Here is a 139,130-nt window from a genome sequence, read left to right on the forward strand (position 1 = left end):
CAGCTTTGTCAAAATATCAAACTATTTTGTTATTTATCTCCTTATTGCAATTGTTTGTCTCAACTCAGACCCTAAATAAACCTACACATGCATATTGTGCTGAGTTTATACATGACCTGACTCTATGGTCAAGTACTATTATTCTGCTCTATAATCTAGAAGACATAGGCTTTTGTCTAACCACAAATACGTTTCTCCAAGGGAAAGAAAATAGAACAAGTGATCTTATCACTACTGCTGTAATTCTGTAATTTAGCAATTTCTGGGCTAGTCTATTGTAATGTCCTCTTTGTGGGGCTGCACTTGGAGACCATTTGGACATTGCAGCTGGTGAAGAGGAGAAGGTCCTGCTGGGTCAAGTCAATGTCTAATCCTCTCATCCTGTTCTCACAGTGGCAAACCAGAAGCCTCTGAGCATCTACAAGGAGGACCTGGAGGCAGCAGCACTCACCCCCCAGGTAATAGACCTTGGTAGTCCTACCCTCCATGAACTTGCTGGTGACCATCACTGTCTCTTGTGGGAGAGAATGCCGCAGTTTAACTATGTACTGTGTGAATAAGGACTTTCTTTTGTCTGTCCTGAGTCTTCCAACGTTCAGCTTCCTTGGATGCTCCTCAGTTCTGGTGCTGTGAGAGAGGGAGGGAAGCTTTTCTCTATCCACTTCCTTCACGCCATGAAGCAAGTTTTAAACTCATCTATCCTGTCCCCTCTTACTCGCCATTCCTCTAAAGTGAGAAGCTCCAAATATTGTAACCTCTCACACTGATCATTTTGGTCACTCTTCTGAAATTTTGGGGTGAGTGGACAGAACTGTCTATAGAACCTGCATGCGGTTGCACCAAAGAGTTGCATTATATCGACAATTTTATTTTCAATTCATTTCATAATCATCCCTAGCATGGAATTTGCTCCCCTTCTTTTTTTACAGCTGCTGCACAATGAGTTCACATCTTCCTCAAAACAACCACTACAGTCCCAAAGGCTCACTTGTGGGTCAATCACAGCCAGTTCAGACTCCATGGACATATTTGTGAAATTAAGCTTTTTTGTCCCAATGTGGATCAATTAGAGTGAATTGCATTTGCCAATTTCCTGCTCATTCACCTAGTTTGCAGAGATCCTTTTGGAGCTCTTCACAATCCCTTTTTGTTTTAATTGCTCTGAACAATTTGGTATCATCAGCAAACTTGGCTATCTCACTGCTCACCCCTAATTCTAAAGCATTCGTGAAAAGGTTTAAAACATAGGTCCCAATAGCAATCCTTGGGGGGCTCGACGTTCTACCCAGCCAGGTGGGGTCTCCCTTGGGGAGCAGCCACAATGCTCTAGAACTTCCTTTCAGGGGAGATCAATAAGCCCCCTCCCTTCTGTCTTTCAAAAATAAATAAATAAATCCAGAAAGACTTTGGAATTGCTGCTTATTTTTTTAAAAATCCAATGGCATTCCAAGCAGGGTCTCACCACTATTTAACATTCTGGGTCTCACCACTATTTAACATTCCCACAGCGATGCAGTATTGGGGACATGGAGGGGAAATGAAGTGGCAATTGGATCCAGCCACCTGGAGTTGTTTGGAAATCTGTCCAGAGCATTGCTGCTGTCCAGCACTGTTGCCAGAAAAGGCCACTCAGGCCCACCAGTGGAGGAGGAGGAGGAGGAGGAGGAGGCAACCAGAGGACCCCTTGCCTTGAGCTCCCTCAGACATGAATCTGGTCCCACCTGAAAAGCTGAGGTCATTCTCTTGCTCCTCTGCTAGAGAGTCTGGTTCATGTTTAAGTTCCCAGCACTGGCAAGACCGTCAGCATCATTATTCTTCTTCGCCAGCAGACATTAATTTCCTTTATCCATCTGTAATGAGAACCAAAGTCCCCTCCATACATGAATATTTGGGGTCTTGAAGGAGGGTGTATTTTGTATTCAAGAGATTAGCTCATATACTTTACCTTCTGCTACTGGAGTTGCCATGTGAATTACTCTTTTAGAGAGATTATTATAGCAAATCCTTCCACACAAATGCTCAGAGTACAAAATCAAGCTGCTGTAAAACATCTTATGCACTTCACTAGGAAAAATTGCAAGCGGTCTTTTTTATGAGAACTGTGTGTTTTATAGTTCTATTGGACTCCTCTTTTAAACAAAGAGGCATGCTTATTAGTACATAGTATTGCAGAATAATGCTAAGTAAAGGGGAAAAATCAGGTCATAGTCATGGGATACATAAATCATGTTTATGTGTGCATGTTCTCCTCAGAGTGATTGTATGAGATGTTACATTCTTTCTATTTGCTGTCTACCTGCTTTAGTATTTTTTTTCATTGGCAAACTGAATCAAAGTGCAAAAAATGGTTGAGAAACGCAAATCCTGCTCCCGAGTGTCTCAGTGGTAGCACCAGATTTAGGCCGTGTGGGTGGTTCCCCCGCGCAGGGCGACAAAAGGAGGGGGTGCAAAATAACAATACATAAAAAGAAGTTATTGTGAAAATTATAAATATTATGGGAAGGCACCAAATTTTGTCCTTGCTCAGAGTAATATGACAATATTACCAAAATCTGCCTCTGTCAATGGGCAACATAGGTCCTCATATTCAGTGGCGTAGCGTGGGGGGTGCAGAGGGGGCCAGCCGCACCAGGCGCAACATCTGGGGGTTAGGGTTAGGGGGCGCAAATCCACGGGTCAGGGGACGCAAATTACTTGCCTTGCCCCGGGTGCTGACAACCCATGCTACACCACTGCTCATATTTGAGAATGAGAACTAAGGAAATCTGCAGGGAACAAAACAAGTCCATTATCTGCTGGGGTGACATACACGGCAGTGACCAGGATCCAAAGGGATACATATGATTATTGCATGTGTGCACTGGGGCTTTTCTGCTAGCGGGAGAAGCTTCTCAAAAATAAGCCTGTCCTGGCAGCCCCAGCATCGCACTGTTCCAGGATGATGATGCATTTCTGCAAGCCCTGTTCAAGAGAGGCTGTCATTTTCATGGCCTCAGTGCACTGGCTACAGAAATGGTGATGATCTGTGGCTTGCTGAATTAGAAGTTCCTGCAGGGTCATAAATGCTACTCTAGGGGAGAAATGCATTTTTGACAAGATGTTACTCACAAAGGACCCCTTATTAGCCTTTCCTGTGCCAGCTAGCATACAGCTGCATGAGACGGGGTAAGAAGTGAGCTGCATCGTTTCGCAGCGCAGAAGGATGACTCTTTCTCTATACAGGCAACATTAATTAAGGAGTAGTAAGAGGCAGGAGGGGGAAGCAGTGGCGGTGTTCACTGCTTCGAGGAACACTACAGGGCAGATGTAGGCACAGCAATAAAGGGCAATACAGGAAAGAAGAGGCTTTTCATCAAAGTCTATTATTTAGCTTAGTGAACAATAATAGCTTAACTGCTGCTCAGACTGCTGCCCTCTGAAGTGCATATTATTTCAAGTATTTCTAGATATGAAACGAGGACGGCATGATCCTGCATTTTCAAAAATAAAAAGTGGGAGAAAATCAAAATGTTTTCTGACATTTTTCTGTACTTGAATTATAAGGACTTCGAAAGAAAGAAAGAAAGATCAGCACAATAGCTTAAAGTTTCCCTGAATGCCTATTTCCAGCCAAAGAAAATTGTGGGTTCTGATAACTGAGAAATGAAAAAGAAAGAGGAAATTTCTTAAAGGTTTGTCATGTTAACCGTTTTTGCCCAGTTCTATTTTTTAAAAGGGTGACAGCTTTCTTGCATGGTGATTGCCAGCTGCAATGTGGGTTTTGTTAACTTGAAATGCAAGAATGGCCACTTCCAAAGCATTTGTGTAGCACTTCACCAAACATCATTTGCTGAGGTGAATTTAGGATTAAAACTGTACACAAGTTAAAATGGCAGCCTTACTGAAAACTAGGATTCAACCAGGCTATCACAAGCTAGGCGTAAAGCCTAACTGGTGCTGCCCAACCTATGCTATGCTTCTTAGATCTACATTGTTTAATGTTTATTTATTACAAATCAAACCCCCTATTAATGTAGGCTTCATAACTACTGTAGCTTTCCTTTCCTCTCCCAGGTCTTGTGTGTCTTGTCTGTGCTTAAGGAGTCGAAGGCAAAGGAAGTGCCAGTACAGCACACAAAAGATGGGTTGACAGAGGCTGCTTTAGGGGATCACGACGAATTCAGTTGCACTGGGCAGGCACGGGGCATCGGGGCTGCTGCAACAGGGGCCACCGCAACTATTGTTCAGAATGGAGCATGAGAGGTCGGGGCCTGCCAAATTTGGCATTGCACAGTGCACCGCCAAAATCTGAGACCCCATGTTCTGCCACTGGGAATCAGGAAACACTATGGGTGTCCCAGAGAGTGGAGGAGAAGCCGTGGTAGTTTGTTAAGTGGTGTTTGGAATTGCAACTATGTGAGGGGTAAACCACAGTGCCCAGAATTCTTTGACGGAATGAATGTGCTTTGAATGTATCTTAAAGAACAACAGCAGCAAGAATACTTGTTGCAAAGTATTGGAAGACACAATATCTACCCACCCTGGAAGAGTGGCAGATGAAGGTGATGGACTATATGGAATTGGCGGAAATGACTGGCAGAATCCGAGACCTGGGAGAAGAGTTGGTGGAAGAAGACTGGAAGAAATTTAAAGACTATTTGCAGAAACACTGTAAAATTAATGAATGTTAAAATGATGTTGGATTGAAAATAAGTGGCATTAGCAACAAAGTTATTAAGAATATGCAAAAATGAATTGATAATGGATGGAAATATAGTTATAATATGTTAAGATATAGAGTTAAGATAAATGAAAGAGGGCAAGGATTTGCTGATTTGATTATGTAAAGGGGATTACAAAAAGGGGAGGTGAGAGGAGGTCAAGCAAATGAAACAAGCAAATGAGTTTAAAGTTATAAAAAACGGATTCGTTTTTAATTTTTTCCTATTTTTTGTTTTTTGTTTTGTTTTTTGTATGTTGTATGTTGTATTTTTTATTTTTCATGTATTTTTGTATTTATGTCTTTGTAAAATTTTAATAAATATTTCTTTAAAAAAAATGAATGTATCTTAAAGGTGCAGTTCTAGTTACAGGTAGGTAGCCGTGTTGGTCTGCCATGGTTGAAACAAAATGAAAGGATTCCTTCCAGTAGGACCTGCAGAGACCAGCTAAGTTTGTTATCTGTATGAGCTTTTGTGTGCATGCAGATACAGTGTGAGATATGGCTACAGGTTATGGGATGGGGCAAACACCACTGGGAGGGTGAAAGCAAGAAAAAGTCCTCAGGTCCTCAGATGTGCCAATAAACTCATTAGCAGCTCAGATCCAGTTTTCTCTCCTTCCTCTTGGCTCCTGCAGCTGAGGCTGGATGCTGAAACATTTAATACTGTCCTTCCCAACACACTGTTAGGAATTGCTGTTGCTGGGGGGTGGGGTGGGGGAGTTGCAATCCCTTCCCACAATTCAGTCTCCTGAATCTTTCCCATCCTAAGTGGAAATACCAAATCGAACCCTCTTCTGCATTTTTTGCACACACCAGAGGAGTGGACTTGGTCATCTAAGCCTAAGATCCCTTCTTTCTATGGTATTCATTTATTAAGCATATGGGCAGCTGTTGCAAAATACCATCATTGAACAACAGTGAAGAAAACGATACCCAGAGAAACTGGGATATATCAGAGCTTCATGAATGAAGCTATTTAAAAAGTTTGTGTTAGAAGAACAAGCAGTAGATAAAAAATTAAATGCATTCAGAACTCCAGTAGAGATAGGCATTGTTCTCAAGCATGTTTCCTGCTTTTTTGCAGCTCAATGTATGCATATTTCTTGTAGACAAGGCCTTAGGGAAAGAGGGAATTCAAATGAGATGTGCCATAGCTCAGCTGTCTGCGTCAGTCTGATTATCCTTTCATATATTCAAGAAGATTTACAAATGGATCGGCGTGCGCTTTCATTCTGCAAATGTCCTTGTCTGCACGATAGTCAGCAATTCCCAACTATGGTCCTCTCAAGGACGCTTGTTCTTTGTGCAGAGAGGTGGCATGATCTTTATAAGGGAATATCTCTGCTTCCTTGGTGCTAAATAGCAAGGATAACTGATGGGTAATTTTGTCTGCATGCAGTATCAAGCCTCACTGTAAAAAAAACTAACACAGAAATCAGACTTAGTTACACATACATGCGCTAGCACACTGTGGAGGCCCACTATTCCTATGTTCCTTAAACTACAAAAGTGTCTTTAAGAATGATTTTATTTTGGGGGAAATTATCACTCTACACTGCCCCCTTCTGGGCTACAATGGCGTTTTCTTGCTGTTTCTATTATGCAAGCACTTCTACTCTTTTTAGTTAGTGCACTGCTCTCCTCATTCATTCTTATGTCCTAGTCCAAAACATATTTAGAATAAATTTGCACAAGTCAACCTGTAGTTTCAACACAGTTCCAAGTACATACACATAAAAACAGTGGCTTACTAATCTTGCTAAGCTTATTGTAATATATGCTGCATAAGGACTTTACAGTACAGTTGATTCAAAATACTATGGACTGCATTGCCATATTAGAACAAAGTATTCTTTGCCTTGTGATCTTGTTTTCTGCATTTTATTTTTCTTCCTTTGCAAACCATGGATCTACAACTTATCTTGAAGAAACTTTACTAGATAGCTGTTGTCTGGTCACCTCCAGATAAGCCTTCTTCAACCCTGAGTATCCAGATATTCTTGGAACTACAACTCCCATCATCCCTGAGGGTAGTCCAACAACACCTAGGAAGCCCAGGTTGAAGGAGGCTGCTGTAGAGTATAGCAAAGTCAAGAGTGGGCAGTGGGGTGAGGTGGGGAGGCAGCATTCACCTGACCTCGGGACTGCCGACTTTGCTCCTACTTAACAGAAGGTAAGGAGGAGCTGTGAGGAGGTTGGTGCAGTGCAAACGCAGCAGCAGGAGTACTGAGTTGCCTCTGCTAGTACATTTGCAGCACACTGACTGCCCTTCAAGCAGCAGGGCTTGAGCTGTCAGGAGATCAGGTGAGCACCTTTGGCCCAGCACCCCATCTGGCCACCTGTTCCATCCTAGCACGTTCATATTACTTGTTAGCCCTTCAAATGGTCAACCAAATTACATTGTGGAGATTGTCCTATTATTTGAGATTGAGGAACTAGGAATAAAAAGGCCATTCTTTCACATCTGTTTGAGTCAGCAGTGTGTCAGTGTAACATCACCAACACTGATAGAGACTGTTTTGATAGCATCATGATTATTACTGCAGTCTTTGTTTTCTAACAAAGTTGAACTTTTAGCTCACTTACAGTGTCTTCAGGTTTATTGTAGAGGGCTCACCAGCAGTAGATATGTAGGTTGTCTGGAGGCAATCTTGAGAACAAAGCTCTGAACGACATACTAGCCATTCCAAATGTCACCTTATTTTTCCTTCTTACTGCATCAAGCCAACTACAAAACGGGTAAAATGCCTTGAATACTATCCAGGAAAAGCAATGTATCAATAGAGACAACTGACTCATGTAGCTTACCAATGGGTCATTGTTAGATTATTGGCTATATTCACAATAAAACCCAAGCACTTTTTTAAAAAAAGCCTAGTCAACAATATCTAGAGACCAGTTTGGCTAAATAAGAGGCTTATCTTCAGTTTAGATTACCGTTCAGTAAAACCCACAACTGTAAGAATCATAAAACCATTTGTATCATAAAGAATCATAAAACCAATTGTAGAGTTGGAAGGGTCTCTAAGGATCATCTAGTTCACCCCCTGAATGTCAGAATATGCAGCTGTAGTGAACCTACAACCCTAGTGTTATCAGCACCATGCTCTAACCAGCTGAGCTATCGAGTAGACCACTTTTAACTCTACACTACAATCATCCTGTACAATCATCCTATGGAAACACATTTCCTGTAAAAAGAACATCAGATGATGAACTTTATAGACATTTGATTATATGGACTGCATTCATAGACACATGCTGTCCCCTAATCTATAAGTGTGTGTTTCAATGTATGGCTAACATCTTTAATTATTCTTTTAGGATGCATTACATTTAGTGAATTATATCAAAATAAGGTATTGTAGAAAGTAGGGCTTTCACTGTACTAAGAAGAAAATACTCAGAGAAATGTTAACTGAACCTATCATGTAACTAGATATGGACCTTATGGACCTAACTTAGTCAGGTTTCACTCTGAGTAAAACTTTGTTGAATATCTCTCTGTAAGAGGTGGGAAAGGTTCCAACCCTTTTCAGAGCAGGTTTCTCACTGTGAGCTCTCCATGGTGCTGAGGCAACTGGCTATGTGTGACCTGACTAGAACTTATGTAGTAGCAACTAGGGGGAGGGATCTGCAATGGTGTCAATGGGGACTTCTCTCCTAACGCTCCTAACTTCAGGAGTGGGTGGTTTTATTTTTGCAAGGGAAAAGAGATAATCCTCACTCACATACACATGCTGTATCCATGGTAAGGATCTACCCCTTGTGTGTCTGCAATTTTTCAATAAAAAACCAGAACTGCAGCTAATGAATGTTTGTTTGGCCCTAAGGCAGGATTAGCAGTTTTGCTGCTGGCTGAGAACTTGATTTCACTATGCTCTGCTTGAATATTTGAAACAAAGACATCATGGCTCTCAAGTACTCTCTCTCATCCAAAGAAAAATAAACCCTGTAGCAGTATCCTGGATTCCCTGCTGCATTTAATGTTTCAGTAAGTGAATGTTGGCATAGGAAAACTTAACTGATTAACAAGTATTTATTTCTGGGGCTGAACTATTTGTAATGTTCATTATGAAGCTGCAGTCCTTCAGCTAAGAGCAGACACCAAAGTCCTGACCTTTTGTGTTCCTTGAAGTTCCCACAGTATTTTTGCAAGACTAGATGTATTAAATATAGCTTGTGGCCAGGTTCCAACCTGGGCAATTATATTCTGCCTTAAATCTCTTGTGCAGTTCTAAATAGTACTCTGCACTTCCTGACACCTTTAGCTGTGCTTATTATATACTGAATGCAATTGGAGCTGAAAATATAGTAGCTCTATTTAAGGAAAATACAAACTGAACATTATTGGCAAGTGAACAATGTTGGAGTAGTTATCACAAACAGGAATGTGCAAAGGTTTTCACAGCACAATCCTATGAACATTTACCTGAAAATAGGTCTGTGTTCACTGGGGCTTACTCTTGAGCAAATGTGCTTAGGGCTGCAGCTGAGGAGAGTGAGAAATTCAGTTTTAGTTCTGATACTCAGTGCTAAATTACCTGGAGTGGCTTTTCTGTCTTTTTAAATGTAAGTACTATTTCTCAAGTACTCTCTCTCAACCTGGCGTGCTCTGGTCCATGGGGTCACGAAGAGTCGGACACGACTAAATGACTAAACAACAAAACTATTTCTCACTGAAATAATGACCATGCAGGCACAGAGGCACCATTAATACCATGCAGGCAAATGTTTCCAGGCTTGATTTGTAACTTTCATGGTCTTTTATTACTGTGGAGAAGGAGAAAAAGAATGTGTGTGCATACACACACACACACACACACACACACACACACACACTGTATGGAACTGTCATGAGCCTCTCATGTTCTTAGTAGCAATGATATGTGCAGTGCATTTGAAAGTTCAAACCTAATATCTCTTATGAGAAGGGAGTTGAGGCTGGGGGAAGGGGACCTTGGGTGACCTAGTGAATTCAGAGTCTGAACAATGATAGAGCACTTTCATAGAATCACGGGATCACAGAATTTTAGAGTTTGGTATGTTATAACAATGTCCCAATGGGAAAACCTGTGAAAGAATAATTGGAAATCTACTACGTGCTAAGCCATAAAGAAAAACTTGTTTAAAAACGCAACACCGGTGGTATTTAACTCTATGGAAATTAGCCAAAATGTACAAAGGAGCCAAAAGTAATTGTTGGCGATATGGAGACCAAACAGGCTCACTGTACCATATGTGGTGGCAATGTAGCAAAATAAAGAAATTTTGGGAGGAAATCCACTTTGAACTAGAAAAAATGTTAAGAATCTCATTTATTAGGAAACCAGAGGCATATATGTTGGACATTACTGATTCAGATATTCCTAAAAAAAATAAAGATCTTTTTTTGTATGCAACAGTGGCAGTGAGAATTCTTATAGCTACAAGGTGGAAGAGCGACATAATTCCTTCTAGAGAAGAGTGGATACAAAAATTGATTGAATATGCTGAATTAGATAGTCTATCTGAAAAAATAAAAAATAAACCAAGAATTGAATTTGTATCAAGATCATATCTTAAACAATATCTCTTAATATCTCTTGTATTAAGATCATATCTTAAACTAAATTATACCATGTTAAAATCTGTAGCAGCTTTTGAGTGATCCCAGCAGTTTTTAATAATTGCTTATATAAACATTTATAAATGTGAAAATATTAACATAAAAAACAGTATTTTGACATGGCAGTAAATTTATGTAAGAAGAATTAAGGAAAAAATGGGAGGTCGGGTATAAAAGATAAAGAGATTTTTATTTTTATTGTAACATGAAATTGCAATCACAATTTTTTATCATAATTTTTATCTTATTAACAGATTGTGCAAATTTTATTTTCTTTCCTTTTCCCTCCCCTCTTAAGTTGTACCCCCTTTTGGTATTGTTTTCTTTTTGTATGTAATAAGCATTGAAAAAAATAAAAATAAGTTGGAAGGGATGACAAGGGTCAACTCGCCCAGCCCCCTGTGATGCAGGAATCTCAATGAAAGCATCCATGACTGATGGTCATCCAGCCTTTGCTTCAAAACCTCCAAGGAAGGAGAGTCCACCACCTTCTGAGAGAGTCCATTCCACTGTCAAACAGCTCTTACCGCCAGAAAGTCCTTCCTGATGTTTAGCCAGAATCTCCTTTCTTGCAATTTGAATTCATTGGTTCAGGTCCTGCCCTCCAGAGCAGGAGGAAACAAGTTGGCTCCATCTTCCATGGGACAGCCCTTTCAATAACTTCCTGGTTATTTACGAATTCTTTCCAAAGCAGCAAAAGAGCAAATGTGTAGCTTTTTTTCTAGAAGGAAAAGGAAATGTTTCATTTGTTAGCTTTGTTTTTAGCTAGGTGAATCAAATGTTTTATTTGTTTTCTAATTTAGGTCTTTAATACAGGGGCCTCAACCAGGAGACCCAGACCACAGAGGGGAAAGAAACCCAGCTGTTATACAGATATTAATCCTTAAGACTAAGAGAACAACAATAACCCGTAACCCATTAACTGCACCACATCATCACCCAGACCCAGCTGAGGTCCATGATTGTTGTTCAGCTGCTTGTTGCTGAAATGCTGGCGACTCAGCCAAAGTAGGCATAGATCAATGCTGTTGTGGCATTTGTGAGGGAGGGTAGAGAACAGGATGGATCCAGACTAACAGCGCAATCCAAATCATGCCTACCTAGAAGTAAATGCTTTTAAATTCAATGGGGCTTTCTTCTGGTAAGCTGAGTTAGGATTGCAGCCTTGACTTAAAGGTAAAGGTAAGGTTCACCGGAAGTGGCATAGTCATGCTGGCCACATGACCCGGAAGCTGTACGCCGGCTCCCTCAGCCAATAAAGCGAGATGAGCACCACATCCCCAGAGTCATCTGTGACTGGGCCTAATGGTCAGGGGTCCCTTTAAAGGTAAAGGAACCCCTGACCATTAGGTCCAGTCGTGGCTGACTCTGGGGTTCTGGTGAACCAGAGCAGTGCACGGAAACGCCGTTTACCTTCCCACCTAAGTTGTACCTATTTATCTACTTGCAGTTTGACGTGCTTTGGAACTGCTAGGTAGGCAGGAGCAGGGACCGAGCAACAGGAGCTCACCCCGTCGCAGGGATTCGAACCACCGACCTTCTGATCGGCAACTCCTAGGCTCTGTAGTTTAGACCACAGCACCACCCGCATCCCATGACTTAGGTCCCACTTATTTCAGTAGGAGCTGGCCTAAACCCACCTACATGGGAAGAAGCCTCCACTGACTTCAATAGAACCTGCTTCTAAGTAGACACAGTTAGGACTGCAGCATAAATGTTCCTAGCTTCCTGTCCAGATCCAGCCCACTGTGCTTAGCTTATGCACCGAGTTTGTGAGAAGGCAGGGCAAGGAGGACTCTTGGGCAGCAACCATGTCAATGAACAAGGAGGTACCTGTTGTCACCTTATTCACTTCAGAGGTGGTTCACACAAAACACATTGCCAATGAACTATACCCTAGGTTTGCACGTTTACATTATAAACCCATAAAAATAATTCAAAAGGTTCAAAGCATTTGGAATTTTGATGTTTTATCTCATTGGTAGCTGATTCAACTTTCTTCTCTGGATTTATTACATAGTAGGGGATCTTTGACTTGAAGAACTTGGGCAAAAAGAAGAAACAAACAAATATTGAACTAAATGTAAGTGTATATTTCATAATATGCTTAGTATTTTATTAATACAACCATCAAATCCAAGTCAGAAAGAGGGTGGGTGGGTGCTCACACCTGGAAGACATTTAAATATTTTCATGTGACATGCATCCCTGTTCTTACCTTATAAAGTATTCTGGTTTGGGATTTTCTAATCTTTACATAACTCACTTACAAAAAAAAAATTGCAGGCTTTCCACAAGTGGCTATTTTCTGAAGTCGCCCCAGGAAATTTGTGTGATATGAAATCCATATGCTTACATTATGTCCTTCACACAGCCTTGATGCGCAAAGGCAGCAATAGCATTGTGTGTGGCCACTTTTGCAGTTTGTAACCTAATGGCAGCAGTATTTATTTTCAGATTGACGGGCTAAAAGAGACCAAACCCTGGAAAATATCCATGAATTCTACCCAAATTATACTTGCGATCTCTTCTCCCAATCCACTTAATACAATTTTGAAGTCAAAAATGTTGTCTTGGTCACATGCTCAAAGCTTAAGCAAAGAAACTCCAGGGAAGTATAGAGATCCTATTACCATAGCAATATAAAATAGGAAATCAGCATACATCAGCTTCTTTAACTTGATTCAGAAGACAAATGAGAGGAAAGAGCAACTGTGGACCTGTGTTGTACAAAGGCCGTGCCAGGATGTGGCAGGAGCAATATGTTTATCAAGTTCCTACCTTGGTCCTAGGACCACTCCTTGTTTAGGCTCGTGCTGGAGTCACTTTGAATCGTGGATCTGGGAGCGTTGTATCAGTACAACGTAGCAAAAGTATTATTATTTTTTGAAAAAAAATATTTTATTCCTTATTCTGAGGAAAAACAAGAGGATTTTTTGTTTTGCTTATCAGTCATTTTCCTCTCACACCTCTAGGTCAGGCATGTCCAACCAGAAGTAGGGTGTGATCTGCAATCCAATATAAAAACTGGCAGTGATCTACCACCCAGAGATGGGTGCAGGGTGGGTGGGCGCACGCCACCGGCTGCTTCTCCTGAGGGGGCAGGGATGGGAGCAGGGTGGGTGGGCGATGCCAATCCTGCCTTCTCCCCCTTCCTCTCTCCACCACCCCCCGTCAAAGAGAGCCACTCAGATGATTCTGATGCCAGTCCTGCCTTCTCCCACTGCCTCCCTCCACCCCTGCGCAGGCAATGCTCTTGCTGGTCCTGATCCTGCCTTCCCTCATCAGCATGGGAGTACCAATGACTCACACTTCCTCTTCCAGTTTACTGTACAATGTTCCCTCAGATAACTAGCAAAAATGTGAATGTTCCAGATAAGTGTGGAATTTGAAAATCTCGTTGCAGAGGAAGGTGTGCCATTCCCTTCATCAACATACCGCCCCGAAGTAAGAAAGGAATTTCCACAAACTAATGTGGAAAATGTTGCAAAATGCAATCATGGCCCTCCTGAAGATCTGGATGGACGGTTCTTATAATGCAGGGGTCCCCCAACTACGGTCCGCAGGCCAAGTCCAGCCCGCCAGGCTCATAAATCCAGCCCACCACTCAAAACGCCCTGCCGGGTTTACCTCAGTGTGCAGGGACTGACTTGGTGGACGGCGAGGACCTTCTGCTAATGAGTGAACGTGATGCCATTTCTTCTTTCATCCCGGCCTTTTCCACATTCTGCATAATCTAAATAGGATCATTTGTTTGTATAGTTAGGTTACTTCCTAAACAAACAATGCAAAATTAAGAGACAGTCTTTTTTAAAAAGTAGTAGTAGTAGTAAGCGGTTTGTTCCCTATGGCTGGGAGTGCTAGGATGGGAAGCATCCACGTAATCCAGTGACAATGCATCAAGGGAACATATTGCTTGATTTAGGTCTTTGGGGGGAGAGATAGAGAAAGAGACAGAGAGAGAGGTTGCATTGTGTCAGGGAACTGCCATTGGTACTGGAGGGAGAGCTCGAAAGCCAGAGGGATTCCAGAGAGCGTCCAGGGATCGGGAGAAGCAGCCCATCTTCTGGGGAAGAGAATCAGCGTAGCACCAGTGGAGAAGGGGGGCAGGTGGGGGAAGTGGCGAGGTGGTCCCATGACTCCTTCCTGGAACCAGTGGGGAGAGTAGGGGTCCTCCGTTGCCCACGCCCTCCCTGCGCAGAAGGCTTTCGCGCAGAGAGAGTAGGAGGAGATTAGGCATCAAAGAGCTTCTTTGCTGGAATAAGTTTAAGAAACGCCCACTGACGGATTCTGCCAACGATTGAGGCAGCCACGGGTGAGTGGCTGTCCGGACAGAGGAGGTTCACTTTGGCAGCCCAGCCAGGTGTTTGCACCCAGCCCAGAAGATAGGCACCTGCTTATGCACGAGAACCCCCTTAGGAACCATTATACATTGGAAGTAAGCAAGGGCACTGCAGGGACTTGAACCCCGTCCTGGAAACTAGGAGTGCCAGCCACCAGTGCTTTTGCTCTCTTTTTTGGCAATGCAACAAGATGAAAAGCAAAACCTGAGAGAACACTCTGTATACAGAATATTCTCTCGGGGGGGGGGGGACCCTTAAGTGTTATGAAGTTGCAGACAGAACACAATCAAGGAGTATCATGTTGACTGCCATTCATTTGCAGGACACAACAGAGAGACTGGTTCCAGTCTTCAAACTCTGCCTTTATGCTCACCTTTTTGTTTGTCCCTCTGAAGTGTGAATTCATGGGCCTGGAAGTTCCTTCTGCCGGTCTGTGAAAAGCAATCTGGACACATTAGTTTGTCCCTGGCCCTTTCCCGCCAATTCCAGAGAAATGTTTTTGGAACACAGCTGTTCTTACTGACCTGACTTCTGCAGGAAGAGCTGGCTTCACCTGCGTGTGGTGGGCTCTGGGACAGAACTGTGAAGAGATCAAGCGGGGGAAATGAAGAAGCCAGCCCAAAAGGAATGGACTGAGGGCTTCCGGTCGGCGCCAGCGTTAATGGCGGTCCTTGCTTCGAGCTCCGAAGCAGGACTGCTCCGCGAGTTCGGGTCTGACCCGCTACGGCGAGCGGGGGACCCCTAAAATCACAGGCGCTGAAGCCTGTGAACAAGGAGATTCGGTGGGCACCTTTGCGCCCCCCGGTATCGCGAAAGAGCCTTTTTAAAGGCTCCGGAGCGGCATCGGGTGTGAGCGCGGTGCTGAGGATCGCAACCCAGCTCACGGAGCGAAGCCGCGTCGCCATTGACGGAGAGCGCCGATTCCTTCCTGAAACTACCGATTGGAAACAACACCCGTGAGTAAGAACAGCAAATAAAGGGAACGGGACTTTAAAATTTAAGAAGATTTGGCTGAAAACGGGAGAGGCAAAAATTAAGGAAGTCTGCCCCCCGGAACTGCATGATTGACTGAGCAACGAAAAGAGTAAGCTGTGCTTAAAGGGGACGTTTTTATGCTTTTTAACTTTGTTAAACCTGACATCGGAAGAGGACCTCCCCCCCCAACGAGCAGGAGAGGGGGGGGGGAGAAATTTGACTTAATTTTATCTGCTTAAGAAAGGAGTCTTGAAAGGGAAACCTTCCACTGCCGATACCTCTGGCCAGGCTGCCGGAGCAGTGAGTGCCTGAAGTGAGCTGTCAAACTTGACTGAGGATACAAAGTAAGATTTATCTGATATAAAATAATGGGACTTTAGTGGACAAAAACTGTAACATTTTAAATCGTAACAAAGTAGGGTTTTTACTTGGACTTTCGCTTTTGGAACTTTGTATGGCTATTTCTTTCCCTGTTTCTTTGTTTTTGTACTGGATACAATGTACTCCCTCTAGAGGCTTAAAAGAGAGACTGCTGCATTGAGATAGAAACAGTGGGATTTTCCAACTGCAACTGTTCCTGTGGGAACGACCTTGAGATATGAGCGGCCCACTGGATGAAATATCAACAAGATCCAAAGCAAAACAGGCTCAGGCTCAAAAGAAAAGAGGCTCCTTGACAGGAGCAACAGCAACACAGGAAAGAACAACAACGGTATCAATGGATTCTATGACACAGGCTCTACTCAGGATAAATGAATCTTTAGAATCACTTACTAGGCAAACTACAGAGAACTCCAAGAAACTGACTGAATTGACAACAAGATTGGATTTGAACACGACAATAATATCGACTAATACAGATTCTATAAATCGTCTAATTCAGGAAAGTACAGAGACGAGGAAAATAGCCGAAAGCGCGAGGACCACGGCCGAGGAAACCAAAGGGAAATTTGTTCCTATTGCAAAGAAGGTACATGAGCATGATGAAGCCCTGGCCCTCATGGAATTGGAGAGGAAAGGCAAGAATTTGAAATTGAGACTGGTACCTGAGGAGGAGGAGGACAAGCTCGGGGAATTTCTTACAGACAAGTTCCAAGAATTTTGGAGTGAAGAGTTGGGGGAAGAGGAAGAGGATTTTACAATAACTACAGCCTTCCGGATTGGCAGAAAGCAAGGTAAGAAGCCAAGGGATTGCTTAATAACTCTCAGATCCAAGGAAGAAAGAGATAAAATATTGAACCTACATTTCCAGAGGGCATTGGTTATCAAAAATTCCCAAATACAGATCTTCAAAGATATTCCTAGATACTTTTTGGAGGTGAGAACACAATTTAAAGACCTAGTTGACCTATTAAAACAAAACAACATTCAATTCAGGTGGGAATTCCCACAAGGGTTGTCCTTCAACTTCAAAGGGAAAAAAATCAAAATAAAAACAATTCAAGACAAAGAGCACTTTTTGGAGAGAAACTTTGAGGACTTTCAGAAAGGAACTGTAGAGAGGGAAACACTGGATATTACAAACCTATCGTTTGGATTGAACCCAGCACCGACCGACGAGGAACAAGAACTTGGAGCAGTGGGTGGGAAAAATACCCAATAACAAAAATGGCTCTGCAACTTCTGAGTTGGAACTGTAATGGTCTAAACCCTCCCCGAAAAAGAGATCAAGTTTTTCACATACTAAAGAAAGAACAGCTAGATATAATTTGCTTGCAAGAAACCCATATTGCCAGGATACACAGGAAACTTTTGATAAATAAGAGATTAGGACTGGAATTTGTTTCCTCAGACAAAGTCAAGAAAAGAGGGGTGGTGATTTATGCCAAGGAAAAATGGGAACCAAAAATGATCTTCAAAGATGATGAAGGAAGATACCTAGCAGTAGAAATTCAAATTCAAGGAGAAAAGATCTTAATTGTTGGAGTTTATGCACCCAATGAGGGGAAGGCAGAGTTTTTCAAGAAGTTGCATGAGACCTTAATGGACTTTATGGACTTTAAAATTATAATGATGGGAGATTTCAACGGAGTTGTCTCCACAAACATGGACAAGGCACAAAGACAAGTAATGTCTAAGGACGGGAGACTACCAAAGACCTTTTTCGAACTCACTGACACCATGGACTTGATCGACATCTGGAGAACTAGGAACCCTCTGGAAAGAGAGGGAACCTTTTTCTCGGAAGCAAAAATGACCTGGACTAGAATTGACCATATTTGGATTTCTAGCAGTCTGGCACCAAGAGTGAAAAAAACAGAAATCTGCACAAAAACCTGCTCCGACCATAATGCAGTCAAGATGGAAATGAAACTAACAACGGCTGGAACCTTCAGATGGAGAATGAATGACACCCTATTTAGAGATGAAGAAATTTATCAAAAGGCCCAAAAAATATTGAAGGATTACTTTGAGATAAATTTGAGAACGGAGGTGGAAAAAAGAATAGTATGGGACGCAAGCAAGGCCGTGATGCGTGGATTCCTAATTCAGCAAAATTCTATAAAAAGGAAGAAACAAAATGAGAGGAAGGAAAAGATTTTGAACCAGATAAAGGAAGGAGAAAAGAAACTGAGATCCAAACCGAAGTCTCATGAGATTTTAAGAGAAATAAAGTACCATCAGACGCAATACATGGAATTGATGAATCAGGAAATAGAATGGAAGATAAAGCAAATGAGACAAAGGACATTTGAATCGGCAGATAAATGCGGGAAACTGCTGTCATGGCAACTGAAAAAGAGGCAAAAGTTAAACACGGTGACATCCCTGGAAATAGATGGGAAAATTATCAACAAACCAAATGAAATAAGCAACTGTTTTCAAAGTTTCTTCAAAAAACTTTACGCACAAGGGCCTACTAATGAACAAGAAATAGAAGATTTCGTCAAAAAATATGGACTATCAAAGATTTCAGAACAAAATAAAAGGATTTTGAATGAAAAAATTAGAGGGTGCCATCCAGAATACGAAATTGGGGAAATCACCAGGACCAGATGGTTTGACTGCAAAATACTACAAAGATCTTAAAGAATGGCTAACACAGCCATTGAAGGAAGTATGTAACCAGATATTAGAGGGGAAAAAGGTTCCCGAATCGTGGAAAGACGCATTTATCTCACTTATACCGAAGACAGAAACTCAGAAACATCAAGTTAAAAACTACCGCCCTATATCACTCTTGAACATGGATTATAAAATTTTTGCAGACGTTTTAGCAAAAAGATTTAAGAGAGTTTTGATGGAGGAGATTCATAAGAACCAAACAGGCTTTCTCCCAGGGAGACATATGTCAGAAAACGTGAGGAACATTATAGACATTTTGGAGATGCTAGAGGTGGACATCAATAGAAAGGCAGTTCTGATCTTTGTGGACGCGGAGAAGGCCTTTGACAACATTTCTTGGAAATTTATGAAGAAGAATCTCCATGGGATGGGGGTAGGCCAAGGGTTTGAAAACGGTATAGGTGCAATATATTCTGAACAAAGAGCGAAATTAATTGTGAACAATGTGGTAATGGATGAAATATCAATAGAGAAAGGTACACGACAGGGATGCCCTATATCCCCTTTACTGTTTATATCGGTCCTGGAGGTTTTATTAAACATGATTAGGAAGGACCAGCTGGTAAAAGGAATACAGGTCGGATCTAAACAATATAAGTTAAGGGCATTTGCAGATGATTTAGTGCTAACTTTGCAACAGCCAGAAGCTAGTACCAAAAGAGTTTTAGAATTAATGGAGATATTCGGCCAGGTCGCAGGATTTAAATTGAACAAACAGAAAACAAAGGTGCTGGAAAAAAATCTAACAAAAGAGGAGAAAGATAGGTTTCAAAGTGAAACTGGGTTGGAAATAGAAAAAAAGGTTAAGTACCTGGGGGTAAATCTGACATCAAAAAATGTGAATCTATTTAAAGACAACTATGAAAAATGCTGGACAGAAGTTAAAAAAGATTTAGACATATGGTCTAGGCTGAAACTTTCCTTGTTAGGCTGAATTGCTGTTATCAAGATGAATGTATTGCCAAGAATGTTGTTTTTATTTCAGACGTTGCAGATTCTAGACAAAATGGACTGTTTCAAGAGGTGGCAGAAAGACATATCTAAATTTGTCTGGCAGGGCAAAAAGCCCAGAATAAAATTTAAGATCTTAACTGATGCAAAAGATAGAGGGGGCTTTGCCCTGCCAGACTTAAGACTTTATTATGAATCAGCAGCTTTTTGCTGGTTGAAGCAATGGCTACTTCTTGAAGACACAGACATTCTTGATCTGGAAGGATATGACAATAGTTTTGGTTGGCATGCATATCTGTGGTATGACAAGGTAAAGGTGTATAAAAGTTTTAAGAACCATATTGTCAGGAAAGCATTGTACAATGTTTGGAATAGATATAAGGATTTATTGGAAAGTAAAACCCCTAGGTGGTTGTCACCAATGGAAGCGAAAGCAGTGAAAAAAATTAACATGGACTCTAATTGGCCTAAGTATTGTGAAATTTTAGAATATGATGGCGAAAGACTGAAGCTACAAAGTTTTGAGAAGCTAAAGCATAAAGTTCGAGACTGGTTACACTACCGTCAGATAAATGAGATGTTTAAGCAGGACAGGAAACTTGGTTTTCAGAAGGAGAGGTCAAAGTTAGAAACAGAATTGTTAGAATCCAATACTAAAAACTTATCTAAAATGTATAATTTGCTGCTGAAATGGAATACACAGGATGAAACAGTGAAATCAGCTATGATTAAATGGGCACAGGATATTGGTCATGACATTATGTTTGACGACTGGGAACAGTTATGGACCACCGGTGTTAAGTTTACGGCATGTAATGCCCTGAAAGAGAATATAATGAAAATGATCTATAGGTGGTACATGACCCCAGTCAAACTTGCAAAGATTTACCATCTGCCCAATAACAAATGTTGGAAATGTAATGAGGCTGAAGGTACCTTTTACCATCTTTGGTGGACCTGCCCAAAGATTAAGGCCTACTGGGAAATGATCTATAATGAAATTAAGAAAGTCCTTAAGTGGACATTTGTAAAGAAACCGGAGGCTTTTCTCTTGGGCATGGTCGGCCAATTGGTATCAAAGAAGGATAAGACATTCTTTATGTATGCAACTACAGCAGCAAGAATCCTGTTGGCAAAGTATTGGAAGATGCAAGAATTACCCACTCTGGAAGAATGGCAATCGAAGGTGATGGAATATATGGGACTGGCAGAGATGACCGGCAGAATCCGTGACCAGAGGAAAGAGACAGTGGAGGAGGACTGGGGGAAATTTAAAACATATCTAAAAAATTACTGTAAAATTGTGGACTGATAAGATGTTAAGGGGTAGGAAACAAAGAACCACAGCTGTAAATCTTAAACTTTAAGGAAATTCAAAAGGGACTTAACTAAAGACTGATTGATGAGTTGCTCGAAAAAATGGTAAAATAAGGATGTGGCGAAGGGAAGGCATGGGGAAGTCAATTTTTGTTGTCTGTTTTTGATGTTTGTGTCTGTTTTGTATTGTCATTAATATGTGTAAAAACTAATAAAAATATTTAAAAAAAAAAACAAAAGGAATGGACTGAAAAATATTACCTCAGTGTGCAGGGACTGACTTGGTGGACGGCGAGGACCTTCTGCTAATGAGTGAACGTGATGCCATTTCTTCTTTCATCCCGGCCTTTTCCACATTCTGCATAATCTAAATAGGATCATTTGTTTGTATAGTTAGGTTACTTCCTAAACAAACAATGCAAAATTAAGAGACAGTCTTTTTTAAAAAGTAGTAGTAGTAGTAAGCGGTTTGTTCCCTATGGCTGGGAGTGCTAGGATGGGAAGCATCCACGTAATCCAGTGACAATGCATCAAGGGAACATATTGCTTGATTTAGGTCTTTGGGGGGAGAGATAGAGAAAGAGACAGAGAGAGAGGTTGCATTGTGTCAGGGAACTGCCATCAGTACTGGAGGGAGAGCTCGAAAGCCAGAGGGATTCCAGAGAGCGTCCAGGGATCGGGAGAAGCAGCCCATCTTCTGGGGAAGAGAATCAGCGTAGCACCAGTGGAGAAGGGGGGCAGGTGGGGGAAGTGGCGAGGTGGTCCCATGACTCCTTCCTGGAACCAGTGGGGAGAGTAGGGGTCCTCCGTTGCCCACGCCCTCCCTGCGCAGAAGGCTTTCGCGCAGAGAGAGTAGGAGGAGATTAGGCATCAAAGAGCTTCTTTGCTGGAAGAAGTTTAAGAAACGCCCACTGACGGATTCTGCCAACGATTGAGGCAGCCACGGGTGAGTGGCTGTCCGGACAGAGGAGGTTCACTTTGGCAGCCCAGCCAGGTGTTTGCACCCAGCCCAGAAGATAGGCACCTGCTTATGCACGAGAACCCCCTTAGGAACCATTATACATTGGAAGTAAGCAAGGGCACTGCAGGGACTTGAACCCCGTCCTGGAAACTAGGAGTGCCAGCCACCAGTGCTTTTGCTCTCTTTTTTGGCAATGCAACAAGATGAAAAGCAAAACCTGAGAGAACACTCTGTATACAGAATATTCTCTCGGGGGGGGGGGGGGACCCTTAAGTGTTATGAAGTTGCAGACAGAACACAATCAAGGAGTATCATGTTGACTGCCATTCATTTGCAGGACACAACAGAGAGACTGGTTCCAGTCTTCAAACTCTGCCTTTATGCTCACCTTTTTGTTTGTCCCTCTGAAGTGTGAATTCATGGGCCTGGAAGTTCCTTCTGCCGGTCTGTGAAAAGCAATCTGGACACATTAGTTTGTCCCTGGCCCTTTCCCGCCAATTCCAGAGAAATGTTTTTGGAACACAGCTGTTCTTACTGACCTGACTTCTGCAGGAAGAGCTGGCTTCACCTGCGTGTGGTGGGCTCTGGGACAGAACTGTGAAGAGATCAAGCGGGGGAAATGAAGAAGCCAGCCCAAAAGGAATGGACTGAAAAATATCACTGAATTGTGGAGTGTGAAGTTCACTTGCCGTTAAGTTTCCTGAAGGCTTCCAAATTCTACTTCTTGTGTCCCTGAGATGCACCTGGAAGAGACTAGGGTCTTCAGCAGCCCTCCCCTCCAGACACAGGAGCAAAAACCGCCGGTTACCTAAAGCAGTGCAGTCAAGACGCAGGTGTCTCTCAATCCTGCACTGCAGATGTTCACTTGATGGATCCTGAGCTCTGACCCTGCCTCTTACTTGTCAATGGAGCAGATCTGCTTCCGGCACAGGTAGCTCTGTGAGGTCTGTAAAAAAAGAGCTGGAACAAAACAAGGCTGGCTGTCCCACCAAAAGGTGTACCTTATTGTGTGCTGATGGCACAGGAAAGGGCCTCCCCTGCAGCGGCGTCCTGACAAGAGAAGTCCCTTCTGCTGGAAGCACCGAGACAGACAGCATGGGCTTTTGAGTTCACAGCTCTTCTGAAAAAGGGATTGAATAACCAACATTGCTCATTACAAGCTCTTTGGAATACGTGGTTTGCGTATTTAATGTATTATTCCATTTAGAGCATACCTTTTCTCCAATGGGCTCACGGTACTTGAATGGCCCCCTCACTGCGACCTGAAAGAATCTTTGTACAAAGAGTTGCAGGCAGAACACAAGAGAGATTTTCTCTTTAGCCAAGCAAAAGGCTGCTACAATTACAATGGAGCATTTAGAGACCAGTGGTTAGTTATGAGTGCCTATAGCCTCCTCTGAGAATTCAGAGGAAGCAGCCAGCCCCCACCCACCCACCATGCACCCCCCCCCACCCTCCAGGGATCCTTCCAGCCCCCAACCTCCACCAACCCCTGCCCCCCCCCGGGAAGAAGCCAGCCCCCAACCAAACACCCCTGCGCACCCCTGGGAAGCAGCCAGCCCCCACCCGCCCACCATGCACCCCCCAGGGATCCTTCCAGCCCCCAACCTCCACCCACCCCTGCCCCCCAGGAAAGAAGCCAGCCCCACCCAACCCACCTGCACCCATCCCTGCCCCCCCCCAGGTAAGAAGCCCCCCTGGGAAGAAGGCAGCCCCCACCCAACCACCCACCCCACCACCAGGAAAGAAGCAAACCCTCACCCAACCACCCTGCAACCACCCCTGCCCCCCAGGGGAGCACCTCCCCAGGAAAGGAGCCAGCCCCCACCCAAACACCCCTGCCCCCCCAGGAAAGAAGCCCACAGGAAAGAAGCCTGCCAGGAAAGAAGCCAGCCCCCACCCAAGCACCCTGCCCCCCACAGGAAAGTATCCAGCCCCCCATGAAAGAAGCCATACCCCACCCAAACACCCCTGCCCCCCAGGAAAGGAGCCCTCCAGGAAAGGAGACCCCCACGAGAGAAGCCCCCCAGCGAAGAGGCCAGCCCCCCCAAACACCCTGCCCCCCCCAGGAAAGAAGACAGCACCCACCCAAACACGACTGCCCCCCAGGAAAGAAAAAAGCCCCCCATGCAAGAAGCCAACCCCCACCCAACCACTCTGCACCCACCCCTGCCCACTCCTGGAAAGAAGCCCCCCAGGGAAGAAGCCAACCCCCACCCAACCACTCTGCACCCACCCCTGCCCACTCCTGGAAAGAAGCCCCCCAGAGAAGCAGCCAGCCCCACCCAAACATCCATGCCCCCCCAGTAACGAAGCCAGCCCCACCCAAAAACCACTGCCCCCAGGAAATAAAAGAGCCCCCAGGGAACAAGCAAGCCCCCCCAACCACCCTGCCCCCCCAGGGAAGAAGCCAGCCCACACCCAAACACCCCTGCTCCCCCAGGAAAGAAAAGCCCCCCATGCAAGAAGCCAGCCCCCACCCAAACACTCTGCCCCCCCAGGGAAGAAGCCAGCCCCCACCCAAACAATCTGCCCCCCCAGGGAAGAAGCCAGCCCCCACCCAAACACTCTGCCCCCCAGGGAAGAAGCCAGCCCCCACCCAAACACCCTGCCCCCCCAGGGAAGAAGCCAGCCCCCACCCAAACACCCTGCCCCCCAGGGAAGAAGCCAGCCCCCACCCAAACACCCTGCCCCCCCAGGGAAGAAGCCAGCCCCCACCCAACCACTCCTGCTCCCCCAGGAAAGAAAAGAACCCCCCATGCAAGAAGCCAGCCCCCACCCAAACACCCTGCCCTCCCATGCAAGAAGCCAGCCCCCACCCAAACACCCTGCCCCCCCAGGGAAGAAGCCAGCCCCCACCCAAACACCCTGCCCCCCCAGGGAAGAAGCCAGCCCCCACCCAAACACCCTGCCCCCCCATGCAAGAAGCCAGCCCCCACCCAAACACCCTGCCCCCCAGGGAAGAAGCCAGCCCCCACCCAAACACCCTGCCCCCCCCCAGGGAAGAAGCCAGCCCCCACCCAAACACCCTGCCCCCCCCATGCAAGAAGCCAGCCCCCACCCAAACACCCTGGCCCCCCCCAGGGAAGAAGCCAGCCCCCACCCAAACACCCTGGCCCCCCCCCAGGGAAGAAGCCAGCCCCCACCCAACCACCCTGCCCCCCCGGGAAGAAGCCAGCCCCCACCCAAACACCCTGCCCCCCCATGCAAGAAGCCAGCCCCCACCCAAACACCCTGCCCCCCCATGCAAGAAGCCAGCCCCCACCCAAACACCCTGGCCCCCCCCCAGGGAAGAAGCCAGCCCCCACCCAACCACCCTGCCCCCCCCGGGAAGAAGCCAGCCCCCACCCAAACACCCTGCCCCCCCCCATGCAAGAAGCCAGCTCCCACCCAAACACCCTGCCCCCCAGGGAAGAAGCCAGCCCCCACCCAAACACCCTGCCCCCCCCAGGGAAGAAGCCAGCCCCCACCCAAACACCCTGCCCCCCCCAGGGAAGAAGCCAGCCCCCACCCAAACACCCTGCCCCCCCATGCAAGAAGCCAGCCCCCACCCAAACACCCTGCCCCCCCCATGCAAGAAGCCAGCCCCCACCCAAACACCCTGCCCCCCCAGGGAAGAAGCCAGCCCCCACCCAAACACCCTGGCCCCCCCCCAGGGAAGAAGCCAGCCCCCACCCAAACACCCTGCCCCCCCCCATGCAAGAAGCCAGCCCCCACCCAAACACCCTGCCCCCCCCATGCAAGAAGCCAGCCCCCACCCAAACACCCTGCCCCCCATGCAAGAAGCCAGCCCCCACCCAAACACCCTGCCCCCCATGCAAGAAGCCAGCCCCCACCCAAACACCCTGCCCCCCCAGGGAAGAAGCCAGCCCCCACCCAAACACCCTGCCCCCCCCAGGGAAGAAGCCAGCCACCACCCAAACACCCTGCCCCCCCATGCAAGAAGCCAGCCCCCACCCAAACACCCTGCCCCCCAGGGAAGAAGCCAGCCCCCACCCAAACACCCTGCCCCCCCCCAGGGAAGAAGCCAGCCCCCACCCAACCACCCTGCCCCCCCCCGGGAAGAAGCCAGCCCCCACCCAAACACCCTGGCCCCCCCCAGGGAAGAAGCCAGCCCCCACCCAAACACCCTGGCCCCCCATGCAAGAAGCCAGCCCCCACCCAAACACCCTGGCCCCCCCCCCAGGGAAGAAGCCAGCCCCCACCCAAACACCCTGCCCCCCCATGCAAGAAGCCAGCCCCCACCCAAACACCCTGCCCCCCCCATGCAAGAAGCCAGCCCCCACCCAAACACCCTGCCCCCCCCAGGGAAGAAGCCAGCCCCCACCCAAACACCCTGGCCCCCCCCAGGGAAGAAGCCAGCCCCCACCCAAACACCCTGCCCCCCCCAGGGAAGAAGCCAGCCCCCACCCAAACACCCTGCCCCCCCATGCAAGAAGCCAGCCCCCACCCAAACACCCTGCCCCCCCCATGCAAGAAGCCAGCCCCCACCCAAACACCCTGGCCCCCCCCCCAGGGAAGAAGCCAGCCCCCACCCAAACACCCTGCCCCCCCATGCAAGAAGCCAGCCCCCACCCAAACACCCTGCCCCCCCCATGCAAGAAGCCAGCCCCCACCCAAACACCCTGCCCCCCCCAGGGAAGAAGCCAGCCCCCACCCAAACACCCTGGCCCCCCCCAGGGAAGAAGCCAGCCCCCACCCAAACACCCTGCCCCCCCCAGGGAAGAAGCCAGCCCCCACCCAAACACCCTGCCCCCCCCCAGGGAAGAAGCCAGCCCCCACCCAAACACCCTGCCCCCCCCAGGGAAGAAGCCAGCCCCCACCCAAACACCCTGCCCCCCCATGCAAGAAGCCAGCCCCCACCCAAACACCCTGCCCCCCCATGCAAGAAGCCAGCCCCCACCCAAACACCCTGGCCCCCCCCAGGGAAGAAGCCAGCCCCCACCCAAACACCCTGCCCCCCCATGCAAGAAGCCAGCCCCCACCCAAACACCCTGCCCCCCCCATGCAAGAAGCCAGCCCCCACCCAAACACCCTGCCCCCCCCAGGGAAGAAGCCAGCCCCCACCCAAACACCCTGCCCCCCCATGCAAGAAGCCAGCCCCCACCCAAACACCCTGCCCCCCAGGGAAGAAGCCAGCCCCCACCCAAACACCCTGCCCCCCCCCAGGGAAGAAGCCAGCCCCCACCCAAACACCCTGCCCCCCCCAGGGAAGAAGCCAGCCCCCACCCAAACACCCTGCCCCCCCATGCAAGAAGCCAGCCCCCACCCAAACACCCTGCCCCCCCATGCAAGAAGCCAGCCCCCACCCAAACACCCTGCCCCCCATGCAAGAAGCCAGCCCCCACCCAAACACCCTGCCCCCCCCATGCAAGAAGCCAGCCCCCACCCAAACACCCTGCCCCCCCAGGGAAGAAGCCAGCCCCCACCCAAACACCCTGCCCCCCCATGCAAGAAGCCAGCCCCCACCCAAACACCCTGCCCCCCCCAGGGAAGAAGCCAGCCCCCACCCAAACACCCTGCCCCCCCCATGCAAGAAGCCAGCCCCCACCCAAACACCCTGCCCCCCCATGCAAGAAGCCAGCCCCCACCCAAACACCCTGCCCCCCCCAGGGAAGAAGCCAGCCCCCACCCAAACACCCTGCCCCCCCCATGCAAGAAGCCAGCCCCCACCCAAACACCCTGCCCCCCCCATGCAAGAAGCCAGCCCCCACCCAAACACCCTGCCCCCCCCAGGGAAGAAGCCAGCCCCCACCCAAACACCCTGCCCCCCATGCAAGAAGCCAGCCCCCACCCAAACACCCTGCCCCCCCCAGGGAAGAAGCCAGCCCCCACCCAAACACCCTGCCCCCCCATGCAAGAAGCCAGCCCCCACCCAAACACCCTGCCCCCCCCATGCAAGAAGCCAGCCCCCACCCAAACACCCTGCCCCCCATGCAAGAAGCCAGCCCCCACCCAAACACCCTGCCCCCCAGCGAAGAAGCCAGCCCCCCCACCCTGCCCCCCCACTGCCTCCAGGTGGGAGATCACTGCCAGTTTTTATCTTGAATTGTGAATCACGCCCTTCTTCTGGCTGGACATGGCTGTTCTACTCCTTGGAAGCCACAATATAAATACATTGAAGTTCTGCCCATTAGGAAAGGAGCTTATCTGTAGTCCCCAAAGAGCATCCCACGTTGGCTGCAACCTGAGCTAACATGAAATTAAATGGAACTATGTTGTCTTCTACTGGGACGTGGGTGGCGCTGTGGGTAAAACCTCAGTGCCTAGGACTTGCCGATTGTATGGTCGGCGGTTCGAATCCCCACGGCGGGGTGAGCTCCTGTCGTTCGGTCCCAGCTCCTGCCCACCTAGCAGTTTGAAAGCACCCCTAAGTGCAAGTAGATAAATAGGTACCACTTTGTAGCGGGACGGTAAACGGCGTTTCCGTGTGCGGCGCTGGTGCAGGTTCGCCAGAGCGGCTTTGTCACACTGGCCACGTGACCAGGAAGTGTCTTCGGACGGCGCTGGCTCCCGGCCTCTAGAGTGAGATGAGCGCACAACCCTAGAGTCGGTCACGACTGGCCCGTACGGGCAGGGGTACCTTTACCTTTTTTATGTTGTCTTCTGTGCCTCTGCTTTGCTCTTTATCACTTGCACAGCTTTCTTTCCCCCTGGATCCCCCTACCCTTCTCACTTTCAAGTCGTACCTCTGTTAAAATCTCCCCAATCTTGGTTTTTCTAACTTTGGCAACAGAACCCCCTTCCTGTTCTTTTTACAAAATGGCTTCTCCAGTTGCCTTTTAAATGAAAAGCCTTCTATTTTCTATATTTATTCTTCATGCTGCTTGAAGCCGACTTCATATCCTCCTACCCTTGACTGGGCTTCTTTTTACATCCAAAGACTTGTTGGTTGAAAGGTAAAGAAACTTGATTTCGCCCCTGACATCCTTTAACATTTGTCTTAATTTTCCCTTGGCTTTTCTAGTCATCAGGTGTTTTTATCTTGATTCTCTTCATCTCGGTATCTTTATATCTTAATCTTGGTATTTTTATGTTTTCAGTTTAAATTTTGCTTTTGGGGGCTTTCTCAAAGTCTACCATCTGTCCACAATGTATTCTCCCTGTTTTATTAGGATTAATTATTTGATAGCCTTCTATTTTCTTTCAGTTTCCTTTAATTTAAAATGTTTTGCCTCTCCTAACACTTTTTCCGGAATTACTGAAAGAAGATATCTATCTGTCTATCTACAAGCAATATTTAAAATTGTCAACTATGAAAGTGAAAGTTCGCTGTATCTTTTTAAAATTGTAAATAATATTTTTTCCATGCCGTACAATTCCTTTGTTTACTAAAAAAAAAAAAAATTAACTTTAGTTTTGAAAAGAAATCTAACCTAAGCTGGTTTGAGTTTCCACTTCTTCCCCCAGCCTCCCTCTCCTAATCCCTCTGCCCATTAGCTCCTCCAGCCAGCTCTGACCAGTGAAAGGGTTAAACCAGTACTGTAGCCAGGGACAGTCTCACTCACTAGAATCTGTCTCGCTCCTTCCACCACCTATTGCTCAGTAGGACACATAAAAAAGTCCCTTGGCGCATTAATACAGTGGATACAAATGTGTTTGTTTTCAACATAGGATCACTGCGCATGGGTGAGAAATTAGTACCGGCCCAACTCCCTAGTAACAGTGTTGCTGGGATGCCAACTTGAATAGGGTGGGGGGCAGTAAGCTCCACCCTACATAATCAATCACATGACATGGCACACCCCGCCATTTGAACCCATCAACTTTTGGGGGGAGTCCCAGCCCCCTCAAATATTTTTTGCGGGGGCTTAAGAGGAGTTAGCTCCTAAACTGGGGTATATGTCATTCCTGGATCGATGCCTTTGCTTGCTTGGCTATGTGTAGCACCTGCTGTGCCTTTGAATGACATTTTGCTCATGTATCGCACAGATGGGAGCATTAAAGATTTGGGTAGACACTGCAGTTGGAGTTCGAATTTTTCATTGAGTGGGAGCCAGGAAACTCTCCTCCACTGTGTGCCTTTGTGAAGGTTCTCCTGACCCTCCCATGGCCAGTTTTTGGGATCATCTATGCTCTTCCCTTTCCCTATAACAAGATGTTCTGGTTCCTCCAATAATTTCTAGCCAGTTGTAACTGAAAGTGGCATCATGAACAAACATATCCTAGGTTATCCAACCCCCATAAAACATGAATGTGCTACACAAATGTATAACCTGATAAAGTTTTTTGAATGACACTCTTTACTACTGGTTTGAAGGAGGGGTGCCAACTTGAATAAAATATTGGGGGGCCATGTAAGTCCCGCCCCTCATAATTGGCAAGGCATGGCGAACGCATACCATTTGAATAGCAATCTCCATCACCTTTAGAGGGGCAGCCCCTCAAATATTTTGTAGGCAAAAAGACCTCAGCCCCAGGGGTTGTCTCTGAAAGTTTGGAGTATCCTATGATAATTTGTGAGGGACGCGGGTGGCGCTGTGGGTTAAACCACAGAGCCTAGGACTTGCCGATCAGAAGGTCGGCGGTTCGAATCCCCGCGACAGGGTAAGCTCCAGTTGTTCAGTCCCTGCTCCTGCCAACCTTGCAGTTCGAAAGCACGTCAAAGTGCAAGTAGATAAATAGGTACCGCTGTGGCGGGAAGGTAAACGGCGTATCTGTGTGCTGCTCTGCTTCGCCAGAAGCGGCTTAGTCATGTTGGCCACATGACCCGGAAGCTGTACGACGGCTCCCTCGGCCAATAAAGCGAGATGAGCGCCGCAACCCCAGAGTCAGTTACGGGGTCCCTTTACCTTTACCTTTATGGTAATTGTGGACTTGTGGAAGGAAATGTAAAATAATTATATGTACTATGAGCATCTAGTGAAATCTGATGGTGCAATTTTAATTCTCCTAGTTTCTACCTGTTACCCTTTTGAAATCATTCAGATCTTCTGAATCAAAAGCTGTATGTATCTAAAGATGTTTTTGCTTTAAAAGCTGCAACTGGCCGTTTTCTGCTTTTATTTTAGACAAATTTATTTTAATTTTAGACAAATTATGAATGTAATCCTTGTTTTGTAGGTGGCAACAGATGTTATTTTTGAAACAGTTTCTTTTTTGGGTTTCCCAGTGCTTTTCTTCACTTAGGAACAGATGGAGTTTGATTTTCAAAATTACTATAATCTTGGAACAAAATGTCATTTTTATCCAGCAAGGCAATGACACAAGCAATGAAGACCCCATGTCATATGAATCCTGAGGTGCAAGAATATTGCTTCTGTATAGGAGATTTTAACATGGTCATGGATTAGGCTGTTGTCAGAGCCAGAATTTTTCTATACGTGTATAAAATGTATGCAGGTATGGCACAATTTAGCATTGTTTCATGATAAACAGGTTTTTTTCTAGCAGGCTTGCTAAGGAACGGGTTTCTCAAATGTGTATCAGAGGAAGAACACAAGTTTTGCACTCCAAAGTCTCCTGGAGAGGAAAAGGGGAAACCTGGACATTCCAGAATCAAATCAGAAACCAGGGCAGCTTCTGTAATTCGGGGACTGTCCCTGGAAAATAGGGACACGTGGAGGGTATGCTGCTACCATTCTGCCACAAGGATTATTGTGGGCATGTTTAGCAGAAGAGAACACTAGGAAAAAGAGAAACAACCCCTGGCTGCTAACTGTACAAAACCACTGTCAAGAAAGTGTGGGGATAATGTTGGCCACTATCTCCCCTTTTGTTGTGATATGCCCTTTGTGAAGTTAGGAACACTGAAGTCAGTTGGGTTTGCTTTGGAGCAGACATGGGCTGCCTGTCTTCTTGAATGAGACTACAAAGCAGATAGCGTTTGCACCGTCAAGCCCAGGCCAGAGTCCACACAGGAGCAAGTCTAAAACTGCAACACCAGAAGGATCTGGTTATGACTCAGACTACAGAGGCTTCTGAAGTTCATAGTTCATTCAGAATACAGATTTGTGCAGTCCATAATGCTCAGCTGCATTATGCAATGTCACTTCCCCATTCAATTTATACAGCCTGACCAGGCTGCTTGGCAGACTAACGTGCAAAAGTTATTTTCAATGAAACTCATAAGAAAACTCTTGTTGATCACAGTTGTTGCAGGAACGCCCCCCCCCCAATCATTCGGTTTGTACAAACACCACACACACACAACATACGCGACGTTTCTGTTATAAATTCATAGTAAATCAACCATACATCAGATTTACACCGGTCCACTTTTATTTTACTCCATGAAGGAAGGACTATCAAAGGGGGGTGGTTTGATACAGGACAGCCATAATCCCTTAACCATACCAGCACATACACAGGAGCCCTACCCAGTTGGCATGACAACCTTGATGGTCCCAGACAGGAGACCATCAAGGTCACAAAGGACTTGCATATGGGAATGGAATCAACATGGACTGGAACAAAGGACAATGATCAGATCTTCCCTCTGGGGGCAGGAAACTGCGAACTCCTCTTTGTCCTCTGGAAATGACTCATGGGGAGGGGGAAAGGAGGAACCAGCCAGGTGACAAGACACTCAGGTTACATCCACAACTCCTCCCTCAACCCCTTTTTTGTGATGTGTCAATGATGTAGTTGTGATGTAGTTCTAGGGGTGTAGTTTGGGGGATTAGTAACTAATAAAAGTTGGGGTTTTCTTTTGTTCTGGGCTTCCATTTTGTTTCACGTGGTGGCAGATGGGAGTCCTGTCGCGACAGTCGTCAATAAAGACCAAGCCTACTGGCTGCTATTTTGCTCTGGTATTCCTGGCTGGTGTCCTTGTTTTTTTGCCCAAGGGAGCCCTCGGATTTCTCCGTTAACACAGTAAAACTGCATAACCTGCAAAGCCAACTGATTTGTAGGTGTTTGCACAGTTCTAGAGTGGTGAGGATGACTTCAAATCTGCAAAACCAGTTTGGCACATTCTTCACCTTTTAAACTGGGGGGAGTGGAGTTCCCTTAACAATTGGACAATCAGCATAAGTTTGTTTGCAAATGATTTTGACTATACAAACAGCAGACTGGGAAAGTGCTTTTTTAAAAAAGCACTTTCAGAAAAATAAAATCTGTTCTGAACCTCTACTCCCCTCAAAACCTTTCCTTTATATCATTTATTAAATCTCAGCATGGCTTTTTGGAGTGAGCTTCTTATTTTCTGACTTAGAACAAGGAAAAGCTGCACCTGAAGTAATCTGCCCTGAGTTAGAGACCACCAATTGAAACCAAAGATTTTCTGCTGTCCTGTTGTGATAGCTGATGAAAATAGTGTGAGTAGTAACCTTTTCCATGTAAATAGAATGTGCCTTCTAGCGGCAGCTCTGAATTATCTTTTCCATTCCTCTTTATGTCCCTTTGATTCCCTGCAGAGACAAAGATATAATCTTTACATTCTCTATTTAGATGGAAGGTGGTGCTGGGTGCAACTCCAGGTTCCTAAATAAAACTAAACCAGCACTTTTGAGGGATGATGAAAACTCCTGGCCTGCGAAGACACTCTGGAAGATGGGTTTGCCTTTGGCATGCGTCGCCATACGCTATGTACCTACCAAACCTCACAGTAGGATTCAGTACTGTTAGATGAATAATCTCTGAAGTATATCATTTAATCACACACACACACACAAAAGTGCATCCAGATTTGCAAATATTTGCATGGACTATATTAAAGCTCCCAGTATTGTCGGGGGAGGTTCAAGGGAAAATAACAACAAAGGCAAAATGTTATTTGGTATAGTCAAATGTAAAGCAACAGTATTTGATTTTCAAAACTGCAGTGGTTTTCCCAACTCAAAAATAACTTTGCATGTCAACACAATATGACACATATCGCCTCGTTAACCATTTGTATGTTAGCATGACATTTAATTTTATCTACTCCTGTAATTTTTTTATACTTATTGTAACCAGCTTGTTTATATGATGTTATTCCACTGTATGTCAGTGTTGCACTGTAAACAGTGTCTGAACTGTATAAAAAAATATTAAAATTTATGAACCAAACATTATGGTTTCAAGAAACTGAATCGTTAGCTATTCATTACCTGTGACAACCTTTGCAGAAGATTTTTGCCATATAGTAACCATGAATGTTTCATCTCAGTGCAACTACAGGTGAAACTTGGAAAATTAGAATATCGTGGAAAAGCTCATTTATTTCAGTAATTCAATTTAAAAGGTGAAACTAATATATGAGATAGACTCATGACATACAAAGCGAGATATATCAAGCCTTTATTTGTTTTAATTATGATGATCATGGCGTACAGCTGATGAAAACCCCGAATGAACAATTTCAGAAAATTAGAATATTAAATGAATTCAGCAAAACAAGGACTGCAAATAGAGCAGTATTGGACCTCTGAGAAGTAGAAGCATGCATATGTACTCAGTACTTGGTTTGGGCCCCTTTTGCATCAATTACTGCCTCAATGCGGCGTGGCATGGATGCTATCAGCCTGTGGCACTGCTGAGGTGTTATGGAAGAATGTAGCCGTCTACCAGATTTTGGAGCACTTCATGCTTCCTTCCGCAGACGAGCTTTATGGGGATGCTGACTTCATTTTCCAGCAGGACTTTGGCACCTGCCCACACTGCCAAAAGTACCAAAACCTGGTTCAATGTCCATGGGATTACTGTGCTTGATTGGCCAGCAGAGTCGCCTGACCTGAACCCCATAGAGAATCTATGGGGCATCGCCAACAGAAAGATGAGAGACATGAGACCGAGCAATGCAGAAGAGCTGAAAGCTGCTATTGAAGCATCCTGGTCTTCCGTAACACCTGCATGGTTTTCATCAGCTGTACGCCATGAACATCACAATTATAACAAATAAAGGCTTGACATACCTCACTTTGCATGTCATGAGTCTATCTCATATATTAGTTTCACCTTTTAAGTTGAATTACTGAAATAAATGAACTTTTCCGCAATATTCTAATTTTCCGAGTTTCACCTGTATACCTCAGTGAAGATCATATAGCCATCAGTTAAATATCTTTGGGTGATGCATAACTTCATTCCTATTAGCTTGCAACCAGAAAACTATGAAGTTAGTTAGAATGCTATCCTATATCTGCTCATATCTGAGTTTAATGTGAGTTTTGTTTGTTATGCAGGGAGGGGGTCACCAATTTTGGTATTTCCCCATTATTTCTCCCTTCTCCTCCCAGCTTAATACAGCAGTAATTCTTCTTATGTATCTCTCACAGTGTAACTATAGGATTGCTCCGTCCATTTAACTAAAGTTTTAAAAATAGTGTTTTAACAAATTCATTGATTTTGGGGGATGTTTTCAGATGAGAGTTTATTGCTGAATCGGTTCTGCTCACGGGCAAAACTATTTTTGTAGATTCTACGCATCATCATCAAAATGTCAGCCCAGATGTCCTTTACATTTTCATGTGCCACGAGAAACCTGGTAAGTGAAATATATCCCTTTTCAACAGCAGAGTCAATAGGAGAAGTAGTCCTCGAAATAAGCGCGGAACTTCAGGGAGAAAGAAGAGCGGCAGCGTCTGGCGGCGGAGCAGTGCTTCGACCGGGCGGAGAGCAGAGGCGCGCGGCTGCGGAGGAACACTCCGCCCCCTCGCAGGTGGGCGGGGCAAGGGAGCGAGCCGGAAGCGGAAGTGGTGTGGCGACCGCGCTTTCTGTTGCGCGTGCGCCCGCCCGGCCTCCCGCCTTTCTCGTTCTCTCCGCCCGCGGCGCCATCAGGTAACAGCCCCGCAGTGAGCGCTGGTAGAGGGGCGGGGGGGGGGAAGCGGGGCGGCTTCCCCGGGAAATGGCCCGGGATAGCGCAGCGGGCCCCACCCCCGGGGCGGGCGGAAGTCCGCTCCCGAGGCAGCCGTTAGGCGCGCGCGGCTGACAGCTCCTTCCGGCTTCGCGGAGGAGGCGGCGCGCGGATTCCTAGACCGGCCTGCCGCTCTAGGGCGCGCGGCCGGCTCCCTCTCCAGCTTCCGCCGCTGAGGGAGCCGCGAGGCAGCCGCCGCGTCGCGGGAGGAAGGTGAGGGGCGGCGGCGGGGGGAGGGAGAGGGAAGGCGGCGGGTTCGTGGCTTCATTGGTTTGTATTTTATTCATTTGTGGCATTCGCTCCCCGCAGAAAAACCGCCCTGTTGTTTCTGTGTGTGGAATTTGCATCCTTAGATCTCGGGGGGGGGGGTCACAGCATGAAATGGGAACCCAGGAACACACGGGGGAGCAAAAGCAAAGCCACGACCCACAGGCACGTAGGACGGTAGCCAGCCGGACGCCCCGTCGAGCAGGATCGGGGTTTTCTGCCGGGCCCCTCAGGGTGCCCAGTGGAGGGTCCGGGGGGGGGAGCACGGTCCCCGAGGCCTCTGGAGAGGGTTTGAACCCTGGCCTCTCCCAGGCCTCAAGGCAAACACTCTGGCCACGATCCTCCTCATTATTCATATTATTTATTACATTTCTATACCACCTTTTGTCCGAGAATCACAGGGCTGTTTACTATATAAAAAAAAACAAAGATACAAGCAAAACCGTGACCCAACCATCACCACACACACAGGGTTTTAAAGGCCATAGCTTGTTTAATTAGCCAAAGGAGAGAAGGAGAATTAGTCTGGGGGAAGAGGAATGTTTTTGCCGGGCACCTATGGCACACTGGCTCTGATTTTGGGGCTTGGATTGCCACCTCCTGGTGTTGCCTATGTTCTATCAGCAGCAGCCTAAGCACAAAAGCACAGAGATAGTTCAAGGTGGTGAAGCTTTTCTTTTTTTCTTTGGCATGGAGTTGAGTGGCAAGTAAAACATTTCTTATGGTCCTGTTTAAAATAAGGGGCATGGCCTGTTTTTAAATCTTGACAACAGTGAATCCTTGCAGCTTGCCATAGTCCTGCCTTGATATTTGTTTTTATTTACCACCTACAGCACATTCCTCCTGTGAAGATGTGTGTGTATACTGCATAAGAGCTGCTTGATTTGTGTGGTGCCTGGGTTTCAAAGGTATGTGTGAGTGGTTGGTCATGGGGGCCAGATTTGGAATGAATGTGAACTTTTAATGCCCTTTTTAAAGAAGTCGTTAAAATTAGGTAGAGTGACTGCTTTTTGTCAGTCCTAGGCAGGGCAAGAGTTTGATTTCTAAAAGAAAAGAGAGTTGTCAGTAAACACTTCAGCTGCTTAATGTCTGTAAGTTAGGCAGCTGTTGGAGACACCAGGAGCAGCTAAGAAAAATAAGAAAAATAAATAAATGGGACTCATAGATGGGCTCCAGCTAGCCTGCCAGTCAACGCTCAAGCTTCAGAATTATTCCTTATCCTAAATGTGGTGAGGGTAGTTACTGAGTAGTGTGGGAAATATAGTTTATGCATGTTTAGAAATACTGTCACCTTGATTTCTTCATTTGATCAGATTGGAGGCCTGATGTTGGGAAAGAGATTCTGGGTCAGATTAAACCTTCATATGCACCACAATGATTGAAAAGCTAGAGTGTTTGGTTTGCATCTAAGAGATGTGAGCTCATGTCTGTTTTCAGACATGATTATACAGTGTTGCATTGGGCAAGTGGCTTTTTCTCAGTTTTCTGTTTATACCAACCTATTTTACAGGGCTTTTGTTGGGAAAACAGACTATGAATAACAACCCTTGCTACTATCCCAGAAGCTAGAGGATGCTCTCCTCTTTGCCGCCACTGCATTATGACATCATCAACCTTATATAGGAGCTGCTGCTTGCCTTCTTTGAAACATAGCTTCATCTTCCAGCATTCTGAAAGCATTAGGAGATAGATCAGGAACTTCTGGTTTGTGGTGGTACAAGTGGGAAGCTTATAATGATTATGTACTATAAGTAAACATAAATTCATGGTGCTTGAATGTTTTGACAAGTGGGAGGCACAGGCTCACTTCTCATATCATTCCAAGTTATATGCCTCTATCCTACTGAGGCAGACCAGTCTTTGCCCCCCTCCCAAGTTTCTCCATTTGGCCCCCTAGACCTCTTTGGGCATACTTTCCAGCTGTACACCTGACATCACACAGGCAAAGCCCCTTTGCTCAGCTTCCAGAGCACCCAACAGCCAGCTGCTTGTCAGGAACACCTGACAAGTGGCTGTGCAAAACAGGATTAAACTTATCAGCTGATGCAAAGGAAGGGCGATCCTGCTTGGCCCAGGTATGTAAGAGAGCTCCCTGCAGAAAACCTGCTTCGTTTGGCTGTGCCTTCAAAGCAGAGATGTGATACATATGTGCCCTGAAATGTAAGAGGTTGCACCCTATGATATTTCTACGCTGAACTTAAGATATGTGCAAGGTAGGTGCAGTGACTGTTCACAACACCACTTGATAATGCATTCTTCGTTGATTTGCTATGCTAAGGTAGTAGCCGTTTTGCAGTCTTATCAGCACAGACTATTTCTTTGGGGCTTAATCAGTCTCAAGAATTTACCCAGGTTACTTCCCAGTACCTGAGTAAATTTAAATTTCCAAAGCAAGGAATAATTGCTACCAACAGTTATTACTGTTGTGAATGGTCACTGTACACACTTGCATATTGCATTTTGCATCTCATGCTCGTCTTGTGCTAATGTTAACATTGGGTGATAAGCAGCTATGACTTGCTGCTTGTGCAACTGACTTATTGCACAGTTGAGATTTCCTTGTCTACCCAAAAATATTTTACAAAGGATCAAGGGACTCTCTGGAGCAGATGGTATCACAGGGGACTTTGAGGGACGGCAGGTGAAGGGGACATTCTGTTGCATCCACCTGCGTATTATTGGATGTTGCCTATTCTCCCCCCCCCCCCCATGCATCTGTTTCAGTCAACTGACACACTAAATGCTTCAGCTGATTAATTCCTGATTGCTAGTCTGCTGTTAGAGAAACCAGGAAAAGGCCCCCCCCAAAAAAGTAGACAGATATAGGCTTTTGCTGACTTAAAGCACATTTCATGAGCTACATAAAGGCCTAATTGAATGATTGTTTGAGGCATCTCAAACAGTTGGCTGTTCAAGACCTTTATGTAGTTGAAGAAGTGGGTGTTTAATTCCACCAAAGTTTATGCCATGATAAGGTGCCACAAAACTTGGGGTTGTAATTAACACAGTGCTAAAGAGATGGTATTGTCAGCAGAAGTATTTCTTCTTGCCTGATGGATCTCCCCTCTCTTCCCCCTGCATGCTGCTATGGCGATTTTCCTGATCCTCCAGAGCATCTTTGGGAAGTGTACACTGTGGCAGGAGAGTGGGAAAGCCCATTGCGCTAGCAGGTATCATTGGGCTGGCTTCTGCTGGTGCTACAATTTAGTTGAATGCAGCCCTTTGTTTTGGTGGGGAAATTTTAATCTTCATAGCACCTGGAATTTGGTTTCCTTAGTATCTGAAAAGCAGGGAAGAGAAAGTAAATATGTTGTAGGTGTTAATAATTCAGGCCATAAAAATAATGAAAAATATTCCTGAATGATACTAAGCATTCTATATGGGATGAATGTGGGATGACTCCTTGAACTAGATCTGTGATGGCTAACCGAGAAGAGTCCAAGAAATAAATTCTAATTTGTGAAAAGTACCATGTAAGCATAAAATTGAGTACATATGCAGTAGCTACTTCCTCCCAATGACTTGCTGTACATTTGTTTCAAGTATGCTGAACCAGGGGACAAGTGGGAGTATAAATCTAATGCATTCATAGCTGGACCACTACGTGTCTCCAAGTGTGCCACAAACATCCCTTTTCCAAACCCAAAATACTATGTAAAGGAGGAAGTAGTCTTCCAACAATGTGATGTTTTCCTATACCATCAAAAGTACCAAGTGACTAAACCTGTAAATTTGTTTTAATTCTGTATTGAAATTCTAAATGAACTATTTCTGTTGGAAATGTTGTTGCCTTTGTAGGTTCAACAGATAAGGAAACACAGGCAACTGGAGAACACCTTGAGATACATAAAGCTACATTCTTTTATGGATGAAATGGTTTACATTTGTCAGAATCTGATTACTCTTTTTGTGACTTATTTAATTTTAACACTAAGGCATTACATAATGAACCATTTAGTGCATTTTAGTTTTTTAAAAATCCATCACAAGTCACTGAATTATTGCGTAGTGTCTGGTAATGCAAGCTGCTCATTGCAAGTTGCTTGCCACCTATTTAAAAACCACTAGATGTGAAGCATGGCTGATTACTCTTTTGTTTTATTTGTTCTAATACAGTAGTGCTGCACAATGGCTAAGAGAGTAGCAGAAAAGGAGCTGACTGACAGGAACTGGGATCAAGAAGAAGAATCTGAAGAGGTAAGGAAGGTTAGATGCTTTTATTAGAAATAAAATTGAAATAGTTGCTAGAATCAATAGGAAGATCATGGAAAACTAAATGATTGCATTTTATTACTATGTTGGCACTGTATCGCAAGCTAAACATAAAAAGAACAGATTACACCAGGTAAGCAGATTCTCCCTTGTACCTTTCATAGTGCATCTATGGGCAACAATTAATTGCAATCACATTCATGTAGCTAGTATCGGGGCTGGCTCATTCACAAGGCAAGTGATCCACAGACTGCAATGGCTGCATCACACCTCGTGTGGAGGCTGGATCAGCTGCCTTCTTGGCAGCTCCCCCACCCCCACCCCGCAGTGCCATCTCTACAGCAACATCTCAGCAGATAGGAGGCACTGCTTTTCTCCTCTCACCCCTAGGGAGGAAATGGCAGGAGCTGCCTTCTGGGGTCATCACCTCCCCTTTACATCCTTTGATTCCCACTTCAGCTCTCAAGTAAGGTTGATTTGATTCCTCTCCTGGTTCCCAGTCCCTTTTGTTCCTGATGTAGATCTGCATTCACTCCTTCTTTCCTGGTGGGGAGGGGCACCATTTCACTGTTTGCCTCAGGTGCCAAAATGTATTGGGCAGGCCCTGGATGGTTTTGTCAGTTATATGCAACGGATGTGTTTTGCCTAGGAGTTGCAGTGTCAAGATTACATTTTGTGTAGTGAAAATCAAGGCTGTTATTCTAGTCCTTTGTCAAATGAGTTCAACAGAAAAAAGCTTAGAGGTCCTGGGGTGTTTGTGCTGCTAGGCTTTTCAGTAATGGCCCATCTCAGAGCATCATTAAACCTTTTCACATCTTTGCAAATGGAATGCACTTCCTGTAATCATTCAAAATGCCAATAACCAGAGCTGTTTCTAGTCTTCCTTAGCAGCTACTACCTACATTTCCATAAATCTGTTTTATTGGATTGGAAAACTTGCAATCATCTCAAAGGCCATAAGTGAAACCTAATGCCATTAAAATTAGTTCAGATTTTTTCCTTTGACCTTAACTGTACATGAGTTGCGTCATATGTTGTATCAGCAACCTTATAGCTTCATGAATGTATTCAACTTTGGCTTCTTGTTTCTGGTGCTCCAGGAATGGAGTTTCTCCCAACGCTGTGTGAGAGAGACAGATGGAGATAATCAGATAATGATGGGGGAATTTCATTATCTGTTTTCCTCTTTGGTTGGAAGAGGGACAAAGCTCTCACCCACAGTTTGCCTGGCGGTCTGACACTTGCTTCCCCATGGAATGCAAGGGCAGGCAAAGGCACTGGGTTCATGGAGTACTCTGGCTGCCACGAACCCCTCCCATCCCCTTCCTGGTTATCCTGTTAATTGGGCTTTAATTGGAGCAAACTACAGGCCAGAGACGATGAGATAAGAAACTGAAAACAACCCAGCTACAAAGATGTAAAAGGTTTGGACTGAGAGCGGAGGCAAAGGGCCTTCTCGGTAGTAGTGCCTGCCCTGTGGAACTCCCTCCCAGCAGATGTCAAGGCAGTAGACAACTATTTTACTTTTAAAAGACAACTGAAGGCGGCCCTGTTTAGGGAAGTTTTTAATGTCTGATGCTGTATTGTTTTTAATATTCGTTTGGAAGCTGCCCAGAGTGGCTGGGGAAACCCAGCCAGATGGGCGGGGTATAAATAAATTATTATTATTATTATTATTATTATTATTATTATTATTATTATTATTATATACCCTAAATCAGTTAGGATCCAATTTGGCATGTTCTGACATACTTAATGTGTCAATTTTACTTAGTTTTACTTATTTCACAAGTTTTCCTAATATCCCATAGTAGTTGCAATGAAAAATTTCATTAAGAAAAAAAGCATTGAAGCACACAATATATTTTAAATGCTATATTCATACAGAAACCTGTTAAGTATATTGACATAATTTTTTATGTTATAAAAGGGTAATTATTTGACTTGCTATTGACGCAACTTTGGGTATGTTTCTTGATAAAGCAGGGTTTACAGAGTCTAAATATTTTTGTAGCAGTCAAGTGATAAACCCTTTATCGACAAAAGATTCACAAGTAGTTTTTGTAAAATGCTATTATTAAAACTGAATATACAATGTCTATTTGCTTATTATAAAATGTTGAGCCTTACAGTGTTGAAAGTAAATGTGTATTTTGAAATTAGGGTTTTGTAATACAAGGGAACCAAGAGGCAATTTTCTGTGTGCAAGTGGAAGCTTGTTTGTTCTAAGAATATAATATTCCTTGCAGGTGGGAACGTTCTCAGTGGCCAGTGAAGAGGTTTTAAAGAACAGAGCAATTAAGAAGGCAAAGCGTAGAAATGTGGGGTTTGAGGTACATAAATGCACTAATTTTATAATAAATGTCTGATTCTTGGTCCAACCATTTGTATTGCCAAAAATGCACAGGTAATTGTTTCTTATGTGGAACGTACTGTAAATAATGATGCACAAATTCAGCCAAGTATTGAAATGACTGAAGGCTGTTTTGACGAAATATAACATTTCCTGTTTGAAGTGAACTGCACCTAGGAAATTCATATTGTGTGAAATGGCCCCAAAGGAGAGCAGAATGTTGAAAACAGTTGCAGGAAGACAAGAGTGATAGAATACTTCCCATATTTATTTCACCACTCTTTCTAGGAGCCAGACAGAGAGATAAATCTTCTGTCCTCTGCGCAGAAACCCAGTTGCCATGCCATATTTTCTAAAGTGAATGTAGCCATTGCTTGCTTGGATTTTGCATCCCTGTTCATGATGGTAGCTGTAGTGTGTAAAAATAATAATCTGGTAAATAATCTTGGTATCTGAAGAAGTGTGCATGCACACGAAAGCTCATACCAAGAACTGACTTAGTTGGTCTTTAAGGTGCTACTGGAAGGAATTTTTTTTTGTTTTGACTATGGCAGACCAACACGGCTACCTATCTGTAACTGGAATCTGGTAAATGTTTTTGATTCTGTCCCCGTCACATCCCACTGCCCAAATACATGCACAGTCTGTTTGAAAATAGGTTTGCTTTTAGTATTATTATTTTAAACTTCTTGCTAGTTCGAAATCTTTCTCTTCCTCAGTCATATTCTTCTAAACAGATCTCTAGGGATTTGTTCAATTTTTTTGAAAACCCAGAAGCAAAACCAATGTTCTTGAAGTTGCAGATGTTTGCAGTTTTCAGTTTGTCTGTTAAAAGCGATTTTATTGCTGGTGAATTCCATATTGATTGCATTCACATGACACAGCAAGCCAAACTGTGACTTACCAGGATCTCACAAATGTACAGGCTCCCAGAAAGGAGCCTGCAGCCACGTTGTTCCTCCATGGACTTTTTACTGCCACACTGAGCTAAGCCAGAGTTTGGCTTAGTTTGTCATGTGAACCAGGACTCATGATTAAGGTCTCGCCTTGCAGGCGAAGCCAAGCCTTTGTTTGTTAATGTGTGTGTTACTGTTGATTGCTCTCTATATTGAAGGGTGGGGGTAGCCCTTCAGCTGGCTCAGGAGTGAGTGATTACTCTGCGCGCTCAGGTTTTGTCCACATGGGTTGGGTTTTCTTTAATCAGAAGATACCATTTGTCTTGTGATAGTGAATCTAATTTCACAATGGCTCAACATATATTGGCTGGTCCACACATACATGTACACTTCATTGATACCCATGGGTTAAAGGCAAGTCAAATGTCTGAACTATCTTCATGGAAAATATACTTAATGTTTGGTGATAAGAACATTCCATACTTGGTTTCCAGTGATGTCTGGAATGATACATTTCATCATTTGATGAATGTGTGTGTGAGAATCAGACAGGGACCAAATATAATATGTCCTAGAATATTTACCTTGAATAAGGGAAGCAAAGATTTTGTATGGGTGGACATTAACATAATCATACTGATGGAACTTTGTGGGGATACAGTTAAAAAGTGAGATAACTGTTTTACATCTCTTTCAGGCTGAGAGTGGTGGAGCTTTTAAAGGTTTTAAAGGTTTCGTTTTGCCATCTGGAGGTGGAGGATTTTCTGGCTTTGGTAATGGCACCGGAACAAAGCCTTTAGGGGGGCTATCCAATGGCGGAGGCAGCATTGCAAATAGCTCGTCGTTCACCAATTTAAAGACAGCTGCTGAAACAACTACTACATTTAGTAAGTTCACCAGTAAAAGTTTCTCATCAGACGATACTTGTAAAAATGTTTTTAATGATATTAAGGGAGTTGAAAGGTTTGTGTAAGTATGTGTCACATCCAGCCCTCATATCAACAAGCATATAGATGGAGGTGATGATCCACTTGGCATTGTGTGCTTCAAAAAGCTGTTGGGCAAAAAAAAAAAATCTCATATCCATGCATGGTTAAAATGGTTAAATATGAGCCAAACATTCTGGATGTTCAGTATATAAATCACTTACGAAAGCTGATTATTTACCTATTGTTCATTTATCACATCTTTAAAGTTGCACTATTTTCCCCCACATTCCCCCCCCAGAGATCTGCACATATATGAACATACCAATTACTACATATTTTTGTTTCTGTCCCCAAGGCTATTTAGGTTGTGTTAGAAAGTAGTTAAGTGTCCATAGGCATCTATATCTGGATATATTGTATATATTTTATTATACACACATATACTCATTATTTATATTTTACCATTATTAAGTTAAATTATAATATATTATTGTAATAACACATTATAGTATGGAGCATATATATTTTTCTTGTTATATGTTGCCTAGGAGCACGTAAGGATTTATAGTGTCATTTTTTCATTTCAATAAGTTATGAAGAGGGCTGGTCTGTCCTACCCTGAATACATTGCTCATTTAGACCATTTGTGCAGTGTCCAAGTTCCTTATGAGCCAGTCTTCCACCTTTGGGATCTCTTGACTTTTTCCATGCTTGCTCTGCTATCATAGTGCTGCAATAAATGAATGATAATTTCTTCATCTTCTTGAACAACTACTTCCTTCACATATAAAATCTATACATTTATATCAAATGACCCATTAAAAGTACTAAGTTGGGCAAAATATTTTAATTTCACCTATTTGCTCTTGGAGCCTGAACTGACTCTGGCTGGTTGGCAATGAGACCTTGGGGTCATAGTGGATACATTAACAAATATATTGACCCCAATATCATGACGGAACAGAGCTCTGGTTCCCAGTCTCACGATGGTACAGCTATCCATATAGATAGAAAGATAGATAGAGATAGATATATACCGGTATGTAGATATATTTAAAAAATTGGCATTACCTGGAACAAATCAGTAGAACAAATTCAGTAAATAGAATGGGGGGGAATGCATTCTAGAAATGGGTTCAGGTCAGGTTTATGTATGCATACAGCATTGTAAAGAAAGTTCATAAAATGCTCTTCTTTCTAATAGGTTCTGTGGTGTCCAGTGGTTCAGTGAATAATACTGTAACTGAGAAAAAGCCTGTAAGTGTGGAAGCAAATGGTGAGAGCCAGCAGCCCTTGTCCTCTGGATTCACTGAGAACAAAGCATGCAGCCCTGATGCTTATCATAAACAGTTAGCCGCTCTAAATTGTTCAGTGCGTGACTGGATAGTAAAACATGTAAATGCCAATCCACTCTGTGACCTGTCGCCGATTTTCCGAGACTATGAGAAATATTTGGCTGAGATAGAGCAACGCGGAATGAGTAGTGACAGCGGTTCTGAAAGTGACAGTAACAAGACAGTTGGAACTCAGCCTGGGTCTGCATTTGGGAGTCCGAATCTTCAGCAGAGTTCAACGTTTTTCTTCAATAACAACAAATCTGATAATGTGCCAGGAAAGAAAACAGAAATGGAAAAGAAAACGGAACCAAAACTAGGGTCTATGTCAACTGTCTCCTTTACTTTTAGCAAGAGCGTAGACAACTCTGGTCTGAATTCTGGTGCATTACCTAGTTTCTCATTCTCTCCTGGAAGTGCAAGTTTATTTGGAAAAGATACAAGCCAAGGCAAGGTTGTTTCTTCATTTTCCAGCAAAGCATTAGATATTCAGACAGAAAGTGGTGGCAGTGAAGATAAAGGTAAACATTTATTGTTTTAGAAGTTGAGAAATGGGATTCAGTCCCATGTTTCATTGAAATCTGGTGAGCTTCCTGCTGATGTGCAGAATTGGACCCCCTAGAAATCTGTTTCTCATGCCAGAGGACTCTAGGATAGGGTGTCACTGAGGATTACAAATAATAGCTGGCTGCCTAGGCCAGCTAAAACATATGGACCCCTGCAGGAATGCCTTTTAGTATTGGGTGACTTTGAATAGAATTTGGTGCTTTACTAGCAATCTGCGCTGCTTTTTCTACTTTTAAACTTCTATAACAAATGTTTGTAGGTGAAATTATTGAAAGCCCTGCTTTGATCTACTTCCATTTAAATAACCTTAACTATAGATGGGGTTAAGCAGGGGTTGGGGGATAGGAAAAGGGTAAGAGCACCTCCACTGCCCTGTCACATGATGATGATGGTAATTTTAATTTTAAAAAATTAAAAATAAATAGTTGATAAATATAATAATTGATAATAATAATTATTTATACCCCGCCCATCTGGCTGGATTTCCCCAGCCACACTGCGGCTTCCTACAAAATATTTAAAATACAATAAAAAAATCAGACATTAAAAACTTCCATAAACAGGGCTGCCATCAGATGTCTTCTAAAAGTCAGATGGTTGTTTAACTCAGGGTTGCTGTGTTATTTATTACAAAGAATCTCTCTCTCTCTCTCTCTCTCTCTCTCTCTCTCTATATATATATATATATATATATATAAACCTTTTTGTTATTTACTTTATGGCAATTAGAAAAAATAAAATAAGCTTTTAAAGTTATAGTTCAAGTAGATAATTTTAATCAAGAGTGTACTTTAAGAAATGTAGAAAGCTTATAAGCCATATTTTAATGTTCAAGGCTTATAAATGTAAGTGTTGAAGTAGAAGTTGAGTGGGAAATGCAGCAGTGTTAGTGCTAATCAGCACAGCTTAAAATATATTCTAATATCCAGGGGTTGGCAAGGAAGGTTTACCTCCCCTGAGCCAGTTCACTCCAGCGGAGGTCCCTCTGTGGGCCAGATTGTGTGAGCACGTGCGCCCACAATTTCCGGCGTCTGCGCATGCACAGACGCGATTTCCAGTGCCGCGGAAGCAAGTCCCTGCACCGGTTTAGTGCAGCGCGCAAGGACTCGCCGAGCAGGTGGCTCGGCTCAGGGGCAGCTCGTGGGCCAGTTAAACGACCCCTGTGGGCCACTTGTGGCCGATGGGCCTTAGGTTGCCGACCCCTGCTAATATCTGTAACTTCTTTCTCTCTAGCACATTGTTTGAAGATTGTTTAGAAATATATTTTATACTGATGGCCCTACCTTTTTAGACATACTGTGATCTTGCTCACATGCAACCAGAAGCTGAGCTGTGGTTTGGCTTAGTGTTATGGCCGAACCTTGAGCTCATGGTTTGTTTTCCCCAAACAAGCAATGGTGAGTGGTAAGCCACAAACAAACCTTGGTTTCAGGTCACAGCTGTCTGGGGCAAGGCCAGCCATGAGCCCAGGTTTGGATGCAATGCCAAGCCAAGCCATGGTTTAGCTGCTGGTAGTGGAGGAACGAAGGAAAAGTAAAGCACTTGTGAGTTGCTCCTTGTCAAGCCATAGTTTGGCTTACTATGCCATGTGAACCAGGTAGCTGTATCTGATATCTAATATCCCCATGTTTTTTTCAAACATCAAAAGACTTTTATATACTGCAATGTCTTTTTTTGTATATACGTAACACACACCTGAAATTATTCTTCCTACAGGGGGTGATGAAGAAGATGAGGAGCCACCAAAAGCAGTAGTGAATGAAATAAAGGAAGATGATGCCTTCTATTCGAAGAAGTGAGTTGTGTTCTTTGATACTATTACCACGATCATGCTCTTACTGTAGAGAGTTCAGTATGCTTTCCCCCCTAATTTTGTGTGTGTGGGTGAAAGTCTTTAGCAGTTTATAGTGCATTACAACAACAAAGTAAAGGAAATATCTTTTGCCGAAGCTATTTTGTATCGCTTTATACTACTGGACTTCAAACTTTGATAATTCCAGGGGGTACAAGTTACAGGTTGCCTCTATTTTGGCACGGAGTGACTCAAAGAACTGCTTAGCCTTTGTCTCATCCAAAGACCCCAGTCTTTTTGTCAGCAGCTGATTTTAAAACACTTTAAAGTTTAAAGGCAGTTTTATGTGCAGCTGGGGGGGCTGCTGTTTCTCAGAGTAAATCTGAGGCCCCCTTGAGCTCATGGTTCTTTAAATCTTGGCCATTATTTTCAGTATACTCTGGAAGATTCTAACAAATAGTTTTATCATGTTCCAAAGACTTATTGTCTGGAAGGACTATTTATATAACTATTAGTCTGGCTAGTTCCAGCCTGAGTATTATTTGTATGTATGTATTATTTGTACGTATTATTTGTTTCTATGCTGGTGTTTGCCACATACAAGCTATTTGGAGGCTTTTATTCACCTTTCACATTCATGCACATTCTGTAAAATGAATCTTGTCTATGTTTCTTTTTTTCAGGTGCAAAGTTTTTTACAAGAAAGATAATGAATTTAAAGAAAAAGGTATAGGAACGCTACACTTAAAACATGCAGGAAATCAGAAGATTCAGCTATTAGTACGGGCAGATACCAACTTAGGTACGTTGTTATTATTATTATTAGTTCAGTAAACTTCCAAGCCACTGCTAAGTCAAAGGCTTCTGGCTTCTTTCAAATAATTAAGATATTTATGATGGTCCTTTTTTGCTCTCATGCCTACAGCTGTGTAGAATTCTACACATAAGTAAACAACAGGCACATCTAGCAGTGGCTGTGATTTTTGTCCCAAGTTGGATGTGTGCAGTTGCTAGCACATAGTTGGATGACTTCACAAATTATTTGTGTTTGGAATCTTGATGCAAATCAGCATTGACAGCCAATATTCCAAGTTTGGCTTATCAACCATGTAGTGTTTGGCCACTGGATCTCAGGAATTTGTTTTTCTTTTTTAATTGCTAAATATTAACACAGTGAGGTCTTGCCCATTTTTAGGAATAGTAGCTATTGTGATGAGGAAATGAGTTGAGGAAATAATGGAGGCTTGTAAGTCAGTAGCAGAGCACAAGCTTTTACCAGATAAAAACATCTCTTGTAGCAAGGAGCTGTGGCTGAGACCTTGAGAGAACCACTGCCAGGTGGAACAGCCTGTGGTTGGCTAGGTGGATCAGTAACACCTGATTTTCTCATACCTCAGGTCACCATACTACTACCTAAACATTCATATTTTGTATTTATTTTGCTCTTTTCCCAACTTCCACTCTGTTGCAGGCAACATATTGCTGAACATTTTGGTGCCTCCTAAGATGCCATGCTCCAGAACAGGGAAGAACAACGTGCTCATTGTCTGTGTTCCAAATCCACCCATTGATGAGAAGAATGCTACCGTCCCTGTTCCTATATTGATAAGAGTGAAAACAAGTCAGGATGCAGATGAGTTGCACAAAATTTTACTGGAGAAGAAGGAGGTCTAAAATATGGGCTGTTGAAAATTACAGATGAAACTTGCCAAACTGCTGCTGCTCATTTCCCCTCTCTTGACTCTGCTAGTAACTTTTTAAACCACTTCTGACATTCTAAGGACTGTTTAGGAACTCTGAAGAGCTTTGGTGAGGGAAAGAAACTAAGATGGCCAATAAAAGCTTTTAACTTGACACAAGAGTCAATTCTTCCTCCCTTCTAATTTGAATATCTAATGCATGAACCATATTTGAAGAAAACTTGCATATCAAAAAATAAACATTTTTATTATACAGAATAAAACTGATTTATACTGAAATGGTGTAAAATACTACACCGGAAATTGTGTAGGAAGAATTTTGTGTGGGTTGAAAGAAATTTGACAAACTTCGTTATCTTGCATCCAAGTTTGAATTGAAATCCTCTCCTAATTGTGAAATCACAGTTCAGATTGTGTTGAAGGAACAAATGTTTTAAACTGAACAGTACAGTTTTTGTGTTTTAGTAACAGCTGTTAAAAATCAGTACCCTGATTTTTAAGGCCAAAGTTGCAGGTTGTTATTTTCTCATTCCCTAGAGAAACAACTGAGGGGAAAGGTATCATGGCTATATTTTTTTCAATCCAATCCTATCTCTTGGATTTTATCAAACCTGGAGCATCTTGTGTTGAGATATTTGATGGACTTTCTTCCATTGTACTCTTGCCAAAGCCTTATCTTCAGGCTTGAACATTCTGTACACTCCCCTTTAATGTCAAGGGGCTTGTGCAAGAGAGCTGTGAATTGTGCCCACACTATTTTGGGTGTGCGCTAGTGTGCATTTAACGGGATCAGCAGTCAGACCGTGAATACCCTGCTATTTAAATAGTTGTCTTACTAATGTAGCAGTAGCTAGTAAAGCCACACATAACCAGTCCACAAATATTGGTTATCATAGGTTCCGAAACATCTGAATCTTTAAAGTTCTAGTCGTACCTTAAAACTGGAAGGGAGCTGGGATGCTGTGGAAGCAGGACCCGTATTGATTATGAATTGGTGCCTTTTTTGCATCAAGTTTTAAGTGTTGGACTTCCTAAAAAGTAAGTGTGAGAGTATTTCAAGAGTTCAGCACCCCACACTGAAATATCTTGGGGTACAGTCCAGCAAGGAGTAATCTGACCCAATCCCCATTAAAATAAATCAGAGTTACCATTTATGTTAGTGAGGTTTGGGCTAATGAGCTTCACACTGGATTGTTCTCTTTAGCATTCAAGATGGCGAACAATCAGAAATGCTAACTTGCATGTTAATATTATAAATATGGAGTCCAGTCTTACTGTTAGAGGCTCAGGTTGAATGGCCAAGAGCTTCAGTAATATTGTGTGCTCTTGTCTTTGAGAAATAGTGTCTTAAAAATCCTCAGTGAGCTTTGTTTACTCCCCTGTGTCTGGGCAAACAGCCTGCTCTTTTTCTAGAAAGCAGATAGCCTGTTCCCACACCCTCCTCTAACATAATTTTAACATTGAGAGACTGTTAATATTACAGGTATGCTGTGTATTTTGCACTTGTCTGATTCCTAAAGTGCAACTGTGTATATGTAACAATTTTTCAGTTACCGAGTAGAATAAGAAATAGCATTTCATTGACATGCAGTTTGTTCTCATAATTTTTTTGCTATGTCTTACGTGATGCTGCTTCTGTAAGAAATCCAGAGTGCGCATGTTGCTTTTCAAAGTTAAAAGCAGCATGAAAGAATAATCGTAATGTCCATTAAATGTTTGCAAGAGCTGGTCAAAAGATGTTGCTTGAAAGTGGTTGTGTTATGGAAAGTGGTCAGTTACTTCTTTCTTAGAGCAAGCATAAAATGGGATTATTTCACGCTGCTGCTGAGGAAGGCATTCCAGAAATGCATTGGAATTTCCTGCACCTCTTGGAACGTATGTCTGCTGCATAGAAATGTGAAGATCCCTGCTGTGGGTGCACCTTGGCCATCCTGTGTGGGTTGTGACATGATGTAGCGAAAGCTTCCCAGGCACTGCCCTTCACTCACCCTCGTGGGGAAAGCTCCATCAGCCTTCTAGGTTTTGGATGGAGCTCCTATGAGCTGTAGTCCAAACCTGGAGGGCACCCGGCTGGAGAAGGCAGTCATAGATACACAGAACAAATGCATAAACCAGCAGACTTGAAATCCTAAATGTAAGTGTTGACTTTGTGATTGGCCCATCGCTTTCAGTAATAAAAATTATTACAAGAATAACAATCTGAATTACTAAGTGGATCAAAATTGGCTTGCTAAGAAAGAAGGAGAATGTGCATAGACTTTGTTTTGTAGGTTTCTGATGTTGATCATGTTGGCTTGCTCCTGCTGTGAAAGGTAAGATCTCATTTTTGTGTGTTGGTTTTACTCTCAGAGTAAGTTTAAAAGGCTGTATAAAACTGGACGATCATTTTTCTTTTGCACAAAATTGTAGCTTTAATTATATTTCAAAATCTTAATCAAGTCTATTGATACTTGCTGCATAACAATAAGGCAGTGTCTTAATTTGCAGTCTGATCACTTGTCGCCTTGTAGACACAGTGTTTGTAGTCTGACTATATTGCTGTAGGATTTAAGTGACTGTTGTTTGCCTGTTGCCTGTTTGCAAGATTGCCAACCAAACTTGCAAAATCATTTTTGACAGAAGTAGAGAGTCTAAAGAAGTCCATCTCCTGATTTATGAGATACTGCTGCTTTGCACATGCAGAGTTTTCTCTTGGAATGACAGGATTAAAGGCCTAGCTGCCCCTGAGCTGGTCACTGGTGTCTGACCTGCATCTCTTCAGACTGCAGGCAGGGGTTCTCTTGATTGGATTCACGTTGGCTAGAATGGTTGTAGCCTAGCCTTCTCCCTGACATTCAGGATTCTGTGCGGAAGGAATTACTTTGTAGGAAAGAGTGTTTTGTTACATGAGCCCCGTCTGCCACTCAGTCCAGATGCAGACCTGCCACTCAAGGGAGAACTAGGGCAAACCTCAACTTGTTTGGGGAGTGTGCTGTTTCTCTATTTTTTTAATTCATCAAAAGGTTGGTCATCCAAATCCTGTATAGAAGGGGTGTGGAGAATATTTGGCTACTTTTGCTCTGTTCTCAATCTGCTACAAGTAGTTTGTAAACTGAAAATATGTCGCTACATATAAGGAGCAATAAGTACTGTATTGCATCTTGCTTTAACTCCCTTTGCAACATAATGTAATTTGACAACTGTTCTGTCTAATGCCTTAAGTTATTTTTAGCAGAGGTTGCTAAACTGTATACCACAAATGTAAACATTTGATAAATTTCACAGTGCATGGAAACCATGTATAAAAGCTTAATGAACAGCTATCTGAACAATCAACATGAACCTTTTGACTGTCAACATTTTTGTTTGTTCCCCTTTCATAGGACGCCATCTGAAAGGCTAAACAAGAATTGGGACTTGCCTTTTATCATTTTTCACATGTCCATTTGCTAGCTGTAGTTCTTTCTAATGAAATGTATAAAAATCCATGGAAATGTGAATAAACAAATAGGATGGGTGAACTCTGATCTGTACATGTTTGCATTCTACCTCCTGGGCTTGGTGGCGAAGATGGTCAGGGTCCGTGCAGCTAGGTAAAGATGAAATGGTCGGGGGTGATAACTTGGTCGTAGAGCACAGTAGGCTCCACATTCGGTCCATTGCCCCTCCAGTTCAGGAAAGACGGCTGACTAGCAGAGCCCTCTGTCTTTGGCCTTAGAGAGAAGCTGAATAGCCGGTGGGGGGATATGGTCAGTCGTGGTCAAAGGCAGCTTCATATGTTAAGCGTCTTAATGACCGAACATTTGATAAATGGAGCTCACGCTGCTAGGAGGGGAGGTGCCATTTTCTCTGCCGCCCGTGGCCTGGACCCGCTTACTCTGGAGGTAAATTGAAGTAGCCTGTGGGAATTGCAGTGAAGTGACTGAGTGTCCTTGGGAGTGTCCACTTTGGGGCACTTGGTTTAAGTTCTAGGTTTCTTCCTTTGCAGAAAGATCTGGAGTGTTATTGCCTTGACAATGAGGAGGGTAGTGAAGACTTACCAAAGTATTTCATCTTACAAGACCGTTTTGAAGCAAATGTAGTTCCTTGACTTCTTTTCCGGGGGGGGGGGGTTTAGTATTGCTGGAGTATGAAGCAGGATTTTTAGTAATAGATGGATTCAATTATTTACTAGATCTTATACTAATGGTGCTGAGAATTGCTAAATTACCATGTCTAGCCACAGCATGCACTGGTGATTTCTTGCGTTGTGCTATTGCATAGCTCACACAATGCACTACAGTTCTGCTTTAATTTAAAGAAAAAATGGTTTCTGAGGCTCTGGAGAAGTTTGAAAAGAGTATAGATAATCTATTTGTCATCTAGTGATTTGCAGGGGTCAGGCAGGGACACAACTCGCTCTGTCATTAGTAGAAGCAAAAGAAGTGCAAGTTGGAAAAACCCACTGCCATTTAACTTAATTTTATATATTTCAGAATATAGCATTCTAAAGTGATGTTTCTACCATATACTTGTCTAATATTGATGCATATGACAAATTGAATTTTATGTTGCAGGAGGTGAAAACCCACAAGCATACTGTCCTAGGGATAATGTACTCTAGCAGAACTAATCCAGCCTTTGCCAACCCAGTGCCTAATCAGCCCCAACCAGCATGCCTAATGGTCAGGGGTGATAGGTGTTGTATTCAAAATAATAAAGGGCCTGAGGTGGGGCATAGCCTTCAATTGTGGGAAGTGTTTGTGTTTGAGAAACAACCAACTGGGACCAATTTGATACAGTGGAACCTTGGGTTATGTACCATCCTTACGAATGCTCTGGGTATTGAGCTCTGCTGACCTGGAAGTAGTACCTCGGGTTGCGAACTTTGCCCCGGGATGCAAGCGGAAGTCGTGTACCGGCCGCATGGCAGCAGCGGAAGGCCCCATTAGCGAAAGCGCGCCTCAGGTTAAGAACGGTTTCGGCTTAACAATGGACCTCCGGAATGAATTAATTTCATAACTGGAGGTACCACTGTATTGAATTAAGTTGAATTGTTTTTTACCCTTGTTGTATATGACATTTTAACTTTCTTTTCATTTGTTGAGACTTAGACGCTACCTTGGCACACCAAAAAGGCGTGGTGTGACTAGTTACTTGATTCTTTTCAATGCCAAATACTCATGCTTTTTTTAAAAAAAATTCTCCCAATTTTGATAGATTTGCCAGGTTGATGCAGCTGCCCAAGAAATGCAGAGGCCAAAACTTGCAGATGCAGAGCTAGTTGTCCAGTTTTTTGGCTGTAGTAGTAAAATTTACTGCTTGCTATTCCAGCATGATCAAGATGTTGAATGTCCACAGTTCAGTTTTTATGATCGCAGTCAGCATCATGGTAGAATCCATCACAGAACATCATAGAATCCATGGCCCATATTGTAGGCATGGACTTCTGAATAATTTCTCACAAATCAGCATACACACACACTTAGCATAATGTTTTTAAGAATAATTTATTGGCAGTCACTGTTCATCATAGGCGTATGTAATATTTGTTTTTTCCTCGTGTACAAAAGTGTTCCTGTTGCATTTTCCTTGCTTAGTGGGCTCAGCTACATAGCTGTAAAAAAAAATTAAAGCACAAAGCTGACTGAGGCAGAAACCATGCAATATGTATATCTGATCATACATAAAGTATGTGAAGCAGGAGGACCACAGTGGTCATTTCAGTCTCTTTATCTTGGCCCCTCACTGTAATTACAATTAGTGTACAAAATACTATTTAAAGAGTATGAGTATAGGCAGTTTATTCCACTGTTGTACACTTTCAGTTGCTGTTGCCTTAAGTGTAATAAATTCAATGGTGAATGAGCACTGACTACGGGCAGCTAATTTCTTGGGCAGATTCTAAACCTCTGTGGTCAAAAAGGTTGCATCGTATTTCATCTCAATGGGATAATGTGCACTTTTGGGCCCAAGAAAGCACTATAATTGTTTGATCTACATAGAATTGTGTGGGCAATACTAGAGAGAAACTGGTTCCTATGACTTTGATGGTGATATGATGAGACAAACATTCCTAATGCCCATTCTAGATGGCCTTCCATTGATAAAACAGGTCAAGGCTTGCTTCCCATCTGATTCTGTGCGGACTCATTTAAAAGTCACAAACTGGGTCTCAAGCTCCCATCTTTGACCACTGGTAATGCTGGCTGGGGCTGACGAGTCCAACAACCTCTTTGGCACAATTGTTCCCACCTTTGCTCTACTGAGTCACTGGGCCTCATGGCCCTCTCTGGGGCAGTCTCCAAAATCAACACTCATTCCAGAAATGTAATTGGATGGTGCAATCTAATGCATGTCTATAGAGGAGTAAGTCCCACGATGCACCATGGTGCTTTGTAGTGCATGTGTGTATAGAGCTGCAGCCTGAAAGAAAAAGCAGGATCCAACAGCAACAGATTAACATCCTAAGACAGTTCTTAAGATCTCTCTACCTAGACTAGTGGTATTTAGAATGTTAAATTGTGGTTTCTGGAACCAACTGCAGGAGGTATTGGTCTTGTGCTGTCATGGTTTTCATATTGATGTTTATTGTAGCTATTTGAATTGCATTTTGCTTGGGATTTGAATTATTGTGATCTGTTCTGGGAGTCAATTTCTCCATAGAAATTTAGGTTTTAAAAAATAAGCAAGAAATTGGCAAATGATGTTCAAGTTCAGTGTACTGAAAGGTATTTCCATGTTGACTAGCAGCTTGAATATATCTTTGCATAAAAGAACAGTTCTTAGCATTCTGTTAGATAGATGCTAGAATCAACATTTGCCCTGTTTCAGGTCTATAAATGAAGGTCATCTGTTCATATTTAAGAAAGGAAAGGAATGCACAGTTTGTAGTTAAGGTAAATCCTGTCCATCACCCCTGATGGGAGGGAAGGCTGGCCTCATGGAGCAGGGATCCCAAGGCAGTCAAGAGAGATGCACAAAACTAGGTTTATGGCCAAAGGCTGCTTTCAAAAAATAACCATTGGGAAGGCTACTGTGTGCTTCCCATGTGATAGCAATCAAGAATGCTTGTTCCTCAGTTATCACCCTACGGATTATTAAGAGCATTCTCAGTGTCTGTGCAGTGAAGTACCTCTTTGATGCTAGGAGGCCATCCTATAAGAATTAAATTACCTGCCATTGAGTCCAATACAGGATATTCTAATAAAGTGGAAAGAATTAACATTTTAAAAGCTCCAACCCCAATGTGATCAAGAAACAGATCCCACAAGTGGGCTATAAAGGTAAGAGTAGGCTTAGTTCTGCATTGTTAGTCACCAGGAAGCCCTCTTAGGCCAAAGTGTACCGCTTTTCCTAAATGGCTTTCACAAACACCTCAGTGGTAGAAAGCGAAGCCCTAGTGCTGGGGGAACTGAGTCAAGGGAGGGCAATACCCATCTTCTACCGCCTAACACTCTGCAGCCTAGCTCCCACCGCTCAATGGTCTCTGTTGAAATGACTCTAGTGTGCCTTATAATCAGCAAATCCACAGAATCCACAGACACTATTCCTATCTATTGGATATTTTGCTCATACACATTTCTGGCATCTCATTATCACCTGAATTCATTTCTCTTACTGAGAAATCTGAGTGCAAGAGTTTCTTCCGCCTCCACACTAGTTGCTGAAAGTGAGCTTATCTGGAGTGCTTAAATTTACATCGTTGCTCTAAAGAGACTGCCCTACTCTTACTCAGCGGAGGGTAAAGTTGCAGTTCAGGTGGACGGACAGGAAAACCATTTGGTGTTCCAGTGTACAAAGTACTGAACACGCCTGGGTGAATAAGGCCCTGTGGTAACCGAATAGTTCATTTAAGGTATTTAACATTAACCATAAAAATTGATCTAGCACTTAGAAAAAGCAGACCACACCGTCTGAAGGCAGCAGTGTGTGTGGGGAGGGGGAGCTGAAACATTGAGATGTAAATTATGAAGTGGTTTGGCTGATGTTTGGTAGTAAATAAAAATTAAGGCTATGTCTAACTAGACAGACTTGCCTCTGGTACAAATGTGGTTTGTGCCAGTATATACAGCAGGGAACCTGGAACCTGTTCCCTTCAAGGCGTTTCTGTAGCCTGACAAACTGAAGCAATCAGTTTTTAGCTGCATCTGTTGACGTAAAAACACTCAGGTAATCAGCAAGTAACAGTGCAAATCTTGATCAGAGTCCCTGCAGTTCTGAGGTTCTTAAAACTCTACGTTGGGCAGGGCTGTGCAAAGATCTGGTCAAAAGCACCCAGGAAGGCTCTGCCAACCCCCCTTTGGATGGCTTGAAAAGGGGATTAGAAAAAAATTAGTGGAGATGATGACTGTTAATGGCTATTAGCCACAAAGGTGATATTCTGCCTCCAGGGTAGGAAGCAAAATGCTTCTGCAGACCAGTTGCTGGAATCAGCAGGAGAGATGTTCTTGTGCTCCAGTCCTGCTCCAGTATAGGACTGGCCATTGTGAGAACAGGATGCTGATCTAAATGGGGCACTGGCCTGATGTGGTTTTGCTGTTAGGTATTTTATGCAGCTGCTAAGTTTGAGATCTTGTTCTATAAAGTGACAAATAAATGCAATAAATAATTGATTAGCATACAACCAGTCACGACAGATTTTTTTTTACTTCCTTTTGAATCCGAAACCCTTACGTAGTGTGAATGAAGTACGAGGAGACCCTGACGGACGTTCTGCCTGGCCCTGCTCTAAAGATGATGTAAGCCAGTACAAGGAAACAGGTGTAGCCTCCAGCCCACGACCAGTGCCTATAAAGGAACAGGGGTAGAGCAGTGACTTGGCAAAGCTGCCTCAACACTTCTCCAAACATGAGCATTAAGTGGCTCAGCCCACAAAACACTTCTCAAGAGAGTGCAGCATAAATTTAGGGTGGATTCTTTGTGTCGTTAAAGTCCTTCAAACCCAGCTATGTACAGCTGCACATTATGTTCACATATAATCACAGAGCTATTTGAAATTTAGATTTTACATATAGAGCTGTATTTTAAAAGGCACAGAATAGGCTGGCAACTGCCCAACATTTACACCTAAACACAACCCCTTCAAGAGGTGGTTCTATGTTATCCCCACTGCTGCATGAACCTGACATACAGAAAGGCCTCCAGATGAGCCCCAGACATTTCAGTAGAAATATGTGGGCATGGAAGCATCTTTACGTTTCTATGTATTCAGCACTTTATGCCATTTTAGGGGGACTAAAACACGCCTCGCCAGCACAATGTGGTCTAGCCTTTACTTTCTGAGGTATAGCATGACAATAGCTGGCAAAAACTGACATTAACCTGCAAAACTTGGAAAATTTAAACATGCCTCTAAGAGTGAGATGATCTCTTCCCCTTTTAATCTTTGGGCGATTTGAATTTCAAAGGTGCATATAATAAGAACTGTAGGTAGCCACTTTGCTGAAGAATTACATGTACAATGCCAGCCTGAAAGAGATACGGATTATATCCATCTCTGATCAGTTTAATGAGGAACAGTAAAAAATAAATGAACAATTAAGACTTCATTTGCATTTCCCCCCAAGAATGCTCAGTCCAACGAATCCCTCCCCCCTTTTGATGTGTTCAGTGGGACTTGCGTTAAAGTCACCAGGCCACCTCTGAATTACATTATCTTAAGGCTACAATCTGATGCACACTAACCTAGGATTAAGCCCTGCTGAGCACCGGGGGGGGGGGGGGGGCTCACCTCAAAGGAAACATGCATATAGGACTGCACTGTCAGTTTGGAAATGAATGTGGACCTATTCGTTTACCCTCATTAACTGCATTCTTGATTTGGCAGGGGTTTTAAGATATTCCCATTTCATATTCTCACCTCTTCCACATAACATCGTTTCACTGACTGATGACCTAGGATGAGGGGCGGGGAAATTCAGAACTTGAGTCGCAGCAGGAAAAGTAGTACAAAAAGTGAAAGAGGCCATTTTTGGCAGCAGCACCTTGTTTGCTGTAACATGCAAATGTACTTTGTTCCAGCATGGTGGACGTTCCAGGTTTTTGTGTGTGTGTGTGTGTTTTTTAAATCCACAGTGGTTGTAAGCTTCTTTTAGAGCAATTTTTGTCACTTGTTTGCAACTGCTGTTTTAAGGAAGCACCAGTTTTAAGAGCTAAGATATACAATCAGCAGACCCACACAATTTGTTTCTTGACTATACCACTTCAGACAGTCGGCAGAGAACTTTGTGTCTTAATGTCTCCAATAAAACCCTGCCACGTACAGAGTAGTTCAGAAGGCGGCTAACTTCTGCCCCCGACACATTGACTTTTTGTGTGTGCAGGAAAGGCTTTGGTCATTCCTGCTCCCCTTAACACGTCAGAACATCCCAACAGCCCTTGTTTCCCCTGCAGTAACTCAGTCCATGAGCAGGTGCAGCATGCAAGGCTGCAGGCAAAGTGGCTCAGTGCAGGAATGAGAGTGAGGGAAGCAAAGGCTTCAGCAGGAAGAGGGATTCCACAACAATATTCAATTACAACTGCAAGGGGAACAATCCATGATATAAAGAGATAGTTGCATTTGATAGGCTGAACTACTTAATGCCATAGGTAAAGTTCATGACAAAATGTAGTTGTGGAAGGAAGAAAAATAGTAGTCCAAGGTTTGTGTTCCATGGTATTAATCTCCGTACAGAGAGCAAAATCCCACGAATCTGAGTGGCACTTGCTTGTTTACATTGCTGACTGCTCTCTGCCAGAGGAATACTCTCTATTTGTTGCATTTGCTTTAGAATGGAAATGGAACTAATTTTTTTAAATAAAGAGAAACACACCCATCCCTGCACAACACACACACATTTTTTCTTCCCACCCTTTATAGCTGCCAATCAGACTTGTTAATCCATGTTTTAGCTATAATGCATTATTTTAAAAGGTAGGGCAGTGACGAAGGACAGTTAATGAGATTTACAATTAAAGGAGCCGTTTCAAGAACTGGAGTTTGAGCAAGCTGAATTTCAGGATGAAGGCAGCCATACTGTTATTCCAAAGAACACTTTCAGATGATTTTTCACTTATGGGGGAGAGCCAGGCTCCTTCCCAGCACCACAACTGGGATGATGATCATACATAGCAGGAAATGGCACACTGGAACAGACACCCTGCTCATCCTTCCCCATGTGAGTTATTCAGGCTGTCCATCATTTTAAAAAAGAAAAGAAAGAAATTAGCAGACATGGGCGTGGTCATGTTGCTCCACAAACACTTCAAATGCAAAACTTATTTGGGGATTGAGAAATGGGGGTGGGTGGGAGAGAGGATATTTATGACAAGACAAGCACCAACCAACAGATGCTCTTCATGGGCAGATCTTTTAAATTCAAGTTTAAGAACCTTTTTAAAGAACTCACCTCAGAACAGTACCTATGTTTGTAGAGCAGCGAAACTTTTGCTATAAGCAAATAGATAAGCGTCTTATGCATCCATCCTCTGCTACAACTGCAACCTACTTGGTTCTGCAATCAGCAGCCCACAAATACCAACTCTCTGCCCTTGCCAGGATTTCCTTTTTCTTTCTTTTTACAAAATGTCACAGTAGTGTTCTAGAGAATTTTAAATAATTAGGCTTCTGCATACCAAAGCACAGCGAATCACAGAATTAGCAGAACCAAGATCCAGGAAAACGAGTTTCATTATATAGCACTAATGAAAAGTTTGATGTATAAAAGATTTCTAGTAGCCCACTTCAATTAATTTTAATTTCCAATGGTGTGGTAACTGGCTGAGGTCTGCTGCGTTTTTTGGTACTAGAGTCTTTAAGTTTGTGTCTCCTGCTTCTCATATGCAGACATTCTATGCTACTAGAGACAGGTTTACTCCTAGAAGTAATAGCCATAATGAAACCAAATCACATTTAGCACATTTCTTCAAAGTGTTGAGCTCACTCTTTCAAGCCTTTTTGGCTGTACTTTTCGCTGATCTTTGGTAGGTGAAGATGTCATTGCGGAATCAGTTTTTGCTACGTGAGCCTTAAAACTATATCACTCATGGGAAGCGTAAAGACCAAGACTTCAAGTTCCATTTGGTCTGCTCCATCTAAGTCCCTAACTTCCCTTTGCTCTTATACTATTCTGCTACCCTATCAACTTTAAAACACATACACAAAGTTGTTTTATGATGCAACAAAGGAGTGTTCTCAACCATCTCTCAGAAGTTCATTGAAGTTCATTGGTACATCAGTATGAAATCCTATGGACATTTCTCTCGAAATATATAAAGGTTAATACATTCTGTACAGGTTGGTTGGTTTTCAGTTATGAAGTAAACACTGTAACAAATGGTTCATAAAGCATAGTTTTAAACACAGCCCCAACTTTTGTGTTGTTGGGGGTTCTTTTTGTTCTTTATTTCCCCCTTTGTCTTCTTTATTGGTCAAGTTATTTCTGCCAGTCATAACTATAAAGAGATGTAGTCTTTTTCGTTGTTGTTTTTTAAGGGAGTATATAGTATGTATAGCAGAGGAAGGAAGGAAGAGGCACTTTTTGAATGGCTGGCTGGTAATTCCCAAAACATCCCTTTTTTCAGTGTTATGTTAAGTTTCTGACGCTAGGTGGTGCTGCTGTGACAGAAGAGCACTGTAGTTGTTGTTTTTAGGCACTTGGCTGCATGGCTCCCAAGGCAGTGCCCAGCTCTCTGCTATGTCATCAGAATCGGTTTCTGCCGCACCTCCAGAATATCTAAGCAAACAAGAAAGATGACAAGATCGTGGTGAGGATTCCGGGCCACAGTTCTTTGGCTATAATATCTCAATGAGTGAAGATGCTTGGGCCTCATTTGCAGAGATCTTGAAATCGTTGGGGTGCTTCCACATACCGTATTTTTCGCTCCATAAGACACACTTTTTTCTTCCTAAAAAGTAAGGGGAAATGTCTGTGCGTCTTATGGAGTATGTGCGTGGTCCCTGGAGCCGAATTGCCCAGGGGCAAAAAGCAGATCATGCTTCTTCTTTTTTTTGAAAGAGGGAAGTGGGTGTTGAAACAAAGCCGCTGGAGAGATATAAGGGATGCTAGAGATAAAGGGGGCTGCCTGGGTGAGGGGAGGTAAAGACAGCAAACTTGCAAAGCAGGGAAACAGGAAGACTAAAGCAATAAAGAGAGAAATTAGAAGAAAAGGAGGAGCAAAAAACTGCTCCAGCTAAGGAAAAGACACTAAGGCAAACAAGAGGGAAGGGAGTGTTGAACGGAAACAGCTGATTGGTGGGATCGGAAGAGAGATAAGGGACGCTAGCGATAAAGGAGGCTGCCTGGGAGGGGGGAGGTAAAAGCCCATGGATCCTCAGGATTTTTGCGTTGGGTCACCCCAAATTCACCATCAGATCACAGACCACAGCATGAACCACAAAAATCATACATCCACTGTTTCGTTCAGAATATATTTCTTTTCTTGTTTTCCTCCTCTAAAAACTAGTTGCGTTTTATGGTCAGGTGTGTCTTATGGAGCGAAAAATACGGTAAGCTAGAACCCTCACATTTTAAACCACATGTACTCAACATTGGCTTAGTGTTTTAAAAAAAACAACTAGGAGGGGAACATTATTTCCTTTTGGCTGAAATGGCGGGGGGGGGGGGTAGACAAAACATACCCCGAAATGGTTAAAGTGCTTCCACACTGTCACAAAAGCTGAAATTTGAAACGCACACACAAACATTCAAAGACACCCTGACTATCAAGGGCGGTGAGTCTAATGGGGGAAATGTACCTTTCTTTCTTGAAATGAAGGTGCTGCTGCTGCAGCTAAAACCTTGTAGACACAACCACCCAAAGCACAATGGCTGTTGGCAGAGGTTGAAAATGGGGCATTGCTTTGAACTATCAAAAGAAGAGACATTGTGAGTTGGATGCTGGCTGTGGGCTGTATCCAGCCCTGCTGTGCTGCTTGCACAATGAGACTTCTCTCCCCTGCACAACTTCAGATTCTGCTCGGAAGGCTTGGATGATCCTCCAAAGACCGAAGCAGGTTTTGAGGTTTGTGCAGGAGAGAGAGGAAAAGGAACCTCTATTGCAAGAGTGGAACTCTACTGCATTGGATGCAACCCTAAATTAATTGCACTGAAGTGCAATGGAATTTGAATTATAACTAATTTTTCACACTGATTTCAACAGGATCGAAGTGCAACTAGCTCAGTACGGATCTAATGCCAATGTCCCCAATTCCATGATTGTGGGTTAATACTGCTGTGACAAGCTGTAGCACAGGCTCTCCTATGTGGTCCCAGGGCTGCTCAAACTCTCCTGGAGGTGCCGGAAGGAACAGAAGAAGAAGCTCACTTCAGTACTTAATAGATAATGACTGAATTCTCTTCACCACTTGCCAGACAGATCAGCAGCAGCTCCAATTGTTTGGGGTGTCTTCACATCGGTACATTATTGAAAACTTACCCAGCTGTGCTCCCTTTTAGAGTTAATTCACGCTTTTGAGATAACTGTCACTTGGACAGAAGGGGCACACTCCACTGGGAATGTCTCCTGCACAAGCGCCCATATACAGAATGGGAGACGTTCCTCCATACCTGCCACTCATTTCAGCAAGGCACGTGCAGGAGAAGCTGCTGGTGAACGTCAGGGTTGTCCCATTCTGAAACGTGGATGAGAGCTTTTCTCACCTGTTAAGATCCGATGCAATGGCAATGTGACGTAGGTTAGATGTGCATAGAGAAGGAAGTTTTCATCTGTTCTGTTTAGCTTCAGCCATGAGCCCACCAGAGATCTTCCCGTTCCAGACAAAGACCGCGAGCGTAGATTTGTTGCGTTGTGCAGATCTGCCAAGACACAACAAGGCTGCAGGAAGTAAGCAAAACATTACTGCCCCCAAGACCATTGTCCAGCAAACAGACTACAAGGCCCTTCAAGGGCAGTACCCCATGTGCCAAAACTCACAAGGCAAGGGATGAATATCACAGCCATGCACCCAGCAATCACAGGCATCCTGCCCTCTGAACAGGAGAGGCTCCAGTCAGCAGCTAAGAGCTGTGTGTGTTTTATATACAAATCAGCCCATTATTCAACTCAATACTACCTTCTCTGACTTGGAAACTCTTGAAGTTACCTGCTCGGTTCCCTGTGATTCAGTTGCTGGGGGCATCATGAGCAGAATGTGGAACCTTTTCTGAATTAAATGCATGTCCTTTATCACTGATTTATTTACAATGCCATCATCAGGAATGAAGGATGGCAAATGTCTTTCTAAGCAAGTCCATCTTCCTCAAGATCCTAAGCCAGTTACTCCTTCCCACTACACAGAATAGTTTGTTCTGCATCACCTTAGACCTGACCTACAAACACAACAGAAAATGAGTTGATAGAATTCTGCAATGCTAAGTTGTACCAACACATTTTGCATTTTGGAGGTGGGAAGCCATTTCTGAAGGTTCCCTCACTTAAAAAGCTCCCTGCAAGTAGAAAACGAGCAACACCTGGCAGAAAAGGTTCTAGTCTTGCCCTCCCCCACTGGGCTAGTTTTCCACTTGCAAAGAGCTTTTTAAGTAAGGGAACATTCAAAAACGCAATTTCCACCGCCTTCAATATGAAACGGTAATGTCACCTCATTATCCTGCATGTGATCTGCAACCTCAGGCAGATTTATTGTCCAGTCCTGCTAATCTCACAAGATAACCTCCCACCACAATGTAGTGTTTTCCACAGTTGTGAATACCACAATCAGATCCAACTAGGAGGTTCCATGGGTCAAAGTGATGATAATAAGCAAATACATCTAAGTTTAGTTTGCAAAGGCATGAACTCTAGTTCTCACTGGGACTACTACCTTAGTTCATCTTTTCTCATTTTTGTGTGTCCCAATCCAAGCCTGATTTAGTGACCTCAGTGTACACCAGCAGCAACCATCCCTTGAGCCCAGCCATGCCTCAAGATCACTCTTCTCTCACCTCCACTATCATCATCCCTAAAGAACTCTTCGCTGTCATTGGCAGAATGGGATTTCTTCATTTCAGCAATTCGATTCCGCGGCACTTTCCTCTTGAGGGAGGGGGAGAAGAAAGAAGGGCGGTTGTTGCGTTCCGGAGTTGGAGGTGTGCTGAATGAAGTGACCTGAAAGAAGAAAATCAGAAGTAAATTGGGAAGGAAGGTTATGAGATAATATTGACTGCTCTATGTTTTGATTGACATTGTATTTTATTTTGAACCTCATTCAATGGTTATCTGCTCTGCTCTGAATTCATCAGACTGAATTGCAGTCTGGTGGAATAAAAACTGCTTCCTGAACACTGTTTTGAAAATGCATTCTTCTGGCTACTGAACAAACCACCATTTATGTACAGTGACCATTTAGGGGCAGCTGACCTTTTAATGCAAAATATCCAGTATTTTAATACAGTGATTGCCAACTGGCAATATAGAAGACGTACCTGGACTTCAAAGGCAATTTTACTTAGATCCTCTAGCTTTAACAGAGAAGGAGATATTTAAAGGTTTTCTGACAGTTTCACTTTAGAGTCAAACTGGTTTCCAAAACTGCAGGATGAATTCTTTCTACTGTTTTGGTTTTTATATCCTGCCCAACAGAGGTAGATTTGAACAGCAAAGATACACTTCTGGCTCCTCAACAAACGGAGTTCTCCAGAGTCCAAGATTGGAGAACTTAACTCACTCTCTCATGTAGAGGTGAACCTGGGTTTGAATCTTCCTCTGTCCCACAGGGAGACGTGTCACCAGTTGAAACGCGACTCACGGCCATTTCCGCGTGTCCTTTTCCTTGTGGCCCTTTCATTCGCACAAATTCCATATTATTGTATTTGTAAAAGCCAAAGGACATCCTTTGTGCCATTTTTGCTGCAACGCTTACCTAGAATGAACAGTAAAAATGTAAGACAGGTTATGGGACTCCCAGCCCAGGGAAGGTTGATGCCTGCCTTGCTGTCATTCGGGTGCCAGGTTGAGGCCTTCCGTTATCTCAGGGGTTAATAATAATTTAGATCTGTGGAAAAGCCAGATTCGTTTCTGTGGAACTGGCACTTCTAAAACTGTCCCTTAATGTCCATTCCGTGCTTTTAAGAACTTCACCTTTTAGTGTGGCAGCTCCTCTTCTCTGGAACTTCCTGCCTATTAATATTTGGCAAGGACAATCATACTCTTATTGACACCTGCTAAAGAGAGTTCTGTTTACCTAAACAAGTATTTTTATTATCTACATTTGCCTAAAAAAATTTTGATCTATATTTTGATCATTTTATTGTGTCTGCTGTTTCCAAAGTCTGCATTTACTATTGTTTTATATTTGTGAAGCCCTTTCCACTAGTTTAGGCCAGTACACCTACTACAGCCTTCTATGGGCAGAGATGCCCTTTTCAGTCTTATCCATGCTCTGGCCATGTTCAGTTTCAATAACTGTAACTGAATGTGGGCGAACCCTTGAAAACATTTGAAAACTTCAGCTGGCTCAGAATGCAGCAACCAGGTTGTGGACCAGGACTTGCATATCTGAGCATATTTTGTCTGCACTAGAAAATATTAACTGGCTTCCACTTACCGTATTTTTCGCCCTATAGGACACACTGGCCCATAGGACGCACCTCGTTTTTTTGGGGGGGGGGGGAAATGAATAAAAAAAAATATTTCCCCCCAACTGCGGGGCTGGGGCAAGCCCGAGCTTCCCCCGACCCCAGCCCCCAGAACAGGCTGCTATCTGCAAGCCTTGCAAGCCCGGCAGTAACTCCCGCTGGGCGCGCAAGGCTTGCGGACACCTGCGCAAAGCACAGGGCGTCCTCATGAGGGCGCCCCGTGCTCCGGGCTGCAGGCTGCTGTCCGCAAGCCTTGCGAACCCGCGGGAACTCCCGCCAGGCTTGCAAGGCTTGCGGATAGCTTCCTGAAGCCTGGAGAGCAAGAGGGGTAGGTGCGCAGCGATGCCTCTCGCTCTCCAGGCTTCAGCGAAAGCAACGCGAAGCCTTTGGAGCACGGAGGGAGTGCTCCCTCTGCACTTCGGAGGCTTAGCGTTGCTATCACTGAAGCCAAGGAGCCTGCATTCACCCCATAGGACACACACACATTTCCCCTTCATTTTTGGAGGGGGAAAAGTGCGTCCTATAGGGCGAAAAATGCAGTATGTCTTGGATACAAATTGAAGTGCTGCTTTTAGCTACCAAACTCTTAACAAAGAAAAAAAAAGTGGCAGCACTGTATCTAAAGGACTTCCTTCTTTCATACAAAGCTGTTTGTTTATTAAAGGTCGTCTTTGGTGATCTTGCTCCAAGAGCTTCCACCTTCAGATATTAGGTGGGTGACAACTGGTGTGAGGTCTTTATCTGTGGCAGCCTAGGGAATTCTCCAGGCAGTCTGGTTTGTTTATACACAACCATTTAGGCACATGGCTAAAAACAGAGGATAATCTAGAAAGTTCTTGAAATCCACAGAACATTTTTGCATGAAGCTGGTACAGCAGTCTGCATTTGGACTGAGAGTTTTCTACACCCAAACACCTTTCACATTTCCAAGAGAACTCAAGTGTATTTTGCTTCTCCTAGTAACAGTTTATGGCTCCTTAAGAAATTCTGGCTTTACCTTCAAAGAGTCAGAGGTTTAGGAGTAAACTGGGAGTGAACCCTCCCTGCTCCCTGACCACATAGGCACTTTTCTCCCAGTGGGTTGTAGCAATGCAGCACGACAAGGTAAAGTGAGGAAGGGACCAGGGTAGACTTATCCCTCATGTTGTTGTAGAAAACAGGCACCCCACTTCCCAATAGTCACTTTAGGCATAAATGAGGCAAATGCAGGAATACCTAGTGCAGTCACCTGTGAGGTATCAACCTAGCTAGGCAGGTGACCATCACCATTGTCTTTTTTTAAATGCTTCTTTGAATTCAAAAAAGCACACATTCAGAAAAAGAAAAATACATATTCCCACATGCTTAGTTTCTTTCCTTATACACAATTTCTATAATGACTTCCCATCACCCCATCGTGGATCCTAAATGCTTTAATCATATGTCACACTTTTCATTATCAGTCCAAATCAATCTCCATTATTTTATTTTCCTATAGTTTTCCACATTTCTGCAGGGCTCTCACCCTATTGTCATAGACCTTCTTGAGGGCTTCGTAGCGGATCGATCCCTGGAAGATGACTCCTTGGAAGGTGTTGCTCTTGTCACTGGCCACCAGCTCCACACAGACCATCTCACCTTCTCCTACAGTCATATCGCTGAACACCTAAATGAACATCCAAAAACCTGCACTTAGTAGAAGGAGGAAAAATCAGTAGCTCTAGATAGCTAAAACTTCATTTGCTGCCGCCTATTTTACATAGATTGCAAAATACAAATGTCCTTTTCAAGGCACACGATGCAGGACTTTGTTTCAGAAAAGCAAATTCCAAATGATTGGCCTGGAAGCACTAAAACCTGCAGCAGTTAAAATGTATCCTATTTTATTTTTTTGAGCAAGAAGGGCAGTAGGGGGAAGAGCATTAAACATGAATTTGCCCAAAACGCTCACAAAACATAACTTAATACAATATAATGCTGGGGGGGGGGGAGAGAGAAATTGAGGGTTGTGTGACTGAACAGAAAGGGAACCAATTTTCATTTATCTCCCCTTCCCCACTGAAGACACCTCTGCTCTTCCTAAATGGGGCATGGGGTGGGGGCAATCATCAGAAAGTGCTTCCCTCCCAATTCTGCTGACATACGGTCTACTGTCCACTGAGGAACACAACACAATCATGGTGAGGCTGCAGGTCCTCTCTCTGGACCCCTGGGAGGTACAGGGAGAGGGAGAGAGAGAGAGAGAGAGAGAGAGAGAGGGAGAGAGAGAGAGAGAGAGAGACCGAGACCACACACCAGGTCTCCCATCACCACCTTGTCATCAGCTGAGCCAAAAGGTCGTATATGGGGCCTTCTTATTACCCCCAAAGACCCCCAAGTCCAGGGGGAATTTAAGAGCTGACTTGAATCTCTCCCTTTTATTTCGAATGGGAGAGAAATAGTAGTAGTAGTAGTAGTAGTAGTAGAAGAAGAAGAAGAAGAAGAAGAAGAAGAAGAAGAAGAAGGGCAGAAGAGTACAAAGGTGCTTCTGCTCTGCCAGCAAGAGCAGGTTGGGGGGCTGGATATGGTGGATTAACAACCTCCAGTTTTGCCCTGGGCCAACCTTCAGCGTGTCTAAGGAAAAGGACAATCTCTAAGCCTTTGGCAATATCTGATAAAGGTAAAGTGACCCTGACTATTAGGTTCAGTCATGGCCGACTCTGGGGTTGCGGTGCTCATCTCGCTTTATTGGCTGAGGGAGCCGGCGTACAGCTTCCGGGTCATGTGGCCAGCATGACTAAGCCGCTTCTGGCGAACCAGAGCAGCGCACGGAAATGCCGTTTACCTTCCCGTCAGAGTGGTGCCTATTTATCTACTTGCATTTTGACGTGCTTTCGAACTGCTAGGTTGGCAGGAGCTTGGGCTGAGCAACGGGAGCTCACCCCGTCGCGGGGTTTCGAACCACCAACCTTCTGATCGGCAAGCCATAGGCTCTGTGGTTTATTTGATAAAATACTGCAAAATTTTGACATGCAGTTTATTTAACCAGGTTAAACAGTTACTGAGCTTTTCCAAGTCTTTCATTTGGGCTTTGAACTTGCTTTACAGTATTTTGCATACCGTATTTTTCGCACCATAGGACACACTTTTTCCCCTCCAAAAATGAAGGGGAAATGTTTGTGCGTCCTATGGTGCGAATGCAGGCTTTCGCTGAAGCCTGGAGAGCGAGAGGGGTCGGTGCGCACCGACCCCTCTCACTCTCCAGGCTTCAGGAGAGCCCCACCGCCAGCCCCACAAGCTTGGGGGACAGCGGGGAGGCGGAACGCCGCCATCCCGCTGTCCCCCAACTTGGCTAGAAGGCTGGCGGGGGGAGAAGCCTGCTCCTCCCCGTCGCCAGCCCCGCAAACTCGGGGGACAGTGGGAGAGGTGCAGCGCGCCCTTCCCGCTGTCCCCCGACTTGGCTAGAAGGCTGGCGGGGGGGAGAAGCCAGCTCCTCCCCGTCACCAGCCCTGTAAACTCGGGGGACAGCGGGAGAGGCGCAGCGCGCCCTTACCGCTGTCCCCCGACTTGGCTAGAAGGCTGGCGGGGGGGAGAAGCCTGCTCCTCCCCGTCGCCAGCCCCGCAAACTCTGGAGACAGCGGGAGAGGGCAGCGCGCCATCCCGCTGTCCCCCGACTTGGCTAGAAGGCTGGGGGGGGGGAGAAGCCTGCTCCTCCCCGTCGCCAGCCCCGCAAACTCGGGGGACAGCGCTGGGCTCCTGCTGCTTGCAGAGAGTTGCCTGCATGCTGAAGCTTGCGCGCGCTGAGCTCAGCACGTCCAGGCTTCGCAGACCTCTCCGCAAGCAGCGGGATCGCTCCCACGGCTTGCGGAGGCTTGCCTGTTTGGGGGCTGGGGTCGGGGGAAGCTCAAGCTTCCCCCGTCCCAGCCCCGCGCCTGGGGGAAAAATTTTTCCCCCCTTTATTTCCCCCCAAAAAACTGGGTGCGCCCTATGGTCCGGTGCGCCCTATGGTGCGAAAAATACGGTATGTCTGTCTGCAAGTGATTAACACATGTAGGTAAGGTTCCTCTATGTTTACAGGTCCTCTGTACCAACAGAGAAGCCAAGAGCTGGCCTAGGCTCAGAGGGGAGACCTTCAGGAGCCCCACATAATCTGCTCCAAGCTTTCTAAGGAAAAGGAATACAAGTAGCGGAAACAAACTCAGATGTGTCCAGATGTTCCCATGCAGTGCAGTTACGTTACATAAACACAACACTGTTGGCTGGAGCTACCACAACTATTTGAAATTAAAGACAAGCACAAGAAATGGCATCTGTTCTTGTGAGTGACCTACCTCTTCAAAGTTGTCAATCATAAAAAATATGTTTGGATAGCTGATCTTCGATTCCTCCCCTTTGCTATCCATAGGGTGCTTACTTGGAGATGCAAAGACTTGCTGGAAGAAACCATTTGGAAGATGTTATTAGCTTGCTGCACGGATATTGGCATGCACATGAAGGGAAAGGGGCTGAGATCAAGGCTGTCCCTCCAAGTTTCTCACGATGAACTGCACTTCTCACCTGGGATTTCTTTTTATGAATGTGGATATCCCCTCCATCTGAACGCGTACACACCGCACAAGTCACTATGTAATCCAGCTGAAACAACACCAAGGCGTTGGAAAAGAAGCATTAGTGGTTGTACACGACCAAAGCAGAATGACAGCCTTAACAGCTTTTTCATTAAGCTTTCCTCCCCGGCGTCAGCAACTACAGGAGAAAATGTGACCTTCCAGTTTCCATTTCCTCTCTGATTCATAAATACTCTGGTCTGCTTTTTAAAGGCAAGTTCCTTCCCCAGTCAATGTCTAACTGCTCTGCAGATACCCTCCTCCCAGGACACACACAGCCTAGTTCCAAAACAGCACTTTTATCAAACGAGGATCATGCAACCAGAGATTTCAAATCAACATACAATTCCTCACCTCTGCAGCTCCTCGCCCGGTGCACAATTTCTACTTTGCCCCTTGTTTCCACAAGTCTTCCTCCTCTTCTCGCTGACGTCCCTCATTCAGTCCCTTCTTACAATCCCCTTTCCCCAACATTCCTTGATCTGCAGCCTTTCCCAACCACTGTCTGCTCTTGTTCTGAGCTACCTGTTTCCTCTTTCATCTACTCCTCCTTTGCCAGATCTTTCTGCTTACCTTGACCCTTCCTAAGATCAGAGCAGGTCAGCCAAGGGCAGGAGTGCCAGTCTGGCCCCCAATCACGGGCGCCCAGGATCGTGGGTGCAATGCAGCATGCATGGCCCTGGCACTTAAATTTGTGGGCGCTCAGTCCCTTCATGAAGAATTTTGTGGGTGCTCAGGCCCCAGGGAGTTGGCACCTCTGGCCAGTGGCAGCCAGAGACACTTCTACCTGCAGCGGTTTCACCACCACAACTTTAATATCCCTACTCTGTGACAATAAATATAGCAGGCCAGAGAACAAAGGCCAACAGAAAGAGGAGGACTTTTCCAAGGGCAAAACCAGCCTGAAAGGGGATCAGAAAGCTACATCCGCACATCTGAAACCTGGGGGGAGGTGGGCCAGAGGGATTTATTTTTTTTAAAGTGCAGACACCATCTTCAAAATTTTGTACAGTGGTACCTCGGGTTAAGTACTTAATTTGTTCTGGAGGTCCGTTCTTAACCTGAAACTGTTCCTAACCTGAGGTACCACTTTAGCTAATGGGGCCTCCTGCTGCTGCCACACAATTTCTGTTCTCATCCTGAAGCAAAGTTCTTAACCTGAGGTACTTTTTCTTGGTTAGAGGAGTCTGTAACCTGAAGTGTATGCAACCTGAAGCGTATGTAACCTGAGGTACCACTGTAGTTGAGAAGTTACCTGCTTTTTGATGATACGTTTGAATTCTGTCACACACTCAATATACAGAAGGGTAAAATAGCTTTTTTTACTTATGTCGTTTTTCATGTCTTCTTTTTAATTGTCTATTGTAGCAGTACACCAGAATCAAAACAGCCTCAATAGCAAGGAGGTGAACCATTAACTTTTAGCTACCCCAAATGAAAATTGATCACCAGAGAAGGGTTCCTGCTTTTTTAGTTGACTGATCTAACAATTAAATATTGTTGGGCTAAAAAAAAGGGAACACAGCACATGACAAACGTTCTAGAATGACCCAACATCTAAGTGGCGATAGCGACGGCGAAGAAGAATTTCTTCACCACCTCTATTGCATCTGCAGAAAACAGCAGCAGGAGACTTTTTCAGGTGGTTCACAATTTAGCGGAACCACCTGTAACATCGGGGCCCAGTACGGGCCACATATTCTCCTGCAATGATTTTGCAAAGTTTTTTGCAGATAAAATCGCTCAGATTCGGGAAGAAGTAGACTCCACCGTGGGAGCAGGGCCAGAGTGCTAGAGTTCTGTCTAGTCAAGTTGAGTGGGATCAATTCCAATCTGTTACCTCCGAGGATGTGGACAGGCTGCTTGGACGAGTGAAGCCAACCACCTGTCTCCTGGATCCTTGCCCATCCTGGCTTATAAAAGCTAGCCGGGAAGGACTGGGCGATGGGCTTCGTGGGGTGGTGAATGCTTCCCTCCGTGAGGCAGCCTTCCCAGACCCACTGAAAGAGGCGTGGCCACAATGGCCAACTATCGCCCAGTCTCAAATCTTCCATTCTTGGGCAAGGTGATAGAGCGAGCGGTTGCCGAACAACTCCAGGCATGCCTGGAAGAAGCGGACCATTTGGATCACTTCCAGTCGGGATTCAGGCCTCATCATGGGACTGAAACTGCCTTGGTCGCACTGGTTGATGATCTCCGGCGGGCTAGGGACAAAGGTGAGAGCTGTTTCCTAGTTCTGCTGGATCTCTCAGCGGCGTTTGATACCACCGACCATAACATCCTTCTGGACCGTCTTGAGGGGCTGGGAGCTGGGGGCACTGTCCTGCAGTGGTTCCGCTCCTTCCTCCTGGGCCGTGTTCAGAAAGTGGTGGTGGGGGATGAGTGTTCAGACCCCTGGGCTCTCACTTGTGGGGTGCCTCAGGGTTCTGTCCTCTCCCCCATGCTTTTCAACATCTACATGCAGCCGCTGGGAGAGATCACCAGGAGGTTTGGGCTGGGTGTTCATCAGTATGCAGATGATACCCAGCTCTACCTCTCTTTTAAATCAGAACCAGTGAGGGCAGTGAAGGTCCTGTGTGAGTGTCTGGAGGCGGTTGGAGGATGGATGGCGGCTAACAGATTGAGGTTGAATCCTGACAAGACAGAAGTACTGTTTCTGGGGAACAGGAGGCGGGCAGGTGTGGAGGATTCCCTGGTCCTGAATGGGGTAACTGTGCCCCTGAAGGACCAGGTGCGCAGCCTGGGAGTCATTTTGGACTCACAGCTGTCCATGGAGGCACAGGTCAAATCTGTGTCCAGGGCAGCTGTTTACCAGCTCCATCTGGTACGTAGGCTGAGACCCTATCTGCCTGCGGACTGTCTCGCCAGAGTGGTGCATGCTCTGGTTATCTCCCGCTTGGACTACTGCAATGCACTCTACGTGGGGATACCTTTGAAGGTGACTCGGAAACTACAACTAATCCAGAATGCGGCAGCTAGACTGGTGGCTGGGAGTGGCCGCCGAGACCATATAACACCGGTCTTGAAAGACCTACATTGGCTCCCAGTATGTTTCCGAGCACAATTCAAAGTGTTGGTGCTGACCTTTAAAGCCCTAAATGGCCTCGGTCCAGTATACCTGAAGGAGCGTCTCCACCCCCATCATTCTGCCCGGACGCTGAGGTCCAGCGCCGAGGGCCTTCTGGCGGTTCCCTCATTGCGAGAAGCGAAGCTACAGGGAACCAGGCAGAGGGCCTTCTCGGTAGTGGCGCCCACCCTGTGGAACGCCCTTCCAGCAGATGTCAAAGCGATAAACAACTACCTGACATTCAGAAGACATCTTAAGGCAGCCCTGTTCAGGGAAGTTTTTAACGTGTGATTTTACTGTATTTTTGGTTTTTATGGAAGCCGCCCAGAGTGGCTGGGGAGGCTCAGCCAGATGGGCGGGGTATAAATAATAAATTATTATTATTATTATTATTATTATTATTATTATTATTATTATTATTAGAATCCAATCTTTCCTTAAACAGTGCTCGTCAGCTAAAACCACAGATTAAAACTAAATTTAAATCAACAATATAACAGCTTTAAAAACTGAATCATTTCTCTCTCTCTCTTTTTTTAAAAGTCAAGATTCCAAATTTTTAGCAAGAAAACTCCCAGGCTGCACATGATGTCTAGCATCTTCAATGAGTAATAAAACTGCAGAGAAGTCTAGACTGTCAATTAAGTGGAAACAGAGATCCGTCTCTGTACTCCAACATACTGTGCAACAGCTAAGGCAGGAGCTGCTAACCTGACACAATAGGAGACAATTGTCTTCTAGATCAGAAATGACAGGCGCCAGCTCAACCTGGAACCGTGTATATTCCAACATAGTAATCTCACCAGGATTGTTTTCATCTATAGCTGATATAATTCAGAATGGTTGTCCACTGGTGCACAGCCAATGTATGATTACAGTAAATTGCACAGACATATATTTTGCATTGATATGCATTAAAAACAGAATCTGTGTGGTTTGAGGTCAGGGTCTTCCAGAAATGAAAATATTAAATCAAGGTTTAAAACCAAGAATGGCTTAGCATGATGTAGGAACACAACCAGCGTGGAAAGAAGAGACCAAGGTGGCCCAATTAACCAGGGTTAAACAAGAATGTTCAGATTTGGAAAAATCAGTCTTCAAGAGTCGTGCTTAGGTTTGTGTGGCCACCGTATCTCCAAACACCAAGCTATAAAGACACAACCAAAGAACAAATGGAAAACAAAACAAACTATGGGGGGAAAAGTCATGGCTCATCAGTGAGACAACTCGTGGTTTGCTGAACAAACCTTGTTTTAAGACCAATGATGGCTTAGAATTACATAGGAACATAGCCAGAGTGACTAGGGCTGATCACATGGACCTTTCCCACAGTTTGGACAATCCCAGGATGAAGAGAGTCCCATGTGATCACGCCTGCCAATGCCATTGCAGTCATTTATACACTTTATTACTGCTATGGAATGAACCCACAAGTAAGTAGTTTCCATCTTCCTAGCATATGTATTATTTAGAACCAGGGTAGAGAACCCGTGACCGCCCAGATGTTGCTGGACTCCTACCAAACCTGAGAATCAGTCATAAAGGCTGAGAATGATGAGGGATGAAGTCCAGCACTGGAAAAGCCAGAAGTTCACCACCCCTGATTTAAGAGGATACCTGAACACTTTCTTTTTGGTGGTTTGGACAGTTACTAGACACTTACAATGCTAAGAAAAAATTGGGTGATGGGTGTGGGTTAGTGATTGTGGATATGAGAAGAGCAGAGCCCAGACACATGAACTGGCTAGGCAGAGGAATGATTATTTCACAAAATCCAAGAGACTGGTTCTTGTGCCTCTACCTGCCATGCTACTGAATAATGGAAGGCACAGTCAGCTTCTGGATCCTCTCCCTATACCCTTAAGTATTTGAGAAGCACTGAATTTGTGCTCCCCACCCCCTCCCCTGAGAAAATCAAGTTGCCACCTCTGAATGCAAATTCTGGGACAGAGCTGATTTTCTTTCCAAACTTAAGGAACATTCCTGTATTGCAGGAGCCTGGACAAGATGACATTCGGGGTACTGTTCTTTCCAACCCTACTATTCAATAATTCTATTATCACCCCAAGAAGGCACTTTAAGAAGTTCTCTCTTTTCCGTTGTTGTGCCTACTGGACAGGTTCCATTACATTATCCTATTTGCACTAAGGAGAAGGACGATGCTTCTTCAAAATAATCCCCAAAATACTGGTCTTGCCTTGCAGCCAGCTAGGAAACAAAGCTGCACCTGGAAATGGTAGGCACCATTGGCCTTTGACTGATTCCTTAGATGCCTTCCTCCAGCTTGGAGAAACAAGCAACACAGGTCACCATCAATTCATAGAATCATAGAGTTGGAAGAGACCACAAGGGCCATCGAGTCCAACCCCCTGCCAAGCAGGAAACACCATCAGAGCACTCCTGACATATGGTTGTCAAGCCTCTGCTTAAAGACCTCCAAAGAAGGAGACTCCACCACACTCCTTGGCAGCAAATTCCACTGTCGAACAGCTCTTACTGTCAGGAAGTTCTTCCTAATGTTTAGGTGGAATCTTCTTCCTAATGTTTAGGTGGAATGTTTAGGTGGAATGTTTAGGTGGAATTCACAAGCGACACATAAGCCCCAGCACTCCATGAAGAGCTCATATATGGATGACCACCTTGGATGCAGCCTTATACTATTTAGCTCAATATTGTCAACACTGACTGGCAGTGGCTCTCCAGTGTCTCAGACTGGAGACCCCTATCTGGAGATGCCAGGAACTGAGCCTTTTGCATGCAAAGGAAATGTTCTACAGCCTTTGCCCTTGACCAGGCAGCCCGGCTGTCAAAACGCAGGCAATTTTGGACAGATGAAAATCCTATATCTGTATGAAGCAAAGGGTACAGAGCCAATGAAACGGCCTCCCCATCACAACCACACACAGACAAAATATCTGTGTTCCATAAAGGGAAGGGGCTTCTTATATTAATAAATCAAAGCCTGGAGAAACAGAAAGGTTAGGCTACCTTTTGAAGGATAAGGTTCAAGCAGACACTTTCCTCCCAGTCGATATCTGGATCTCCCAGGCCAGGCAGCTTTTTAGAATCCCTGCGGTACACTTCCACTTCAACCTGCTGAGGGGGGAAAACCAAAAGGTCTCTTTAAGTAATGGGAAAACTCATGTTTGAGTGGCTACAAATTTATTAAAAGCAAAGGTAGCCCCTGCCCACAGGCTCACAGTCAAGAAACATAAGCAAAGGAGAAGGGTGGGGAGATTATTCAAAGCAGTGGTCATTCAAGGTTGTAACTTCCAAAAATTGGGTTTGAACCTCAGAGTATCACAAGTCTTTTGCAATTCTTTTCTGTGACTGAGAGGAACAGTGATAAGAAGCAGTGGTGCCACCACTACTCTAATTCAAAGTAACCATTATGACCTCCAAATACTTCTCCCTTTGGACTTTAACTCAACCAGCTCCCAAACTCTCTCCTCCCCCCTTTTAAAGTTTAATATGAGAGGTGTTATAGCTCAAGGCTGCCTAGAAGTTCCACTCATTTCGCAGCTTATGCCCAGTAAACCCAAAGAATTGCAATAAATAAGCTGTTTTTGCAATTCCAGAATGCAGCACCAGATATTTCTCAACAGGAGGCTATGGAGATTACTGAACAGACTGGGAGGAGTTGGGCCCCTATATCAATTGTATGTGCAATAGTTGAGTTAGCACTTCTTTTTTTCAATTTCAGGAAGAATTGCACCTATAGCCAAAAGTAAGATTCTGTTCTGGTTGCTGTTGCCAATTCCTTCTTTCCCAATCGTCCCAGGCCCACAGATCGAAATCTCGCCCAACTCTTGCATGAAAATTCAGGGTGGCATCCAGCTGAGAATAATTTTTTTTTTTAATGTCTTCATCGGCATCCAGTGTTGGTGCATAAGCACTTAGAATAGTAGCCTGTTGGTTTTGGGCGAGTTTTATTCAAAGGGTTGAAAGTCACTCATTAATGCCAGTAGGGACATCTGACAAGAGCTTCACAAGATCATTTTTGATAGCAAAGCCTACTTCATGTATTCAATGTTCTTGTTCATGTAGACCTTTCCAAAAGAATCTGTAGCCTCCTTTTTCTTCCTTCAGTTGTCCCTCTTCTGCTCTTCGAGGTTCTTGAAGCGCTGCAATATTAATGTTAGAATGTCTCTTGTGATGATGGCAGTTCAACGCTCATTGTCTGTGTTATCCAACAAAGTCCGTATATTCCATGTTCCAAATTTCAATTGTCTTTTGTGATCGCTGAGTGGTGACCCCATTGGGCGCAGTTATCCAGTCAGGGAAAAAGGGAGGTAGACTATGTTTCAGACGCCTTTTCTAGCAGAGTGGATCCTAAATAGGACTGCTCAGGCATGGATACAGCTGCCGAGCTGCTCAACTGCCTCATTCCTTGAGTCAGAACGACTGTATCTGTATCCACCGCCCATATGCTGGTTCATGACTAGGGGCTTCCAGATTTCACACTGGGAGGAGGACAACAGGAGAAGATAGGATAATGCTTCTGAGAAGGCTGCTGGATGAGTGGACCATAGAAGGACCACATGAGGAGGACAGACAGCGTGTGACTTTCAAAGAGAAACAAGATTTCCACACCAGAGAGGTCAGGCACAAAGCAGCCCTTTGTGAAGCCAAGATCCAGAGAGTGCCCAAGGCAGTGTGTGCTGAGAGTCAGTTCAGAGGCAAAGACTGAAGGGAGAGGAAAGGGAGAGGAGACAGGGAGGCAGCTAGGTCAGAGGGACACATGAATGTTGAAATTTCACCTCACTGCAGAGAATGGGCACTGTTGCCGAGGAGGGTGACTAGCCAGACATCAGGAAGGTGACAGAGAACAGCAACATGGGGATGCAAAGGACAGAAGAGGGTAAAAAAGCAGCAGGATAGAGACGTGGGGGGTGAGGAGCAGGGGAGAAGGAGGAAGCAGCATTGGTGGGCTGTGTCATAGGGAGGAAGGCCATGTTTCAGCAAGGAAAAGTAATTGAAAGGATCAAGGGAACAGACGACGGAAGATGACCACTTTCTCCATAAGGGCACAGCAGCAGTTGGGGATGCGCAAGGATTTGTCCAGGCCACAACTTCAAGTGAAGTGACTTCATTTGCACATCCCAGACTAATCTTCTTTGGTTTTTGCACTTCTCAAAGTTTGACAAAAACACAGTTCCCAGTTCAGAGAAATAATTAAAAAGCAAAAGCAAAATGCATAAAAAAGGCAGTGTGGTTTTATTCATATAGCACTGATCATTATTTTATTATATTTTACATAAACACAACTCAGGGTTGTGTCTGATTAAGTAGTTTATAAAATTATTCTAAATCAATAACATTATTTTGTGGACAACTTATGCGAAAATAGGAATGTTTGCACAGTTTGTTTTTTGCAGGCGCAGCGTGGAGTATGAGAAGGGGAAGAGGAGCTGGGCAGAGAGAGGGGCAGAAGAAGGTGCCGCTTGCCAAGAGAAAGAAATATGCTTTCCATGTTAACAATACATCTTTGTTTGGGGTTGAATGCAACATCCCAGCAGTGTCTACATTATAAGCACACACAGAGCTCTTACTGCTCATCTTATTGTAGAGCCTGACACCAGGCCGCAGTCAGGAAAAGAGGGGCTTCAAGAACACAGAAGGTGGCCATCTTTGGTCTATATATCTGGGGGCTCTCACCACACGCGTTCAGGGCACCGACTGTTCCACTGTGTCGAAGACCCAAGATCAGCCATGGTAGGAGAAGCAAAGAGAGCCAAAGGAGGTTCTCCTTCCTCCCCACTGTCTTGTCACCTCCAAACACTGTGATTTCTCATTTTCTCCAACTTAAAGACCACAAAGTGATCTTGGCATATCAAGCTGCCACTTTCTCCTCTCTCGTTGAAAACAAAATTGCCACAGCTACCTATGCCACAATGAGGCAACACAAGCATGCACAGATCCACATTTCTGCCATGACAGGAAGCAATCATTCTGCAGGAAATGGAAAATTTTACATCCTCCTCCTCACACAACCACCTCTGCACTGGTGAGAAGATTTACTCTATACCAGTGTTTCCCAACCTTGTGCCTCCAGCTGTTTTTGGACTACAATTCCCATCATCCCTTGCCACTGGTCTTGCTAGTCAGGGATGATGGGAGTTGTAGTTCAAAAACAGCTGGAGGCACAAGGTTGGGAAACACTGCTCTATACAGTGCTTCCAGCTTTCAGGTCGCATTTTATGTCAAATCAATATGCATTATCATATAAACATCTGGTTGCACTTCGCCTTAAACGAGACTCATAAAAAGGAAGAGACATTTCATCAACCTGTAATCTATCACTAAATCAAGCTTTTAACCTATCAGAAGGAAAGAATACGCTGCTAGAAGTGGTGTTAGTGATACCTAAGTAAAGGAGGGAATGACTCATGTATATTTCCCCGCTTCTCTTCCAGCCTTCCCCATTTCCTGCTTCACTCGATAGCTCTTCACTCCATCTCTCCCACTCCCTGGCTTGCCTTATTTCCCCCAGCACATTGATGCTGCCACAGCAGCTGCCACCTACTCAATTCTTCACCTGGGCAGATGAGTTGGAGATGCTGACGGATGCCTAGAAGAGCCATTTTATTTCCTCTCCTGCAGTTCTAAGAGAAACAGAGTAGTCCAGATTTAGGATATCAAATATCCTAGAAAGAGAGGAATGTATAGCCCTGTGCAATAGTTCTTCAAACATTTTTTCCTACCCTCTGTTGCTTAGAGGTGCATGCTGAGGAATTCCTGTGCACCTCACACAGGGTTTAGTGCCACATAAATCGAGCATGTGCCCTGACCCAACCAGGATTTTCTGGTAGCTGCATATGGCAGGGGAAAGGTGCCAGGACTGGGCAAGCTCTTTGTCAGAGAAAAGCTTCTCATGAACGCTTCTCATGAATGCACCTCACCTCAAGAAGCTTCTGAGGAACTCCAAGAGCTCTCCAGAACACATTTTGAAATCCACTGTGGTATAGCCTTGACTCTGAGCAAATTCTTAGGTACCAGGAAGTTTCAAATATAGTTGTACCTTGGAAGTCGAACGGAATCCGTTCCAGAAGTCCGTTCAACTTCCAAAACATTTGGAAACCAAATTGCAGCTTGGAAGCTCCTGCAGCCAATCAGAAGCTGCGGAAGCCCCGTCAGATGTTTGGCTTCCAAAAATAGTTCGCAAACCAGAACAGTCACTTCCGGGTTTGTGGCATCCGGGAGCCAAAACATTCAAGAACTAAGCTGTTCGAAAACCAAGGTATGACTATACACAAGTACATAAATATACACAGAAACAATTCCTGTCTCACAGAGACAGTTCTTCACGTTGTGTCAATGTGTTTTGATGCAGCATATGTGTGATTTGCTGCTCTCTCACAAATGGAACGGTGTTCTCTATGAGAATAAACGTGAGCAAAGCCTTGAAGTCTCTATTGGAGCCCTTCAGTCTAGGGCTGGGAAATATGAAGCCCAGGGATGGACTGTGGTCCTCCCAGTCTCTCTAGTTAGCCCTTGAGACTCTCCCAAGACCAGGCCCCTCTCGTCTTGCTCTGTTTTTGCCTGGCTGGAATGTATCCCTGAACTGCAAGAATGGTTCTTGTTTGCCTGGATGGAGAAGAGTGAGAGAGAGAGAGTAGAAACATTGGACTATTCACAGTTGAATGTGCCCTCTTGCATCTGTTGCCCATAGCCTGACCCACTTCTGCCCCTGCCCATCACTGCCATCCATCCCCCAGAAGACTGCCTGTGAGGGAACGCAAGTCTCTGGCTGAGAAATGTTTGCTACCCATGAGCTATATCATACAATCACTTTTTAAAAACAACAACATCAGGTTACAAACTTTACATTTCATAATGTCCAATCTAGAAACAAAATGCATTTGTCTTCTGACTTCCAAGTGGATTTTTTGTTCATCACAAAGTAGCTCCAAATCAGGTCGATTTAAGGGTACTTGTGGCCAGCTTCACAAACTTTCTATTCAGGGAAATGTGGTGAGTGGTTGTTAAGTGGGTATGTTTCATTTCCTCTGGAATTTTATAACATGAGCTAATACCTACCACATGATCGCAAGCACCGACTGTCATACAAATGGCCTCCGGGTTCTAAGTGCTATAACGTGGCAAAGCACCCCAGAACACATAATTGTAGTATTCTTTCCCATTTCGTTGCCTTCATGATGGCCAAATATTTCATGTAAAAATACCTTTAATTTTTATAAGCCAGCAAATCACACACATCCCAAGAGTCTATCCAAGCTTTACGGCATCTCTCGACACACAGCAATGCCAAAACACAAATTGCACTTAACCTGAAGGAAAAGGTGCCTCTTGGGTGTAAGATGCCATTCCCAACTTACCTTCTTCCCATCTGTATTGTCTCCACCAACGTATGACAGTTTCCTTCGGACATAGAAGAGCATGTCATCTTGCCGGGGGGCCCATTTCTCCATAAAGTAAGTGGAAAACATCCAAGTCCAGAATACAATGCGGTCATCTTTGAAACAACCTTTTAGAAAAGAGATCCATATTGGTTGGTTGGTTTGATTTATTCCTTGTCTGCCCTTCGCCCTAAGGTCCCAGGGCAGGTTACAACATTAAAACACAAGACAGTAGGCCCGCAACTTATATGCATTTAACTTGTGTGCCTTCAGCTTTACATATGTGGTAAATAAAAAACAAAAGGAAGTGGAAAGGAGGTGGGTTTCCAGGGAAAATGACTTTGGCAATCCCAACCGCCACTGAACCCAATGGGTTTTGACTAGAAACAATTTGGGCTTTAGGCACGATCCCTGGAATGTAAGCGCAGCATAAGTTGCAGCATTACTGTATTAAAAACCAACAGCTTACAATCACAATCAAGATGCCAATTAAGAACCTCCGAACCCACATTGCAGCCGTTTTTAAAACACCAAATGCCTGAACTTGTAATGCTGGCCAATTTTTTCCATTTGTTTCCTAGCAGGATCCTACCTGGTTAAATCTCATCTTTTATTATGTGGCAGCCACGCAAACCTCATATATAACGCATCTTCCTTTGAGAATGGAGGTTTGAAGCAAATGTCTCCCTTGCCAACCTGCCCCAGGTGAACTGCAGCTCCAGTTGGCTCTCCCAACCCCAGGGAGTGAGAGACGTAGAGAAAACTGGCCAAGAGGACAAAGTATTGAACTGCACTTTGCGCTGGGCCTTTGGAGGAGGCAATCTCAGGGGCAAAAAGGAACAGCAATGACATTTAGGAACCCATTTTTACAGCAGTGTCCCTGCTTGCCCCAGCAATAATTTAGATTCATGATCAACCATTATTAGTCGTTGTCATTAATACGAGGCAATTGTTTTCAGCTTATAGGCAACTTGAGCAAGGCAGCTTCCTTGCTTTGCCCGCCCTCAGCTTCAGCTGCCATAAGCATGCTGATTTCAGAGGAGGGGAAGTGGAAAGGAGGAGCATAGCTGCTTCCTCACACTGAGATGACAGGAGATGTTTCCCCAGGACAGGGTGTTTTCAGACTGTTGGCTTATTGAGATCCCATTGTGTTTGCAACAGTGACCATCACTCAGCTCCAGCACTACCAGAAGGAAGACTTCACCCTGAAAAAATGTGCACAGTATTTCTGTTTGCTCAGATATCATAAGGGGGAGAGAACAGAAAAGTCAAGCATCATTAGAAAGGCACCTTGTGCAGATCATGTGAAGAACAGCGTTTATCACTATTTACTACAGGTTATTGCTGGGACTTGTCAGCTGGTGACGGAGGCTGGCAGCTCACTGCCAAGAGAGTCTTGGCAAGACCCCACATAAAAAGCAAATCATTTAATTACCACTCCTGCATTAGCCTGCATGAAATATGCTACTATCTTGAAAAGGTCCCCTCTTAATTACCCTACAGGGACCCAAAACGGCATGGGGGAGAGGAAAGGGAAGCTGCACACCCAGTCCCTGCTGCCAACTGAAGCACTTCTAGCAGAAATAAAAACAAGATCATTTGTAGGGTGAATGAGGACAATCTCGTGAGCAAAAACAACTCACCGATTTTGAAAGAGCAGGAGTCACTTTGCCTCTACTCCTGGGCAAAGGCACAGCCACAAAACTCAAGTGACAAAGCTCTCCCTTCAGGCTGTATATCTGAAAGCTGTTTCCTAGCGGGGGATGTGAAAACCTACATACCAGTTCTCTGTATGCAGGGTCTTTTCTTTCAGGGAGGACCACTTTAATTAAGCAATCTTTAATTATCCAAAAATTTAAAAGATTCAGCATTTATAATGCAATTTTATATAGGGCTGCTTCTGAGCACTCAAAGTTCTTCCTGTACATCTTTTAAAGAATCTTTTCCACACCCCTGCAATGTTAAGTCACCATTATCAATAATAATAATAATAATAATAATAATAATAATAATAATAATAATAATAATAAATTTTATTTATACCCTGTCCTCCCTGGCCAGAGCCAGGCTCAGGGCGGCTAACACCAATAAAATCACAGTAAAAACATAATAGGGGGGGAGAAGGGAGGGGGAAAACCAATTTAAAATACAGGTTAAAATGCAATTTAAAATGCAGCCTCATTTTAAAAGTAGACGATAGATCAAGACCATAAGGGGAGGGAAATATAAGGGTCAGACTGAATCCAAAACAAAGGCCAGGCGGAACAGCTCTGTCTTGCAGGCCCTGCGGAAAGATGTCAAGTCCCGCAGGGCCCTAGTCTCCTGTGACAGAGCGTTCCACCAAGTCAGGGCCAGTATTGAAAAGGCCAATTGAGACCAATCTAACCACCTTGCGACCTGGGACCTCCAAAATGTTGTCATTTGTGGACCTTAAGGTCCTCCGTGGGGCATACCAGGAGAGGCGGTCCCGTAGGTACGTGGGTTCTAGGCCGCATAGGGATTTGAAGGTCAAAACCAGCACCTTAAACCTGACCCTGTACTCCAACGGGAGCCAGTGCAGTTGGTAAAGCACCGGGTGAATGTGATCCCACAGCAAGGACCCACAGATGGCGAGCCAAGTCAGATGACATCACATATTTAAGGCAGAAGAGGTGAGATCTGAAATGGGAACTTCTTAACTGATAGCCACTATGCTGTACTAACTCAATAAAGAGAAGCCGCCAAGAGAGGCTAACTATAAAATATAAACACACAGCAGCTTGTCATAAAATAAAACCTGCCTCCCTCAAAAAACAATCTCATGGTGCTTATATAAGTAGATCATGGCACTGCAGCTCACTATAGTTGCATCTGTGGGGTGGGGGACACTTGAGCACAGACCAGGGACATCCAGGTTCAAATCTCCACTCTGCCACAAGGTTCACTGGGTGACCTTGACCAGACCCTTGAGGAACACTTGAGGGAGTTGGGCATGTTTAGCCTGGAAAAGAGGAGACTGAGGTGACATATGAGAGCCTTCTTCAAATATCTCAAGGGCTGTCACATGGAAGATGGAGCAGGCTTGTTTTCTCCTGCTCTGGAGGGAAGGACTTGAACCAACAGATTCAAGCTACAATAAAGGAGGTTCCAACTAAACATCAGGAAGAATGTTCTGACGGTAAGAGCTGCTCAACAGTGGAATGGTCTCCCTTGGGAGGCTGTGGACTCTCCTTCCATTGAGGTTTTTAAGCAGAGGTTGGATGGCCATCTGTCATGGATGCTTCAGTTGAGATACTTGCATTGCAGGGTTTGGACAAGATGACCCTCACAGTCCCCTCCAACTCTACAATTCTATGATTCTATATCAACTTCACATCTTTACTGAGACTGCTTGAAATCAATTTTCTGGATTTAAAATTACAGGACACCTGAAATGGACAGATGAGCTGATAAAAAAATTCTGCTGCGATGAATACAGCCAACCTACACATGCTCTGAACTGGCCTATTATGTCCCTAAACCTAATGCGAATATACAAAATAATTGCTTGCCATGGTTCATGGAGAATCACAGCATGCCCTGAAGTGGTTAAACTGAGAGTTCAACTGAGATGCTAAAGCCCAAGTAATAATTGCTACGGATTCTTTCCATGCCCGCATCTGCCCACTTTTAACATATTTCTTTCCTCCTTTAAACTGGAGAAACAAACTGTATAAACAAAGCATCTATTCTGAAGCATCTCTCCCTGATACATTTTTATTAGGACTGAATAAAATGGCTTTGTTCAGCTGATCTAGACTTAGAATCATAGAATCATAGAGTTGGAAGAGACCGCAAGGGCCATCGAGTCCAACCCCCTGCCAAGCAGGAAACACCATCAGAGCACTCCTGACATATGGTTGTCAAGCCTCTGCTTAAAGACCTCCAAAGAAGGAGACTCCACCACACTCCTTGGCAGCAAATTCCACTGTCGAACAGCTCTTACTGTCAGGAAGTTCTTCCTAATGTTTAGGTGGAATCTTCTTTCTTGTAGTTTGGAACCATTGCTCCGTGTCCGCTTCTCTGGAGCAGCAGAAAACAACCTTTCTCCCTCCTCTATGTGACATCCTTTTATATATTTGAACATGACTATCATATCACCCCTTAACCTCCTCTTCTCCAGGCTAAACATGCCCAGCTCCCTTAGCCGTTCCTCATAAGGCATCGTTTCCAGGCCTTTGACCATTTTGGTTGCCCTCCTCTGGACACGTTCCAGTTTGTTCGTGTCCTTCTTGAACTGTGGTGCCCAGAACTGGACACAGTACTCCAGGTGAGGTCTGACCAGAGCAGAATACAGTGGCACTATTACTTCCCTTGATCTAGATGCTATACTCCTATTGATGCAGCCCAGAATTGCATTGGCTTTTTTAGCTGCCACGTCACACTGTTGGCTCATGTCAAGTTTGTGGTCAACCAAGACTCCTAGATCCTTTTCACATGTACTGCTCTCAAGCAAGGTGTCACCCATCTTGTATTTGTGCCTCTCATTTTTTTTGCCCAAGTGCAATACTTTACATTTCTCCCTGTTAAAATTCATCTTGTTTGTTTTGGCCCACTTAGTGAATACCACTTAGTGAGTGGTATTCATCTAAGTTTGACTCAGATGACCTACTGAAATCAAGGGACCTAACTTAAGTCATGCTCATTAATTTCTGTGTAAAACTTGGTTGAAAAAATCCAGTAGGTTGCAGGTTTTAAAAAAAGTGTTCAGGTGCTGAGATTTTTGTACTGCAGGGGGTTAGACTAGATGACCATCAAGGTCCCTTTCAACTCAAGAATTCTATAATTCTTCTGGTAACCTAAATATAAGTATGTTTTGCAATCTATTCTCCATTTCTGTAATATTCTTAAAGGTTTGTGGTGCTAATGTCAGGACTCAAGTCTGCAGCAAATCCTTAACATGGTACCTAGAAAAATCAAGGACGAATTCAGTCTGTGTAGCATAAAACCGATTACAGTCAACAGCAGGAACTAAAGCCACACCATCAGCGATAGGTCAGAATGCATCGGCCAACATGGCCCCAACTTCTGTAGGTGTCCAGATTTGGCTTGTTTGCTGGGCAAAGGAATAAGGGACTCTGCTGTTGCTGTTGCTCAGACTGCATTTTGCTGTGCATCTGCCTTGCCTCACCCCCAAGCTTGCCACAGAGCTTTTCCATCAACTGATTTATAAGCCTTTTATTTTACCTTCTCCTTCATTAATTCCAAACCCAACTGCTCGCTAGTTCTGAGATGGCTCATTGCCATCGTACTGCAATATTACTATTAATATCACAAGCAGTGTATCCTTCCCACAGTAGAGAAAGCACACACAGGTTAGAAAAGGCACCCTTCATTAAGCGTAGCAAATTTACAACAAAAATAAATTACAAGGCAGCAGCCTTTGGGCCAACCTGCACTTCTGTTTTACTTACTCATGATCAATCTTGTAGCACATATAACCCATTTCTGGTCATCTTCTTCTTGAGCCCTTGCAAACAGCAGAATCATACTTCCTGACATTAAGAGCTGTTTGACAGTGGAATTTGCTGCCAAGGAGTGTGGTGGAGTCTCCTTCTTTGGAGGTCTTTAAGCAGAGGCTTGACAACCATATGTCAGGAGTGCTCTGATGGTGTTTCCTGCTTGGCAGGGGGTTGGACTTGATGGCCCTTGTGGTCTCTTCCAACTCTATGATCGCTTCCCCCAACTCTATGATTCTATGACTCTATTTTGTGCATGATATTGAACTCATGAGACTCTGTTAGTGTAATATGAAATACATTTATCTGTGTCCTTGGCAGAGCTGTTGCTAGTCCAGGTAGACAATACTTACCTAGATGGATAACACACTACAGTATAAGGCAGCTTCCTTCCTTTCCTCCTGACATCCTTCTCCCAAGCAGAGAGAGTGCCCTGCAGATACGAAGGTTCATGCATTCCAAACTGCTTCCAACAGCACCACCCAGAAGCTTCTGGGAAGATCAGAACAAGGCATGGAAACAGCCACCTCTCCTGCCTTGCGTCCCTTGCATTTGATATGCTGACTCTATGGGCTCTCTGCTCAATGGGAGAGTATCTGCTTTGCATGCAGAAGCTTCCAGCTTCAATTCCTGGCATCTCCAGGTAGGACTGGGAGAAATTCTTGCCTGAAACCCCAGGGAGCAACTTCTGAGCCACATAGATCAGTGGCCTCATTCAGTACAAGGCAGCTTTCTGTTCCTCTGAACATGCAGTTAATCATAGCTAACAGACCTTAAGACATATCTTCTGAGCATATTCCTTACCCACTTGGAAAGCCGTCTGAAATAGTGAGATGTCTTAGCAGTAAATAATCTAACTACGCATTCGATGAAAATGTATTTTTTCTGCATCTATTACTAATCACTTTGAGTACAGTGGTACCTCGGGTTACATACGCTTCAGGTTACATATGCTTCAGGTTACAGACTCCGCTAACCCAGAAATAGTGCTTCAGGTTATGAACTTTGCTTCAGGATGAGAACAGAAATCGTGCTCCAGCGGCGCAGCAGCAGCAGGAGGCCCCATTAGCTAAAGAGGTGCTTCAGGTTAAGAATAGTTTCAGGTTAAGAACAGACCTCCAGAATGAATTAAGCACTTAACCCGAGGTACCACTGTACTGGGTGATCCCAAAGTTCTAGTATTATGAGGGGGAAATATATTGCCCCACAACACTGATTGCTCTGCTGGTCTCCCCTCTCCCCCAAAACCCCCCCCTCTAAATGCTACTAGATAGTATTGTACTGGAAGCACAAGTGATTCTGACAAAGGATGCAAAGGATAATAAGGCTGTAAGCCACACAGAGTTCAGTACAGCTTACTTTCTTGTGACGGCATTTTGGGTAGCAAGACTGCATCCCTGGGTCACCTCAATTCTGATTTTTGATTTTGCAGATTCTTCATGACATCAGAATTTGCGCCACATACATTTATTTCTACATTCAGACACACCATTCCCTGAAGCACACCAACTGCCCCGAACTGATGAGGATGAGTCAGACACGGTGGGCATCTGTAGTGGATCCCATCACTCACTGCCCCCAATTAAGCCTGTAGTGAACCTGGCTCTGCTGCCCATCACAGCCTGCAGTATTTTTCCGTGTATAATATGCCTCCATGTATAAGACACCCCCCCATGTTTTTAAACCCAAAATTAAGAAATTAAGTTGTTTAGCTTTTGGGGGGGGTGAGGGAGGTCACGTCCGCCAATTGCTCACCTGCCTGCCCGCCACTGCCGATCGCTTGCCACAGCCACTGCCAATTGCACACCTCACCACAGCCGCCAATCGCCTGCCCAATTGCCACCACCAACAGCCCACCCACCTACTTGCCGCAGCCGCCAATCGCCTGCCCAATTGCTACAGCCACAGCCAATCGCCAGCAGGCCTTGCTGCAGCCACCAATCACCCGCCCAATCACCGCTGCCAATCTCCTGCTTGCTGCTGCCATTAATCGCACGTTCCCCGCTCTGCATTCACCATCCGTGTACAAGACGACACACAATTTATTTATTTTTTTAGCAAAAAGCACCATCTTATACACGGAAAAATACTGTCATTTAGAGAAATTGTAGCTTACTCCAACTGTGTCTGGTTCAGACAAATGAGGATCAAATCATGATTTCGGATGAAAAACTCTCCTGAGACTCACCACTGATAGTTCTAATAATGCTGAACTGTGACTTAGTATTGTGTCTCAGCCAGTGTCAGATAAACTTTTCTGTGATTGAGAGTTTGGCAAATTCTGTGGAGTGTTTTAGAGACAGAAGGTACATGAAGGAGCAAGCCACCTACTCACAACTGTCTTCTGTGTATAGAAACAGATATTTATTTCCATATAATCACCTCTAGATAAACACTGCTGTTATTGTATTCTGTGCTAATGAGTGGCTTGGCTGAGGTACTGTGCAATGTTATCAGTGTCTGTGTACTGTATGATACTTCTCCCTAGAGATCTGAAGGCCTGAGGACATGGCTTCTGACAATTCTTCTTATCCAGTGGCATTTATCAGTTCAGGGTGACGGAGGTTTCTGGCCTCGTTTAATATGATGAAAAGGTTGTGGATTTAACTTCCACGTGCTAGTTGGCTAATGTTCATAATGTCACAATACATCAGAAAACTGCATCCTAGTAAATGCAGCCACCACATGGATAAAGGAGTTTGCTACAAGCACTGACTTATCCATTCCTTACTTTGTACAAATTCTTACACTGTGAGGTTGTTCCCTGTTTGTGAAATGCTGTCCTCCTCATTATATGCTTTTAGGCGCCAGGCAAAAGCGTTCTTCTTTAACCAGGCCTTTGGCTAAGCAACATCCAGTGCCCTTTTAAAATGTGGGGTTTGGGGGGTGTCATATTGGATTGCAGTTGTTTTTGTTTTTATTATGTATTTTGTGTTTTTATATTGTGATTTTATGTTGTAACCACCCTGAGACCTGCGGGTATAGGGCGGTACACAAATTTAATAAACAAAATAAATAAATAAAAATTAAAAGGTTTATTATCCAGTTATTTCCTCTCCACATGCATTATCTTGTTGTAATCTTTACAACAACCCCACAGTTCAGTATTGGTCATCCCTACATTATTTGTGTGTCTCTGCATGTACTGGGGATAAATCTAGAGGAGAAATTAATTTTGCTTCAGGTTTTAATGTGAACCCACCCAATTTACATTTCCTGAACCCATCTGTGACTGAAGCATAGCTGTCCTTTGCAATTTGCACTTCTCTGTATTTTGTAATGCCAACTAAAGTGTGTACAAAGATGTGTATGTAAGTGCAGTTACTGTGCAAAAACCCATTACAGTGGTACCTCGGGTTACAGACGCTTCAGGTTGCATACACTTCAGGTTACAGACTCTGCTAACCCAGAAATATTACCTCGGGTTAAGAACTTTGCTTCAGGATGAGAACAGAAATCACACAGCAGCAGTGCGGCGACAGCAGGAGGCCCCATTAGCTAAAGTGGTGCTTCAGGTTAAGAACAGTTTCAGGTTAAGTACAGACCTCCGGAACGAATTAAGTACGTTACCAGAGGTACCACTGTATTCTAGAGACAGTGGCTTGTAAAAATACTGTACTGTATTAGCCACATCGTGTTTTTAAAATGTGTCTTTTAGGAGAAATGTGCATACACTTTATGCAGAAATGAGAGTGAAGTGCACTCAACACTGCAAAAATGAGAAACTGGGAAAAACCAAAGGCAACACATTCTTCCCTCTCTAGCTGAGCCGAGGCTCCCCAAAGTCTTCCTGGAGAGTTCAGGGCAGAGGTGAGATTTGAACTCCACTCATCCTTGATTTGTAACACTGTCTTTAAACTACAACACTGCTCAGCTCTCTCTCATATGCCACGAAAGAATCTCCCCTTCCCAGCCAGGGTCTCGAGCAGCTCTATATTGGTTTTTAAGACAAATATTACACTAAACATCAATCACTATGAACAAGAAACAGAAGCACAGTAAGAGGGGAAACAGTACTTTTCTGCTTGTACACAATGGAACTGATTTTCAATAAAGGAAAAAGATTACCAACATTCTATTCCATTATTCCAATACAATTTAAAGTGTTTCCAGCCTCTTTCAAAGTTATTAACACTCCACAGAGTGTTACGTTAAAGAATTCTGATAACTTGTAAAGTAATGAGCATTGAGCCCCAAACAACCTTTTGAAAAATCTCATTGTGGTTTCCTAGCACTGGCAACAGAAGTCAGTGTGGGAAGTTATTTTGGGCATTGCTACAAACTGCTCTTTATTCTACTCATTGTTACCTACAGAATTGACTGGATGTCACATGCATGTTGTAGGATGACCAGTACAGGTTCTCCAGAGAAACGCGAAGGGAAGAAAATGTGTTGGCTCTCTAGAATACGGCTTCATTAACAGCACAATACTTATGTAACACATTTCACACATTTGGAATGTTTTGCTTATGTTGTCTGAATAGCTGATCAGAACAAGAGTTTGTAAATGTGTTGGTTGTGGTGTCTTATGTGCAACAGCTTTTGCATTCATTTCCATTAATTTATTCTCTCTACACTCACATTGTGCTATTCACATATCGATCTTATACAAACACAATGTCCAAACAGCTGACCCAGTACAATCTGTGCTGGCCAAACTCCTTTCCATCTGTAGCATGCAGACCCACAGGGCCCTGTGTCTTGGATACCAACAGCTGGAAAGGCCCATAAACCTTCTATAACATCTGAGCCAGTGGATTATGAATGGCTTGCGTCAGCTGAAGACAGAGTTGTTGTGGCCAGTGGTTGCAGAGGCTTTTAAGTTTGCAGCCTGTGTGTACTTTATTAATACTATTCTACTTAGCTAATACCTAATTAGTAGTTTCTTACCCATCTCAAGCATCCTGAACCAGTGTGTATAAAACAAGTTTAATACAGCCATAGAGCTTCTGTGGCCAGTTTACATGTTTTCCTCGGAAGGTGGGGACTCTCCTCCCTTAAAAGAATGTTTCAGAGAGAGATGCTTCAGCATAGCAGCTTTGTTTATGCAGATGGTCCAGTATAAAGGAGGCAGGAGATGTGTTAAAAATTGGGCAGATGCAGGCATGGAAGAACTCAGTAGCAATTTTTACTTGGGCTTTAGTATCTCTGTTGAACTCCCAGTTTAACCTCTTCAGGGCATTGCTGTGATACTCCATGAACCATGGCAAGCAATTATTTGTACATTCACATTAGCTTCAAGGATGTAATAGACCAGTTAAGTGAACTGTAGTGTAAGAGAGCAGACCAACAGATATGTAGGTTAGGCAAGGCAGTTAAACGCCACTCATCTCATATAAAATCCTCCAAAATTTCACACTTGAAAACAGAGATACTCTTGTGTAATTTTGGTATTCATTTTCTCAAACCAATCTGAACACACATATTCCCCTGAACATTTACAAATTATGCAATTCCCTTCCCTGCATGCTCTACGCTATGAACATTCATTGTACAGAATCTACGAGACACTCTATGCACATGGGCACTATGTACCAAGCCCTTCATGTTGTTGGCATCTGTCTGCCTCATGAGACAATGGAGTGTGCCTCTAAGGGTGAGATCAAACTGCTACATTAGCAACATCCATGGTGCACCAGCCTGGGCCGTGTGTCTGGAGGTCCTGGGCTGCCCAGCCACCAATATCCCCCTCTTGGCCTCAATGATGTGGTCCAAAGGAAAGCAGAGCAATATGCTAGGCACCAGCTTGGCTGCAGGAGTTGACGGAGGAAGCTGTACAAGACACCATCCATCCATCTTAGGTACTACACTCTGAATTTGTGTCGGGTTTACTCCTTAGCCTTTTCTTCTCCCAAAGATATTCCTCAAGGCACTGGAGGTTTAGGACCAAAGTTTTCCTTCTCCTAGATGGGCTCCCTTCTCACGTAGATGAGCCCCACCAGGCCCTCACTGCGCTCTACAGCATGTTCAGTAACTGCCTTCTTGACCACTGGACCACTAAATCCGCTGGAGCCTGTCTTTGCACGCAGGGGAAATCTACCAAGGCTCACCTGGTTTAGCTGGCTAGTCACATGCTGATAGCTTCTAGAAGCCACAGGTAAAAGCTGTATCAGTCCAGCAACTGTTTATATGGGAAAGGTGCATGCCAGCCCTAGGCACGCTTACTTGCAAGTATCCCACTGCAAGTTCATTCCATGAGGTTTCCTTTCAAAGTGACAGGGCTTCAGACTTGCTTCTTCCCCATTTACTTCAATGGTGCTTGAAAAGGAATGAGTCGGGCACTGTAAAACAGTTCTAAGATTTAGGAGGAGGAGCTTGGAAGCTAGAGGAGGATCCCGAGTGAGAAGACGGAGCCTGGCAGGGGGTGACTGGGACACACAAACCACACAGCACCTTGAGGGTGGAGCGTGTCAATAGCAAATATTCTTGTGAGGTAAAAATAGCTTGTTCACTCGGTATCCTCCTCTAGCTTCCAAGCTCCTCCTCCTAATTTTAGCTACCTGCATTGAGAACTTCCTGGAGACGCTGAGACCAGAGGGTCTAGCAAACTTTTTCAGCCATGGGCCGGTCCACTGTCCCTCAGACCACGTGGTGGACTGAACTATATGGGGGGGGGGGGAATGAACGAATTCCTATGCCCCACAAATAACCCAGAGATGCATTTTAAATAAAAGGACACATTCTACTCATGTAAAAACACACTGATTCCCGGACTGTCCGTGGGCCAGATTGAGAAGGCGATTGGGCCGCATCCAGCCCCTGGGCCTTGGTTGCCTATCCCTGGTCTAGCCTGTTCAGTGTTTTAGCCATTCCATTCTGTTTCCCTCCCACCTGACTTTCCTTTCCTCCCAAACAGTTAGTTACTCACAAACAAACGGGGGGGGGGGGTTTGGGGGGGGTTGAGAACTCCAGCGAGAAAACCTTGGCACAGCACTAGGTGAAGCCCACACTTACCAGAAGCTGTATGCATGCAGCACTTTGGTATTATCCTTATTCAGCTAAACATATCAAAAGTGTTTGTAGGCTTAGGGCTTTGGAATGAACTTATAAACCTCAAATTGCTAAACTCTTTAGCATTTACAGGAAAAAAGCATAAAAGATTATAATGAAAATAGTAGATTAAGCAATCCACTACTACCGAGTTTATTCTTGATCCTCTTATTGACACACAGGCTGAGCTGAAAAAACTCACCGATCTTAGGAAATATCACAAACAAGTCGCATTGCCCCGCTAATGTTCAACAGGGGAACAGGCTGCCTCAGAAGGTTGTGGACTCTCCACTGGAGGTTTCCAAGCAGAGGCTGGATGGCCACCTGCCACCTTGAGATTCCCGCATTGCAGGGGGTTGGACTAAATGACCATCAGGGTCCCTTCCAACACTACAATTCTATGGCTCTATGAATCCACATTTGTCTCTTTTTCTCCAAATTTCCTTTGCCACAGTAACATCATCATTGGCTATGTAGACACCATTTGCTACATGATCCCCAGTTGGCCAAGTGTATCTATTAGTCATCCAGAAAGAAAGAAAACCAGCAAGAAGAAGTGGGAGTGTCAATGAAGCAACACCAGGAAAACAGCAGCAAACCTTTTGGGAAAAAGTTGAATATTCTCATAATTAAATGTTATGGCGAAGAGTTGCTTTAGCCTCCTCCCTCCCTCTACCCCAGGTCAAAGAGAGAACTATTTCTAGCCTGAAAATCAAACCAGGATATTTTACCCAGCCCAAAGATGCTGCTCAAAGTAACACATGAAATAAATCTGAGACAAATTTGTAAATGTGAGTTTAAAATGCACACGTGCGCTCATAGGAGAACAGTAATTCAAGAAATGCCTCATTATCTCATTAAACAGCGGCCCTTAAGAACACAAATAGGCCTGTGACTGTCTTTCAGTTCAGAAGAGGCTCCCACACTGCATGTTTTCACTCGGCTGCCAGATCCTCATCCCAGTGCCCTTTAAATGGACTGACCTGCTCTATTTCTTCACTGCTTCACATGCCAACCCAATTTTTGCCCGTCTGCAGTGTATGAGTCACTGGCAAACACACTCCTACACCTCACGCCAAACTCGTTACTCATACAAACGAAGAAGCTGTCAGGCAGAAAAGTGGGACAATGGAGTCAAAGACTGTGGATCCAACTGCTGCAGAGGAGGAATCCAACTCTAAATTTTTGACCGCTACACATGGGCTGAAGTCATCTATGCTTCTCTGAGTGCCCTGCTCAGATTCATGCTCAGCAGAAATAATAACAGGGAAAATGCCAAACAAAGAATTAAAACCAAAGCCATGTATACATTTATCATACACACACACATACCTAGATCTGCTATTGTGTCTATATACACAGACATGCGAACTCACATACTAGATGTATGTTCTTGGAAAGAACTAAGTTTAGGAACAAGCAATAACCGCTCTCAGAATCTTGACTGGGGACAGCTCCATGCTTCAGACAGGTACTTACTACAAATAGGTTGCTTGCTCTGCGGCACAGACCAATATAAGGTTGCCAGACGTCCTCCTTTCCCAGGGACAGTCCCCGGATTTACAAATCAGTCTCCTGACAAAATCCTATCATTCCTACTGAAGTTGAAAAGTGTCCCCGGATTCATTGAAAAAAATCTGGTAACCTTAGACCAATATCCCTGTGTTTGCTCCACAAAGTTAGCAATGAGCACATTGTTGTAATTGTAGCATTTATTTACAGGAAGTAAAAACCTGGCAACATACCATGGGTTAGAAGCAACAGCATTAGCTCTTGTGTTTTTAAACGCCCTATGGAAGCACACACAGAGGGCAGAAAACGTTAATGGTTCATGCCACACAGGCCAACCCAGCCCTGCATTGCCTAGACCAGCATTGTCCAACAGATCAATCGGGATCGACTTGTAGATCATGTGATTGCTTCTCGTCAATTTCTGTTGATTGATCTCTCTCCCCAAACAGCCCTTTCTCTGAGGAGGCAGCACGCAGGGCTTCTCTCTCTCCCTCTTTCTCTCTGAAGGAGAAGAAGCAAGCGGACGGAGGCGTACGCAGACGGAGAGGCTGGGCAAGAGAGAGAAGGCCTGCATGTTGGTTCCTCAAGAGAAAGGGCTGGTTTGGGTCCAGAGAGAGAGAGAGATAGTGCTGGACATTCCAGGATCCAGCCCTTGAGGAGAGGACTGCCTTGCCCCCCCCCCCCACTGTAAACCAAGGAGCTATTTCACTGAGCGCGGTGAGGCTTACTCCGGAGTAAACACACGCAAGGGAGAGGGGATCCTTCCTGGCTGCTGCCATCCTGCCCATGCGGGGAGGGGTGTGGGTGTACAGCCCTGTGCACTGGCTCCTCAGAGAGAGAAAGGGCTGGTTTAGGTTAACTCGAAAGGAAGGGGTGGGTTGGATTCAGGGGAAAGGACTTCTACATGTTTCATCCAGTTCTTAAGGTGGTGCTCGAAGGCTGTCAACTCTGCAGTTGGGTTTACCCAGTTTCTGTTTCGAACTATGGGGGAAGCCGCTGTGGTTGACATGTGCCCCTGACTCATTTGAAAAACAGCAAGAGTCCTGGGGTACTTAAAAGACTTAACACATTTTTATGGCATGAGCTTTTGTGAACAACAATCCATGCATCATGTTCTGATTGTGTAGGACCCTGTCCTCAATGCTATTTTCTTATGTTATTACAAGTATACAAGGTATTTATTTTTTAAAATATATTGATTTATGATGAACTTTACAGGTTTTATGGAAGCGACTATCATTTGTTATTATTTTTATCATAAGCTCCGCCAAATATAATAAGCTTAAGTTGAAGAAAGACAATGGGAGAGAGTGGTAGATCACTGCCAGTTTTTAATATTGGATGGTAGATCTCAGGCTACTCGGGCCTTACTTTGCCTACTCATGATCTAAGCCAGGGGTCCCCAAACTAAGACCTGCGGGCCGGATACAGCCCAAGGAACTCATTTATCCAGCCCGTGGCAACCCCCGCCGCCTGCTCTTACCAGCACTGCTCTGTGCGGCTGCCCACTTCCAGGTCAGAGGAGCACTGGAAATAGCTTGTGCATATGAGCAAGCGTTATTTGTGCATGCACAAGCATTATTTCCAGTGCACATCGGGTCAGAGGAGGCCCGTGCACATGTGCACAAGCTAGTGCGCCAGAAATAGCATGTGCGCACACGTATGGGCACGCGCTCCCCCGCCCTCCGGCCCGTTGCGCGATTGGCGCTGGAGACACTGGCCCGAGGCGCAGTAGGTTTGCTGACCCCTGATCTAAGCAGCTATTCCCAGGTCTGTGCTCTCTGAAGCAGCTGCAACAACAGGGAGACCACTTTATGTGCCTTCCCCCAATGGGCTGCAAATATGCAGCTGCGATGAAACCATTTCTGTCCTATGGGTGTACTTGCCAGCCACTTTCACTGGATCACCCTGGTTTTCTGAGAGAGGAAGAGAAACCTCTGTCTACTTTCTCCACAACACACATAATTTTATATGCCTCTATCTTGTCCTCCAGTGCTCCTTTTTTCCTAAACTAAAAAGCCCTAGATGTTCTACTCTTTCTTCAAGAGAGAATGTGCTTCAGTCCCCTTTCCCTTTTTGTGCATGTTTTCCAGCTGCACCTCCTTTTTCAAAGGGAGTGGTGGGAACTGCAAGTAGTAAAATTTATAACATGATAGGCAGGTGGATCAGGTTACAAGTAATCACAACTGTATCCTGCCCTTTCTCCAAGGAATTATGGGCTGTGCATATAGGGTGAACCCTCTTCCCAACTGGGTTGGTGGGGGGAGAGAGAGAACAAACCTCACTCAAGTGTCCTTCACGGCTGAGCAGATATTTGAATCCAGGCCTGTCCTGTCCAAGTCTGACCCACCCTCCAGTACAGACCACAGGCACCTGGCTCCTAGAAGCCTCCCTTGCCCTCTATAAAGAGAGATGCTGAGGCAACTCCCTTCCAGCATCTCCTTTAGTGTCTCAAGATACTAACTGACAAGGCTTAAAATAAGAAAATCCAGGGCAGCCTTAGGGCATAGTGAGAGATGTGCAAGAAATCCACAGCACAGAATTCACATTTCAAGAACGGGCCAAGAAACCTAGTCAGCATTTTAAGCAGCACAGGCTCTCCTGAAATAGAGGTGCAGACTCTTTCGTCAGGCTTACAAGGCAACCATATGCAAAACACCATGGTAATACATTAGCTTTAGGCATCTTAGCTTTGGGGAACCTGGTCTAAGACAGTGTTTCCCAACCGGTGTTCCGCGGCACACTAGTGTTGCCTGGTGTGCCGTGGGAGGGAGGCGGGCGAGTCGGGCGGCGGGAGCGCAAGGCTTGCGGGCGGCAGCTGGCAGCGTGGAGCACGGGGCGCCCTTCGGAGGACGCCCCGTGCTCCGCGCTGGTGTCGGCAAGCCTTGCGCACCCGGGGGATCTCCCCCCGAGAGCGCAAGGCTTGCGGGCGGAAGCCAGCAGCACGGAGCACGGGGCGCCCTTTGGAGGACGCCCCGTGCTGGTGTTGGTCAGCCTTGCGCACCCGGGGGATCTCCCCCCGAGAGCGCAAGGCTTGCGGGCGGCAGCTGGCAGCGCGGAGCACGGGGCGCCCTTTGGAGGACGCCCCGTGCTCCGCGCTGGTGTTGTCCAGCCTTGCGCACCCGGGGGATCTCCCCCCGAGAGCGCAAGGCTTGCGGGCGGCAGCTGGCAGCGCGGAGCACGGGGCGCCCTTCGGAGGACGCCCCGTGCTCCGCGCTGGTGTCGACAAGCCTTGTGCACCCGGGGGATCTCTCCCCGAGAGCGCAAGGCTTGCGGGCGGAAGCCGGCAGCGCGGAGCACGGGGCGCCCTTTGGAGGACTCCCCGTGCTCCACGCTGGTGTTGGCCAGCCTTGCGCACCCGGGGGATCTCCCCCCGAGAGCGCAAGGCTTGCAGGCGGCAGCTGGCAGCGCGGAGCACGGGGCGCCCTTTGGAGGACGCCCCGTGCTCCGCGCTGGTGTTGGCCAGCCTTGCGCACCCGGGGGATCTCCCCCCGAGAGCGCAAGGCTTGCGGGCGGCAGCTGGCAGCGCGGAGCACGGGGCGCCCTTCGGAGGACGCCCCGTGCTCCGCGCTGGTGTCGGCAAGCCTTGCGCACCCGGGGGATCTCCCCCCGAGAGCGCAAGGCTTGCGGGCGGCAGCTGGCAGCGCGGAGCACGGGGCGCCCTTTGGAGGACGCCCCGTGCTCCGAGCTGGTGTTGGCCAGCCTTGCGCACCCGGGGGATCTCCCCCCGAGAGCGCAAGGCTTGCGGGCGGCAGCCGGCAGCGCGGAGCACGGGGCGCCCTTTGGAGGACGCCCCGTGCTCCGCGCTGGTGTCGGCCAGCCTTGCGCACCCGGGGGATCTCCCCCCAGGAGCGCAAGGCTTGCGGGCGGCAGCTGGCAGCGCGGAGCACGGGGCGCCCTTCGGAGGACGCCCCGTGCTCCGCGCTCGTGTTGGCAAGCCTTGCGCACCCGGGGGCGCGTGGGGCGCCCTGAAACAGAGGGTTCCCCATGCTGCGGACTGTAGCCTGCCGCCCGACGCGCGGGGCGCCCTGAAGCAGAGCGCCCCTCGTGCCAGGCAGACATGGGCCAGCCCCACAAGCTCGGGGGACAGCGGGGAGGCGCAGCACCGCCATCCCACTGTTCCCCGACCTGGTTTTTGGGGGGGAAATAAAGGGGAAAATTTTTTCCTTTATTTCCCCCCCCAAAAAAAGTAGGTGCGTCCTATTTCATAATAAAGTAATTATAAAATACTTTCTTTGTGTTTATTTGATGCCTATTAAAGAGAGTTACTTTATATATAGTCAATATAGGCACACAGTTAATTTTTTAAACATTTTCTAATGGTGGTGTGCCTCGATATTTTTTTCATGAAACAAGTGTGCCTTTGCCCAAAAAAGGTTGGGAAACACTGGTCTAAGACATGTCTGCTGTGCGATTTCTACAGCAGGAGGGACACCTGTTGCCCTCTAGTGGTTGGAGGACTGCAACTCCCATCAGCTTCCACCACCATGACCAATGGTGACCAACGATGGGAGCTATTGCACAACAATATCGGCTGCCCCAGCCTCATTGTACACCTTCAAAGTTGCTTTTGGCCATTGCAGTTGGTGTCCACTTCACATCTTTTTTTCCCCTTTTTTATTGATTTTAATTCGTTTTGCTACATCAAACATTAAAACAAACAAAAGAAACATACATAACACATACACACAAAAAAGAAATACATAAAAAAGGGAAATAATAATAACGAAAACAAAAGAAAAAACATCTCCTAACATAAGATACCGACAAATTAACTTACATTTACTAAATAACACACCACACTGATTGACTTCCCTTCATCTCGGTTTCAGAATATATTATATGATTTTTTATCTGTAGTTTCTTTTCCTCAAAAAACTCTTTACATCACAAGTGTTATGTCACACCTACTGTGATTTTTAGATTTTTTACCCCTGTTTCCATGTATGTCATAAATTTGTTCCATTCTTTGTTAAACTTTATATCTTTTTCATTTCTTATTTTCTGTGTCATTTTTGCCAATTCTAAATACTCAAATAGTTTGGATTGCCACTCGTTTATAGTTGGGATTTTTGATGTTTTCCAATTCTGCGCTATTAGAGTTCTGGCAGCCACTGTCGCGTACTGAAAGAGTGTTTGATCTTCCTTTTTGATTTCCTCTCCAATTATCCCCAGCAAAAAGGCTTCGGGTTTTTTTATAAAGGTATATTTGAAGATTTTTTTTAGTTCATTGTAAATAGATTCCCAGAATTTTTTGATAGGCTCACACAACCACCACATATGATAAAAATCGCCCTCCTTGATCTTACACTTCCAACATAATTTATCACCAGTTTTATATATTTTTTCCTATTTTTTCCAACCTAGAGCACTGCCCAGAATCCTTTGCAACATGCAGAGGTTCTTCAGCAGATAATTTATAATCCACAGATCTACGGGTGGTGAATAGGAGCCAACTCTTAGGGGCCAGGGTCTTTTTAGCTCCCCAATAAAATATTTGAGGGGGCTGGGTCCCTCAAAGTTGAGGGACATTACCATTCAGATGGTGTGTATGCACTATATCTTGGGACTGATTATGCAGGGTGGGGCTTACCTGCCCCCCACATTTTATTCAAGTTGGCACCCATGGGGGGATTAAGTTTCAGGAGCTGCTCTCACCCCAAATACATTTAGAACTTTTCGCCTTTCAACCTCCCATCTAAGGTAAGTGGTGAAAGAAAAAGGGGAACGATAGGAAGTCACTTATCTAGGCATCTTTCCTTTACTTTCTACAAGCTTCTTGGAAACAGTTTAATTTCACCCACCAATTAAATGCTATACAACACTCTTTAAAATGCCAGCCTTAAAATGTCCACAATCCATTGAACCTGCTCCATAAGCAAGCTAAAGTAAAGTTGAACTATTTATTTGTTCCAAATGTAATCTAAAATACTGTACTGGTCTGGTTTGCAAGGCGCACTAAGCCAAAACCTGACCCAATGAGAATGTGTGAGCTCCCAGACACAGTGCCCCTCCCTGGTACCTTTGACTGCTGCAATGCACTGAGCGAAGCCAAGGCTTGGTTCAGTGATGTTGTCCAATGTGGTAAAGCGGGGGGCAAAACTAGGCTTTATTTCTCATAGGTGAAAGTCCTAGTTTGGCACACCCACGTGCATTTGCGTACACACACACAGGCTGGGACCCTCAATGATGCGCCTCTGGAGGCTTCACCTGGGGCAAAAATCCTGGCTAGCCCCTCCTCCCCCATATCTAGGGCTCTGGGTCAAGCTCTCTCTTCTCACTAACCATAAGCTGATCTTGGCAATAGCCTGTGGTTAGTGAGCAGAGAGACAGCTTAACCTTGATTCCTGGTTCAGAGAAGTTGCTCAGCTCAATCTTGCTTAGCTTAGTACACCAGAACACCCCTTATTTCCTTGCTTTCCCTCTCAAAGCAATTAAGAATATTTCCAATTAAAGGGCATCCAGCATGCTGAATCTCTTTCTCAACCAGAAGCCTTTGTACTCTTAATTACAGGTTTGCTCAAAATCTTTGGTTATAAGATTAAAATGCTGAGATACAAAGAGAATCATTTAAAGGGACGCCTAAGGCAGATCCTGCATTGCAGGGACCTTTAAAAACAGCTTAGAAACCATCTGATGAACGAAAAAGGAAAATCATTGCCCTTGCCTATTTTATTTATACAATTCGTATCCCACTTTTCTATAAACAATTATATCCACAGCATCTTACAAGACCCAAATAATGTTAAAATAATCACTAAATTTAGTACATGCAATTACAAAGGAAAAGGAAATAAAAAGCAGCAGCAGACTAACACAAAATGGCTAAAGATTAAAAGCTTGCTTTAATTGGGAGAGTTTTCAAAGCTCAGCTGGAAGCAAGAAGAGCAGGAATCCAACACATCTTCTTGGGGAAGGAATTGCAGAATGCTGGGGCCGCTGCCCAAAGGCTCTGTAGCTGCCTGTGGTCTCTCTAGGGCAGTGTTTCCCAAACGTTTTTGGGCAACGGCACACCTGTTTACTGAAAAAAAATCTCGCGGCACACCACCATTAAAGCCCCGCCCCGTGACGTCAGCGCGCAGCGTCACGCCGGGAGGGACGCACAAAAGTGAAAGTTTTTTCCCTCCCCCTTGCTGGGGAACCTCCAAGCTTTGGGGGTGGGAGGAGGCAGCAGAGCGAGGGACTGAGGGACGGCGGCAACTGAGGCGGCGGCGGCTGAGGCAGAGCTGGGAAGGGGGTTTCCAGGGGACACGGCAGCTCCTCGAAAGGCTTCTCTCAGCTGCGCTCAATCCGCCTCGGAGAGGATTTCCCCTCCGGTCCCATGCGTTCGTTTGGGGCATCGCTCCGGCTGCTCCCTCTCCCGCCGCGCAGGAGCGATGCCTCTCTCTGGCTCTCCCTCCGCGCAGGCTGAGGGAGGGAGGGAGGGGCGCGTGTGACCCGTCTCTGCTGGGAGACCAAACCCAGCGAGGCAGAGTCGCGCGGAGGCGCCCAGGCAGCGCTGCCGGCTGCGAGGAGGAGCGCCAGGCAGCAGCAGGAGGCGCGGCCTCTCCTCGCCGCCGCCGCCCCGCCTCTCGCCGCCCGACTCGCCTGCCTCCCTCCAGGCATCTCGCGGCACACGAGGCAGCGTCTCACGGCACACTCGTGTGCCGCGGAACACCGGTTGGGAAACACTGCTCTAGGGTGCCAAAGACCAGGGCCTCTGAAACTAAGCTTAGAAATCAGTCGGCTTCATGTGTGGAAAGAGGAGTTGTCCTAGCTGTGGATCATTCAGGGATTTTTAAAGGTTAGCATAACTTTGAAAGCACTTTAAACTGAGCCTGGAAAAGGACAGCGAACCAGTTTGAGGTAGCATCGGATGAACTACTGAATAATCTTTGATCTCCAGCTCCACTCAGAGACATTTTGCAACAGCAGCAATTTCCAAAGCATCTTTAAAAGGCGACTGCAAGGGCAAGGAACCTCTGGTTCTTGATCAAACCTTGGCCCAAGAGGTTGTTGGGGGAAGTCACACCCACCTGCCATACACCTGACTTCATACACAGCATCATATATGACATCAGGTGTGTGGCAGGCCAGGCCAGGGCAGGCCAGGCCTTCACAGGAACTGTTGGGGGCATATAGTGGCCTTCGATTTCTTCTTCGCAAGGGGGTCCACTCCCAACTATCCCTTGGCTGATGAGGAAGAGGAGACTGCCTTGTTCAAGGATGGGGAAATAATTTCCATTCACTAGAAACTGCTTCTCCCTCTTAGCACACCTGTAGAGAACCCACAGTAATCCAATGTGAATGGATCTAGTGCAAGAATTATCATGGCCAGTTCTGATTTGTCTCACTAGCTGAAACTAGTGCTTTTTTCACCAATATCATCATCTGAACAGCCAGACCTTTGGGCAGGAGGCGGGAGGTCTATGCACTTAATCTGTTCCTGCTGCCATTTGGACTCTATCCATGATAAAAATATAAGGTATTGTTTGTTTTGCTTTAGGTTTTATATTGTGGTTTTGGCTTTTAGTATATTCATGTAGGGTTTGGATGTAAACATAAGAAAGAAAGAAAGAAAGAAAGAAAGAAAGAAAGAAAGAAAGAAAGAAAGAAAGAAAGAAAGAAAGGGGGACCACTGGATCTACAAGCTGTAGTTTGGATCCTAAACTGTTTGAGTGGGGTGGGGGGTGGGGAGAAAGATTGTCATTCCAGTTAGAACAGACAATATCTAGTCCGATCATAATTATTTTACAAAAATGACTTTAAAAACCATTCTACACTGCCTTGGCCTGAGGCAATACAACCCAGACACAAGGGAAAACTAGGCCAGAACTGAAAGTGGAAAAGGTGGCAGTAATCCCTTCTTTCATAATCTAAAATTCTACACTCTTGCAGCAGAGGTCACGTCAACCCTCCAAAACTATTTTTCTCCAGTTATATCTCACATCTTTTTGTTTTAGACAGCTGTTTGCCAGATGGGGCATGATAGCCATTTCAATACATACAATAAAAATATAAAAAGAGCCCTGCTGGGCTGGACCAAAGCTCCCTCTAGCTCAGGATCCCCCTTTCCCACAGTGACCCACCAAATGCCTCTGGGAAGGGCAGAAGCAGGGCCTGTTGCTCTTCCCCCTGGCAAGTGAAATTGAGTGGCCTATCATCCCTGGAAGCTGCATACAGCCACCATCAAACACAGCTAATAGACAATGACAGACTTGTCTAATGAATTTCCCTTTAAAGCCATCAAACCTAGTCATCTTCTAAGCAGTCTTTCTCAACCTGTGGGTCTCCAGATGTTGCTGAACTACAACTCCCATCATGCCTAGCTAGCAAGGCCAGAGATCAGGGATGATGGGAGTTGTAGTCCAACAACATCTGGGGACCCACAGGTTGAGACATAGAAGTTCATAAACTGAGGCTATTCCTTTTGTCTGCCCTAAACTTCCTGCCAAGCTGGTTAATCAGATGACCATGAATTCCAGTGTTCTGAGGAAGAAAACCCTCTGTGTCATAGAATCCTAGTCATAGGTCTACACTATCTGTTTTGAGGTGCAGTGATCAGAACTCTGTACCTTCTTCAAACTGTTTCCAGTTCTCTTTAATTGCCACTGCCTGCTCATCATCATCATCATCACTTTTAATTTGTATACCGTCTTTCTATCTTACAATACCCAAGAATAGAAGCTGAAGAAACAAAGAATGTACACCTTATAACAATCTAATGCAATACAAAAATGTGATAATAAAACATAACTTTAAAATAAGCAACCTACATCAAATATATAACATTCAACAATCATTAGAATGGTATAAAATAATATTAAATATCAGCATATAAAAATTAAAACAGAAACCCACTCTAAATAATTTCTAAACTACAATCAATAAAACAACGGCAAGCCACAGTGCATAAAATAATGCAATACAAATTGAGAAGCAGAGACTGGAGGGCGGGGCGAGGCAGGTGGAAGGAGGCCTTGCCTGATGAAGTCTCTTCCCTCACAGTTCTTCCTCCAGGCACAGCTCCCTTATGAGGACTCCCAGGGCTGGCTGGGTGGGTGTAAATCCCTATTATTTCAACGCCTTCCAGCATCTGCTCCATTCTCAAATGAGCACTTTACACAAATCTCATTAGATTATCAAGAGGCTCAACTGTCAAAGTGAATTGCTAGAATCTAATAGTTAGATGACATTGGGACGCGGGTGGCGCTGTGGGTTAAACCACAGAGCCTCGGACTTGCTGATCAGAAGGTCGGCGGTTCGAATCCCCGCAACGGGGTGAGCTCCCATTCCTCAGTCCCTGCTCCTGCCAACCTAGCAGTTCGAAAGCACATCAAAGTGCAAGTAGATAAATAGGTACTGCTCCTGCAGGAAGGTAAATGACATTTCCGTGCGCTGCTCTGGTTCGCCAGAAGTGGCTTAGTCATGCTGGCCACATGACCCAGAAATACTCTCTGTGGACAATGGCCAGCTCCCTCGGCCAGTCAAGCGAGATGAGCACTGCAACCCCAGAGTCGGCCACGACTGAACCTAATGATCAGGGGTCCCTTTACCTTTATCTAATTGTTAGTTGAACAAGAGAGGATAGGAGTAATCTAAAAACATATTCACAAGATCTTGCAGAGCAAGCAGTTACAGACACACCAGAAATAGGCTTCACCTTCTACCTCATAATAGGCCAATAGTAAAATCAAAAGGATTTATACTGATCTTCAACTGAAACTAACCTTATGTATGTTGAGTTATGCTTTTCCAGTGACAAATGTTGAGCTCAGAGTGGCTCAGAGTAATCATAATAGTATTTTTAAAAAAATACAAAGCAAACAGCAGCAACAAACTCGTCAAAACAATTAATACAATTGAATAAAGTCATAGTAACTCATTGCCCAGATACTTCTTGATCACACAGAATCTTATTCCAGAACACCAAAAAATGGATTAGCTGTATGTACAACTGCTACTTCTCTCCTTCCTTGACTTATGCCCTTCCCAATCTAATATCTAGACTGGGAACTCCTGAGCAAAAGGGGCTGCTGTTTTGCTTTGTAAACACCATGTTTTCCAAACGCCAAGTTAATTTTTGTCAGGTCCAGAGAACGTGTTAGGGCTCCTGCTTGGATTCCATTGGCAATGGTCCCCTCTGGCAAAAGTGTGGCAGAGTAGAAAGCATGACACAGAACACACACACCCCTTGCCATAGTGGTCACTGTCAGTGACACTTTTGCACAAAAAGAGGATATGTCATACCAAGATGGTTGAGTTTCTGTTGTTCTGGTCACGAAAATGTCTAGTTTCTAATCGGGAAAATAAATTTTAGACTTTTCTTAGCAATGCGTTTTAATACTCACTTCCTGTTTTAACAAACTGCCTGCGCATTGAAAGGGGAAGGGGAACCACCTCTGATGGTGGCTCAGAAGCAGACCAGCAAACCGGGTTTAGGAAGATGAAAGCATCTAAAAGCCAGCTGGTAGACAAAGCATTGCGGCATAGAGCGATATGGATACGTACAGAGCGGAAGCAATCACCTTGACAAAATTGCAGCCACTCTAGATCACTTTTCCCTGTCAAATCATGAAAGCCATTATTATCTCTGCCATGCCATGCCATGACACGGCAAGTGCCTTGGGAATAAAGGTAAAGGTAAAGGTACCCCTGCCCGTACGGGCCAGCAGTGTCCGACTCTAGGGTTGCGCGCTCATCTCGCTCTAGAGGCCATGAGCCGGCGCCGTCCGAAGACACTTCCGGGTCACGTGGCCCGCATGACGAAGCTGCAGCTGGCGAACTGGCATCAGCGCCGCACACAGAAACGCCGTTTACCTTCCCGCTAGAAAGCGGTACCTATTTATCTACTTGCACTTAGGGGTCCTTTCAAACTGCTAGGTGGGCAGGAGCTGGGACCGAAAGACGGGAGCTCACCCCGCTGCGAGGATTCGAACCGCCGACCTTACGATCAGCAAGTCCTAGGCACTGAGGTTTTACCCACAGCGCCACCCGCGTCCCTGCCTTGGGAATACTTGCTAGTTAAAGAGGCGAGGATGGTGGCACTAGACATTCATTGCTCAAAGGCCAGCAGAACCCTGTTGCAAAAGGTAAGTGGCAACAGAAAAGAACCAGAGTGACCCAGATACCCTCTTGCCCACAGATTGGGCATATCAGTCAAGTTTTTAAGATGCATTTTGGCTGTATATATAATAGGTGCAAAAGCATAAATACTGAGGAAATATAAAATTACTGTGTTAAATACCTTCAATATCTTAAGACATTTAAGACATTGCTTACACTGTTTGAAATTTTCAAGAGCATAAAAGTATTTCAGCAAAAAAAAATCCAGGAAAAGCTTTGAATTGGTTTCAATATTTTGTGACATTTAAGCTACATGAAGCGTATTTTACTGATTCAGCCCCCAATTAAGCATTACAGTTCAAAAACTTTTCACTATTGGGAAAACATTTCAAGATATTTACACAGCACATAAAATTAACATGGTTCACTTCACCAACTTTATTATTTATGTACTGTATGTGTTTATTTATTGAAATACTCAGTGCTTTTCTTCGGGGGGGGGGAGGTGCCAGTCCTGCATATCCTTTGAGTATCCCCAGAAAAAAATTCACTGGAAATATTTATAAACTGCACTTTTATAGGATATATCAAGGTGGTCAATTTAGGTCAATGATTTTTTTCTGGAAAACTCACACCATTGTTTACCAGCTTTATGAATTTGTGCTTCACATAACCTTAAGACACCACAAAAGTGGTTAATCTTAAGTATGGGTAGTGAAAGCAAGCCAACTTCCAACTGCAGCTAATGAAGGTGGCTCATTTCTACAAACCATAGTTTAGATTAACCACAATTCAGAGTTCAGGTGCCACACTAAACCACAGCACATCGTAACGGAAGCAGGTGCTTTCCATCCCATCTTCACGGCTATTGCTGGAGGGGAACTGGTGAATGGGGAGCAGGGGAGTCCAGGGACTGCTAGCGTAGTTCTTAACAGTACTAACCCATGGTTTCATATTCCATCTGAATACTGCTGCTGTGTTGAAACATTCTTACAAAGCATCTAGAAGAACATGTTTATGACCAATCTTGCACGTTTCAGTTGCTGGCTCCGTTATTGATCTTCAGAGCTGTTGAGCACCCAAAGCTGTCATGCCCTTCAACTGGATTTGCAAATGCTCTGCAGTCCCCTTAAATCAATTCCTCTAAAGCGGACCTGCCTGCTGGGGTTTGGCAGCAGCCCAATGGAGGCTTACTAATTCTGAAACAAGGTATCCCTGGAAGCCCCACTCAGCACTTTTCCATCACTAATAATAGAAGTGAGATCTAAATAATGATCATTTAAATTCTGGAGTTCCTCCAAATGCAGCCCAGGGAGTTCTACCACAGAACTGACTGCATTTTTTAAAAAAAGTACTGAACTGCAGCCAAAGTTATATGTGGGTTTTTCTTTGGACCTCTGGCATCTTGCATTAATAGAAGAGAAAACACATTCTACTGCCAGGAAGAGATCTAAGTCCCCACACAAAAAATGGCACCGTCATGAATGCCTTCATTAAAGCAGCACAACAAAACAGGCGCAGATCGCATGCTTAGAACCCCTGGCATCCTTAGTTAAAGGATATGATGGAAGAGCGGGGGGAGGGGGGCAGGCTCTGACTGAGACTTTGGACTACCACAGGCAATGGGGCAGATCAAAGGTCTGGCTGTGTAAGGTAGTTTCATATTTTTTTTAAAAAAAGCCTGTTCGCTATTTAAACAATTGTAAACTCTGAAAACAACATATGAAGAGCTATAGGGTTACATCTCACTGAGATGTGTTGGCCTTCTGAATAGTTCACCCCAAATTTTAGCTCTTGTTTTCCTTAAGGGGAATTAACACAAGCAGAAGAAGCAAACCACAAGTTCTCCTTACTAATAAAATGGGCGTTAAATACTAAGAACAGATTGCTCACCCCTCTGTGACTTCCTGTATACAACTGACAGTAAAACACACGAACACCAATCTGAAAAACAAGAGCTACACTTCCAAATGAATGGCAGCCGAATATTCATCCATAAGGAATTTAAAGAGGTATGTTGTTGTTGTTAAGCTCAGCATGCAGGGTTTGCTTCCTCTAAGTGGAGATTATGTAGGGGGTGGGGATCTGAAGGTAGTGTCCTAAAGGCTTATCACACTGAAAGCAAGGGGTCTGATATCCAACTAAGTCATACTGCATGACTAACATTGGATATCACTCAAATCTTATGGTAGGAAGGGTCCTTTTCTATAGGTGCCAGAGGATATGAGAGAGAGAGAGAGAGAGAGAGAGAGAGAGAGAGAGAGAGAGAGAGAGAGAGAGAGAGAGAGAGAGAGACTAATTGTGCATATTTCTAAGCTACGCTTTAAATCAAAGACAAGAATGCACAGCATGACACTACTGGCTGATGCTATCGAGGAAAAATACAACAGAGAAAGAACCGATACCAAGATACAGCCAGTTAGAGCTCTGAGCAACAGCAGGATGCGCATGTTAAGGGCAACACCTCAATGTGCAGCCAAGACCTGGGGTGACATCATCCAGTCTGCTGAGCAAGGGGAGTGAGTTAAAATCATGTCCTCCTGTCAGAACTCTGGAACAAGGCATAGGATGCCTTTATGCCACAATTCTGCCACCAGGGGAATTGACAAGCAAGCAGAAACCTTTATTAACTTCCTGCTCACATTCCTTTTTCTTTTTCAGCAAGCTGCAAGACTAAGAAACAAAGCAGACAAGACAATCCTCTTTCCAGGCTGCCAGCCACCAATTAACCTAGATCACCCCTCCTTCCCCTTTGTACAGTTTCAGAAATCCAAACACTGTTTCAGTAAATGCAACAGTAGTGTTGTTTTTCAACGGTTATCAAAAATATATTTGACACACAAATTAATAGGTCCAACAATCAAATAGAGAATTTTAGTGACCTGCTTTTTCATCAATTAAAGCCGATTACATTTACATAGATGCGCATGTTGCCAAAGTCTGACTGTGGATGTTGAAGAAAGTGCAAGGTACCTTTTGCTTACAAAACTGTAGCTACACATTGATAGAAAGAGCTGCCAGCTTTAACCTTTTATTTTTTTTATTCCTCACTACAGTAATAAAAGAGATTTAAACATCACCATCCATTTGTCCCACGTATTTTCTGAATTCAGCCATTACAAGTTTGACATAGGAACAGACTACATTGAAGAGTTCCCACATCAATTCCATATACCAGGCTCACACTTACGTAACTCAAAAGACACCATTCATACATGAGGGAGGCATCAGCAGACAATGGGGTGAGCAGGAGGTGTGCAGAATACCACAAACTGCAGAAAAAATCTGGGGGGGTGGAACTGCCCCATAAGTAACTTAAAAGTACAGAATGTTCAGTGGCTCAGATGGGGGGGTGCCAATTGAAATAGGGGGGCAGAGACACATTATGAAGAAAGCACCAATGTCAGGAAAGGTCACTTCCTGATTCACAGTGTAAAGCAATTTTTATATGTCCGCTGCAACAGAAAATGATTCAAGAAATCCTGTATTTTAATAAAGGCACAACTGGGCAACAGCAAATCCACCCTCCCAAAGCCCAAAAGGCAGCAGCAAAGACAAGAGCTCCTACTCTAATTCAGTTCTTCTTTAGCAGAAGTTTAAAAATGTAAGTGCCAGTGCAAATTTTCACAGCAAATACAGCCCATTATCCTCCAAACTGAAGGTTAGGAAAGAGTGTCTTATGAAAGCCCTGCTGTGTAGCTCATACGCTGGTCAGGCTCCAAAAAACAAGCTTCCAGTGTTGTCCAGAGATACTGGACCCCATCACAGGTTGAGAGATGGGCTACAGCTATCCATTGTTTTTATCTTCAGATTGCAGGTTGGTCTGAGAAAATAATGCACAACAAGCCTGCAATGTAGTTGATCATTATACCTCTATTTCAAGTGGCAGGGCGGCTATGCTCAAAATCCACTGTTAAATGCACACCAGAAGTAGGATGACTTACGTTTGTCTCCTCTCGCCTCCCCTCAGCCAAATCCATTGGCTCGGCTGCAAACTGAACTATTGAACTATTAAAATATTCCAGATGAGAAACACTTGGAATTAGGGATTCCTGCCTTTGGAGCTAACTTTTGTGTTATCTACACCCTTTTGCCACAGGCTCAGCAGGGCCAACTAGGCAGATGCTGAGGGTACAGAACTCAAGAGAGGAGCAGTACTCTCCATTGAGGGAAAGGGTGTTTTATACAGATTAGTTTTGGTTATATCGTATAAATTTCTGATAATCTTTTACTTTTATCTTTTTTGAAGTAATTCATACATTAGAATTGTTGTTTACGTATAATTGAAATAGATAGTCCATAGAGCAGATTAGTGGTTATGTTGAAGAGAGATTCCAAAAGTTACAACATTATAATTCCCTATTTGGCTACCTGTATGATATATACAGTATCAACAACAACAAAAAATAATCTACTGAAGATGTACTTAATGCCTGTGAGAATTTGGAAAAACCACTACTGCAAAAATATTGATGCTGAAGATCTGTGCTGTGAACTTATAACAATAGTTCAAAGACTTCCAAAGTCTATGCAGCTACAAGGAGAACTTCTCTTCATACTACAATAAAAACTCCTGGATAATGTGCCTAATGTTTCTGTTGCTCTAAGGATCGTTCTCAAACTTCTTCCCAAGTCAGTGGCAAGTGGCGAACGCAATTTCTCAAAGCTCAAACTTATAAAAACTTACATACGCTCAACAATGTTGCAGAAGAAACTAGTTGTTGGCTTGGCAGCTATATCCATTCAACATGCCCAAGCATCAGGGCTCGACTTGAAATAATTGGTTGGGAAATTTGCAAAGGAAAAGGAATGGAAAGTGAGATATGGGTCTTCTTTTGCATTTCAGAAAGATAATTAAAGGTTGTTGTATTATATATTCTTGCAATTTAAAATAAATTTAGCAATTTCAAGTTTTGTAGTTTTCATTTTTTTTCTACAATACATCTGTTTTTGAAAACTGAATTTAGCAATGCGGGGGGGGGGGTTGCCGGTGCAAGTTGTTAACCTTGCCTAGGGCTCAAAACAGCCCTACATGTCATCGATACTGCAACATTTTGTTGAAGGGCCCACTTGTTGAGAAGGAAAGAATGGAATTGACCCTCACTGAGGGAGGGAGGCCTTTCTAAGGAAAACAATTATCTGAATTAGGCAGGACTGAGGTTGTATGTGTGCCCAAAATAAGCTGCCACTCACAATGACCCAACCTCATGTGGAAGGATGATGTGGCAAACAAGGAAGCATATGTCAATTCCAGACACAAAACATTATTACTCAGATAGATTGTTATTCCTTAAAGAGCCAGTGCTTTTCATTTTTCTGCAACTGAACCTTGCAAGGTTCAAGCCTGTTTACCAACTACATCCCTTGGAAATCCTCTCCATTGGCTCACAGGCATGAATTCTGGCTACAATGACCAGTCAATACTGACAGACACCACCTCAACTTATTCTAGGGCTCAGCCCTAGCAAGGAAATTGTGTTCTGAGTGAAAGCAAGCCGCCCTCCCAGAGTGTTCTGCACAAACTCTCACACGAAAAACAGCCCACAACCTTCTTGATGAAGTTAAGGTTAAGTAACAGTGTCTCACACAAAAGGATAAATCCTTTACAAATCTGGCATGAATTATGCAAAGCATGAGGGAATTATGTACTGTATTACCATTTCTACTGGAGAAGTATCTAATGGAGATAATCACAGATTACTATGCTAGGTGTGACACAGATGACAAAGAAATAGGTGGGTGGCCAATTTTAGATGGCCAGGAGGAAAAAAGAGGGCACACATTTGCACATGTTTATATATAGATAGATAGACAGAAAGGAAGGATTGCAACAATTCAAACAGAAGGGCACTCCATCTGCAAATAGTGGTGAAGACTGTGCCCAGAGAGACTTGCACACCTGCTCAGCCTGCTGCCCAGGTGCCAACTGCTGGGCTTCTCCTGCTCTCCCTCCTTGGGCTGTTTTAGCCTTAAAGCTGACTTGGGCTTGACAGCCACTCACCAAGGAAAAACAACGTATTCTCGCTCTCTTTTCCAAAGACAGTCCCTATTCTTCGCTGTCTCCTGTAAAACCCCATCCTGTATTGCCATTTGGAGAGGCACAAGGGTGCTTTCTTAAGAGGCACTGTGTTCTGATGCATGCTAGGGAAGTCTCTAAGACCAGGCCCTTTCCCTGGGCCTTCAGAAGCAATATTTCCAGGCGGGTGAGTGCATGGAAACTGCACCTCAAACTCTAATGCACAGTAGCATGCTGCTTTGCTGCTGCTTCTTTTCCACCCTTGCCATCCTGAGTCAGGAGTCATCAAAGTTAGTCACCTGGTCAGCAGAGACACCTTCTCATCCTTCTTGATGGCTACACCTGCTGGGTTCAAGGCCAGCACAAGGATGCCCTCCCCACCCTAGACCTTGAGGGAGAGAGAGAGAGAAGAGAGAGAGAAGAGAGAGAGAGAGAGAGAGAGAGAGAGAGAGAGAGAGAGAGAGAGAGAGAGTCTCTCTACTGTACACTTTCTCTATTTCCATTGGTGGGATTTTAATCCAACATTATCCAAAACACATTTGTAATTTGTTGTAAGATAATAGGGGAATTCCATGAACATGTCAATCTACTGTCCCATTTTTCATTTTCACATATAGTGAAATTTCCAAAGTTCAGTATCTGGCAAAAGTTTCTCAAAATGGTATTCTACACGTGAATAAAACAACCAGAAGCATGATAAGCAAAGCATTACTCAGAATTTCTCTAATTCCCCCCCCCCAAGTACATTTTAAAAATCTCTCAAGAAAACAGAGTCTAGGTTAATTGCCCTTTATTGTATTGATAGTTTTGGTTTCTCATTTGGAGAAATGACAATAAATTTTCCGTTAGGAACAAAATTAGATGAGCTTAGGACACTAAAATGTATGATGGTTTAGTGTGTTACATTAGTTACAAAAACACATGCCCCCCCCCAACAAATGAAAAGAAAAAAACTACATAATTTAACTTCATTCTATTCTTTGAGATTCTTAGATAAATTAATTGAAATGCGCTTTTCATATGTTTCTTGGGACCCGTGTAACACAACATTGGTGCAACTTATATAGCATAAATGTGTTGTCTTGTGCACCATTCAATAATAATAGTGAAACAAAAGCTGCATGTTCAGAAGCAGCAATAAATATCCCTCTAAACTAGAGACAGGGAACCTGAGGCCATCCAGATGTTGCCAGATTCTGTCAGCCAAAGTTGGCACGATCCACACTTGGGCATGGAGGGAGGGCAACCCAACAACAGACTGGAGACAAAGAGCCGTAGCTGGCCAGCGTGAGTGGGGGGTCACCCAGTTGATCCCTGGTCTGATCCAGCAATACTTTTCTGACACACGCGCCAAAGCACAGGGCTTGGCATGTATACTGCAATAGGTACTGGACTGGCACTGACTCACACTTTCGTCTAAATCTGGCACATTTGCCAAAATCATCAACCACTCTTGCAGCAGGCAAAGCAGATTAAAGGAAGAGGACAAGGCAGGCGCTCCGCGTGGTGTTTCTATCAGGGATAGCAGATCAAGGTATCTGCTGCCTCTGCCTCAGGAGCCCCTGCTCTTTGGTGTCTGGATAGAAGAGGGAAGCCAGTATTGTACCTCACTGCATCCCACATTGTCAAGGCTCATCCAATAATTTCCCATGGAAATTACAAAGATGCACAGCAAGCCCCATTTTTAGGTGCATGGGTTTTTGCCCTTTTCATAACCAGCAAAAAAAGAATAGGGTCACACTACTTTTATTCCGAAGGGAACGGAGCCTGGTGAGTCACTGAACCAGCACCATATTCCCAATCTAGATTGGGCCCCTGCTAATGGCACTTTCAGGGCCCCCCAGCCGCTTTTCCTAAAAAATAAAAGTAACCATGTATGTATGTTTGTTTTTGAACTCTGACATGCAGTTTGGCCACAAATTAGGCAAAGTAATTAGCCCTATGCAAATATGATTAATCTCTGTGCAGGATTTCTCCCTTTCTGTTTTAAAAGCAGAACACAAATTGCCCTGCTTATGTGAGATGATGCTATATGGACATCTGATATTTTAACAGACTTTTTCACTGTTACAATGACCCCACTTATATGTGATGTCACAGATTGAGGATCAGATCTCCTGATGTAATTAAAATAAACAGCTCCAGTAGGCAGGAGCATGCAGTTTATTGCTGAAATAGCTGGAAATGGAGATACAACATGACTCTTTATGTGTTAACATAAAGAGAAAATGAAAACTTGGCTAGATTTATTTACAGTACTACATTAAAAACATAAGACTGAACGTATAGAACAAAGATGTAAATAGCGGGCAACATTCCTGAAGTGAAAGGGACTGGTCAAAACTGATGACTGGCCTACACTTAGATACAGCTTCATTATTTTACCTTGTGACTGCAAACATTTTACAGATGTGGTCACATGCAAGTTCATACATATTTGCACTGGAAAAACTGCAAGAGCAAAAATGAATACATAACCTAAGTCACTTTGACAGAGAATAGTATTATATTCAGAATCCCAAGCTACCCACATTGCCTTCCTTGGCAGTTATTTCACAATAAGCTTCTAAAGAGATGGATTGGGCTGTATAGATTTTCTCAAGCTTACTATTTTCTAAAGAAGCGCCTAGTATGAACAACAAGCATAGAGAATCTTTAGCCTCTACTGTATTTGCACAGACCCAAAGGTAGTTCACTTAGACCCTGACAGACACTATGAAGTCACTCATAGCAGGGAGGGTCTGATTCAGATAGAGATGGAGGTGGGAAGAAAAGCTAAACAAAAGAGCATCAAACCATCTAATAAGCTTGTGATTTCACACACACCCAACAACAATATATGACTCAGTCTGACAATAACCAGAGAACTGGTACATTATCAAACACTGGGACAGAATTCAGGTGCTGTGTAAGAACTGCTGGTCAGTCCAAGACATCTTGGCACTACGGTGGCACATCAGACACAAGGTAGTGGCAGCACACAAAAGAGAAACAGAGAGGGCAGAATGCAACTTTAACAACGACAACAACAATAATAATTTATTTATACCCCAGCTACTCTGGGCAGCTCCCAACAGAATATTAAAAATAGAATCAAGCATTAAAAACTTCTCTAAACAGGGCTGCCTTCAGATGCCTTCTAAAAGTCGGGTGGTTGTTTATTTCCTTGACATCTGGTGGGAGGGCGTGCCCCAGGGCAGGTGCCACTACAGAGAAGGCCTTCTGCCTGGTTCCCTGTAGCTTGACTTCTCGCAGTGAGGGAACCACCAGAAGACCCTCGGAGGTGAACAGTGTCCAGGCTGAACGATGGGGGTGGAGACGCTCCTTTAAGTATACTAGGCCAAGGCCGTTTAGGGCTTTAAAGGTCAGCACCAACACTTTGAATTGTGCTCGGAAACGTACTGGGAGCCAATGTAGGTCTTTCAGGACCGGTGTTATGTGGTCTTGGCAGCCACTCCCAGTCACTTAAACTTGGCTAGGGGCTGGCCACTCTGAATGCCTAATTTGTTGCAATAAAGCAGCTACAATGGCAGTACAACCAAAAGGCAACGTTACAGAAAAGTCACTCATTTGATTCAGATAAAAGTTCATTGCAGAAACATCCATGAACGCTATGGACGATTTTAGAAAGTGCTCTAGAGTGTCCACTTCTTTCACGTGGGGCTGTTGGACCTCATCTTGACCTTCTGTGAACCCTGAGAGCCCCATAGAACCCAAGCAACTTGTGACTGCACATAGGCAAGCAGGCGACCTGCAGTGGTCCACAGGCTCAGGGAATGTTGTGTACCATTACTGATGTTTCCACTGGGAAAGTGAAACTCTGTTGTGCCCCCAAATAAATTTTATGATTTGAGGTGGGGGAGGGAGGACAAAATAACTCAGCTGTTCTACAGGAATGTATTCCTAGGAGAGTAAGCAAGGCAAACCTGTTAGAAGTTTTGACCAACATCTTCAAAGGATATTAGAAGCAACAGAAAACAGATTACTTTTAAAGCTCTTAACCTATTTACACAGAGATTAGGCCAGATCCTATCCAGACATAGACCTCAGAACACACAGCAGGTGTTGGATCAACACAGGAAGCAGTCAAGGTCCAATTTCTTTTTGGGGGGTGGGATGTGGGGAGAGAAAAAGATACTCTTGTTTGCATGGCCTTCTAGATACAGAAGTACAGAGCCAGCTTTATTCTCTCAGCATAAAGCTTCAGTTTTGTTTCCCAGTTTGTTTTCTCCCAGAGAAATAAAATCAATGCTGCTTTATCAAATTCCCTCACAGATGGCTATGGATTGTTTCCATGTGATGTGAGATCTCAGCTGTTAGGCAGAGTCCGCACATGCAAAATGCTCCTGCGGCTCCTGCTCTGACAACAGGATCCATGCACCATAAATTACAGCCATGAGTCAGAGATAAGAGAGACAATGAAGAAAAGGCTCTATGCTGGCTATCTGAGCAAGTGTGTAAGTAAAAGAGGTGGGGAAAGAGGGAGAACCAAGCCATGTGGATTTCAATTAAGCTATAATGCTGCTGCAGTCCTTTCCAGGGAGCCACCAGAAATGCACACTCTCCATCCCTTTCCTGCTATCTAGCTGTCTTCTCCCACCATCTAGCTCAGACTAGTAAATAGCCCAACAAAAACGTTTAATAGCTCAGACAGGCATATCTCTGCTAGCCTGAGGCAAACACAGACTGAAGGGAAAACAGAACCCAGACTCTCTCACCGCTTGCAAAGGCCTCTCTGTGGGGAGACAGTTCTCTTTTGCCACAAGCAGTTGGACTAGTGGCCACTTACAAGGGTCTCCTGATCAATTTAACAACCGGAAGATAAGACAAACTTTGTCAAATCTAGACAAGCAACCTCAAGACAGTCATGTACTGCTCCATTGCGGGTTTTCGACATTGTTAAGGGAGCAACAGGCATCAACTATACATTGAAGCAATAGACAGAAACCTCAAACATGTGGATTTTGGGGCCTAGTAACCTTATTTTGACAGGCAGAGTGCTTCTAAGAACTGCTTAGCATGCTGTTTCTCATACCTACATAAGAGCATGTGATGTGGGTTAGCTAACAGAATAATACATGCTTCCCACTGTTATATTCACAGATCACCAGCAGACACAAATTCCCACCCTGCTTTCAGCATCTGCTTATCAGCTGAGCAGGAATCCCTGAAGTGAACATGAGGGGAGGGGCAGTTTGTCATGAGAATATCTCCTAAAATTACCTTTTTTCTTGTTTAGGTAAATAAAAATCTTTGGGAGGGGGGAGTACAAGGAGTCTTGTATTCTCTTATGTGGTTTATATGCTCCTGGGCCCACCTCTGGCATATTTTAACCCTTGAAACCTATCAAGGAGGGACAGGAACCAATGCGTCCTTGAGCAAGTGCAGAGTACATTTCCTTCCCCACTAAATATCGACAAAGAGCTCAATCTTATCAGGAATCTGGCGGAAGGATTCGCCTGTTTCCAAACAGACCTGGGTACTGGCATGCCTTCTTCTTAGAAATTAAGTAGGCCTCCTTTGCATCTGGTTCACACCCTAAAAGATATGGATCTATAAAGTAGCCCAAAACTGGGCTGCCACTTTTATAACAAGAAAGAGAGAGCGATGTCTTGGTTCTGTGCCTTTGACAGCAGCCTCGCCCGCTCCGAGAAACGCAGCATATGAACTCCCCCTCCTCCCTTATCTCCACGGCACGAAGAGGGGTCTGCTGCCAGGTTTCTGTGGCTACCAGGTTGCCTTTGGCCCTGTTGGTCTGTCTCTTCCAATCTGAAAAGGTGGCAAAGGCCAGCAGCCCAAGCTACGCGCTGCTGCGTCTATTCTGTTTCAGCAGCAACACGCAGCGCTAGGGAGGCGCATCGGGGCAGAGAGCTGCCCTGACGGGGTGTCGGCCCTCCTCTTCCTCGCAGGGAAGCCCCCGGCCCCTCACTCACTCACTCACTCACCCAGCCCGCTGATCTCCTGGCGGATGTTGACGCGGTTCCTCTCCTCCACTATCGCGCGAAGCATCTGCTGGAGAGATCGGTCCAAGTCGCCTCCGTCCTCCTCGTCTTCTCTCGGCCCAGCCTGGCCGAAGGGCTTGAAGGATGCCATGCCGACGCCCCCCGAGATGCGCTCATCGCAGTCTGCCGGGGAGGGGGAGCCGCGGCAGGACTTCCCCCTTCCTTCCTTCCTCCTCCTCTCTTTCGAGGTCGGCGAGGAATCTTCGTTAATATATCTATATCTGTCTTTTTCCTGCCTTGCGCGGAGCAGGAGAGAGGGCGAGTCTCCGGCTAAGGGCTGAGCCGGGGACCCCGCGGGAAGGACAGCGGCGCGCCTCGGCTCGGCTCCTCTTCCATGGCCCCCAAGCAGCCAGATGTTCCCGGCGCGCTGCCCCAGGCAAAGTCCGGCGCCGTCCGAGCGGGGAGGCGCTTCCGCTCCCCGATCAGCTGAGAGGCTGCGGCGCCCGACCAGCACTTCCTGCAACACGCGGCCGGGAGGAGGAGGAGACGCCGCCGCCGGGGCTGGCAGCCAATGGGCGCGCCCACGAGGGGGGTCGAGCGGCTGAAGTCATGGCGCCCCGAGGAGGCGGGGGGCGGGGGGGACCCGGCCTGGCCTCCCAGCTCCCCCCCCCCCCTGGCTCGCGCGATTTTCCCTTTTATCGCCAAGAGAGAGCTTAGAGAACAAAAAGAAACCAGTCCTGTTCCTGCTTGATTTATAAAATAGAACACCGCACTTTATAAGACGATCATGAGATATCCGGAAAGTATAAAGCAATGCAGCTACGTGAGAACCTGGATCAGGCCCAGAATAGTATCCTGAGGGTCCTTGACTCTTCCCTCTGCACTCGCCACACCCCGACCCAAAGGGCTCCTCCACACGCCCCGACCTCGTGGTCTGGCACCTCGTAAGAACAGGTTTTCACAGGGAAAGCGTCCGCCCACCCCCGCCTCTGTGTTGTATGAATGCCACGAGCTCCTAGGCCAGACGTGCATAGAGTAGCTCTAGTGCTCTGTGCATCAGACATAAGAAGAGCCAGCTGCCTCAGCCCCGTGGCCCTTCTGGTCCAGCATCACAGCAGCCACCCAGCCAGATTGCGGGCGGGTATAAATAATAAAATTATTATCATGATCATCATTATTCTTCTAGCCAAGCAGATGCCTGTGGGGGAAACCAGCAAGCAGGACTCCAGCGCAAGACAAGGCACTCCTCCTGTGGTTTCCAGCAACTGCCATTCGGAAGCATTTGCTGCCTCGGGCTGTGGAAGGCGGAGCATAACCCCCATGGCCTTCAATAGACTTCTCCTCCCACAAATTTTCTCATCCAAGTTGGTAGCCATCACTGCCTCCTCGTGGGAGTGAGTTCCACAGTCCGTGCACTAACTACCCAACCTCAAGTTGATATATTATTTTTAATGGGTTGCACATTTCTGGAAGATGCATAGGCTCAGGCTTTGGCGTGTCTCCAAGGGAGACTCTCAAATAGCTACCCGGATCATCCTGCTGGGGGATAGAAAGAGTACCCCCCCCATTACAAAATATAAAAAACAGGATGAACTGGTGCTTCCATGACTGGGGCGTGGGGGAAGCATGATGATTTTCACTATTGCAATGGTTCATTTGTCACAATTTAACAAAACCAGGTGATGTTTCACAAAATCTGCCCCTCTGTATGATCCCAATCAGAAGCTACCACACACACAAACCGGGATATAATAATATATAATAATTTATTATTTATGCCCCACCCATCTGGCAGAGTTTCCCCAGCCACTCTGGGCGGCTCCCAATTGAGTGTTAAATACAATACAGCATTAAATATTAAAAACTTCCCTAAACAGGGCTGCCTTCAGATGTCTTTTAAAGATAAGATAGCTGCTTATTTCCTTGACATCTGATGGGAGGGCGTTCCACAGGGCTGGCAATGAGGGAACTGCCAGAAGGCCCTTGGTGCTGGATCTCAGTGTCCAGGCTGAATGATGGGGATGGAGACGCTCCTTCAGGTCTACTGGGCCGAGGCTGTTTAGGGCTTTAAAGGTCAGCACCAACACTTTGAATTGTGCTCGGAAACGTACTGGGAGCCAATGCAGATTTCTCAGAACTGGTGTTATATGGTCCCAGCAGCCACACCCAGTCACCAGTCTAGCTGCCGCATCCTGGATTAATTGCAGTTTCCAAGTCACCTTCAAAGGTAGCCCCACGTAGAGCGCATTGCAGTAGTCCAAGCGGGAGATAACTAGAGAATGCCCCACTCTGGCGAGACAGTCTGCGGGGTGGTAGGGTCTCATCCTGCGTACCAGAAGGAGCTGGTAAACAGCTGCCCTGGACACAGAATTAACCTGCGCCTCCATGGACAACTGTGAGTCCAAAATGACTCCCCGGCGGCACACGTGGTCCTTCAGGGGCACAGTTACCCCATTCAGGACCAGGAAGTCCCCCACACCTGCTCCCCCTGTTCCCCCCAAAACAGTACTTCTGTCTTGTCAGGATTCAACCTCAATCTGTTAGCCGCCATCCATCCTCCAGCCACCTCCAGGCACTCACACAGGACATTCACTGCCTTCACTGGTTCTGATTTAAAGGCGAGGTAGAGCTGGGTATCATTTGCATATTGATGAACACCAAACCCAAACCCCCTGATGATCTCTCCCAGCGGCTTCATATAGATATTAAAAAGCATGGGGGAGAGGACAGAACCCTGAAGCACCCCACAAGTGAGAGCCCAGGGGTCTGAACACTCAACCCCTAATACCACTTTCTGAACACGGCCCAGGAGAAAGGAGTGGAACCACCGTATAACAGTGCCCCCAGCTCCCAGCCCCTCAAGACGGTCCAGAAGGATGTTTTGGTTGATGGTGTCAAAGGCCGCTGAGAGATCCAGCAGAACTAGGAAACAGCTCTCACCTTTGTCCCTAGCCTGCCGGGAATCATCGACCAGTGTGACCAAGGCAGTTTCAGTCCCATCATCCTTGTGGTTTCTTGTATGGGAAGGAGACTCTTGTATTATTTTAGAATAATGAGCCAGTGAATCAGATTAAATAAGAAACATGGCATGTATGGGCAGAAGACTATACTATATTTAAAATGAAAACATATAATTTGTAAACAGAATTTGTCATTCTAACAACAAAAAGTAGGGATTGGAAAGCCGGGTATATAATTAAAGAAATTATTTACAAAAATTAGGAAGGATCCAAATCTCTATGAACTATCAGTTTTGAATACATGTAATTTCAAATGTCATATCCTAAACTGGCCTGTTTTGGCATAGGCATTCTATAATGTTTGGAGTTCCTTAACAATTTGAAACTTTGGTGGAAACTTTCCAAGACTCAAGGCACGTGACTTTTTCATCTGTTATAATTTCACTAACCCAGTTTTCTCCCCTGGAAAATCTCTGAAAGTAATTGCAAATAAGAAATATGGATGAAACAATCTGTTTCCCATTAAAGTCAATGGGGAAATTCCCATTGATTATAATGGAGCTGGCTAACTTACACCCAATGAGCTTGTCTAGCAAGCAATGGGGAAGATGTTTCCCAGCCTTTTACCTCATCCCCACCATTGTTTAGAAGCGAATGTCAGACTTACGTATGCCAAAGCACACCTAGTGCATCTGGCTACTTTATTGTGGGAAATGAAAAGAAGAAATTAATTTCCTGTCTGGAACTGCTAATATTTCTGTGCAGAATAATGGAGTCTAATAATTGTATATAGCGGTTTAGAATGCCCAAGCACTTCATGTCCACTTTTTGGAGCAGTTCTGGGGAATGTCAGCATTGCTCTGCAGCAGAGGTGGCCCCGTCAAAACCCCTTAACTGAGTTCATGGAAGAGGGGTAAGAAGATCATAAGCAGGGAATTCCGGGTTCACAACTCCCATTGCTTTGCCAAGGCACCACAGGGGCTCTGTAGTGCAGGTGGAGGGGGCACATCTTTAAAGTTAAATGTTACAAATATTATTCGTGAATGTATCCTTTCAACTTGACATCCCAGGGAAGTTAACTAGCTTTAAAAATAATATAAAATCGACTCCTTTGCCAGTTTCCTCCATTCCAAAGCTATTTTCCCCTTGAAAGGGACTTCAGGAAGTTCCCAGAGATGACAATTGCTGAGCTGATTGTTGGCCAAGGAAAGCCTAATCCCCTCACCAGACTTGCCTCGGGATTCAGACATGCAAAGGAAGTTCTATTGTACTTTTGGGTGGTGGGACTTCAGAGGTCTATGCCTATGCTAACCTTATACCTGGGTCTTGCCCTGACATGTCTGCTTATGCTAATCTTGTACCAAGGACTTGTCTAGACATGTTTGCCAAGGTTAAACTAGTGTAACCCCTGTCTACCCCTCCCCTTTTGTGACATGACAGTGATGTCGCAATGATGCTGTATGAACTGTATTCTGGGATATGGTGGGAAAGTTTTAAAAGTCATTGTCACCCCATCCTCGGCGTTCAAAATTCGTCTTTGAACCTGTTGCGCAATAAACTTTGGTCTACAGCTATTTGCTCCGGTTGGTGGCTGGACTCCTTCCTTTATTCCCCAGGGATCGCGGTCTCTGCCCGACGAGATGGGGGACTGAGCAGCCTCACACCTAGATTTTTCCGTAACAGGCCCATAGCAGAGTTAATGCTTTGCATGCATAAGGTTGTAGCGTCAGTCATCTGGCATCCTTGATCAAATGATCTTGGGTTGTGGGTTAGGAAAGGCATCTGCCTGAGACCTTAGACAGCTGGTACTGGTCAGAAAAGACAATAATGAGCTCAGTAGACCAAGGGACCGAGAAGCTTCAGTCTTCTCTGTGGATCCTTCTATGGTCTTTACTGGGTGGAAAATTCTAGAGAAAGGGGTGTTGAGTGAGCAACAGATAGAAAAACCCAAGCTTAGGAATCCTGCAGTTCCCACCAGAAAATGTTTCTCCCAAATACAACCATTCAGGAGACAGAAGGTCCTCCTTTGCCTTCTACATTACCAACAAGCAAACTCTGAATTCTGTCAAACCTTCCACAGATCACATACATTTTTCTGGTGCCACCTTAACTGAAAGAGCCAGAAGAGGCAGGCAGCATGGATGAGGAGCAGCATTTAATTAGGGAAGAGAATGCAAACCACAGCAGTGCTCCTGGTAGCCTGGCAACAGCGAATTGGGTTTGGATGTTTCTTTTTGGATTCACCCAAGACTGGGAAAATTAGAATCCATTGACTGAGGGCAACATCAAATGGACAATTGGCTTCAACTCACAGTAAAGTCTAGGGTGGACAAGCCCCTGGATTGTCCCTCATCCGTGACTTGGGGATGGAAGAGATCCTTCCCGAGATATTTATGGTGGCACCTCTGGTTAAGAACTCAATTTGTTCTGGAGGTGTGTTCTTAACCTGAAACTGTTCTTAACCTGAGGTACCACTTTGGCTAATGGGGCCTCGTGCTGCCGCTGTGCGATTTCTGTTCTCATCCTGAAGTAAAGTTCTTAACCTGAGATACTACTTCTGGGTTAGCAGAGTCTGTGACCTGAAGTGTTTGTAACCCCAAGGTACCACTGTACCACTCTACCTTAACCCAAGAATGTGGCTGAGGCACCTGCCCATTAAAGACCTTTCAGCAGATATCTTGGCTTCTTAATCCTACCCTGTGCAAACCCTTCTGTGTAATTTCTGTGAAGAATAAACACACAACCATATTTATCAGTTCTTCACAATTCCCTAGTCACCAAAAAGCATTCTGAGCAGCCTGTACCCTACCAGGATGTTCTTTTGCCTTAGGTCTATTTCTGCCATGATGCAAATCTGGGTTTGCTGTAGAAGCACATTCCGTGTGACCACAGCCAGTTCTGAGAAGGGTTCATATAGGATATACCCATTGGCCACATCCACATGTTACATTTTTAGAAATACCCTTAAAGCATCTCAGGTGTGCATGTAACAAATGTCCTGTGTGAAGGGGCACATACAACCATCTCTACCTCTGGGCTTCCAAAATGGGGAGGGAGTGGGAAAGTGGCTTTCAACAAATCGTAGAATTGTAGAGCTGGAAGAGACCCCCAAAGGTCATCCAGTCCAACCCTCTGCAATGCAGGAGCCTCATCTAAAGCATCCCTGACAGATGGCCATCCAAGCTCTGTTTTGAAACCTCCAAGGAAGGAGAGTCCACCACCTCCCGAGGGAGACTATTCCACTGTCGAACAGCTCTTACTTTCAGATAGTTTCCCCTGATGTTTAGCCAGAATCTCATTTCTTATAAATTGAAGCCATGGGTTCGAGTCCTACCCTCCAGAGCAGGAGAAAACTACGGTAGCTTGCTCTATCTTCCATGTGACAGCCCTTTAGATGTTTGAAGATGGCTATCGCATCTTGTCTCAGTCTCCTCTTTTGCAGGCTAAACATATGCAGCCAGCTCCTTCAACCATTCCTCATAAGGCTTGGTTTCTTAAAAATGGCAAATATGGTACAGATGCCTCCAGACACCAGTCTTATCAAGGAACCATTTTTCCATAGCTGAAGTTCAGTCATATCTGTTTTAAGTAATTGTAGAGAAATTAACACTGTGATGGCTTAGAAGCAAGTGAATTATTCAATAGGGTGGCACAGAATGCTGTTGAATATTAATAAGGGCTGCAAGAGAGTGAACAGAAGGATGGCTCTCTGAATTGCCAGCCTTTAAGAGTTAAGGTACAGTGAAATCTGTTCATGGAGGCACTTGTTCAATTTTGAACTCTTTATAGAATAAGGTTGCCAAGGAATTAGTTGGCTCCTAAAGAAAAGAGATCTCCAAGATGGAAGGGACTGTGTGGAGCTCAGTGGAGCCATTGCTGCAAGTACTGGGACATTTCAGAATGATTACTTAATGGTGACTGAGATGGTTTTGTGAACTCTGCAGGAGGGATGGCAAACCTTGGTATTTGCAGGAGTCACTCTATTCTCCAGCAAACCAGAAGCCAAATTAATCTGTCCCCTTACAAAAGAATCCTAGAACATATGAGTCCTGTGCCCACATAGATGTGATGGGAGCATCTACAAGGACGAAGAGGTTAATTTTTACATCTAAAAGAGAAGCATTGTTTGTTTGTTTGTTTGTTCATACATACATACATACATGCCCCACCCATCTGGCTGGGTTTCCCCAGCCACTCTGGGCAGCTCCCAACAGAACATAATAAAACATGAAACATTAAAAACTTCCCTAAGTTTTTGATCCTCTGTGGCTTCAGGCACTTTTCTTCCAACCCTCCTTAATTCTCCTTAAGCCCAGGCTCAGATCTTGCTGTGATACAAGAACTTCTTATTCTGGAGTATCAGCACTAACCGGTTGCTGTGGCATCAGAGACAGAATTACACAATTATACTTCTATGGTATCATGATTAGTTAAATAGGACGCACTAAGACCATATCTGAAGATGTAACAAATAAAGGGATGAATTATTTTGCTATTTTGGAAAACACTTTTATTTAGCATTCTCATAACAAATCCTTGATTTTTAAACAACCTACACCCCAGGAGCACAGCTGGAGACACCATGGTGCAAACACATGAATTTGGTAAACTCCAAAAGTGAGAGTGAAGCCCAAAGAACATGAATTATAAATCAAGTTTCTATAGTGCCCTTTATCCTGAATTCCAAACAACCCATTTCAACTTCAAGTGGAATCTTCCAGTGCTTTGGTGAAGCAAGTAAATTCTGCAAAATCTCATCATTTGCTGCCATGTAAGTGAGTGATCACTTGTAACACAATCACACAGGCCCAGTATGTACCACAAGGGAAGCCTTGTGGGTGTGTGGCTAAAGAGCAGCATCACACATTGTCAGGGACTGGGCAGAGGAGGGGGAGGAATGGCAGCCTGAACCTGCCAGAGAAAAGGGAGACAGTATAGATTTACAACAGTGGTTTGCGGAAGGTCATAGCACAGAGGCTGCAGAGGGGAGAAGCTGGGAGATATTGGGAGAGGAGCAGCAGGAAAAAGAAGCACCAGGGGAGAGACAGCTGACAGACTCAGTGTCTTTAAAAAGCATTCCAGATCCCCCTCTCCCAGGACCCAGCAGGCATTGAAAGTAGGAGAACAGAAAGCTCAGAGGCAGAAAGCACAGATCAGCCAACACAGGGATGGCGTATAATACGAGAGATGGAGCGGGTGGGGGCTTTACTCAGAGCAACGCCATCACTGCAAGAGAGGCACTTTTCAAAGCCTCTCTCAGTGAATAGTGAATAAAGACTTGGTAAGAACTTGGTAAGAACCCACAGCGGGTGGCGCTGTGGGTAAAACCTCAGTGCCTAGGGCTTGCCGATCGCATGGTCAGCGGTTTGAATCCCCGCGGCGGGGTGAGCTCCCGTCGTTCGGTCCCAGCTCCTGCCCACCTAGCAGTTTGAAAGCACCCTTAAAGTGCAAGTAGATAAATAGGTACTGCTTTATAGCGGGAAGGTAAATGGCGTTTTCGTGTGCTGCGCTGGTGCTGGCTCGCCAGAGCGGCTTTGTCACACTGGCCATGTGACCAGGAATGTTTCTCCGGACAGCGCTGGCCCCTGGCCTCTTAAGTGAGATGGGCGTGCAACCCTAGAGTCAGACACGACTGGCCCGTATGGGCAGGGGTACCTTTACCTTTAAGAACTCTTCTTGTTTATCTAATTATTGGCTGCCCACTGTGGGAGGGATCAGATTCCCCGAAGCCCGACGCACATGCAGTCACACACACCCCTTAAAAGAAGAGCTTCAATAACTCTTTTAAAATAGCCTCAAAGGTATAAGGAGCTACTGTATATTTAAAAAAAAAAACTCAGTTCATAGAAGTCTATGAGAAAACAGACCCTCCAAGTGTCCCTATTTTCCACAGAGAGTCCCAGATTTGCAGCAGGCATTCCAGTTTTTGATTTGATCCCAGAATGTCCTGCTTTTCCGTAGAGCATCCCTATTTTCATCAAATAAGTGTTGGAAGGTATGGAGTTATGTGACCCCCCAAGTCATGAAGTTAAGAACTACACAACCTTTAGAAGACATCTGAAGGCAGCCCTGTATAGGGAAGTCTTTTTAAAAAATGTTTTATTATGTTTTTATATGTATTGGAAGCCATGCAGAGTGGCTGGGGCAACCCAGTCAGGTGGGCAGGGGTATAAATAATAAAATTATTATTATTATTATTATTATCATCATCATCATCATCACCATCATCATTGTTGTTGTGTTGTAGTTGTTGTTGTTGAACAGGACGCCCCTATTTTGATCAGAGAAATATTGGAGGGTATGAGAAAAAAGCAGCAGGGGGTTTTCCAAGAGTCACCTGTTCCATCCGAGTCTCTTGGCACTGATGCCATCCAGTTGCATACCATCTCATGCATCTCCCTCAGGCAACATGGGTTTCTTATTAGAGTTGGAGCAGCAGAGAGCAGCAAAGAAATTGTTGCTCACTGGGACTTTTCCTCTGATATCTCCAAAGTCCAGGAAGAAGCCATTCAGTGCCACGGATGAATGAAGAAGTGGGTTGCCAAGGAGAAGGTAGGAAGGGGACTTGGCTGTAGCAGGTTCTAGGACCCATGGCTTCTGCAGTTATCTGGAGGTTTCTTGCCACGTGGCACCTGTGTAAATTGTGAGAAGCTGATCTTCATTAGGGATGCTTTTGGAATTTGCCATGACTGGGCCAGATTTTGGTATTTCCACCATGCCAGAAACATTTATTGAAATGGAATTTAAAATGTCAGAATCTGTTCCAGATAGGCATTTCTAGAATTTGCAAGCTGGGTGATGGGCCGTTCCTGGTCCCTTTTCTCTCTTTTGCTGCAAACTTCTTTGGTATCTCCTGTTGGAGAAAGTGTTATTAAGAGTGATTTTATGTGTGAAGAGTTACTTTTCAGATTTAATTATCACCTCTGCCCCTATAGGTGAAAATTGCTGATCCATAAAACCATTCACAGGCACTGAGGAACATAACTGGCCAAACTCAGAAGAAAACACAGCATGGCCATTGTAATGTTAAAAAGGTAAAGGTACCCTGTCCGTACAGGCCAGTCGTGTCCAACTCTAGGGTTGTGCCAGCGCTAGGGTTGTGCCAACTCCGGGGGCCAGCACTGTCCGAAGACACTTCCGGGTCACGTGGCCAGCGTGACGAAGCTGCTCTGGCGAACCGGCACCAGCGCAGTACACGGAAACGCCATTTACCTTCCCACTATAAAGCGGTACCTATTTATCTACTTGCACTTAAGGGTGCTTTCGAACTGCTAGGTGGGCAGGAGCTGGGACCGAACGATGGGAGCACACTCCGCCGCGGGGATTCGAACTGCTGACCATGCGATCGGCAAGCCCTAGGCACTGAGGTTTTACCCACAGCGCCACCCGCATCCCTGCCTTGGGAATACTTGCTAGTTAAAGAGGCGAGGTTGGTGACAGATCAATTCTTTACAGTAAATTGAGTGTTAGGCTCTGTTAAAATATACTCTAGAAACAGTTGATTTCTTCTTAAAATGAAGTTTTGAACAACTGATCCATCATCCTGCCACACCAGGGGTATATTAAATGCTGACTGAAAGTTTGCACTTTGAACCAGGAGCATTCTAGCAAAACTGGAGGGGAGGGGACCTTTACCTTGGAGACCTGATGCTGTTTCCCTGCTGCAAGACACCCTAAGGGAGTGCAGTTGGAAGAAGGTACTGAATATTAGTTAGAGTGTAATATTGCTGGTGTAATGAGATGTGAAAGGCCCGAGATGTTCCACTACTAAGATTCCAATTAGATAAAACAGGAATGAAATTGGTTAGTATTTATAAGCAGATTCAATAAGCCATTTTAATTTTTCTAAAAGCCAGAGCAAGTAATTGTTTCAAACATCTGCCCCTCAGACTCGCGTGAACAACAACCTAGATTCTCAAGGCTTTTAAACTAATTATCAAAGTTTGCCCAAATTGACTATTGTGTTAGCATTTGCATTTTGGTTTCTGAATTTTTGGTAAGCAACCAATCAGCAGATTTGGATATTACTGCAGATGCAATAATTTGTGCTTCTTATCATATCCAAAGGGAAACCTCATAGGGTGGCCATCAATCAGTCCCCATCTCTTAGCATACCTCACAGTCCTATTGTGAGAATATAATGCGGTAACACCCTGGCCGTGAGCTGTGATTCTTGGAAGAAATGTAGCAACACCAGTATAATGAAGGAATGATTCTAAAGTGTTCATGAAGACAGACTTTGGTGGATTAAGCAGACAAGATCAATAGTGGGTCCAATGGTCAAGAACATGATTTCTTCCCATGCTGTAGATGGAAGTGAGGGGCAGGTGGGGCGCATCCACTGGAAGGCAGCCCATCTAAGAGAAGGAAAACTGACCCTCAATCTCCACTGCCTTGAGGAAGTCTTTGAGAGAGGAAAAGGCTAAAGAATGTACCCTACACAACTCTGGAGTGGAGTCCCTAAAACAGCTGGATGGTGCCTTGTACACCTCATAGGGTTGCCATATGTCCTCTTTTTCATGGGTATGTAAAATGAGTGTCGTCATAGCAATCTGTAGTTAAAAGCAGAAGTCGGCAAATGTGTTCTCTTTTTTGGTCTTCAAAATATGGCAACCCTGAAGCTCAAGAGCACTAACTAGAGCAGGACTCAAAACTAAGTCCAGATTTGTACAAACTTTTCAAGTCCTCACTCCTGAAATGTATCATATGAATATCAATTTCACCTGATAAATTCAAAGCTCTTTCTCATAATCATTAATTCAGTGGAAGCTTGATTCACAAAGATTAGAGACAGCCATAATAACATCTTTTGGCAATGAATTCCATATGCTAATTTTGCTGTGCAAAGACTTGTATCAGTTACATATGGATTCCTGTGGATTTCACTAGAGGGCACCACTGACTTGCAATTTTCATTCAACGTAGCACTTCTCTCTTGCTAATGCCAAAATCAGAACAAAGAGCACTTCTCTTCCCTAAAACCAGCTGCTCCTGAATATTTCCGAAGCCAGGAGAAATGCTTGTTGACACTGTAAGCAAGAATATAAGTGCATTCTTGAGGTAAAAGAACAACTCTAATGTCAAAGGAAGCAGCAATTGGAAACACATCAAATAATCTCCTCATCTTTGATATGAAATAATCACTTCCCACAAATGCCATTTTATTCCCCCCCCTCCGCCGCCGCCGCCACTCCCACACTTGTTTTAAGCTTGGGATGGGTTTTCTTCCTTCTCCTCCCCCACTACATTCCTTTTGGGACATAAAAACTCAAGAGAAATGGGGATACAGAATAATAGGAGGTACTGTGGATTAGAAGACTGTACCTCAATATATGAACTCATTGTTTTGTGTATAAGAAAGGACATTTCATACCTATGCTCCTGCCTCTTCATAAATGCAGGTGACTAAGCGAACAACCTGGCCGTTCATCAGAGAGAGGAGGGCAGGGAAGGATCCATAAACAGGCTCAGGAAACCAATATAATTCAGTTTACAGCTATTTTTCATAGAGGAACTGGCTACAGTTAACTGTGGCACATGAACGTCATGGGATTTAATAAAGCTCATTATGGCATCAACAAATCTCATCATCACATTAAGAGGCTGAATATAATGAACAGCATATTTGCAGGAATGCAATTAAAAACTTGCATAAAGTGCTTGTAAAATATAATTAAACCAAAGAACTAATTCCAGCAGTCTTTAGCCAGGCATACAATATATCAATAATTATTACTCTGCTTATTAGGATGAAAAACAGGAAAAAACACTCACATCAAAAATATTAAATTGGACAATAACCAACACAAAAAAAATCAGATTTAATTTCGAAAATCCAGTTTTTAGAACTGAGTGAGAAAGCTTGCATGTGAAATGTAAAAGGGGCAATCTCTCCTGTGTGATGGGATGTGGTACAGATCATGGAAACATTGGTCCTAATTATTATGCAAACTGTCCCTAAATTGTCCATTGTGGAGTTAATTGGTTGGTCCATATCACCCTGCAGCTGGAGGGGGGGAGAGGGTGAAGAAAGAGCTCTGAGTGGAGGGGGGCTATTTTCACATCTTCTGGGTCACCTGAGAACCTCAACAAACCCCCTGCTGCACCTGGAACTGTGTGTGGCGAGTACAGCTGAATGGGACACAGACGTGAGCCAGGAAGGGCCACCCACCTTGAGACTGTGCATAAGTCGAGAGGGAGAGCTGAGAGTTTGTTTGGCGCCCAGGTGAGAACCCAGAGGGGGTGTCAGTAAAAGGCGAAAGATTTATACGATCTGAGGTGAAACCAGAGTCTGGGTCTGGAGTTGTGGGGGTCCTTAATTTTGGAGGGACTTTGAGACATGCATTTAAATATTTTCTGGACTACCCGGTTGACTGTCGGGAATGGGACTGTGGGGAATGGGCTGATCTGTTGAGGGGAGATGGAGATATTTTGGGGTTGGAGTTTCCCCGAGACCTACTCCTCAATGAGAAAGGAAAGAAATTAAGAAAGAGACCAACAAAAGACAAGGCAAAGTGCTGGTATAAACAGGAAGAAGAACCACAGAAGGGACATGGAAAAGACTTAAGAGCCTCGGACATAAGACTACCAGGTTGATGGACTAGATGGAATGGACAGTAAGGTCTGACATAACCCGAGACCAGGAAGAAGAGACGTTGGATGAAGATTGGAAGAAAGCTTTAAAAATTTATTTTGGGAATTAGGGTAAAATTTATTTTGGGAATTAGGAAAAATAGTGGAATGAAATTGTTGTGACGTGGGGTTTGTGATTTCAGCTCTCTTGACATAATATGCTGGAGACAGTTCTCTAGTAACACTTCTTTATTAAAGCAAACAAGACTGAAACCTGAGGAGGGGAGAGCTACATTTATAGGGACAGGGAACTAGCTAGAAAGGATACATTTTGGAGGGAACAATATCAGGCAATCACAGTCCTGCCTTTCGGAGGAAACCAATAAGACAGAGGATCCAAATACAGCAGCTTAAATGAACCAATAGTAGCTGTACCCTCTGGAACCAAAAGGCGGTTACTTTACCCTAATGCAAATACAGACAATAATAATACAGATATAAAATCCTTTGACTCAATACACAACAGAAATCATTTGGCTTTAATAGAAATGATATTAGGAGTTATGTATAAATAAGTATTAAGTTCTAGGATTTAAGGTATTTTATCATAAGATAAGGTTAAAATAAATTAAGGTAAATTGAATAACAGAATATTGTGAAAGATGAAAAGGATTTGCTGAGTTAATTGATAGGTTAGACTGTTAAGTTAAATTATCTAAAAAAAATGAGAAAGATGGAAAGAATTTGCTGAAACAAATAATTAAACTAGAATACAAAAAGGGAGGTGTGAGGAGGTCGATGAAACAAGTAAATGAAAGACAAAGAGATGGAATATTGGATGTGTGTTTTATTTTTTATTTTTTATTGTTATTGCTGTATTTTTCTTTCTATTTTTCTTTTTTTCTTTTTTCTATCTATTTTTTATATATTGTAATGTATATGTTGTTAATTTTTTTGCTGATTGTTTTCTTTTTCTCATTTCTGTAATCTCTAAACTCTTAATAAATATCATTTAAAAAAAAGAGAAAGAGAACCCAGAGGGGGTGTCAAAGGAAGCTTTATATATAACTGTATTTTTGTAATATTGTGTTTAAGTTGTCTGCTACTTCAGTTTTCTGTACACTGCTTAGAGATCTTTTCAATGTATGAAGTGTCATAGAAACTAAATAATCTAATGGAGAATAATAATAGTATGGAGAACTATGTACATTTGCAGACTGGTATGTGTTGTGTGTTTCCCCATTCGCATACCTATCACTCAAAACTCTAATGTATACCCACAATACTTATACAGGCCACTCTCATAAAAACACACACTACTTACATGTGTCACCTAACAACTGAACAACACATTCATAGTACTGGCCCAGCCTCTCCTGTCCCCAGGACTTATGTGCTGAAGACTCTTTCACTACTGAGGGGCTGAAATGTGCAGAAACATCCCAGAACACCTCGGATGCTGAGCCAGTGGATGGAAAGTCACCTTTCAACCGGCCAGGCATTCACCTGTAATGACCACAGTCACTGGCCTCCTCGGTTCCTCCACACCTTTCTTCTGACAAAGTTGCCTTATTTTGGCAGGGTCTTGTCTGAATCACCAGTTTTGTACAAATCTGCACATGCTTTGCTACTTCATTTGTCTTTCTACAACCATAGTTACTAAGTGTCCAAAAAGATCCAAAATCAGGATTTGAATTTGTCTGTGTGTGTGTGTGTGTATGTGTGTAGCATGTATAGCACAAACCAATTAAGCTAAATTTGATTATCAAATATTAAAATGGGGCCAAGGAATAGTGCCTATGCACAAAGGCCCCCCCCCAGTTATTCTAGTGAACTTTGTACATCTTGACTGCCTAACCATCATGCCCCTTATGCCTTCCTCATGCTACCTAATTCAAATCCCACTGTTTCATAAGCCTCCAGTACCTCATTGTCTTGAACGGGCTGGATACAGAGGAGTGGGGGGAGGCACCAGCTGGGGAGCCCCCAGGGAAGAAGGCTCAGAGCCAGGGGATTAGTGGTGGGACAAGGATGAGTGGTCAGAGGGAGAAGACTGGGAGGAGGAAGTGTCAGAGGCTGAAGGGGCAACAAGGTTTAGGGAGCAGGAAGAGCCTCAAACACAGAAGCAGAGGGTGGTCCAGAGGCAGAGATGAGGCAGGCTGCTGAGGAAGCCAGAGAGCCTCCGCCTCCTGAAATGAAGAGGGCAGACAAAGACAAAGGAGCCTTAGGCTGCTGGGGAAGGAACCAGGGGAGGAGTCTTAGGGAGCAGTGGGAAGGCGGGGGCCTTCAGTCACTCCTCGCAACTACCACATTGGGGCAAGACCTACTGGGAAGAGTTGCTGGGATCAGTGTCTTGGGGCAGGGATTGTTGGTACTACAGTACAGTGGTACCGCTGGTTGTGGACGGGATCCGTTCCGGAGGTCCGGTCAGATCCCGAGGTTTCCTCAACCTGATGACTGCTTCTGCACATGCGTGCGCGGCGAAACCCAGTAAAATGCTTCTGGGTTAACGACAAGCGCATCCCAAAGTTTATGTAACCAGAGGGTTACGTAAATGGAGGTACAACTGTATATGAAACAGTAAAAGGTAAATGACCCCTGGATGGTTAAGTCCAGTCAAAGGGGTTGTGACGCTCATCTCACTTCAGGCCAAGGGAGCCAGCATTTGTCCACAGACAGCTTTCTAGGTCATGTGGCCAGCATGACTACTGGTTCACGGAAGACTGTGATGTGTGCCAGAGCACATGGAAATGCCATTTACCTTCCTACCGCAGCAGTACCCATTTATCTACTTGCACTGGCATGCTTTCAAACTGCAAAGTTGGCAGGAGCTGGGACCGAACAATGGAAGTTCACCCCGTCGTGGGGATTCAAACCACCAACCTTCCGATCGGAAACCAGATGTGTGATGTGTTACCTCACATCAGCAACAAGTTCCTTCCTCAACTCTTGCCATTCCCCTAAATTGCTGTGTAGGGGACACCTGCTATCATACAGGCACATTTGGAGATTTCAAGATACACCATCCAGCTTTTTTTAAATTATTATTAAGGATTTTCTTGTTTTACAGAAGTGTAGTGCCTCGTATTTCTTCTTCTTCTTCTTCTTCTTCTTCTTCTTCTTCCATGTAGCGTTTTTACAAATCTGTTTCATTTGTTGAGGCATTAGGGGGAGAAGAAAAAAGAAAGAAAAAAGAAAGGGAGTGGAGAGAGGGAAGATGGATGGGGGTGGGGTCGGGTGGCGGTGTTTCTATTATGTTTAATGTATGTAGAGTTTGGTGTCAGCGTTGCTTGTGTTGTTCACTTGTGTTCCTTTGGTGGTGAGAGAGGTTGGGGTTGGCCTAGGGTGTGATTGTTTGCTTGTGATTGGCTGTGGTGATCTTTCTTTTCGTGTGTGAGTGAGGTGGGTGGGTGTTTTGGATCAGGTTAGCCATATTGATTTGTATGCTGTTGGTGGATTATTGTCATTGTCCTGTTGGGCTGTGTATGTGATAAAGGGGAGCCATACCGGGGTGAAGGCGTCTTCTTCTGTTTGTCCCCGTGTCAGTTTCAGTTTATTAGTTAATTTTTCTAGTAGGGCTGTTTCCCATACTATTTGGAACCATTGGTCCATGCTTACTCCTGACAGGTCTCTCCAGTGTCTGGTTATGATGTTTCTGGTTGCTGAGAGCAGGTGGGTTATGAGTTCTTTGTGGTGTAAATGGGCATTGTTGTCTTGGAAGATGTTTAGTAGGGCCAATTCTGGGGTGATGTCTATTACTTGCTTAGTTATTTTACATATTTCTTGTATGGCTGTTGTCCAGAATAGTTGAATTTTGGGACACTCCCACCACATGTGGAGGTATGTGCCTGTGGAGGTGCACCCTCTCCAGCATTTTGGTGAGGTTCCTGGGTGTATTAGCGCTAGTTTCCTTGGTGTTAGGTACCACCTGTAGGTGAGTTTCAGTGTGAGTTCTTTTCTTTTCGTTGATATGGATTTAAAGGGGGGTTTAGACCACATTCTGGTCCATTGAGTGGGGTTAATCTCATAGTCTATGTCATTCTCCCATTGTTTTTTGATTGCGTCTAGGGGATTTGCGGGATTTTGGAGTAGTATTTTGTATATACACATCCAGCTTTTTGAGAGGAAAACTGTTTTGCTTAAAATCACAGGCTGAAACTCTGAAACTCATTAGGTGAAGATTCTCCTGGCATGGACATAAGTGGTGGGGAAGCTTGATCTCAACAGTGGTTTGTGAGAGTGTGAGAAAATATCTTCAGAATGCAGAGTAAGAAATAATGCAAGGGTCTTTCTCTCCCACCCTCTTGCTTAACTGGAAGAACTAGACTTATGGAGGACAAGTTTTAAAAAAGGAAAGAAAA

At 44.7% G+C, this 139,130-nt stretch overlaps 2 protein-coding genes and 2 long non-coding RNA genes across 11 annotated transcripts; 1 reads left to right on the forward strand and 3 right to left on the reverse strand.

Annotated features, from left to right (window-relative positions):
* Positions 1–12,293: 12,293 nt before the first annotated feature.
* LOC309371019 lies at positions 12,294–15,289 on the reverse strand. Of its 2 annotated transcripts, XR_014168783.1 has the most exons (4): positions 15,178–15,289; positions 15,027–15,084; positions 13,957–14,046; positions 12,294–12,353 (listed from the first exon to the last, which is right to left on the reverse strand). It is a non-coding gene; the product is annotated as an uncharacterized lncRNA (long non-coding RNA). The 2 variants fall into 2 exon arrangements; XR_014168784.1 differs by lacking the exon at positions 12,294–12,353 and having other exon boundaries at positions 12,412–14,046.
* Positions 15,290–21,222: 5,933 nt separating this feature from the next.
* On the reverse strand, positions 21,223–23,347 carry LOC309370982. The gene is made up of 3 exons (XR_014168774.1): positions 22,463–23,347; positions 22,312–22,369; positions 21,223–21,329 (listed from the first exon to the last, which is right to left on the reverse strand). It is a non-coding gene; the product is annotated as an uncharacterized lncRNA (long non-coding RNA).
* Positions 23,348–35,511: 12,164 nt separating this feature from the next.
* On the forward strand, positions 35,512–49,909 carry NUP50 (nucleoporin 50). 6 transcript variants are annotated; one of them, XM_081913346.1, is made up of 10 exons: positions 35,512–35,624; positions 36,801–36,875; positions 37,478–37,687; positions 40,084–40,164; positions 42,429–42,512; positions 44,126–44,315; positions 45,562–46,212; positions 47,975–48,053; positions 48,734–48,852; positions 49,522–49,909. In XM_081913346.1, the coding sequence occupies exons 4-10, from the start codon at positions 40,096–40,098 to the stop codon at positions 49,722–49,724; spliced, it is 1,395 nt and encodes a 464-aa protein (XP_081769472.1). In that variant the 5' UTR covers positions 35,512–35,624; positions 36,801–36,875; positions 37,478–37,687; positions 40,084–40,095; the 3' UTR covers positions 49,725–49,909. The 6 variants fall into 6 exon arrangements, with proteins under 6 accessions (XP_081769472.1, XP_081769471.1, XP_081769470.1 ...); XM_081913345.1 differs by having other exon boundaries at positions 35,513–35,624; positions 37,478–37,681; XM_081913344.1 differs by having other exon boundaries at positions 35,513–35,624; positions 37,478–37,671.
* A 3,162-nt stretch (positions 49,910–53,071) lies between these two features.
* On the reverse strand, positions 53,072–121,520 carry KIAA0930. Of its 2 annotated transcripts, XM_081913354.1 has the most exons (11): positions 121,241–121,520; positions 83,235–83,383; positions 77,884–77,991; positions 71,779–71,856; positions 71,553–71,654; positions 68,768–68,908; positions 66,354–66,548; positions 65,632–65,794; positions 64,351–64,506; positions 61,099–62,424; positions 53,072–53,723 (listed from the first exon to the last, which is right to left on the reverse strand). In XM_081913354.1, the coding sequence occupies exons 1-10, from the start codon at positions 121,386–121,388 to the stop codon at positions 62,384–62,386; spliced, it is 1,281 nt and encodes a 426-aa protein (XP_081769480.1). In that variant the 5' UTR covers positions 121,389–121,520; the 3' UTR covers positions 53,072–53,723; positions 61,099–62,383. The 2 variants fall into 2 exon arrangements, with proteins under 2 accessions (XP_081769480.1, XP_081769481.1); XM_081913355.1 differs by lacking the exons at positions 53,072–53,723; positions 66,354–66,548 and having other exon boundaries at positions 61,879–62,424.
* Positions 121,521–139,130: the final 17,610 nt, after the last annotated feature.

Source organism: Podarcis melisellensis, assembly GCF_964234715.1.
Source record: "Podarcis melisellensis genome assembly, chromosome: 5".
Classification (NCBI taxonomy): Eukaryota; Metazoa; Chordata; class Lepidosauria; order Squamata; family Lacertidae; genus Podarcis; species Podarcis melisellensis.

Coding starts and splice junctions, on each gene's coding strand:
- KIAA0930 (XM_081913354.1), bottom strand. CDS start 121,388: ATGGCATCCTTCAAGCCCTTCGGCCAGGCTGGGCCGAGAGAAGACGAG. Junction 65,795..66,353: donor GTTCACCTCTACATGAGAGA/GTGAGTTAAGTT, acceptor TTCTTCTTTCAG/GTCACTTCATTCAGCACACC. Junction 64,507..65,631: donor TAGGGATGATGATAGTGGAG/GTGAGAGAAGAG, acceptor GTGTCTTGGCAG/ATCTGCACAACGCAACAAAT.
- NUP50 (XM_081913346.1), top strand. CDS start 40,096: ATGGCTAAGAGAGTAGCAGAAAAGGAGCTGACTGACAGGAACTGGGAT. Junction 42,513..44,125: donor GTAGAAATGTGGGGTTTGAG/GTACATAAATGC, acceptor CATCTCTTTCAG/GCTGAGAGTGGTGGAGCTTT. Junction 48,054..48,733: donor GATGCCTTCTATTCGAAGAA/GTGAGTTGTGTT, acceptor TCTTTTTTTCAG/GTGCAAAGTTTTTTACAAGA.